This window comes from Siniperca chuatsi, linkage group LG23 (genome assembly GCF_020085105.1).
Source record: "Siniperca chuatsi isolate FFG_IHB_CAS linkage group LG23, ASM2008510v1, whole genome shotgun sequence".
NCBI classification, from domain to species: Eukaryota; Metazoa; Chordata; class Actinopteri; order Centrarchiformes; family Sinipercidae; genus Siniperca; species Siniperca chuatsi.
The window spans coordinates 6,833,400-6,977,578 of record NC_058064.1 but is presented as its reverse complement, the minus strand read 5'-3'; the positions used below and the strand labels follow the sequence as shown (position 1 = coordinate 6,977,578).

General features: G+C 40.0%; 4 protein-coding genes and 1 long non-coding RNA gene across 6 annotated transcripts in view; 2 read left to right on the top strand and 3 right to left on the bottom strand.

The window, feature by feature from the left end:
• Positions 1-44,339: 44,339 nt before the first annotated feature.
• On the bottom strand, positions 44,340-61,343 carry gnai1 (guanine nucleotide binding protein (G protein), alpha inhibiting activity polypeptide 1). Its single transcript, XM_044186433.1, has 9 exons — positions 60,866-61,343; positions 53,865-53,907; positions 51,966-52,107; positions 51,330-51,487; positions 48,785-48,913; positions 47,384-47,513; positions 47,023-47,176; positions 46,154-46,381; positions 44,340-45,590 (listed from the first exon to the last, which is right to left on the bottom strand). Exons 1-8 carry the CDS (start codon positions 60,981-60,983, stop codon positions 46,191-46,193), a joined length of 1,065 nt encoding a protein of 354 aa, XP_044042368.1. The 5' UTR covers positions 60,984-61,343; the 3' UTR covers positions 44,340-45,590; positions 46,154-46,190.
• Positions 52,010-60,855, top strand: LOC122871385. 2 transcript variants are annotated; one of them, XR_006376859.1, is made up of 3 exons: positions 52,010-52,130; positions 57,287-57,406; positions 57,646-60,855. It is a non-coding gene; the product is annotated as an uncharacterized LOC122871385 (long non-coding RNA). The 2 variants fall into 2 exon arrangements; XR_006376858.1 differs by lacking the exon at positions 52,010-52,130 and adding an exon at positions 53,914-57,088.
• A 4,182-nt stretch (positions 61,344-65,525) lies between the features above and the next one.
• cd36 (CD36 molecule (thrombospondin receptor)) lies at positions 65,526-71,187 on the top strand. Its single transcript, XM_044186455.1, has 12 exons — positions 65,526-65,914; positions 66,242-66,402; positions 66,565-66,709; positions 68,070-68,225; positions 68,342-68,433; positions 68,688-68,737; positions 68,865-68,934; positions 69,231-69,418; positions 69,564-69,682; positions 69,765-69,838; positions 70,428-70,482; positions 70,592-71,187. The coding sequence occupies exons 1-12, from the start codon at positions 65,792-65,794 to the stop codon at positions 70,766-70,768; spliced, it is 1,410 nt and encodes a 469-aa protein (XP_044042390.1). The 5' UTR covers positions 65,526-65,791; the 3' UTR covers positions 70,769-71,187.
• A 1,887-nt stretch (positions 71,188-73,074) lies between these two features.
• sema3c (sema domain, immunoglobulin domain (Ig), short basic domain, secreted, (semaphorin) 3C) lies at positions 73,075-115,104 on the bottom strand. Its single transcript, XM_044186454.1, has 18 exons — positions 114,901-115,104; positions 110,603-110,789; positions 97,559-97,719; positions 96,850-96,912; positions 93,000-93,119; positions 90,171-90,261; positions 88,110-88,229; positions 87,832-87,974; positions 87,634-87,748; positions 87,018-87,087; positions 84,506-84,650; positions 83,168-83,390; positions 80,749-80,837; positions 79,700-79,741; positions 79,296-79,453; positions 78,237-78,304; positions 76,614-76,744; positions 73,075-75,111 (listed from the first exon to the last, which is right to left on the bottom strand). Exons 2-18 carry the CDS (start codon positions 110,736-110,738, stop codon positions 74,686-74,688), a joined length of 2,301 nt encoding a protein of 766 aa, XP_044042389.1. The 5' UTR covers positions 110,739-110,789; positions 114,901-115,104; the 3' UTR covers positions 73,075-74,685.
• A 26,863-nt stretch (positions 115,105-141,967) lies between these two features.
• The window catches only part of LOC122871515 (protein FAM180A-like), a 10,806-nt gene continuing 8,594 nt past the window's right edge, over positions 141,968-144,179 (bottom strand). Inside the window, exons 2-3 of the mRNA XM_044186712.1 lie at positions 144,130-144,179; positions 141,968-143,713 (exon numbers count right to left, since the gene is read on the bottom strand). The exon at positions 144,130-144,179 is cut by the window's right edge and continues 48 nt beyond it. Of these exons, the coding sequence (XP_044042647.1) occupies positions 143,384-143,713; positions 144,130-144,179 (380 nt within the window). The 3' untranslated portion in view covers positions 141,968-143,383. The remainder of the gene's footprint in view (positions 143,714-144,129) is intronic.

The following is a 144,179-nucleotide window of genomic DNA, read 5'->3' as shown; positions in this document are numbered from 1 at the left end:
ACTTAAAGTTGATATTGAATGCTTCGTGGGATTCTTAGGCTTGTTTACTTATTCTTTGATCAGATAGTTCTTTATTTAAATTAGAAAACTTTTCCAAATTTAGATATTTTATTCAGACAAAGCTTAATATTTAATTAATTTCCTTCTCGCCAAGAGTTACATGAAGCTAGAGCCAGGAGAGTGTTAGCTTAGTTTAGTATAAAAACTGGAAACTGGGGAAACACCTAGCATACAAACCCCAAATTGTAAAAACAACAATTTGTGGTTTAAGGATTAAACAATTTTTTGTTTCCTTTGGATAGAGCCAGGCTAGCTGCTTCCCCTTGTTTCCTGTGTTTATGCTAAACTAAACTAACTGGCTGCTGGATGGAACTTCATATTTCTCAAAACGTTGAACTATTTCTTTAAGTATATTCGGTGCAAAAATACTGGAATCAGACCACCACCATGTGCAGGTATGTAATTGTAGAATGTAACACAACTCCCCCCCTCAAATTCACAGAAAAAACAAAACAGAAATACCCCAGTTGTAGCTGTGGCCCTGCTTGTGAGTCTATTAGCAGATTTTTTAAACACCTCAAAACAAAGGAAGAAAATGTAGACGTCAAAAAGACAGAGTTGTGAGATGAAGATCAACTTCAACACTGCGTGGCAATCAGTTTCTCCTCAAAACAATTTTGCTGTCCTTGAGTCGTGATGACAACAAAACCGACAGACAATGCATCATTTTCTCCTCCCCGGGATTTGGAAAAGTGCCTCTGCATTCCAGAGGTGGGAGCACCGCAGAGTGAAAATTAAAAAAAAGAGAAAGAAAGCGAAAGAGAAGGGGAGTATTTTAACAAGGGCAGGAACTCTGGAGGCAGTGTTTGAACAAGGAGAGGAATGCTCTGCGCGTGGCAGAATAAGTGCCGGGGAGGAGAAGAGAACAGCAGTGCAGGGAATGAAAGGACTGGAAAAACAGTGTGGGATTAAACTGTGCGAGATATGCTGGGTGGGCTCAGGCCTGGCACAATGAGCCCATAAGCGTGGGTTGATGAGAATATGTTTTTCGACTGTTAATCATTATGTCTATGTTTAGAGAACAACATTTTCATAATTCCTGTTCACACAACTATATTTTTTCCTTGGAAACACACACATCAGCTTCAATTCCTTTCTGCAGGTTCATATTGCAGGAAATCACTTCGTTCAGCCATCAGTCACAGCCACATGACCAGATGGGAGTTCATCGGCTCAGTCAGTGATGCTGCCCCTGGGATTGCTACACTGCTCTGCTACATGATGTAATGGTTATGACAGGCCTCATTTGAGGATAATTAAAGCTGGTCAGGAATAAAGCAAAACTGCGTGATGATGGCTTCCACTGGCATTGAAAGAGGAAGTTATTGTCCACTTTGTTTGAGTGAACGCTGCCATTCCAGCTCCAGCTCATTGAGTCATTGTTGGCGATTTGGCTGCTTGTTTTACAATATCGCACTTGATACAGGGTTAAATGATTGAACAGAAGCTGCTCTTTCCAAGCAGAGTCAGTCAGTTTGTCTTGTTCAGGCCATTCCATATAAGGCATCTGACCTGTTTATTTAACTGCCATCTGCTCGACCTTGCAGCCCAGCAAAGGTCCAGTCCGTCACTCTGTATCTCCCTTTGTTTGACCCCCGAGGATGAAGGGGTGCCAAGAGATGTGCAGCTGAACCTGATATACTGCCAACAGAATCTCTGGCTTTGCTGGAACTGGCAGAGAAAGGTTGGGGACACTGTACAGTGTGAGAAAGTGTGGAGGCAAAAGAGGCAAAGAATCCATCCATTCGTGGCCCATTCATTCATTCTCAGGCTGTTTTCATGGTTTGGGCTAAGCTCTAGGTGAAGCAAAATCTTAATGCTACAGCAACAACTTCTACAATGAGATATGTTCATGACCTTGAGCGTCTGTTTCTGGTAATAATTTTTGTCTCAGTAAAAAAAATCCTAATTAACTTGTCACTCAAAGCTAAATTAAGACTTTTAAAAGAAGAAATGTCACATTCTTCCTCTTATCAATGAAAAGTTGAATTAACTGAATGAAGCAATAAAACATGACCTTTCTTCTCTTCAATACACTCATGGGTTTTGATGCTTACAGCTTTACTTGGTCTGGTATGACCTGTAGCTTATGGTGGCTAATGTTAGCTAAAGTAAGCAAACCTTAGGTAGATAACTCTTCTTTAGTTGCAGTACTGTTACACAGTGTTTCAGCAGTTACCATTATCCCACAATTATCACTTGTAGCCACACTTGTGGCTCGCTTTAAATCATATAGGCTACAAACAAGTAATCAAATCTGTACCTTTTTCAACAGTTATCTGTCTTCCAGTTTCCTGAGACATGTTAAACTGCAAAATTATAGATATGAACAGGCTTTCATCACCACATTATTGGAATTGTTACTTTTACAGAAAATGGTCTCCAGTCAGCATTTTAAAAAATCTGTACAGTATGAACACCCACCCTAGATTTTTATACAAAGGATAGTGGCGTACATACTGTATCCTGGCCAATGGTAACAGCACAGTGATTTGTTAATGTGTATACTCTGACATGTCATTTTTTGCAGCGTGAAGAGCCCTGTCTGAAAAATATAGTGCAAAGCCTCTGTGTAGTTACAATAAGAGCTGTGTCCTCCTGTGCAGCTCCACTGTAGGGCCCCCTGCTGCTTTCTGTCCACTGATGAATTAGTCTGTATAACAGTACCAGTAAATCAAAGAACCTCAGGGTGAAATTCAGGGCTTCTCTCTACCAGGCTCTCTACCAGGTTTGATTTGATTGTCCTCTGCATGATTGTAATGGTGTTTTACCTTCAGTTGTGGCCACTGTTATGATTGTCTCCTCGGCTCTGCTGCCTGATTTTTTATTTATATCCTCTCGGTGCTTTCACAGCGAAAGATTTAGGTGTAATCTCAGTTTGGCTCTCAGGATACCACCACGTCACTGGTCTCTCCAACATTCAACATCCCCACCTCAGCCTCCCTCCCTCATCCATCCCGCCCTATCAGCTCAGACAGATAAGTACCTTTTCCCATGCTGAGGGCTTTTAACTGCCTCGAAGTCTGGAAAGAGTCCCACCGCCCACTCCTGCAAAACCAGACTCTACTTCCCTCTCACTGGGGAAAAGTTACATTCACACTATCACAGTCAGTCGTCTGTCTCCACCAGTCGGTCTTCACAGGGTCCATCATCCATTAGAGGGGGAGCAATGACACTATTGCCATGCAATCAACAGTGTGACAGCTTGATAGACTTTCATAAGCCACCTCTCATATCCCGTCACATATCTGACAAACCGGCAGAGACAGGTCATCAAACTAGAAGTTAGTTAGTCTGTTAGAAATTTGTCAGTCTGTTGGAAATTATATATATATATTTTATATATAATATAGATATATATATATATATATATATATATATATATATATATATATATATATATATATATATTATAAAATGCAGCTTTATCTTCTCATAAAATTGGTGAATTTGTTAAATAATAACATTTAAGATTTATTTAACATAATAAGATTTATTTGTTTTTGGTTGGTGGATGGATGGGAAAATAAAAAAGATGACAAGTTTTTGAGATGTTTACTGGATATTCTGCAAAAGCTGGAATATGCTATATCTCAGTCTTTATGGCTCAATGTATTTGCTTTTTAGTCCTCAATAAAAGCATACGTACAAACTCCCCCTGCATATTTATAAAGAGACTGTTGTTTCTGTAGATATTGCTATGTAGATAATGGCAATGTAATGTATATATTTTTTGCATTCTCTGTCTTTAACTTAGATGCAACTTAGATGATATTGGTGGTATCAATTAATCAATCAATAGAACATTGAGTGCTTCATTTCAAACCACCAGTCCATTTTTTCTGCAGTAGAATCATCATATCTTTGATGTATAACTTGAGCTCCAACTCGTGCAGCTTCGGGTTGGATTTACCAGAGCATTAGTTATTCTGTTCGCTACCTTATCCAATCTGCACATACATTTATACATAAGGTTCCTTATCACTGCCTGACGTGTGGGCACATTTATGCTGTCAGACATATGACTAGCATTATAAAACTTTGGCTCACACAATAACATCCTCATGGCATTACTATAAGTGACGGTAAGTCCCTGCTTTACTGCTCTTTATACCTGCACCACAGACACAGCTGTGATCAGCCACATTTGTATGTAAGTTGACCATATGTGAATTAAAACTTAACTTTTTTAAATATCTTATTCTTAATCTTTTTTATCTAACCCACTCATTTTTCCCAACCCGTGAACTGCAATATTTGGAATACTACCATCAAATGTTTATCGTAATTGTATCCGAGCATTAAAGAAAAGCTGTAGTATTTGTCTCTTGGTTCAGCAGTTTAATACTCAAGAACTGGAAGTCCAACAAACCCCCTTTCTTTAAAATGTGGATACAAAACCTGATGCCTCTCCTGCAAAAATTAGATACACATTGCAAGGATTGGTCGAGAAATATTGCAACACATGGACATGATTTATTTCTCATGCAGAACAACTAAAGCAATACACAGCACATTAACCTGACACACAGTAACTGAAGTTTATTCAGGATGCTCTGAGCTGATTGACTGCAGGTGCTGGTATAATTTTGATTGTCATAGAAATCTCTTGTAAGTGTATGGATATATGTGTATGAGTGTACACATGCATATGATGTAAGGTGTGTCATATCTTATTGGTTTCATTGTTGCATTTTTATATGGTTATGCACAGTTATATTTATATAGGCATGTACATCTATATACAGTATAATGCAGAATTGTGTATTTTGCTTTTCTTTGTATTGTATTTGTGTTTTATGGTATTTCTTGATCCAGAGCTGTGAGGGGTGGGTGCAGGGAAATATGCATATGTCGAAGAAAATGAATAAACAGTGATAATGTATGTGAAATAAAAGCACATTAACCTGAGAAAATAATTACAAATAAAAAAATAAATACAAGCTAAACAAGAATGGAGTCCACCCTGCCTAAACCCATTATTTAGAGTTATTATTTACAGCACTTCAATGTCTAATCTGCATTCTGGATTCTGGGTAGATATTTAGGCACTCCTACTCTCATTTTATGAAAAACTTTTTCATGATTGATTTCATCGATAGCCCTAGAGGCACCTAAAAAGTTCTAAGTGGAATTACGATAAATAGCAAATATTAGAGCAATCATTTTTACAACTTCCATCAGAATGAAATTCTCTCATCAGTACAAAGGATTAAACAACAGTGTTAGAAAATATCTGGTTCTTTGACAAAGGGTACAGGCCTGTGTACATCAAAACTGCGAGAAATAAATTAACCACAATTCCCAATGTGCATTTCGACAAAGAAACATCCAATCACTGAGCTTGAATGTCTCCTTGAAAATGTCCAACCCCCCCCCCCAACAAAATAGTCTTAAATGATGTTCTGTTAGTCCTTGATGAAGTATTTTAGTGTTCTCTAGACCAACACAAAAGTCAAACACATGGTAAAATAATACCAAGTTATGATTACAAACCACTAAACTATAGCTAAATGAAACAGTATTGTTGGAAACTGACCCAGCATTCTATAAGATTTTTAGAGATTTTAATGCCAGTCCTATTTTGGAGCATTTTAACCTTGAATTCTTTAACATATGTACGTCTTCTTTATCAGACACACTTGACTATGTGTGTTTCATCACAGCCTGCATAATCCCAAATTTAAGTCGGGCAATCAGCAATGTTGTTTAATCCACCACCCAAACACCAGAGGGCCATGGGTTAGGATTTGAAATACCCTTACAACTGCTGAGACAGATGGGGAATCCAAAGTTCGAGCAGTGGGCTGAGAGGTCAGGTATCGCCTGCAGTTAGTGGCACAGATGACACCGACTGGCACCTCTGTGAAGGCAAGAGGATTAAAAGAGCAAAGTTGATTTCAATATTCAGAAAATACCAACAGAGCAGGGTTGAAGAGGTTAGTGGAGCTTTCAGTATCCTTCTAATTAATATTCAGACCATATACAAGCTAGTGCCCCTTTGCCCTCCTTATTCCCTGTTTGTCCAGAGTGAAGGAGTTTGTGTTCAAAGACAGATCTATTGGCCTCCAGATAAAGGACTCGCTGAGCCTCGGTCTGCTATTGAATGATTGGGCGACCCCGGGCGGGCTTTTCCCAGAGGCCTTTTCGGTATTCTGTTCACAACGCCCCGTCTAAAGACCCTCATTGATCAGCGGCTCCTTAAGATCCTCTCTTCTTGTTTAGTGAGGAGTAACTGCTACATCACTGTCACAGAAAATGGATAAATGGTCATCTGATTTATGAGGGACTGACTGGGTCACAGTTACAGTGTGTTCCTTATTTTACAAATGTTTGTCTTTATATATTGTATTTAAAGTGTAGATGCAAAAAAAAAGTTAGCAAAAATGATTTCTGTTTCAAAGATGGCCATGATGGCTGTAAGTATTCAGGTAAAGAGCTGGAAGGAGTTTTTAAAACACTTCTCATGGCTTTAATCAGTGGATGGAGTGTGTTCAGTTGGATCACGGATCAGTTGTTTATCATGTGATTTAAGTAGTTTGGTCAAGTGACAACAGGTGGTTGTAAATGGGAGAGATCGTAACCCCTGTCTCTGTTCAAAGAGTGTTTGTTTCTGGTGTCCATTTAGCTATTATCTATTATCACCTATTAACATGTATGTGACTGAGGCCAAAACATGTGGTAAAATGGTAAATATACAGTGCTTTTTCACCCATTCACAGACATTCACACACCGATGGCTGCGGAACTGCCACGCAAGGTGCTGGCCTGCCCATCAGGAGCAACCTGGGGTTAGGGGTCTTGCTCAAGGACAGTTTGGCACATGGACAGGAGGAGCCGGGGATTGAACCACCAACCCTGCAATCAATGGACAACCTGATCTACCTCCTGAGCCACAGCCGCCCCAATGATGTGGCTGAAAGCGCTGAAGTGGACCTTTTGCTAAGATTTTTTTTGCCAAAATACTACTTCGATATTCAATAATGAACCTCTGAGCTCAACAAGTGGAGTGACTTGCCTTCAGATACTTTAAGACTCCATACAACACAAAATTATCCAATAAGGAAGACACTTGTGGACATATGCTTCCCTGTTGATGTTTGGAACTAATATTTAGTTATAGATAATGAGGAAAAACAAAAAGGCTTTAAGCACTTAATCATAACAGATCATTGGAGTAGCTGATTGGTTTGTACCATACATAAATTCATGACTGTATGCTGAAAATTGACAATCGCTGAAGATGGCTCGAAGCTCAGGAAAATTTCCATTAAGTAGACCTTGTGCTAAGAATTTTTTACCACACTCAATGTGATATTGAATGACTCAAGTAAACCCTTGAAACAAATGGCATTACATCTGAAAGCAGTGAAATGATCTCACACATTCATATATTTTTATTTTGTGTAAAGAAAGCAAGACAATACTGACCTTAACAAAGGGCCTTTTCACAGCAGACATTTTGACTGAAAAAGCCAGGTGTTATTAATAACATTAACAATGGCTCTGTTCTATTCAAGTGTCCCAGTAAGCCATGACATATTATACACACCTGTGCTTTTCCTACTGTGACATGTCAAAATGTCTTATAGCCTATTGCTGAGATAGATTTTGCTGCAGTATTTTCACACCCTTTCATTGCTATTTTACAAAGAATGAATTAGTCGAATGACTTTCTTCTACATTTACAAACACAAAATGTCAAAGCATGAGGCATCGCTATGCAATCTGAACTCCTCTGCTGCTTCATGAACTCACCTGAAGGTTATGTTCTCTACAAAAATTAGAATTTCCACCTCTGATATCAACTGAGGCCCTCGCATCCCCTTTTGACTAACTACCATGACCTACAAAACTCCAAACCACATCATCTCCTAACCTGCCACATTAATCAATTGCCTTATTTTTATTCATCACTCTGCTCCCGTTCTCCCTCAAGCCGTTTTGACAAGGTAGCACCTCTCTCACTGCACTCCACTGTACGCACCTCCTGTCACGCAGATGCAGCCCACAACTTAATTATTCATCCCCAATCTATCCGTTAACAGCAGCCTACACTGCAAGTCAGTCACCCCCAGTCAATAAATATTCTCTTTGCTAAGATTAGAAGATTTTGCCTGACCTAGATATTAAATCAAGTTATTGTTCCAGCTCTGTCATGCTACATTTTCTCTGACAGTGAAGGAAAGGGAGAGAGAGAAAGAGAGAGGGTGAGGCAGATGGATGCTACCTTAAATGAATGCTTCAGTACAACAGTGACCCCTGCTGTAGAGTGCAGACTGGTTTCCTTCAATTGGGGCAGGCAGCTTAGAGGGCTCTCTAGTTCAAAGGGGCGAGGTTTGTGTGTCATCAAAGTGGTCACTTCTCCATGCTGAAATACTCAGAGTGGTTTGTTAAGCACAAACTCCATCTTCTCCTGTGTGTGTCTGTTTATATGCAAGGGTCCACACCTGTTCTATGGAGTCCCAACTGTGCCACCAGAAAAAAAAAATCGATCAGTGTTTAATTATACTCAGTGCCTACGTTGATAAAGAGAATGAAAAGAGGTGGATGTGCTGGCAACTGCAAGATGAACATGCAATGTGTTTGTGTGTGTTTTAAACATCTGCGAGCCATCACTAATAACGACACAAACTGTTTGCATTTATTTAAGCCTTTCTCCCATTGTATGTTGTCCTGTGATTGATGAAGCGCTAACCTGCGTTGCTCGTCCCTGATGATCGTATTTTAATGCCTTGAGTGTGCAGTTACTACCACAAACAGCTGTGGTTTATCTTTTTTCCGAAATAAATTGCTAAATTTGAAAAAACCCAAATTAAAACAAAACAAAAAAAATTTAAGGTTCACTCATTAACTTTTTCCTCATCTTTAAACTGCCTCTCGTCCAAGACCATGAAATTACAATCAATTCATAATTAGGTATTTAGGTAAAATGTATCCATGTTCTATATAATTATAATTAAATGCTTTAAACAACAAAATAATTTGGGTGGCACAATACAGACTCCATAGTCATGCCCTTCTCTACCAGTGCATGTCACCTCCAGAGTATGTCAGGAATGCAGTGTCACCCAAAACCCACTCATCCAGGACACCTAATCCAGCCCTAATCCTCACCTTGACCATTTGTCTGAGTGACAGGTGCAATCTTTGTTCAAGGTTGGTAGTCTGCTGGTTTTGGAAGATGAAGTGGGGGTTGTTGCAGCTATCCGTGCCATGCCAGAGGGGCCAGTTCCTCTGGAGCCTCACCAAAGTCCAAGCCCATACAGCTATAGCCTTGTCAGTGCTAGCAGCATGCTTTATGCCTCCCCGTTGCAGGGAAGAGTAATCACTGGTTCTGCAGCAGCAGTGAAGATTTAGCAGTCCTCTTACCTTCAGCCCAAACCGTCAGTCACTCAGAATAGAGCAGCTGCCTGGAGGCTGCCAGTGGAAGTATACATCATCCACCTATCATATCCTCCTCCTGCTGCTAACCACTATTTCGCCTTATGAATCTATATGTCAGGGGGAAATTTTCATGAAAGGCAATTCAAATAACTAAGAGATCCATCAACCATAAACACGTTGACAAAATTACCATCTTGATGAATATTTATCACAAGCAATGGCAAAATGAAAGGTTTCTTCACTAAAGCACAGGCAGACCTCTCACAGAGCTCTGTAAATGCAAAAAACCCCCAAAACATCATGGTGTTTCCTCAGTGATGATTTTGTTAAATGATAAGGATGTTGGTTTAAACAGACACCGGGGGCTTGTGGGTAGATATGGTTACAGAGGAAGGGTTGAAGTGTTCACTCCTGCAGGCTCCAGTACATTTAGTAATAAAGCCCTATAGCTAATGAAGATTTTCTAAAGGCTATGTCAGACAGATAAAACAGAGCAAACTGGGTTTAAAGTGCTTAACCATGACTCCAAGTAATGTACAGTAGTCACCAGAATTCCTCATAGGAGGATGATTTAAGAACCTCAAAACAGAACAAACAAACAAAGAAACTTGAAAAGTCTTTGGTATGGTGAATTCAAGGTACTATTGGAAAGTTCCAACTTCTCAGACCAAGGGCGTAGATTTGGTTTCGTAAGTGGGGGATGAATGAAGTAGAATGAAAGAAAGAAAAAAAATTAACTTAACTTAAACTATTCAATGTTATGTATTGGTTATACTGTATACATTTATGGATTATCATGCTTTACAAAGTTTAGAAACTGCCATATTATTAATGTACTATGGCTACTTAAAATCACATTTAGTTTCATTGGTAGATAATGTATTTTCAGCTTTTCAAAAAAGAGAACACTGTCCTTGGCTGCCTTATGTTTGATTGTTGTTCAGTTCCAGCATCTTTTTAGGAGAATATTAGCTGGAAATCTAAATTATTATTATTATTATTGTTATTATTATTTACCCCAAACTAGCCTGAGGAGGTGGCTGTACTTTTTCCCCTCTGAATAGTGTCTACAACTCTCTGTTGTGTCCAGCCCCAACATCCTCCACCAATCAGAGGGCTAGGGCAGCCGGAATGTTGCCTGAGAGGCGAAACACAGGGCAAAAAAAGTTCACAGAAGACTTGTTGCTGTTCATAAATTGCTGTGAATGCAGGTCAATAAAAGAGGTGACATAGATGAGTGTATGGACATTTTTATCAACTCAGATCATCTAATCTACATTACGGCAGCTGTAAGAGGACGTTGTGATTTAAAGGTCCAGTGTGTAGGATTTAGTGGCATCTAGCGGTGAAATTGCAGATTGCAACCATTTAGATACAGCTCGCCTCACCCTCCCTGTGTAGGATAAACTACAGTGGCTGCGAAACTCGCGAAAAACCAGAGCGGTCCTATCTAGAACCAATGTTTGGTTTCTCCTTTCTGGGCTACTGCAGAAACATGGTGGTGCAACATGGCGACCTCCGTGGAAGGGGACCCGCTCCCTATATAGATAAAAACGGCTTATGCTAAGGTAATGAAAACTCAACGATTCTTATTTTCAGGTGATTATACACTAATGAAAACATACTTATAAATATTATATTCCATTTCTGCCAATAGCTCCTCTTAAATGTTACACACTGGACCTTTAAATAAGTAATTAAAACTGAAACTGTAAAGATTGAGGGGACAAAAATAGGAAAAGTGAGGAGGACAGGTCCCCAACCCCAGTGGATCATCAGGTGCCAAAAAGTAACTTATTTAAAGGGGCATGCCACCAATTTTACACATTAAATACAGTTTACTCATCACAAGGATTACTACTCAGCTGGTGAAAACAGTTGTATAATTTCTTCTGTAGCTCTGAAGGAGCTTTCTAAAGTAATCTGTGCTTGGGCTTGGAGGCTACGAAGTTATAATAGAAAGCCTTTGTTACTAATTTGAAAAGTTGCGTTACAGTACAAACTTTTGTATAAAGTGGGCATTTACCACATCTAACAAAAGATGCTATCAAGTTGCATTTTGGGAAATGTAGGAGCTACTGGTTTTGGAGTTTGACTCATACTGGAGTACTAAAAGTCTGAACATCTTGGCCTCTGCTGCATCAGTTTTGACCATTCTTTTTTTAATCTGTGTCATCCCTCAACTGTATGGAAGTGCAAAACAAAATTGCTGGAGTACTACCCCTTTCATACAGGCCACGACCATATTTGCATTATTCTTTTCACAACATCAATACGTGCTTAATACTTGTCTTGTGAACAGGAGTTTCTGACAATTCACCTGCATTTCCTCGCAACTATAAACTAACTTAAGATAAAAATAATCATGACAATTAATTTCCTGATGGTTTACATCTCTTATAGGAAGGCAGTAAAAGTGTAAACCCACCGGAACTCAAGTTGCTCATCTTTCAATTTGTGGTAAACAATTTATCAAGTTGTATGAATGGCATAAATGTTGAGAAAGTAAACCCTTGATAGTTATATCAAACCTACAGTAAGTAATGGAAAGTTATTTTAGAGGAATTAAAGTGTTTCTAAATGTGTATTTGATTTTCGTTTATAATGGTGGTTGTTTTCATTATGATGATAACCTCCCAAAGGTCAGAGTTCAGCCACCACTACATTACTGGCTGTATGTAAAACAACTACAGTATGTTAAATCAGTTTAGGAAGTGGCACAGACAGGAAATGGAGTGAGACAGATGTCAGACTTTTACAAAGTCCATTAAAAGTATCATTAAATTTGCATATGACCCGGGACGGAAGGTTGTTAAAGCTTAGTAGATAATTTGAACATTCGATAGAGTCGAACCCCAATGTTTTCATTCAAGGCTAAACTTTGCCATCAGCATTCAGAAAGAATGAGTTATTGCCTTGTCTTGCCCGAGCCTTGGGTGTCAACCAAATTAAAATTCTAGTCAGAGTGGAGGACATATAACAAGTGAAACTTTTCCTGCAAGGTAGGAAGGAAAGAAAACCTAAAAACAAAAATGTGTGCACAGGGGGAACTATTAGAGGCAAACAATGCAGGGCCTTGCAGCAGGTTTTGGATGATTTTCTGTGACACCTGTGGGTGTGAAATGGTACTAAGAATCAGGGGTGAGGCTTTGGAGGTGATACACTGGGCGAGGAGGATGGTAGAAAGTTGGGTGAAGTGAGGACAGAGCCAATAAGGTTCCTACAAGGAATCATTACTTCAGTGCCATCACCCTCCTAAAATGGCCTCTTGTGCTGACTGTCTGGATCCTTTCTTATCCAGTCAAGGTGATATGTGAGTGAGAGAGCAGATAGCCTCCTGTGCTCTCCATCTGGCTGCCGACACACACTATATGTTTACCAATGAGCTCGCCGAGGAGATGGCGTCATTCGGGGCGACAGGTAAGGGTGATGTACACCGCAAGCCTGTCAGTTTGTGTCTCTTTTTCCAGTTTCACTTCCATGAATTGAGAGGAGGAGAATAGGGACAGGACCAAGAAGTTCTCCTTACAGTTGTTAGTAGCACTGACTGCTCCTGTTGTACCTGACCTGTCTTGTTAGTGTGGCTTCATGAGCAGCTTTGGCTCCGGTGCCGTTATTTATTGCATTCTGTATGTATGCTCCCACTTCTGGATCAACAGAGGATCAGAGGCATGGATCTTTTAGCAAATTTTGTACAGATGCGCTTATCTCTAAATCTGATTATGCGAGCAGTTAAAATAAATGCATGAATTCATATTTAAACACATCTATGTATACTACTTGTTTTTTCTTTTGCACACTGGATATTAAGAATTAATCTAATTTACTACTAGTAGTGGAACAGCTGAAATATTTAAAGGAATAGTTTAACATTTGGGGAAATTCGTTTATTCACTTTCTTGCCAATCGATTAGATTGATACCACTTTCATGTCAGTATGGTAAATATGTAGCTGGAGCCAGCATCCAGTTAGCTTGTTATATTGTTTGTTTCATCTGTACAAAAACCTCAGCGTGCCGGACTATTTCTAGGATGCGAGCAGTTCCAGTGGAGACTTCAGGAAGTCACTGCTCCCTGATCAATGGTGAATTGTCGTTTTTACACTTTGGTTTTTGTATGGATTGAACGAACGAGATAAGACATGTTAATTAGTGAGCTTTAGTGGTCCTAGTAGGCAGATTTTGTTACCTTTCGACAAAGCTGGCCAAGCTGTTTCCCCCCTTTTTCCAGTCTTTATGCTAAGCTAAGCTAAGTTAACCAGCTGCTGACTCCAGCTACATATTTACTGTACAGACGTGACACTGGTATCAATCTTATATCAAAATGTCAAACTACTCCTTTACAGAATTAAACTGACAACAATTTTAGCACATTTAGACATGAATCCATTTTTGGGCCACTAGGGGGCAGAAGAACTCCAAAACAAGCTGACAAACACACTCATTGTCACCTTTGAAAGCTGGTATTGCTACTGTGTTAGCAAACAATCGCATACTTACACATTCACCAGACAAGGAGCAACGTTATCACCCCATTAGAATCATGTTTCCGGCCACCTGATGAATGCAAGTCCAACATTCACTCTCCTTTTAGCTCTGTTTTGATCTTCATATTTGATCTTCACCAGCTGGCTACTTGCTAACTTTTATCGGTTAATTGATGGCTTAGGTAGAGTACCATCATTTTTTCCCCTCTTTTTTTGTCTGACAACAGCTTTCTGCTCATGCTTTGTTGGTGAGACTGAATACATTTTGACTGGTAAACCAAAACAAAGAGCTAAAAGAAGCACAAAAGCTGCGTCACTATGAGTGACCCCTTTCTTACATTACACTCACTCTTGATTCAGTGTTAATATAAAAAAATATATATTAACAGCTTTAAGTAACTGCATATCATCTTTACAAAACATAGAACAAAGGTTTAAGTGAATATCAGTTATCCTTGAAAGGGTAAATCTATCTGTATGTGTTAAAACAGTAGAGGAACAAGAGCTGTTTCCATTCATTTTGCATTCAGGCTAAATTCACCTGAGTTGGCCTCACAGCCAGCAGCTCATATCCTTGGCTCCGCCAGGTGCCACAGCACTGATTAGACGCTGATCCAGCTCATAAGCAACCAGACTAATTCCAGGAGCTCAGATATGACACCTTAGGGGGTCTTTGTGTCTTATCTCCAAGCGAGGTCCAACCATTTAGTGACACAGAACTGAATTGTTCCGTGGAATAAAGAAAAGAATTACGGGCTAAATGGCGGCGATCCAGTGAACAACGGTGGCTCTTATCAGAGAGACGCAGGGCACTGGAGGTTTTTACCTCAGCTGAGGGTGTAATACAGTTGGGAAGGGAACAAACACAGATGTTGGGCTGTCTGTTATGTCAAAATTCATTTCAAAGGAAAAGGCAAATAGAAATTGAAATTCATTATATTGATCCAGGCATTGTTTTGGTGAAATATGTAAGACGCTTCCTTTTATATGTGTTTATATCTGTTTCACAGAGATATAACAAACACTTTCCCTCTCTGCCTCTCTGTGTGTCTCTCTCCTCCCCCTGATTTGCAATGAGTCAGTCTCCATAAAAGAATACCAATCGTACAGCAGTCTCAGTTATGAGAAAATGTCCCCCCCAATACCATACTGACAGATTACTATCCGCATCAGCAGCGATGGTCCCTCAGAGCTCCATTGCTAAATCTGTCAGACGTCACACACTTATGTAGACACTAATACCCCCCCCAACTGCCTAAAAAAGACATGAAAAGCATCACAGTCTGACAGTCGAGTTGAAACTGACGCCTGTCAGCATGGTAGGCAGCAAAAGCCAAACAGTGACATGCACAGAAACAGACACACACACACACACACGCGTTCAGTGCCTGTTCAGTTAAAGCCATGCACGACACCCACAGCAGTGAATCAAATGCGATGAACACACTCCTCATCACACCACGGAGCACGAGAGTCTGGTTGGATGTCAACATACCATATCACACAGCACACTTCCCACTGAAGTCGGATGACTCGCACTGAGCAAGTAAGACTTAATTCAGTTAAACGTGTGACTTTGATAAGCTACAGAAAATATAAACCAAAAAAAGAAAAAAGATGTCTGACACTAGAACAGCCAAGGGCTTTACTGTCACCTTACTGTCAGCTTTTACGTTTACTTTTTTATTGCTGTGATTTTGGCAGAAAATCTGAACACCTTTCAACTTTAAGGGCTTGTCTCATCAGCCTAAGTCTTAAGAAATTAAAAAACAACCATGAATATATGTTACATGAGTTATGTACCAGGTAAATACCTTTCAAAATGATCAATCGAGTATATAAGACTTCCTCTAGATTGCCAAGATTAAAAGTGATCTCAGTAGCTGGAAATGTTTGGAGGCATGCCATTTAATTCATGATTTATGGAACTGTGACAAACAAATTCCTGGAAATTTCACTTTAATTCATGATCATATTCAGGTATTTGTTGACCAGAAGGTCCCCACATTAATTGGTCCTTCCACCCCACAAGATAAACGTCTTCAGTGCCTACTGAATGGACTCAAAAGGCCATTATGTTAAAGCAAGGTTATTGCTTGTATAATAATGGAAGTCAGTTTTTGTGCCGTCGCTCGTAGATTGGCAAATACTAGAGCCAATCTAGTAGAGTGGCTCTAGTATTTGCCACGACCAGAGTGGTCACATATGATAGGAAGGATGGTCAAATATTTCATGAAATGGAGAACCTTTCTTAATGATCTTATGGCCCTTAATTTATATCTAACCTTTTTGTATGTAAAAGCTGATATTTTTGTTTGACTTTTAATTTCACACTAATGTTTATCTTAGTTTGTTAGTATTTTACTTTCTTTGCAAAGTATGGATGCTAATATTTTTGTTAAATAACTCAGCAACTCTTTACTTTAAGTAGTACCCCTATTTAGCATTTAAAAGCAGTATATCACACTCTGAAGTAGTTGTAAGCAGACAGAAGTGTTTATTAATGTATTTATCAACAAATATGACTTCCCCTGTAGGCACCCATGAGTGGAGGCTGGTGTATAAACAGATAATGAATGACAATATAGTAAAAACACAGTTGTAGTAATATAAAATATGTCTTCATAGGAAAAGTTATAATTGTTGACAAATATCCTTATAAATGCTTACAGGGGGGGGGCATAATTTGTATAATCAATGTTTATTCTGTCACGGTTCATTTCTTTTTATGTTTTCGTTTGCTGATTCATTTGACTTATTTTTTGTTTGTAGGGTTTGTAAGGGTTTTTTGTGTGTGGCATTTTGCCTTTATTTGACAGTCACAGTGTAGAGAGAGGGGTATGATACCTATGAAGTCCTCCAGCTGTGTGTGCCATGCGCCCCGTAAGTAGAAATCTTAAAATGGAATGGGAAAAATATGCATATGATTGTGAACATTTTTTTGTTTGTTAGTATTTTTTTACCTTTATTCAATGGTGGACAGAAGAGGAAGATAGAGATAGTGGGAATGACATGTAACAAAATTCCTCCTGGGAATCTAAGAGGGTATATGGTACACTCAGTATATGGCATGCATCTTAACCAATTTGCCACCATGACGCCATTGCCAAAAAATTATTTCTGAAAAAAACTGCCTAGTGGAATGGGTTTTACTTAAAGCAGCTTAAGCACACTCATTATTGCGCTAATGAAAGTAGACAGGTAGATAAGGGTTTATTGTATCCATCCGTACACTCATCCATCCATTTTTGAAATACACCTGAATTGCAACCAAAACAGCAGGGGCTCATTTGATCTTTAGAATAAAACAAGTATGATGATATTTTATTCTTCTGAAATGACAAATAATACCATGTAGAAAAGGTTGTGGTCTGTGATGCAGAGGGGTTCATTTGAAAAAAGTGTGTACAATCAAATGCCCAAATAAAATAAGATAAACTAAAAATAATCTGTCTGCTATTGTATTATTATATATAATTGGGTTCACAGAATTAATTGTGTAGCTACACAGAGTACAGAAAAGTAATTTAGTGCAGAGTAAGTAGAGGGTGCGTGTTCTCCCCCATGTCTCTTAATGCAGGGAACAGATGAGAGGGATTTTGGATGGATTATGAGCATTAGCCCCCCCCCCACACACCCTGGCGGGCCTTATTATTAGTTGGCTGAATATATCATTATGAAAACGTCTTTGTCTGACTGTGTGCAATGCAGGATTGTGTCTTTTATCAAATCACAGCTAGAATTATGACAGAACTGAAAGCCCTCAGGGAGCCGCAATGCATCACTAACTTGGAAACAAACTTACACATGTACATACGCAAACATGTACGCATGCATGAATATGTCGTCCTGCCACTCTTGCTGTCATTTTGTCAATTAGGGAGGAGAAGTGTAGAAAGCCACAATAAAACTGCACTTCTCTCATTACAGCCTTATTTTTTGAAGTGACCTACTTGCAGAGAAAAAGCTGTCAGATGGAAAAATGCATGAATGACATCTTGTGTGAAGATGGGAGATGGAATAGAAGCAGTGAGATCAAATTTTGTTCTCTCATCTCTCAGGGTGTATACAGTATATTGACTCACGTACTGCATATATTTTCAGTGTGTATTTTTACTTTGTTCCAGCTGCCCCCCACAACCTACCTTACCTTACCTATTCTCGTTATCTTTCTTTTGGTCTGTCTCTGCCTCCCTCATTCCCCAGAGGGCAAACTCTTGCTTCCAAGATCTGCTTTATTGATCAATTTTTTTTTCAAGCGCTGGTCCAGTCATTGATAGATGAAAGATAGTACAACACACAATACACCTCTCTCCAAACCACGGCAAACTCAGACAGATGACGGCCACTAGTTCTGTTTTTTTAAGTTTGCTGGAGTTTTAAAATTGCATCAACACTGTCATTGCAGCAGAGCAGCTTGTTGAGCAAACATGATGAATAATTGAATTGGGTCTGCACAAACACAGCTCATGATTAAAAACAGACTGTGACAACATTAAAAGCTCGACAAACAGAAATCAGTAGTCATGGTAGAAAACGCAGGGCACAGATAGGAAATTGGTGGGGTCCAACAATCGAGCCCTGGGGGACAACTCACATGCTCAAACTGGTGATTTCAAATGGAATAAGTGGGAGTGTTTAGGGACAGAGTCAGGCTCTCTGTGGGCATGGTTTTTACTTTTACTTAGAGCAGGAATACCAATGAGAAATTCATAACTGGGACCTCAGCCAAAACAAGCTCTCAAAGCCTCCTTTCTAAATGGGCTCTGATGTCCCTGCTTGGCACTGTAATAAGAAGCTGGAATTAAGTATTGAGGCTGAGAGTTTGCAGTGCAGGAACGCCTCTTTGCATTTCTCACTCTGACTGTAGAAAGGGGGTTAAGTAGGTATATTAAGCAAAGATCAAAAAGATGCTTATGATGTACTGTGAAGTTGCACTTGAGTCTAAAAATGCTCCTTGGTGATGTGTCATTATTGCAAACAGGCATTACTGCTGCACAGAGTGAAGCAGACTTTATCAGTCTTGGAAGTTTTGAGCCTCCCAATAAAAAAGTTATTACCAGCTAAATTTAAGCAGAGCCTCACTTCCTTTCATATCCAAAATAGGAATGTCTTTATTTGCATTGCAAGTGCAAATGTGATGCCAAAGTGCCAATGGAATCAAGATTTTATATAAAATATTCATGACAAAATGCTACCCCATGCATGCATTATTACAGTAAATATTATTATTTAATTGACTATTTAAGGCATCACGCAACTTTTCCATTTAGTTTTATCTTATCAGTGTTGACTTTATTCACTTTATTTATTCACCAGTATTTAAAGGATAAAGGATATTCTTAATTTTCTGTTGTCAACAAATCCCATGAAAATACCCAAACTGACTGAACTGATTCTACAATATTGTCTGAGTAGCCAAAACCTGAAATAGCTTATTCCACTGTACCATAGGCCTCCATTTCTATCCATCCTATCAATGAGCCACATCGTCGCACTGGGTGACATGTTCCTTCATTGTGATGAACGTGAGCACGGTAGTTTCTTTTGAATCAATCCCACATACACCGCCCTGCTGCCGTAAACAACAAATGCGCTATTTACTCATAACTTTTGCTAAAAACTACAGGCCTACTGCTGGCCAGCTGCTTTTGGAAATTATTTCGCGGAATACAGAATATTTCCAGCCTTATCTGTCAGGTCAGTTGTGTGGTTTCCTCTGTAGTTCACTTGTCCCTTTTTTTTCATAAAGAGCTACAAATCACCTACTTTTATCTCTGATTGAAAGATACTTAAAAATGGACCTCAACTTCATCCATTATATTTTGTTACATACTGTGCAAAGTGGCAGATATGTTTCTCTTTCCATGAGTTTTTCTCTAGCAAAGTCATGGTCTACAACGTGACCTTTTGTTAAGTATTTTCTTTTAAAAACTCCAAGGATTTTAGCTGTGACATACTGTATTTCCTGTCTAAAGATTTGTAGAAGTTCAGTTTTGATTTTAATTCAGTTCCTACAAGACAGAGATATGGGTGCATTTATGTTTTTCTTTACATATTTGATTGCATATATTCCTTTTGATAAATCACGAGCCAATGTAGAGCCCTGAGATTGTAGCAATGAGTGTTTTCAACACGGCCCAAACTTATATTAAAAGAACCAATGAAAAACGGTTCAGTGCACATTTAAGCGGGGAATTAAAATGGTGCAAGGGTGTTGACAAAGTTCATCAGCAAACTGTAGTGTGTCATGTTTCCCTCCAGAGGGCAAGGTCCTGACACCACGAAGATGCCATGAGGGCGGTCCTGCTCTACTAAACTCCTGACTGCAGACATAATTGTTTTCCCTTTTCATTCTTCTGGAAGCAGCGAAATGCACTCTGCTGCTCTCCAGTTGAGCATCAGGAACAAGGCGTTTCCAGGCTAACAGCATCCTGACTGGGAGTCACAGGCTGCAAAGGGATGGAGACACACAGAAAGAAAGTGAGTGTGTGTAAGCACCTCTTCATTATCAAGGAAATGTTGAAGGGCTTCGTTTGTCCTTTCACCTGCTTGTCACTTGAATGGAGCTACATTGCCTCCTACAATATTTATACCGCTCCCACTTCCTTTCATGTCTCGCTTGACCCCTGCTGCACTTTCCCTGTTTCCCAGTGCTTGTTTTCTGTCACCTCTTTACCTATCTATTTCTCTCCTTGTGGCTACGTTCTTATCATTGTTAGTGAAGATAAGATTTGAACAGCAGGAGCAAGCTATCCACACCAGGGTCTGAAATACCATGTTCAAGACAGGAAATCATGAAAAATAAGATTTTTTAGAGGATAATTGGTTTATTACAAGTTGGGTCTTATATTTTTGTAGTTTTGGCCATTCCTATCAATTATAATAACAACATACTTGCAAGTTTGATGCTGAAATCTGATAACACAGCAACATCACTAAAAAGACTGCTGGAACAAGAAACATGAACTGTCAGAAGATAATCATGTTTCTAATAAACCCCTGGGTTAGACTTATTAGAAAGAGAAAACAATAAAATTAACTGTCCACTGTACAAACCAACTGGTTCAACTTTCACCTACTGTGCTTACTTTAGTTATGCATGTACACAGTGTTCCTGTGCAATGAGGGATATTTACCAACATTTTGGGTGTTCTTATTTAATTTTTTACCTCCAAATAAAGTGGTTTAGATAATCTGGCTAAACTCTTGGCTTACTGACAACCTGTGTGATTGTCTGACCGCTCATGTTTGTTGAAGGATTCCCAGGATTGGGTTGCACCAGCTGTTTGGAAATCCATCACTCAGTCCTTCCTAAGTTCTAGTAGCTACTAGATACTTTCAGACGAGTAATTTGCTAAACTGGACATATTAAAATAAACCGCTAAAAGTTTGTAAATTTGTAAAAAATGTATTACTTTATATTACTCTGATATTCTGACCTAGCTAGTGTTATAAGATCATGTAAACTAACATTATTGCTACCACGTTTTGTGATTTGAAGTATATAGTGTTATTTTTGAGAAATGTAATTTAAAATCTCCCCAATTTACATAATTATTAAACTGCATTTTTTTCTAGGAGTAAGGTTAAATGGAATAGCCATTTTCCTTATTTGTTTTACTCTTCACTCTAAACAGGTCATACTGTATATTAGCAAGTTTATGTTAGTTTTGTCTGTTAGCTTCTTAGACGTAACACCTGATAAACTGAAGACCAAAATAAAACCCATGTTGTAATAAATTTGAATCATCCTTTAATGTTAAAGGCCAGTGTCCAATGTGGATGTATTTAAATGTGACTATTTCTATCTCAATCCCTTTATTTTCCACTTTGGCTGAGATTTCTAAAAGTCCTCCTGTGTGGAGCAACAGGAGATCCACTCATGCAAAATGCCTGGGAAACAACAGAACAGCAGTCAGAAATTGCGAGGATCCGGTAAGCCCCATCACCAGCCTGCGAAAGGTCAAACAGAGCGCTGATCGTAAAAGGTTCTGTCACGAAACACCAAGCTCACAGCCAGGGCACAAATTGTCTGCCTGAACTGCTGGCTTCCACTTCAATCCTTTTCAGGGTGCCAACATCGAGCAACATCTTCCCTGAGTGCCATCCCGCTCTCGTCTAAAGCAGAGAGGGATGGCAAATGCGGTAAAAGGGCCATGCATAAAAGATGAGTCATGAAATAATGTGAAAGTGCATATGAATGAGTGCATAAGTACATGTTTGTGAGTGTGTGTGTGTGTGTGTGTGTGTTTGTTGAAATGGACAGGAAGAAGACACACTGCACCCACTGCTTCTTTTATCTGCTCCTTTTGTCATTCTTTCTCCTTTCTCCTGTATCTCATGAGGATTAAATAACAAAGCAAAAGGAAATACATCCAGCGACTTCCTGTCTCAATCTTGCCATATTTCAAAGGTGGATAGGTTGTGCGGGGGCTCCAGAAAAGGCAGGAGGAGGTTTTGTTTGTAAGACACGCCGAGAGAGAGAGAGAGGGCAAAAGCTCAGCTTTTCCTGAGGTTTTTATTTTTCAGAGGGAACTCGAGGTGAAAGTATAGACAAGGTGAAGTGGAGATGAGATATGGCTAACTCAAAAGAACTGCAAAAAGACCACATACACACACACACACACACACACACACACACACACACACACACACACACACAGGACTGTCCTCTGTGTGTGTGTGTATGTGTTTGCATCTCCCTTTGCATTATGCATCTCCCTGAACCACAGAAGAGGGGAGAGGATGACAGATTTCTTCTCCCCTTGACTGTCAGCGCTTCCGGTTTCTGTGTGGGCTGATAACACAGGGGCTTGCTAATTAATTACCTACTGATGCATTTATCGCCTGATGCGAGCATTCATAACAGTCAAACACCCATGGCCTTCAGGATAGGGGGGTACCCTGTGGAACTGTTGAAAAGATAGTCAGCTTCTTCCTGCAACACTGACCATCCGCTAAAATAGCAATGGCTCATAATAACGCTACTAATAATAAATCATTCATAGTTTCTGAAGTGCTTTACAAAAAGTCATAAAAGCATGAGGCATAAGAAAAAGTGGTTTCAGCATGAGATAAAAACTGAGACTATACAATTATGTGTGTAAGTTTTAAAATGTGACACAAAGGTACTACATGTAGCATTTTAACATCCATTGTGTATTAGTATTTAAAGCTGCACTTATCAATATTTTCATATGAACAATGGATCAAATGACTAATGTTAAAGGAATTGTTCATAGTCACAAACACACAGAGAACTATCACCCAACTCTGCAGTTCCCCTCAGCTCTAGCGTTGTAGCATCTTTCAGCTCATTGTTTTGGTTTTACAGCCCAAAACTTTACTGTCTTGGTTCACTCTAGCTGTTCTCATTAACCTCTTTTCCTGCTGTTTTCAATGAAAAAACTGATGAACCCACTCTACACTACCTGCCCAGCACCAAAACGTTTAAACTGACACAGTTAGCGATTAGCTGGTGAACATAATGGAGTATTTAGCAGCTTCAAAACAGAGCTAACAGGAAAGTGAATATTGGACTTACATTCATCAGCTGGACACAAACATGACTTCAAATGGATGATAATGTTGATCCGTGTCTACTGAAAGTGTAAATAGGTAACTGTGTGTGTGTGTGTGTGTGTGTGTGTGTGAGTGGTGTTAAGCTTGTTGTGGAGTTCTGCCCCCCAAGTGACCAAAAAAGTGATTAATGAAAATTTTGACAATTTGACAGTTTATTCAAATGACATCTTGGGAGTCAAGAAATTCTAATAGTACAAACAGCACTAATAAATTTATTAAATTCAAATATTAGATGGATGTTTTTGTACTGTATCTACAAAAACAGGAATACGGGAATAATACAGCTGGTTGTTCGAGGTATTATGATCAGCACACGAACCAGTTTTATCATAGCAGGAAAATGACAATTAGGTTTACGAGATCCAATGCCTTTCATATTGTCCATGATGGTTCACTGCGACACTTAATGGAACTGAGCCATTGTTAATGTTATTAACTGTGCTTTACATGCTATGACAAGTCAAAGCTGTGAAAAAAAAGTCTGTTGTGTTAAGACAAACTGAACACTTCTTGTTCAGAAGCCAAAACTAAAATCAAGATTCTAAAACTCTAAAAGCATGCCATTACAAGGACACGCTGCAATTAAGACAAAGAAAACAAACACAATATGAAAGCTTTTTGGATTTTAGACACTAATGGTCTTAAAGATAAAGATCAAAGCTAAAAGCTGATATGAGAATTTGAGAGAAAGTCGTGTTTGTCAAAAAAAAAAGTTACATGGGAGTGCCTGTGGTCTCCAAGTGAGTTTCCATCTCTGCAGCTCTTCTGCTTCCACATTATAATTAATGTGACAAAACCAGACCATTACAGAGAGGACTGGCAGCCTCTGTGGGCCGCTACATTACATTTCAACTTCCGTACAAACGGGTTGGGTTTCAGGGGAAATGTGCTGATATGCTTTATCTGTTCCAACTACATAGTCTCAGTGGTATGGTTTTTTGCAACAGGAACCAGAAGAGTTTTTAGAAAATATAGTCTTAATATTGAGAAACCCAAACAACATAGCATTTCTAAAAGTTTTTATAGAGAGAGTTATAGTTCAAAAACCCTGATGCTAAAAACGGTCACAAGAACCCCACATAATATTATTATATTATAATATTATAAAGAGTACGGTCTAGACCTGCTCTATAGGAAAAGTGCATTGAGATAACTTCTGTTATGAATTGGCGCTATATAAATAAAATTGAATTGAATTGAATAAGGCTCCTGCTCAAGTGAAACTACTCTACCTGAGCCTTCAATGTGATCTGTAAAATCGGCAGTGAAGAGATAATAAAACTTGGGATAAATGGCACCAATTAAAACCCCTCAGCTACTGAATTCTTAATGAACTGGAGATTTGAGAGCATCTTCTAGAGCTGTGAGAATCAGAGTAGTTTAAAGATGAGATAAAAGCATGGCTCCTTCACTCTTTAAATCTGTGGACTATAATGTGGATTATTGTCTTTACCTGCTGAAGTCACCTGAGCATCTAAATTCACTCTAAGTTCCAGGACTCTGGCTTTAAGATGAAGGACAGACCTCTGAGATCACCTCCAATTAAATGTTTTCTCATTATCATCCAGTGGGTATAAAGGGAGAATTATTGCTCTGGGCCAAACTTGTTTTCCACAGTCTTGTGAGACTGTTTGATGTTGCATGGTGATTGGGTTTGCCCTCCCACACCTTCCCATCCTACCTATTGCTCAAAATCTGTCATGTTTGGGGTATTTTATTCTGTTTTTAAACTGATCAGGTTTAAGAGGGGATGTTAAAAGCGTGACTTATTCTTGAACAGGGGGAACACTGATGAACTGAAAAAGATTATGTTTTAAATTCACATTTCCCGGTGTAACTAACCAAGACATTTGGCAAAAACAACAAGCCATTTGATGTCCAATTGGGTCAGTATCAGTGAGCAGCAGTGAATGTGTGTTTATCTGGGTTACTTTTCTGATTCTGGGCACAACACATACACATGGTTGACTTTATACATTGATGAAATTCTTGTTTTTCTTGTTACTGTGTTTCTATTGCAGATATTGTTTGAATATTGAGGATTTTAGTAATTGAATGTCATGTGTTTTTGGTGTCATTTTACTTATTATACCTTGTTTCAAAATATGGACGCTTGTTTCTTAAATGTTCCTGTGATGTATCGGATAAAAGTAAGAAATGACACTCCGTGATTCAAGGCAATAGTGAGAGGGGATTATAAAACAACACAACAGTACAATGTGTTACATGGAATGAACAACACTTTCTCTTAGAAATGATGTTTATATACTACTTATCCATTGTGTTTGTAAATGTAAAACCCTCCTGGATTATGTTTCACAGGCAATGTTTTTGTGGGTGTGTAGGAAGTGCTACAATTATGTGCTGTACAAATAAAATATGATGTCAGTGACCATTCGCTTATTATGTTGATAGAAAAAGGTACTCTGAGTAGCATTATGTTTCCTTCAAAATTTGTTTGCTATGTATCTTCTAGGAGACAGGGTTAGATTGAATGACATGAATGATAAGTACAAAATGGTATGAATGACAAGTCAACATACTGAGACCAAAAAGGGTGGGGTGCCAAAGTCAGACAATCAGAAAATCTCAAATTTTACAAATTGTATATTTAAAGCAGCACTAATCATTATATTATATTAAAAAGGGATGAAGTTACTATGTGTAACGTGAAAAGGAGTCGCTCATGTGACAAACAAAAACAGAGAATTATTACCCAACTCTGCAGTTTCTCTCAGCTCTGCGGAGCATTTTAGCATCTTTTAGCTCATTGTTTTGTTTTTCTGGCCTGCAGTCTTGCTTCTGTACACTACCAGCTCAGCACCAAACAGAATACAGACAAAGTTGGCGACTAGTGGCCATACATGCCACATAACCGCAACATCCCCATTGTAGCTTTGCTGCATGCCATACCCCTCTCTCTCCCCTTGTTTCCTGTCTGCCTCTTCACTATCAACTGTCTAACAAAGACAAAAAAATGCAACAAAAAACCACCAAAACAAAACAGAGCTAAAAGGAGAGTAAATATTGGACTTACATCTGTCAGGTGGCCAGAAAAATGTAAAAAAAAAAAATATACATAATATGCAACAGATGTGAAGATAATCTTGACAGTCTTTGCCGCTGGTTGTACTTTGACTGAAGGCTTGTTAAAATAAGGTAAATACAACAACTAACCACATAGTCATATTTAAAAAGTCACACATCTTAACATACTCTATTTCTAAAAATATCAGTAACGTAATTTTCATTTATTGAAAATAAACATAACTATAACAACTTGGTGGGCAGCAAAATCACCTTTAGCTCATACAGTCTATGCTTTAGCTAGGTTAGCACATACATTCAAAATGTTAGCAACTGGTAGTTAGCAATGCAACACACCTCTGCTTTTCTCATGTAGTCAGAATATTTGAATGGTTAGTCATTCTTTATTATTTGTTATCCTTATTTTAGACAAACGAAGAAATGGCATCAACCAGTTTGACCTCCTCCACAGAGGCCAAGAGTAGTAGTAGAGAGCATAAATATCATGAAAATATCTGGAAATCAAATTTTGCCTATTGTGATTTCAGCATTTTTCATTTGTTTTTAACATTAAGTTACATCCATTAAACACTCGTAGAGCACACTACCGCCTGGTAATATATGGAAAAATAAAATATGTTAAATTTAATAACACACCAGCACAAGGTTTCATAGAAAGGTGATATTGTTTTCTTTTCGTTTTACAATCAACAGGACCCAAAATCTACATTACTGGGGACAGCTACATTCGCCGTGGGGAAAAAGGAGTGACAGAGACCACTGCCAGATGACTTTTTTTGACTGTTTCTCATCAAAACTCACCTCACATCTTAATTACTGCACGTCTTAACTGTCAATCATGATGTCACATCCCCTTTTTATAGCATCAAATAGCTAATTAGAAACACTTGAACATACATCAGCATGATGAGAACTACCTAAAATGACAGAAACCATCTTTGGGTAAAATATATTTGATGTGTACTTTGATTTTTTAGTTCGGCCCATGTCCCATCTGCTAACATGGAGTCTTTATATACAGACTATGGTCTGAACCAATAGGGATGGATAAATGATCATCATCCCAGGTGCACAGAGAGGTGAAAGTCAGCACAGTGACACTACTATATTCATTTCCTTCCATCTTCCAACCTGTTCACCTCTGCTTTTGAAAAGTCTTTGTCCCTGTGTGAAACCCATTACTGATATTTCTTGTGATCACCCGTCGCTCTCGCAGCTGGTGACTGTAACTCACACTCAGCTCATTCTGACACTGGAAGATTACAGGAGCCTTGCTCTTCATAGCAGGGTGCAGGAGTTGAAGAAAGAGGCATCAGGCTTTAGCAGAGGCATATTTTACTTGCACTGGAATGGTGTTATAGGTACATAACTAGTTATCTTTTTCTTTAAATATACAAAGAAATATTCAATATATAAAGAAATATTCATTCACATTTTGGAGCTCTACAGAAGGGGTTTCACTGTGGGCCCCCTTTCAGACAAAACTGAGACAACACCCTGTCTACTTACTAACTAACTAAAGTTCCTATTGTTTGGGAGCTTTGTGGGAGGTCAACAGGAAGTATAATGTTGCCATAGAGTCAGTTAGCCGTAGGCAACAACTTGCACTCCAGTCTTTTATACTGTATTTGTTTACCTTTTAGCACCTTTAAAAGTATGCTGAATTAGCTTTTAGCAGTCCCTGTTTGCAACATACCCATACAGTACACATGTCTGGATTTACAGACAAATATCACTTTGATACTGTTATCACATTACTTTTTTGATGTCTAAGCGGATTTTATTCACAATGTGGACATTGGAGATATCCCATGAAAGTTTAAGTCCCACTAAAACTAAAAATATGTGTATCATGTCTGTGTAATCAGATTTGACTGAGTTATGACTCCTACAAACTTGGTGGCAATTAGTCACTAAGGGTCTCCTGAACCACCCTCTGCTCTACAGTGTTCAGTGGGCCACTGATCAGGCCCTGTGGAGCAGTTTAGAGGTTACCTCTACCTATAGGAGAGGATGATTATTCATTCTTAATCATTCAGTCTTGGGATTCAGACCACCACATTAGTTGGCACAGGTGGGGGTGGAGAGGCACTGCAGTGTCTAAATTGCTTCCACAGGGCAATTCATATTGTTTACACAAGTTACCCCTGCTTATCACAAAGTCATTACAGCCTGAGGCATATTATAAAAGGAAGCACTGCCAAAACAACAAAGTGTGTATTGAGTGCAAGGACCAACAAACTGGTCTCACTGTGCAATGATGTGAGTTTGACACTGCAATGACTTCTGTTGTGAGTGTGTGTGTGTGTGTGTGTGTGTGTGGGGGGGGGGGCTTTTGAGCAAGTTCCTCCAATGAGGATAATGCATGTTCTTCTCACGCTCCGCTGAAGCATGAAAAACACTGTCGACAAGCAGGCTGGCAGCCAAATCTACACACACTGTTGGTCAGACGAAGCTTTTAACCTCTTCGTCCCTAAGGTGTGACCTCTGAGGATTGGCGAAAACTCAGCAGTGATTATATTCTGTGCATCTTGTATCTAAGCTGCTGCATTAGAGTTTGATGATCATGGCTTAAATCAATATCACAATATTAATGAGGATACTCTCTGATATTGGGCTCCCTTTAAAACAGTATATCTCAAGATGTTTGTCCTGAACATATCAATATATGTGTTTGATTGATAGATTTATTTATTTAATTGTCCTACACCACATGATGCCCAACCTGTATGAGCTTACAACACACTAGACAACAACAATCGAGATGATCACGTGACAAATCATGATGTACAGTTCCACTAATTCAAAAAGAAAACAATTAAAAATGTATATAAGAGATATCCCATTATGGAGAATACAGGGTGCTCTGTCTTAAACTGTCTTTATGTTGTTTGTTTTGTGATCTCTCTATCTATAGACAAATTAATTCTCTTCAAAGCTCAAGATCAGATACAGAATCTGCAAAATGAATGGTTCAAAGACCAATAAGAGGAAGTTTACGGTGAATCAGTGGTGAGTTCTCTGATACAGCAGAAAAATATTTCTGGTAGCTCCAGTGGAGTGAAGCAGCCATGCTGCCATCTACTGGTGGAAAAAGATCAGTTAGGTGCCAGAAAGAAATTTGATATTCTTTTGTAATCTGTTGCACAGGGAGACACACACATACACACACACACACACACACACACACACACACACACACACACACACACACGCACACACAGCAGGAGTTCAGCAGATAAAAACAATAGCTACACAAACAAACTCATGCTCAAGGACATGTGGTTATAGCCTTGAAGTTAGAATGGGCTGCAGGTGTAAATCCACTCATTCAATCAAACCTCACGCCATCATGTCATGAGTCAACTCCTGCTGTATCAACAGTTTAAAAGCACACACAGACACACACACCGCCGTGTACACTGAATGTGTCGCTCACACAGCGGAGGGCCTGAAGCGGCAGCTGAGTGACTGTCATATTGATTCAGAAGCTTCTCCTCACCTCTGCCGGCGATTCATGCCTTAGTTAGTTTCTCCTATTGATCTCTGTCCTCCCACAGTGGCAGCAGTGATCGACCTATCAGCCAGCTGATTGAAGATAAATTTCACAGCCATATCACAACCCCAGGCTGTCTCCAGCTTAATCCACTTATGCTTTCCTAATTACTGGAGTGTGTCAGAAAATGGAACACAGCATAATTTAATTCCTGTTTTCTCAGATGTGCCCAGCATACTGAAACAACTAATAATATAGGCTATACACCACAGCCTCCCTCACCACCACCACCACCCCTCCCCAGCTATTGCCTGTGGGTAGCCCAGTGACGTGACTTCCAATGAGTTTCTCTGTCTGACAAGAGCCAAGGACGATTGTTCAGAACGGGAGGCAGTTTGGATAGATATGCAACGGCAGACATGATCCCCTCTGTGGGCAAACAGCGGGGTGTTGTTTCGAGGCACGATCACATCAGCAGGGAGGGAGGGGGGCAGGGGGTGAAACAAACACACCACACGGCACAAATCGATGGCTTGTGCTGCAGCTTATCTGACGTCCACACAGCGACACACAAGCAGGGAGATGGATAGGAGGAAGTCGGGGACAAACTCTATTTTACACTTTCACTTATTCAATCAGTCGCTTCACTGTCTCTCACACAAATCCATTTCCCTGCTTGTAGGAGGGAGACATACTGCTGCATACTGAGATGAAAGCCAGGATGACATATTGATTTCTGAATACTGACTGACTAGTGATTTAGTTTCATGGGATAACACTACTTTTCATCGCATCACACTGCTGGCTGGAGCAAAACTGCTTATTTTAGGCACAGGGAATCCTCCATTCAACTTTATCCAAACCATGGACCCACTGAGGGGGCTCTGGCAAACAAGAACTGAATGGTGGAACATCAAAAACAATGTTGTACTTCAAGGGGACATCTGTTCATTTTCTCTGCCTCCCTTCTCTGAAAAACCTTGATCATTGGCCGGGGCTTGTTTTTTGTTGTGATGAAATGATATTGTGGTGTAGCAGGTGGGCTCGAGAACACACACACACACACACACACACACACACACACACACAGACACATTGTCTGATGGATGCCAACCACGCGTGTCCTTGGTTGATGTGCTGTTTCCACAGCAACACGGGGTCTTTATCGTCATCACATGGAGAGCTGGGTTATGACAGTGCAGGAGTTCTTTAAATAGCCATCAGCAGTTCACAACAGCACACTATTAGGCCGACCTCTACAAACTCTATAATTGCCTGTGTCGTCACCGTCATAATGATAATTCTTATTTAGGGGAACATGTTTCAAAACAAAGCCACAAAGGTGCTTCACGTTCCAGAGAAATGAAAAGCTTGACTGACTGGCAGAAGAAGAGAAGCAGAGATGTAGTGGCTCAAAGAATGGAAAATGTAAAAATACATAAATAATAGTTCCATGTGCAAAGATGCAACAAATAGAATACCTAACAGACATGGAAACATGAAATATAGATAAGAATTGAAACACAAGAATGGGAATACACAAACATATACAAAAGCAAACTGTTTGTAGTTTATAAGTGCTGACATATAACAACTTTACTCTTTTGTCTAGTTAAAGTCGAACTTTGTTACAGGATCGAGGACTGAGTTTTAGCTATGTAAAGACAGAAATCATCTCTGCCAGTCACTTTATGGTGACAGAAGAAAGAGAAGATCAAGTACAAACAAGACGAGGAGTCTACAGCCATGCTTAGACACAGTGGTGCTTTGAACTAAATGCTAACGTCAGCATGCTAACATGCCAATGACGAAGCTGATGTTTAGCAGATAGAATGTGTACCATGTTCACCATCTTAGTTTAGCATCTTAGCATGCTAACATTTGCTAATTAGCACGAAACACTAGGCTAAATGAAAGGCTAATGGAAATGTCATTAATTTTGCAGGTATTTGGTTATGAACCAAAGTATTGGAAAAATTAAAATTCTGACATGATGATGGCGCTAGATGAGAGGTTAAGGGCTCACAAAAGTTATTACAATTCATCCTTAGGTGGACATGCATGTCTATAACAAATCATGACAATTCATCCAATAGTTGTTGAGACATTTCATTTAAAATCACAAATGTCAACCTCATTTACCGCTTGATGATATTTCACTGGATGGAAGTGAAAAGTTTGACTTGCTGGTAGGGCTAGATGAAAATGTTTGGGGATCACCAAAGTCAGTAGACCTTTATGGTCCTCTGTGGACCATAAATGTCTGTATAAAATTTCATGGCAATCCATCCAACAGTTATTGAGATATTTCAGTCTCTAGCTAGCGTGGCTAAAAATGACAAAACACACACATGTATACAATTTATTTTCATTTCAGTTCACTTTATATTGGTCATTAATGTGGTAAAAAAAAGTGAGCTGTAGTGGAGTCTAGTAGCTCAATTAACAAGAATTGAGTGTAGTAATGATCCTTTCTCTCTAGACAGTATACATAATTAACTGTTGCCTGCAAGTTTGTTGATTTATTGTAAAATTATGATTTTGTACAACAAATATACCCAGTGACAGAAGCAGCCAGCTTCACAGACTTACCAGGAAAGCTGCAGAGCTTTTTTCCAAACACATTTCAACCCTAATTTATGCACACATTGTTGAGTCATACTCTCTAATTGTGAGTGAGTTTTCTCCCTCCTACATGAGACAAAGCAACACCACTGCAGGTAACTGGCGGTTGTAGAGCCTTTTAGTTGCCTGTTTTTGAAGTCATCATCATTTCTTTTGTCTTTTTTGTCTTGCAATGCAGATTTTGAGGGTTTGTGTTCGCGCAGACCTTTGCTCTAGTATGTTTAGGATAACTACAAATGTTCTATGAATAACTTATTTCCTCTTCAAAAACAACAAAAAAGAAATTATTCAAGGCAAGGCGAAGGAACCGATGAGGTTTAATGAGTTTTTACAGCTCCAGCAGACAAATAACAGGACACACACCATCAACTCAGACTATTTATACCGACATAATTTGCAGTTTGATTAGACATTCTTCAAATGGCTTTTTCTGCATTCAGACCAATGACACTTGACACTTTTCTTTGTATTGGTTAGTTTATCATTAGCTTGTTTTCCTATTCTGTTTTGACCCTGCTTAGTGTTTGATTACTGAGTATCTCTTCAGTTTGTACAGTAGAATTTTAAATCTGATCTATACCCTTTTCTGCATAGAAAACAGGTGCAAGTGAGCTGCTGCAGGCTACAGTGACTGTGACAGAGTCAGGAAAAGTGTTGGAATCTTGACAATGTCAGACTTTTCAGTAAAATGAATGGACTAATTAAGGAAACACGAAACACCTCTCAAGCAAATAAATAAAAAACAATTAAAAAAACAAATTAATTTCAAATATACTCTAAAGACATGGAGCATTCCGTTAGCTCAGGCAGAGCACTGAAGTCGTCCCCCAGCCCACATGTCAAAGTGTCCTTGGGCAAGATACTGAACCCCAAATTGCTCTTTGTACTGATGAGCAGTTGGCACCTGTTTAGAAGACTAAAAGAGATGCTATATGAGTACAGTCCATTTACCATTTAATGGGGGATTCAGATTCTTTGAGATCTCCATCAAAGAGCAGAGCCATTTTCACCAAACTTCATTGTATAATCATTTTGCTATAAATGCTCAATTACTTGACAGCAATGTCATGATATGTCATAGAAATGCTGGTACTATAGTACTAAAGTAAACTAATATATTTTGTCTGTAAGAGTATGTTCAGATGTATGCTGTATTCATGTCTGGGAAAAGAGTGTATTTGCAGTGTGCAAAATTTTAATGAATGTTATCTAGCTACATCTTAATTTCAAATTCACATTATTCAGAATTTCAGAATCATGAAAAAAGTGTTTGTGTTCATATCAAAGTTATTTGACATCATTTAATATGTTCTGACTGTCGAAAATATATATTAGGATGTCAACATATTAGAAGAAAGTCATCTTTTAATGCTCATTTGAACTATGTTGTACCTTTATTTGTTGGTTTTATTTTACTTTATTTACTATTTTTAGTTTTTTTTGTTTAACTAGACAGCATTATGTAGCTGTGTTTAGAAAAGTGGTATGTTGGTAATGCATTATTATTAGTATTATGATTACTATTGTATAGTGTTTCAAGAACCTAAAATAAATATTTCTAATAAATGTTATGTAAATAATTTTATTTAGTTTAATATTTATATTCCGATACTGTCCACTAATATTGTGAAGCAAATGCAAATGCATAATGCATTTTTCTTTGCTGCATGGCACACACACACACACACACACACACACACACACACACACACAGATATACCCCCCATGGCCACACATCATCTCTTCCACACTGCTTAGTGACAGATGAGATTATGAGAGAGTTGTGGGTGGGGGCTGACTCATGCGGGAAACATTAATCAGAGCTATGGCAACATTAAGGTGTTGTGACATCAGCGGCATCTTCCAGCAACTGTAAATGTAGGAAGTGACAACAGTCTAATCCAATAGGATCTAAACGTCTTTGTGATATTGCCACAGTTATGAAATAACAGCTCAGGAAATTCGCACTAATTGGGACCCACAGTGAGCTCATGCTTCACACAGATGCAGTGCTGCAGAATTATCTCTAGAGGGAGCTATGAGTATGTAAGCCAGGCCTGATGGTGCTGCATGTTGGAAAGGAGGGAGACACAATGCACAATATCAGACTATTTTGATACATCTTAGCACCAAATTTTGGGCAGAACAACAACCAGCAAGCGATTCTGTTTTGATTCACTTTCCAAAAAGGCCAATTTAATGAAAAATCTCATAACTTCTTATTAAAACAAGTGGAATAATTGAGGTGAGTTCATGTGTTTCTGGTGTTGCTTCACTTTCCAAATGTGTCACAAAGCCAGAGTTTTAATAAATTGGATAATGTTGCAGTGCAGCAGCCTGCTAATGTGCAGTGACACCACATAAAGCCATTAAGTGGACGCTGGCCGTGATGTATCCACTCTGAAACTGTTTACTGTTGACAGTCAGCTCCTCCTCCTCCTCCCCTTCTTCCTGTTAGATCACAGACTGCTTCGGCTCAACCATCCTGACAGCAATTTCAGGATACAAAGATGAGGTGGGCATTTGTGCGTGTGTGTGTGTGTGTGAGAGTGAGTTTGTTTGTGATGTGATGTGATGGGTGTGTGGATGTGCTGGTGAGCAATCACAGAGTGATAAATAATTAAAAGCCAGTTTTCTGGCTTAAAACATAGGCACAGAAATGATTTCAAAAGACACAGACAGAGAGAGGCTGATAATTACGGCTCCTATTGATTATGTGCTTTGCCTCATAGAGATTTTTTCTCTTTGTAATTAGGCATCGGATTCCACCAGAAGTGCCTCTAAATGACCATTTACAGGATAAAATATAGATGAGTGCTGGTCTGAACCCTGCAAGCCCTCACTCCCTGTTCCATTGACAAATATATCTCTTTTTGATCATTATCAGCTGATGAATAACACGTATTCAGCATAAAGTAGTTCTATCAGCATATTTACTATATGTAGAAACATTTGTGCATTTGATTGGATGAATCTGAAAACGCCTCAGAGCAGATGGTCAGGTCAGGTAATGTTCAGAGAAGACGCTCCTACACTGGAATGACATGCAAATGGAAGTGCGTTTGTCTTAATTGCAAAAAGTGGGACAAAACAATCATTTCGTGCCAATGATCTTATGAATAAGGAGTGATTCATTCACAGTGAGAGCAGCAGAAGGCTGCTGCCCACGGACAGGCTGAGTTAGTGGAGGAGAGGGCCCACTCAACAGACAGAAGACTCACACAGGAATATGACAGGAGCTGTATCAAAGCTGTCATGTACTTCCCCGTTTGAGCCGATGTTGCTAGAAAATAGAAATCTATTAGTCTTTTCTTGTAGCTCATTTAAGCTCAATTAACTCAATTAATGACTTGAATACAATGAAATGATAAATGAAGTGCTAAAGAGCAGAAAAAAAGAAACTAAATGAATTTTAAAAAACTGTAAAAAAAAAAAAAAAAAAAAAAAAAAAAAGAAAGTGGGCTGAGACTAAAGCCTGGCTGATGCTCGACGCAGTGTCCCAAGGGTCCGCAAGGGTCTGCGGACCAAAAATGACGTCATCGCGCCCTTCGTGCCGGGCCACAAGCTGTCGCGGAGCTTGGCCGTGCACCTCTGAATTATTGTAACTAGGGGCAAAGTGCGCTTTTCATTTCAACACGGACGCCGAAGCTGGCCGAGCAGGTTCGCCTCTACAAACACATGAGCATAATCTGTGAATGCCCGCAGCTCCACGTGAGTGAAAACAAAGCTTAAGTCTTGATAAAACAAAAGACTGCTACTACATTTGAAAATATATTATACATATGGTATAATCTCTGTGGCCTGGGTGTGTTCCTGTTGGCTCTCCCCAGTTAGGGACTGTACAAACATTATTGGTTTAAAAAGCAAGACCCTTGCAACTGCAACAAACTCCCCCCAATATCTCTAAAAATATTGAACAGTATTGAATTGGTAAGACTTGTTTAATCGTAAACCCCCAATTTAAACCATAATATCTTAGTGAACGAATAATATAGCCACAAATGAACACATCACAAGTGAAACTGGAACATGCCAAATTTATAGCAAACATAAAATATTGAATATTCCAAATTTTGAATAAAAAGCTACATACATAAGATTTAAAAAATAAATTGTTATTGAGTGACTTGGGCCCAAGGGTAATGAAGGACTTGTTCTGTAATATTTTGCTCCACCCTGACTTCCAAATGATAAAAATGAATATCAATTAGATCAGATGATGCTATAACATATATATGATTATATATATATAAGTCTGTCTCATTATCTGTCCAATAACCAACATGATAACTGTGTCACATAATCACAATGAAACTATTTATGTAACTATTAACTATATCACGGCATGGCTGAAATAAAATAGAAAATAGAGAAAAAACAAAAGACACTCCCATGAACTCCAAAAAAAGTCAGACTACCCTACCTTCAGCCAAAAGAAAACTTATAATACCCTTCCCCTTTTCTGACCTGCCCCCCTTATAACTTGTATACAGTCCCTTAGGTCCATTAATGAACCACTCAAGGTCCACTTGATCTGGAGCTTTTGACAGTATTACAGTCTTCATTCACTACAGATAGGTTTGCTTAGTTAGCATGGAAAAATAGATGTTTAAACTTTCCATTTTTCTCAAACATGGACGTGAAGTGCTGAGAATAATGGAAGGTTAACTTCTTCTGCTGATGAAGACCGTGTGAAATGGTCAAAATCTCCAGAACAAGCAAGTAAGTGGATATTGAGTGAAGGTTGTTTTGTCAATAAAACCAAAATGAACTGTCAAGCTTTTGTTATACTACTTGATGTATTAAAATTTCATTACACCATCCAAATTTAGCACCACATCCTCTCTCATTCTCATGAATCAGAGAAACCAGACTGTTGCTATCCAGTGGTCTTGTCATCCTTCGTTAGACAAAGATGAGTTACTAGTCATGGCAGTATGCGTTACTACGAATGTGACAGTGTTTGTCTTTAGCGCCCTCGAAACACAATGGCCCAATGTTCAGCGTGAGATTATGATTGAAACTACTGATACATTTTGTGTAATTCAAATGTAATGTAAAGTTATTTTTGGTACTGGTAACGTGATATTGGAATTTGTGTAGGGAACGTTAATGCTACTGTAATACGTTGGCTAGTGTCGTCCACAGTTTTAGTTAAAAAGCTCATGTGACTGGCGCTGGACCTTTACTGTTCCTCAGCAGTGGGCACGCAGGAATGTTAAGAGGGTGGAAATGCACTGTTTAATCCTAAACGTCCTCATCAAAGCCTGCAGGGCTGCTCTCACTGGACCATTGTTCAGACGGTGAAGGAGGGAGGGAGGGAGAGAGAGAGAGAGAGCATGGGGTAGATCTGCTTTGAAGCTCGACACTCAATGTGCCCTTTACTTGTTATTAATAAGGGATTCTGTGTAGGCGGGCTTCATTTCAAATAAATAAAGATGTAAAGACAGAAACGTACAGCATACACACAAGCAGATAGACCAAAGGTTCCCAACCTTTTGCCATATGACCCCTTAACATGAAACAATGTCTATTTGCCACCCCTCCTCTCATGTTGCATATGTTAATACATTGTGATTTTTCCTTCTCAGATGGTGTCATTTTAATCATTTTTAGAGGCCATAAGAGTTAAACTATATTGCCTGATAATCAGACCGAATTGCCTTTTTGTTTTCACTTCATTATTCAGTTTGAAATTGTATTCATGTTAGACGTTTTATGCTTGGGAGGGGTGGCTGACGAATTCATCCCATCAACAGTATGGTCAGTTGACACAGAAGTTGCTGTAGCGGTTGCTAGGAAAAGGTGAGACCATGTAACTCTCGACACACTGTTCCCAGTTACAAGTTGAATTGTGTGAGCATCAGCTCCTCAGAGAGCCTCTGCAACCTATGATCACCCATAACATCCTTCTCTGTATAGGTCTGTAGAGACGTTTAGATGTGTATCTAAGGCATTACAACTACCTGTTTAGTTGCTCCTAGCTCATCCATACTTGTTGCCAGTTTTGGTTGTAATGAATTCTGGCTCAAATAGACGACATCCCCGTACATAATCCTGCCTACAAAGCTCTGACTGGCGCGGTTGAAAGAGCTGTCAGTGAATGAACATCAGAGCTATTTGAATTGTTGAAGAAATCAAAGATATGGGCATCGATTCAGAGATCTAGAACCAGACTTTTCAGATACTCCACACCAAATTCAAGACAGGCAGTGGCAGGATCAGAGAAAACCGGGATGAGGCAGAACAAATTAGAAAGCTGAAGGGAATTAAAACTAATCACATAGACACCGAAAAGGGGAATGATTGAGGACAGACATGAATAAGAAATGAATTAAATGAATGGAGTGAATAAGGCAGGGTTCAACAGTTTTTTTTTCACTTGCCCAGTTGATAAAAAGTTTCTCCTACAGGCCAGGGACAACTAGCGTCATTCTGAGTGGTCTGAAATGGCCACTTGACAAAGACACAAGGTTCCCGGGTAAAACACGTCAGCCCTGTCATGCACCCCCGCCGCCCAAGACCCACCCATCCCTGTTGTCGAACACCTAGAAACATCAGGAGCTATTTATAAGAACTTCATCCCCTCACTATGAAGGAGGGGTCTCTCCGTTTTCCTTCTCTCTTCCCTCTTGCTTCCTCGCTCACTGTTGCCATGGAGCTCGGAATCAATGACATCACGGGGAGGAGTGTGTGTATGCTTGCATGTGTGTGTGTGTTAAGATGAAAGCTGGAATCTGCGGACTGAATGAACATGGCCAGCAAATATCAGGTGACGAGCAGCAGCACAGACGGCAGGCGCCCAGCTAGAGCATGCACACACAGCATCCTGCACGTAACACACACACACACACACACACACACACACACACAAAAACACATACCCACCCTGTACATGGCACACAGACCTAAACACATCAAGCTCATACAGCTTTCCACCCGCCCACTCACCAACCCACACACACAGACAAACATACAACCGATCTGTCACACACACTCACTCACAGACACACGAACGCATGAAAAAAAAGCTAATTGGGTTAATGATGATGAACTTGCTTCTTCAAAATGGCTGCTCTGTTATGTCATGACATCCATACACAACTTCAAACAGAATTCTGATTGGTAATTACATGGAGCACACACACATATGTCTCTCAGGTTATTAGTTCTTGGTTCTGCTGTGGTAATTTCCACAACGCTTACCAGATGAAATGTGAAATGACACAGATTGCTTGAATGCTAAAATTATTTTAATTACAAATTAAACTGTCAATGATTTTTTACATTTCCTTGATCAATCATTTAGTGGATGAAATGTCAGAGAACAGTAAAAGATGCTGAATACACCTACTGTACTCAATTTGCAATGACAAAACAGAGAAAAGCAGAAAATCCTAATCTTTGAGAACATGGAAACAAAGAATGTTAGTACGTTGTTGATTGATAATGACTTAAATTATCATTGAAAAAAATGTTGTTGATTAATTTTCTGTCAATTTAATTTTATTTATATAGCTCACATTCATAACATAAGTTATCTCATTGCACTTTTCCTATAGAACTATAGACCATACTCTTTATAATATTATTTACAGAGACCCAACAAATCCCACCATGAGCAAGGACTTGGTGACAGTGGCAGGGAAAACTCCCTTTAAGAGGCAGAAACCTCAGGCAGAACCAGTCTCAGGGTGGACAGCTCTCTCTCTCTCTTTACTATAATCAATGGGGATCTACTGGATCAGGGGTTTTCAGAGTCTGAGCCTGTGGGCCTCCCCTCAGACCTGTGGGCCCCCCCCACTTAACTTGTTTAGTTTCGCTCAATTCCTGAATGCCTATGGGATCATGGTTATGTTATTTGATCCCACAGTCACTCAATAATTGAGCCAATATGGCCCAATATTGCTGTTTGACATAACTTCAGACTACACCAAATACATACAATTTCTTTTGATAACTAATGTAATAACTAATGTTATATTTTTTTCACTTCTATTCACTGAGTCTCCCCTGAAATTATTTGGTCTTCTTCTTCTGCTATATGTCGCACAATTTATTCTAAAGTTTTGTTGCTGTCTTGTGAAAACCGTGTAGGTCAACCTTTCACGAGTAAATAAAAATGGCCTTGTTTTCAGCTTTGTGACAATGCTTTTTTAAAAATGGTTTATTTGGCTTGAGAGGTAGAAGGAAGGAACACTTAATTCTTCAGATTAACCAAACTTGGAGATGGTTTTCTTGGGACACCATTAAGCTAACCAGAATCATACCTGAATCTAACCTGAATCAGTCTCTGATATGTTTGTTTATATGATTGATCAGGTTGCTATGATTGTTTTGGGGTTTCCTTTGGTTTTATTTGTTTTGTTGTTTTTATTATTTTCTTTTGGCTTTGTATATGCGTTGATGTCTTTGCATGTTTGTTGTTTGACATAGCCTACAGTAGTGTCTCGTAATCCCATGTGGGATGGGCCAAATATTTGGGATGACACAGAAATAAAAAATGAACTATTTAAGTAGGAGTGTGTGAGAAAATATGTTTAACTTAATGAATAGACCCTTTAAATATCTCTGATGTCTCACTAGCAGGGTGAGAGGCCACTTCAGAGTGTGTGGCTAAAGCAGCAGAAAATAGAAATTGCTTGGAAGATAGAAGAGTTATGTGATAAAAGAGTCATAAATAATCTACATTCATGCCAGACAGACAGCTGACACACGACATCTACTGTACTGTGAACGATTCAGTGTGTGGAAGAATGTGTGTGCGTCCTGTCCGACATGGCTGAAGAGCTGATAAGCCTTATCTCTGTTGCTAACTGCTGCCCACAGAGAGAGTGACTGAGGGGAGAGCAGACAGTCAACACAGCAATGGAACAACACTGAAATAATGCCTTTGTTCTCCCTCACACAAATACTTCAACCCCCCCCCATTGCCGAGAGAAACCTCAACAGTGTCACCCATGTTGATTTTACACTGTTACATCAGGGCCGCCCGCTTGTTTACTTCTTCTTCTCTTATTTTCAAAGGTGCTATATACACAGTATATGCACCCCCACCCACATACACACACAAGTTGTAAAAGAAGCTCAAACATGGGGATGCTGGGGTTAATGGTGGTGCTCCGGAGTGTGCCAGCACACATGCAAACATGTGTGCAAACAATCCACAAATGCAAGTTTTTTTGCCGCCCAAATCGCTTACAGTGCACGACTGAAAAGGGCATCCCTCATGTCAAGAGAAGCAAAGGGAGTGTTTGAAGCCGCATTTTCTTTCTGTTTCATAAACAAAGGATCCCGACACTTTCTTTAAAGTGAGACTGTGTAACTTTTGAGAGAAGAAATAACACATTCTTCTTCTTACAAATAAAAGTACTGTAATACAATAGGATGTACTGTTATACTATTATATATTATATTATTAGATTATTATTACTCAGGCATTAATGTAAAAGCAGGATGTTATTGTTGTAGTTGGTAGAAGTGGCACTAATTTTTAACTATTTTTTATCAGACTGCAACTGATGATTGTTTTCTCGATTAATCAGTTGCTTGTTTGGTTTGTAAAAATTCTGAAAATAGTGAGAAATGCTTTTACTATTACCCAAAGTGGCACCTTCACAACCACTAGTCGAAACCTCAAAATTATTAAATGAAAATAAAACATTAAAGTAATTAAAAAGAAAAGAAGATTCTCACATTTGAGAAGCTGGAACCATGAAATGTATTTGCATGAAAAATGACAAACAATCATCAAAACAGTTGCCAGTTAATTTTCTGTCAATCAGCTAATTGATTAATCGACTAATCGTTTCAGCTGTACTTGTATATACTGTTGGGTAGTTTAATTTGTAACAAAACATCATATTTTATAAGCTCTCCATATGTTGGCAGATGCACAACTGCAGCCACATAAACGTTAAACCAATATAGAGTCTGTGGTACAAACACACAAGCAGTAAAACAAAAATCAACGAGCCCACCGGACACCACTGACTACATAGTATATTACCTCCACAAGGTCACAGAAACAGCAGCCATATGCAAATTAAACTCAAACAGGCTATGCAGCGGGACAAAGAATGTAAATAGGTTAGCTGGAAAGTGTCAGATCACTTTCCAATTTAGTAGGACATGATTCATCTTGTATGTAAATATGTGGCTTAACTTTATGTTCAGTATGCTACCTCATCAAGTATTAGCACTCATGATGTGGTGGAGACTAAAACAGATGGAAAAAGGAGAGTGAATATTGGATTAAGATTCACCAGGTGCTAATATTAATATTATTACCACTACCATTACTATTACTTTACATACAAAACCCTGTTTTTAATTACACCTTTTTGAGTTATATACTATTCCATTGGTCGCCCACTCAGAGCTCGGTTCTGCTTGAGGTTTCGGCCTGTCAAAAGGGAGTTTTTCCTTGTGCTTGCTCATGGTGGGAATTGTTGGGTCTCAGTAAGTAATCTTCTAATTAATCTTCTAATCTTCAAATAATCTTAAAGAGTACAGTCTGGACCTGCTCTATATGAAGTGCCCTGAGATAACTTCTGTCATGATTTTGTGCTATATAAATAAAATTGAACTGAACCAGGTGGCCAGATGCAGACTCCAAATGAATGCTAAAAGTTGATCTGTGTTAGTTAGATGTGTAATAAGCAGCTATTTGCTAACAACTTCGCCATATCCACTTTATAAGGTAATGGCAGTGTTGTGTTTTTTTCCCGCTGCCAAAATCAGTTAATGCAAAATCATAGAATACATTTTTGTGCAGCTCTCTCCCTATGCATTTACATAAGGTGATAGAAATCGCGCCTCCCAGTGTCTCCTCTGAAGAGATATTGTTAGAAACAAGAAAACAATTATTGCCATCACTGCTGGTACTTACAGGTCATGTCACGGAACATTTACAATGCAAATTGTGTTAGGGTGACACACCTCGAAGAAACACATCAGAGTGTGGAAACACCCCTGAGAGTGCTTTACATCAGTCATTAGCAAATAAGAAAATTTGTATATCAGTACATGCAAGTCAACCTTTTTGGGGTGGCTAAATGTTCAGGCATGAGCCTTTGCATTGAGTACTATGGCAGGTAACACAGCCTTAGAGGCCACGGAGGAACACAAATGTAATGGAGGTTGTGTAGACTCCCTGTTTGGAGATGACAAGGTGCCTCACTTCATAAGAAATGCATATAGGATGTTTAACAGTACCTGCTCTGTATGGCAAGTTCGCCATTCATGATGATGTGACGTGGCACACAGTGCGACTACACAAATACAGAAGCATCAAAGCATGAGTGCGTGGCCAATTACTGATAAAAGCATCTTCTAATAAAGTGGGCTTTGCATTTGAGATCCATGATAGAAGAAAACAATTCAACTTTGAGAATATTTAAAAGACCCTCTCAGGCAAATAACAGATATTAAATTAGTTTGAGGTATTCATGCATTGGGAGAGCATGTGATAGCAGCATGCCATTTAAAGGAAAGATGCAAGAGACTGGAAAGAAGAGGAGAATTTAATTGATTTATCCTGCTTTGTGCTTTAGCAGCCAATTAATAGTGCAACAATTTATCATTCATTAGTGTAACAATGCTTCTTTAACTGTTGATGATACATATGTATAATGATACAGAAACTCCATGTGGTTTGTAAATGGTTTTTATTAGCAAAATAAGGGAGATGAGTCTACAAAGATTCTCCATCCGTGGAGAACATACACATACATCAACAGTTGTGGCAGTTTCTTTATATGAACAGATCCAGGACCGTATTTATCACTCTTCTTGGCAAAGTCGTACTGATCGAAAATCACAGACCAGGCTCCCTTGACCATCTTAGTTTCCATCACCTGACTGAAAGGCTTCATGGATCCTCAAGCAGCGCCTCTACTCTCAAATCATCACTAGACAGGATCCAAGAACATTGTCTGAACGTTAAAACATTTCAGACCTCATTCTCACCTTTACAACCATCTTTTCTGTGGTTCAGTTTTTCTCATTAACACCAAAAACTCCAAAACTCTCCTCCAAATACATTAAAATCTACATTAAAATGTGCCTACTCTGGTCTTTCCACTTTAAACACTTGAGCATATTATAAGCTCAGTGCCTCAACTAACCATTTTCCGAATGGTTGGGAAGAATGGATATTTTGTACACTGTTTAAAAAGCAGACCCCCAGATCTTTGGGGTAAATGTAACAATATACATCTCAGTATTGTACTGTGTGATCGCCAGTAGGCCTTCCATTGTCATGGCGGGTGGGGGTGGGGGTGGGGGGTTAGGGGACTGTGGAGGCTACATGTTGGCCACCATGGAGACCCATGTACCTTTAGACCAGAGGAAAATCTTCCTCCTCCTGATAGCTCAGTGGTGTGCACATAGAAGATAGCAAGGACACTAACATATGAAAACAGTTTACCTCTTTATGTTTAGAACAATTCAGCAGGCAACAGAACAAGCATTGGGACTACGACCGCAGTAAAAGGCATTTGAAGGCACAAGTACCATCAAACTGGACTCAAACCCCTTTTCTTCCCTTTTGGTTGTAGGGAAGGAAGAAAAGAAGCCTTTGCACCAACAGCAAAGTTTCCTTTTCGAGAGACAGCGGCAGAAGGAACAGCAAAAACACCTCCTCCTACTCCTCAAAAATTAAAAACAAAAAACAAAATGGTAAAAGTAAATTTTAAAAATGTGCGGAAAATTTGCAGTGACGCTTTTACAATGATACAAACATCCTACACAAATGTCGTAATGCTAGTTCAAAATGTTCCAAGACAAAAACATAAATAAAGCTGTTAAAAGTGGCATATAGTACAGCACTGGTCCGTGACTGATCCTCCCGACTCTTTTCATCTTCCCCACCAAAGATGCACAATAAACTGGCTCCACTGCCTGAGGACACAAGAGGAGAGAGAAAGAAACATGAAGGATGTGAAGGAGGGGGTATGGGTGCGAGTTGGTTTTGGAGAGCACGACCTTGCTTGTATCGTTTCACAATAATCTAAATGGAGCAGAAAATGTATTTAAGCCTTTGATAAAAGAAGGCTGATTTCAGCGACACAGTGATTACATTATACATTTGATTATGATGGATTATGCTACATCTTTGTGGTCAACTCCAGCTATGCTCCTCCATAATTCTGAATGCTTACGCTCTGGAAACAAATAATTTGAAGCCAATTTGTTAAACACATTTGAAAGAGATAAGCTAGAATGCAGGCACACACTTAAACCAGACTCCCAAGGTTTCCTCAGCAACTTCCACTGCATCCTGATGCTATTCCCTCCAACCCTTCTGCCTGGCTTAAAAACACACACACACGCACGCACGCACGCACGCACGCACGCACGCACGCACGCACGCACGCACGCACGCCAGGCAAAAGGGTGCAGACCTTGGTTGAGCTCTGGTTGTTAGAAAGATTAAGAAGGGATGATGATGAAGAGTTCCTTACCAAGAAAAAAAGGTTGTCATCTTCGTTGTCATTATCCTCAGAAGAGACCACAGTCTTTCAGGTTGTTCTTGATGATGACATCGGTGACAGCGTCAAAGACAAACTGCACATTCTTGGTGTCTGTGGCGCAGGTGAAGTGGGTGTAAATCTCCTTGGTGTCCTTCCTCTTGTTCAGGTCCTCAAACTGACACTGAATGTAGGCAGCTGCTTCTTCATATGTGTTGGAGCCTGGAAATGATGAGGAGCAGGAGCGAGTCAGGAAGTCACAACATAGGAAAAGGCATTGAAAATGTATATTTGTATTGTTCGAGGACTGAGTGACATGGCTGATCCGGCTCATCCGGCTAACTGGGCATTCTGCTTGTTCTTGTAAAAGGAGGAGTTAACAACTGTGTAAGCATTTCTTGTCATCATATTATATATAAAAGCTGAATGCTTAAAGGACTTGTTCAACAAAAGCTCACTCTTTAACATGCATCTTTTTTCTTTAATTCATACAATAACTGTAAAGTGTAAAAATGACAAGTTGTGGTTTTATGGAGGGTTGGGTGCCGAACTATTTTTTGGTCAGGAGCAGTAACTTCCAGAAGTCTTCCAGAAAGACATAGTCCACATAACCCTCTATAACACCACAACTTGTGATTGTTACACTTTGGTTTTACATGGATTAAACAAATGGCATGCAATGTGATAATTAGTGAGCTTTAGAGGTGCTGGTAGGTTTTAGTTTAGGCTTTGGACAGTGCCAGGCTAGTGGTTTCCCTCTGTTTCCAGTCTTTATGCTAAGCTAAGCTAACCTATTGCAAAAAGCAAAAAATAAATAAAAAATAAAAATGAATTGTTTACACAGAAAATGTTGCTGATCTTACCAGCGTATTCTGGGTAGCAGATGGTAAGAGGACTCTTCTTGATCTTCTCCTCAAACAGGTCCTTCTTGTTGAGGAAGAGGATAATGGAGGTGTCTGTGAACCACTTGTTGTTGCAGATGCTGTCGAACAGCTTCATACTCTCATGCATTCGGTTCTAAAGGGAAAAACGGAAGATGATGTTGACCATTGTGCTTTGCTCACTGATCCATAAACATGGAAAGATCTTGAATGGAACCTGTCCTTTATTTCTACTTCTCTGACCCATCATGATTCCAGTAAACAGAGACAATGTTCCCACTGTGTACGAACACAGAGTGCCTGCTATTATGTTCTTCCATGAGTCAGTGGCTGAAGCACTCACCATCTCCTCGTCCTCAGCCAGCACCAGGTCATAGTCACTGAGGGCCACGCAGAAGATGATGGCGGTCACACCCTCAAAACAATGGATCCACTTCTTCCTCTCAGACCGCTGACCACCAACATCAAACATTCTGGAGGGAGGAAACAAGTAAACATGTTAACATGTTCTCCAGCATACATACATACACAATACAAGCAGTGTTTATGAAACAAATGTCTGGGAAGAGTTGTGTTGTTAGCAGTGCAGAGAATACTCAAGTGTCCAGCAAATGCCTATATTGAACTGTGCATTCAATGAAGGAAAATCAATTCAGAACAAGAGCAGACTTTTAGATTCTGCACATTCTGTTTTCTATTTGCTCAGTCAAAAGGTATAAATGTGGGGCATTTTATTGCTTCCTTTAAAGTGTTTAATGGAGGGCCATTCTGACTAAATGCACATCAAAGTGGCATGAACTCTACACGTCAGACATGGTGTATATATCTTCATACATTTCTCACATTCAGGAACAATTTCTAGACAAGCAAATCCAACTATGAAGAGCACTTTCGAATCAGATTCCAAAGGGACACTGTATTAAAGAATCCCAACCAAAACAAATGCATGCAGCTGTGGCACTTGAAGAGAACCAACAAAAGCCTAATTTAGCTCCTGTAATAGCTCCTATTGGTCTACTAAACTGCAAAAAGCAGCGTCTGGAAATATTATGGTTTTAAAGGCAGGATTGGGGGCGGGATGTCAAAAGAAAATAATTAATATATAATTAGTGCTCAAATAAAAGTAAGTAAACACATTTAACTTGTCAAAACATGTGAAAGACAGACATCCTGGCTCAGCAGGTCAGTCCCCTTTCATTCTGTTTACCTTCACAGTTACAAAGTCATTAAACGGTTGGAACCGTAAAGAAGAAATATTGCATTTGATATATCTGCTGTGAAATTCCTACATTACATAGAGCAATGGCTGCCTTACAGAAGTATTAGTAAGTAATGTGTTGTAATATACAACAGTGACAATAATGGTGTGTCATCATGACTGTTTAAGCTGCTGTCTGAAAGTGCACAGAAAAAGACATTAGTAAGACTCTGTATTTGTGTGTGTGTTTATGGACCATATAATATGGTATTTCTCTCTTCTGTTTTGTATGAATTTCAATTACACTGGCACTAGCTACCAAAATTCTGGTATCATATCATTTCATCAGGCCTGCTGCCCCCACTTCCTGTCTTTGTTTTCAACAGAGGGCTATAACTGAGTCATCGCTGTGTCACTGTGTCACAACTTACAAAGAGATTTTCTATGGGAGTGAACGAGTCAGTAACAGGATGGAGAGCTACTAATTAAGCGATCATGTAAAACACTTTGAGTCTGAACCAGTTGTTACAGTGAAGAAATTCTCACTTGAAGTGCAGGTCCTTGAATGTGAAGTGTGTCTCCACAATGCCTGTGGTTTTGACTCGGGTCCTCAGGACATCCTGCTGAGTTGGGATGTAGGTGGCCTGGGATATCCTGTCCAAATCGTTCAAGTAGCTAAGAGAAGGACACAAAAGGAGGGAAAACAAAAACAGCAGAGAGAAAAGGGGCAAGAGAAGAAAAGGGAGTGAGAAAGAGAGCAGGAGGGGAAACAAGTGGGAGAAAATGTGTCAGAAGTATCAAGGTCAAGTGTGTACCAGTTGAACAAACAACTCCCAATGCATTCTCAGTGATAAACCAGGTTGGATTCCATATTTCCGACTGAAAACAAGTCATGATTCAAACTGTCTGATTGAAACAGTTTACTTCTTTGAGTCCAGCGTATATCAGATGACTACATGTTTTGTAAAATCAGGACATACCTGTACACATTTGTGAAATTTGACATTTTCTTGACATTTTCAGTTTCAGTAAAATTGTGTTTCACCCAGAGTTAGGTGAAGATAAAAAGCTGAACACACAGTGAGGTTACAAGATAAGATACATCATTTGCCTGTGGTAAATTTAGACACCATGGCCCGATGGCTCAGTGGTTAGAGCCGTTGCCTCACAGCAAGCAGGTCCTGGGGTTTTAACCTGGGCCCTGGTATTTTCAGTGGGGAGTGTGCATTGTTTTCTCTTTGTTTGGTGGATTCCCTCTGGTTTCCTCCCTGGGTCTAAGGATCTGCAGCTGAATTGGAAACTCCCTACATGCAAGTGTGAATGTGTTTGTCAGTCAAATACCTGCTGGGATAGGCTCTAGTGTTCTCATGGTCGTGAATGGGAATATACAAGTATAGAGAATGGATGGGATTTTATCTATTTTTTTTATCATTTTTAACCAAAACAACATTTACTCAATTCTGCTGATTGTAGAGCTATTTACACATCGAAACTTTTCGAAAATATGTTAAAAGTCAGCTGTATGTACTTTGGCTTTGCAACTCTCCCCAAAATGTAGGATCACCTGATGGGAGTTTTTTATACACTGCAACCGAGTGAAATGTATTAGGTCCATCAAAGAGCCCACTTCAATGTCCAACTGTAAATATTTTCCTTCACATTCAAGCTCAAAATCTACACGGTGAGTCGATTTTTGAAGAAAGACGCCTCAAGTTACACAGAGCAGATGAACCGGGCAGGAAGTCAGACACAGAAACAGCATGGAGAACCCGGTCAATTTCAAAATAAAACACCTGTGCAAATCAATAACGTCGGGCAGGCAAACCGCTCTGCTTTTGAAATGCTCCCGATGGGGTATGAAGCTGCTTGGAGGACGGAACAAAACCGGCATTATAGAGCCGTGCCTGGTCGAATCCCGGTGTAAATTTGTTTTTTTAACGGCAGAAATATTTTCAACGTTAGGTGTACGCATGAATGAAAATGCACTTTACGGAATGATCCAGTCTCATCCAAAATGATGGCAGACTAAATTGTGAGATCACTTCACAGATAGTGGCACTATAGCAACTAAATTTTAAAACTTTCGTTTTCTGAAAAACTTTAATGTGAATTTGGTTTCAGATTTAACTCTCTAACAATGAATTCTGGACAAATGTTATGTGCATAATATTTGTTGTCATTGTATGGGCACATATGCTGTCCTCTGACAACCTACATTTTCACACACTGGGTGTATTTTGACCCAAGCTAATACCTCAAGGTTATTGCTGATAAATTACAAGGGAAAGATATTAGTGACCTCTAGTTGCCAGCAGACAAACACAAGCAATCTCCCCTTCAAGCAAACAAGCCTTTTGTTTGTCTTCCAAGGTATTAAGTGAAGTAAAAAACACACAAGGTTTAGCAATGTTTCCTATTCATGAAAAGCCCCTGGACAGCAGGATTAGAGGAACCAATTAGAAAATTGTCAACAACTGCAGCTCCCTTGGCCTGCTACGTAACTGCTGATGTTTGTTCTGCAGCAGGAAAACAAGGCAAATGGCCTTTCTCCCAACAACACATAGGAGCTGCCTTGTGATGATATCATTTGTTTCAATGCCATGGGCTCTTGCACAATGTATAAAAGATTCAGGCTGGTCAAGGAAAATAATCGAACAGTTTAGCTTTTCTCTGTATTTGTGCAATTTCTTTCCACTTCTTTTTTAAGCATGTGGCAAATGTTCCTGTGCTAAGGTCAAAGATTAAACAGTCTTTCCAGCCACTGCTCTTCAGGCTTGGTGGAGGAGGGCAAATATTGACAGTGTCCAGACAGATGCATTGCACTGTAGCTTTCTGCTCTCTGAGCATGGTTGAAGGCTGGGACAACTTGTGTTTGGCAAGTTGCGGCAGCAGCTTTCTGTGTGTTTGCAGTGGAATGGCAGTAATTTGGGAGTCTAGTCATCTGATGTGAAAGACTTTGTCATTAAAAGTTGCTGACATAAATTGGTGTGGGTAGGACCATTGAGTATTTTCAGTGGATGACTCACAATTTTGGCGAACCCTGCAACTGTTACCTCGGTTGTTTGTGTGTGTGTGCGTGTTTGTGACTCACTATGCTGCCGAGTCGTTGAGCTGATATTCACGGGAGCGGCTGAAGCAGGCTTGAACACCTCCATCCTTCCACAGTCGCTTAATGACACCGGCCAGCTCTCCTGTCATGAAGCCTTCCTCTGCTGAGCCCGCCAGCACAAACAGCTGCCGTGCATCGTCCTGGGAGAGGAGTTGCGTTGATGTCAATATCATAAATCAACCATCCAAGTCATTACACCACAATTATAATTAACATTAATCTGCTACCAAGCTGAAATGCCAGTCACAGGGTTATAAGGACATTTACGAGACAGCTGCTGATCAAATGACCAAATAATTTGTGCTCCAATTTTCTTGTCTCGTCTTGTGTATACATGTATGCAAGCAAGGACGTTTCTCACTGTAGAAGTGCAAAAAACATTGCAAAGCATCACGTCACCTAATTTGACTTGATTTTAAATATATTTTTAATGACTTCTAGACAACCTGAAAAGAAATCATGACTACATTCAGAGCAAAGGCTACTTTCACAAGAGGGTTTGGTGACAGACTATTCCAATGTTAGTACCTGCTTTTTTTCCAACACCACAAACTCAATTCAGGTTTCTACTCTAAACTGACCAAATTACACTCCTCTCTCTCTCTCTCTCTCACTCACAGCTCTTGCGGCATCGCCAAAGTCGATCTTGAGGCGCCCCATGGCTCTGATGATGGCGATGATGGACTGGATAGTGTTGCTGTAGACCACAGCCTTGTACTGCTTACATTCCTCTTCTGAGTAGCCTGCCTCGTGGATGATCCTGCAGAAAAAGGGATAAATATGGTCAGTAGATGCACCATCTTCCAGCACTCCAAAAACTTGTCTGATACAGCAACAAACAACAGCAACCAAATAGTTCCAAATGCTACCATCATAGACAGAAAATTCTCCCCATTCAATGATGTCTCCTCTTTTTCAGCTTTCTTAGAAATAAATGACTTGTTTTCCTTATTTAATATCTCTTTTAATACTCTGACCTTACATGCTCATTGTAACGTCCGCAGAAATATTGTCAAGCCACAATGGCCCTGATCTCTATACTCTTCATTTCTGGCTGCTTAAATCACAGTCATCCAGGAACAAGAAGCTTTTTCTACGGTTGCATGAGTGTAAATTACTCTGGATTAAAGCATCAGCTGAATGCATACAATGTAAAATTATTATCTTGGAGTTCAATGTTTATTTTACCTTAAAAATTCTAAATGAGACTGGATTAATAATTTGTTGTTTTACTCACTGGTCTGTGGTTAAAGAATGAGGCTGGCATTATTTTATATTATTGTCATTGTCAACAAATCCCATGAAAAGCACAAAACCAACAATGCCTTAGTCTATCTCTCAATACTTTTTGTCTTCCCTACCTTGTCAGTGGCTTTCAGCCCCAAGCCAATTTGTTCCTACTGAAGATGTGAATTCTACTAATATATTGTTTAATAATAATTTTCTGAAACAGCTGGGCACCGTAGTTTTTACAAAATGTTACTTAAGAGGGAGTACATAGTACATTTGTTGGGGACTATTTTAAGCTAGGGATTTGGTGTGCTAGTAAGTATTTATGGCAGCAGACCTGTGAATGTGTCACCCAGTATAATGGTGTGGCTTAGTGATGTGTTTTTATTAGTTTTTGGACAAAAATGTAGGTCTGTGGCGCAGAGGAGTAAGCTACGCAAGTAATACTTGTCAGTAGAGCTGCAACTGACAATTATTTTCATTAATCGGCCTATTATTTTCTCAATTAATGAACTAATTGTTTGGTCTATAAAATGTCAGAAAATAGGTAAAAATGCCTGTCACGATTTCCTAAAGCCCAAGGTGACATTTTCAAATTGCTTGTACTGTTTAACAAACAGTTTAACCCCAACCCAAAAGATGCATAAAGCAACTTTCACCAGCTTAGAACATGTAAATGTAAACTGTCAGCTGTATTATGTTACAATAGGTATATAAGGTAAAGTAAGTCATTTCCTTAAATTAGACAGGTACTGTGACAGGAAATCAGTACAGTGATATCATATCATATCAGCACGATATGGATTTGTTGTCACTGCTCTGCACATCCACACAAGTAAAGAACCAATAGATGAAGCGATATCAAGGCTGTACAGCTGCTTAAAAATGTAAAAATGCTGAGCATCTGACATGTCTGCTGTTTGATGAGTGTATCCGTGAGGATGTTTATGAAAAATGTAATTCATATGCAGGACACACACAGCATGTGGATGATGTATAGGCAGAGTCTATACTAATGTATTCTGCTGGGTTGTCTTCATGATTCATTATGCATGGTACCTGTTTGTACTGTGATTCACAGAGCGTAATATTACCCAGAGATGCTATAGAAGCATGACTGCTGTTTGACACTGTTTGTGTTGTGGAAAATGAATACACTCTCAGTGCCATTATGCATATCTGATGAGAGAAGTCATTGTTTATTCACTGGAAGAAGAAGGAAAAAAGTTTGTTTTCATTGTTTAGTGTGCAGAATGATAAGATGCAACAGCAGCTAAATTAACTCACTTCATCTGCTTGACAATTGTACTTTTCCCTGATTCACCAGCACCTGGAAAAGACAGAGAAGAAAAAGAGGTTTATTAGAGAGTGTAAATATTTCAAGAGGCTAATGTTGCCTGTAACAAGCCAAATACATTTTTAAAGCTTATGTCAATCAGTTCACTTCCTTTATCTGCATAAAAAAAAAGCACTTACAAAGGTTTTATACAATGATCTAATGTAGCCAAATGGCATGACAATGAACAATGAGAAAATGAAACATGATCATAACCACCTCAACCAAAGGAGAAGTGAGAAACTGAGTGTATGTGTGTAACTTGAGGTCTGTGTATGACTTGAGTGGAAGTTAAAAGGAATCTTTAAACCTCTGATTTGGCCTTTGCTCCAGGCAGATCCAAACTAGTATACTGATTACTTTGCTTGCTAAACTTGCTCTCGTTCAGTGTTACTGAATCGGACACTGTATAAGCCAACTGTGTGTTTGGAATTTTATTAGCAAAAACTTCACATCGTCGAGGCTCTCGGCCTTAACGTGGCACACAACTAACGATAAAGTAGATTATTATTAACAGTGCTGTGAAGTGTCGAAGAACATGGTGTCACTCTAGGATGGGAGGGCACTCGGCGCTGGTTACTAAGTAGATTGACGGCTTTGTAGTTGAGACATAGTTGAGACAATGCTATGATGAAAAGAGCAGAGGGAGAGATAGGGCAAGCATAAAGGGAATCAGACTGTCGGTGCGGCTTTTGCTTTGCGGATCTCTCAAACGTCACAGTGCCATGGCAACTGCTCTTGTTATATCCAGGACATCTCTAGTGTGAGGCCACAGTCACCTGAGGAGGCTTTGTGGTTGTGAGAGTGTGTGTGTGTGACATGTTGGCTTCCACTGAGACCATTATGTATTATGCATCTGCTGCTCTTTTTCCTTTACTGTACTTGATGTCCCCATAACCAGTCACTTGGAAGTGCCCTTTTGAATTTTTTTTATATTTTACCAATCAAAGCCATCTGTGATGTCCTCATAAACCACATTCATTAGACTCTTGTCCTCTAGTGGGTATTATCATAAACTACATTAGATCTACTAATGTGCACTCAACGTCCTCAAATTACAGCAGCATGGACTTGGTTATAGCGATGAAATTGGTCAGTTGTCACTGACGTAAAGCTTCTCTGCCACTAGGGAAGATTTTTCAAACCACTTGAGAGTGGCTATTCCCCAAGTAAACACCCCCAGCTTCTCTCTCAGCTCTAGAAATAGAATAAGGGGAAGTGGAATCATACCATGAAATTTACCATTATGTGTTACCTCGTGATACTGTCAGCAGAGACAGGATGGTTTACTCTTGCATAATAAATCATCCGCCTAATCTAGTTCCACTTTCCTTGCTGCTGCTGCAAAAAAAAAAAATACAGAGTGCATTTTTGACACATGGCACTTGTAGTTGAGCCTGCTTCATGCTGTTAGAAACAGCTCTCCTTGAGCATTATTTATAAAATATTTAACACAAAATTAATACATAAACATATATGTGTACACTACCTGTGTGAATTCCTACAAACTTTCCCTCAGCAATAACTGCATGCTATCCTGGCACTTCACCTTCAGTATAATTAGATTCACCTAAGGACACATTATTTTAATTATGTGTCACCACTTGAATGTCGGAGCACCCTGGAGGGGGGTTACGGTACAGTGGCAGCTCCCTGTCCTCTGAGGCCAAACACTAGCTGTGTGAATCCCTGTGGGACACGCACACAGACGGGAAATACGCTGCTTGACTGGGCATGGCTGGCCGGTGAGCTGGCACAGTTGCCCTCCTCGGCCTGCCCAAGAGCCATTTTCACAATGCCATAGACACTTCACATACGGACGCAGTGCCTCTCAATGTGGGACGCGTGAACATCCACTTCAGGCGGGCTATGAGCTCACACTGAAGTTCGGGAGTAGCCTCCTTATAAAGGAAACTTTCAGCTAACTGCTAGTAATGTGACTTTTCTGTGGTTTCTGTGGCTTTTTTATGGCTTTGTTTGCTAAAAAAGTGTACCTTATTGATAAGTGTTATGAGCAGAATATACAAAGGCCTCACATCTAGATCTGCAACTATTTTCACAATTTATTCATTTTTTCATTATCATTTCAGCCAGTTAGCTAGCAAAAATACCAAACATTTCATGATTTTAGCTGCTCAAATGTGATGCTGCTTTTCTCTATTTCATATCACTGTAAACTGGATATTGTTGGGTTTTTGACTGTTAGTCGGACAAAACAAGACATTTGAAGATGTCATGATGGACTTTGTGGCGAGCATTCTTTTCACTGTTTTTTGACATTTCATAGACCAAATGGTTATGAAATCGAGAAAATAATCATAAGATTCATCAATAACGAAAATAATTGTCAGTTGCAGCCCTAGTCATATCAACCAGAACATTTTTCAAATAGAAAATAGTGCTGCTTAAATTAAGTGGAAATGATAATGAGGTGCATCACATTGGTTGAGAAATACTTGGATACTGTGATCACCTTGTATCACAAAGACAAAATAAACAGCAATGTTTGATGGACCATTGTGGGAATTTACTGTAATTGTGAAAACATTGTGTCAGAGAAGTCTTTTGCCACTACTGTTCATAGTACAGAACCCTCATAGAGAAACAGAACCAGTTTACAGAAATTGAAACCAGCTAAGGTAATAAGCCTGCCTACTAAGTGTTCCTATTGTTAAATTGGCACGAATACCGTAAATTCAGTGTTTTCAATGAGACATGAGCTACGTGTTTATGTAAGTGACTTGGCTCTGGCCTCTCAACACCAGAGATATCGTTAGGGTGTGGTTCTTGTCAAAGCCTCTAGGCTTGAGGAATACAAAACACAGAGTCCTGATTTTGACTCACACAAAAACACAAACACACACACACACACACAGGCCTTTAAGGGTTACATGGCACTTCAGGCCTGACCTATCGGTCCTCATGCAGAGTCATGTTACACACCCACCACAGCTTTGATACGCCTACCCCAAAACAGCTACAGATTCAAAACCACTGGAGCAGCTGGTTTCTGTTTCTAGCGGTTCAAACTATTGTAGGAAAATCCAAGCTAACCCTTCCAGTGAAAATGGAGGGTTTTTTTCCTTCTTCTTCCACAGAGAACAGAGCCGTTTCTATCTACCAACCGCAAACACATCGTTCCTCTTGGAGCTCCCCCTGGTTGATCTTCCACTAAGTATGGAGGCAGCAAGGACGTGGATTGTTTTATAACAATGGCAGTATGGATACTGTGATTAAAATGGCTACCATGCCTGGGCCTTCTCCATTTATAGATTAACCATATGTCGCTGCTAATTCTCTTGGAGATGTGATGGAGCAATGTGTGCTTGCATGCCAACCAAAGTTAAAGTTTGTAAAAATGTCTCTTTTTCAGGCTCCTCATTCACTACAGTTCATGCTGGCTTTTGGGTCAAATCAATGGCATGAAGATACATTTCTGTGGGTCAGGAGGTTTATGGGGGCCAAGCAGCTGGTCCAACACGTCCACTCTTAGGTAAGCAGTCCAAGGACTTGAGTAGGGCTTATGAAGTTTGGCACAATGTGCTAACCACATTAGTGATGCCACATTAGCAGCATGAGCCCAACTCCCCCGTTTTTCACTCATATTCTGTCATATACATCCCTCTTCTCTTATACATTTTATCTGTCTTCTACATTAATTTTCCCCATTATGATTTATTGTTCCTCTCATTCACTATCCAGTTCCTCTTTTTTTTCTCCCTCTCCCTCTAGCGGGATTTAAAAATGAGTCACTCACGAAGGATTCCAGGAGCCTCCGAGCAGTGCTACCCACCAAGGGAAATGACTAGCTATCGATCTGCCAACAAGCAGATCGATGTTTCCCACACACACTGGCACAGACTGAACTATTCACAGAGATGTCCAATGATGCTTACAGCAATAAAGGAATGTAGGAATTAATCTACTTTGATTGTCCGTGTGAGGGGCCCTTCGTCTCTACGATGAGTGACACAGTCATGCTGCACTACATGTTTGGCAATGCTGGTTACATCATTTTAAAATGTGGAAGACATAAGAGAGTGAGACAAATGACAAATATTAGACAAAGGGTGAGGATTATTAATAAAATCTTTCCACAGTTGCAAGACAGCTATAGAAAAAGTAATTAGGCTGAGGAGATTGTAATCTATTTTAGCATGTAGATATGAATAGTAGTATAATTGGGTCCTGGAGATGATGGGAATAAAATGAGAGCCAAATAAAGACTAAGAGCTAAATGAGAAATATGTTCAGTTTCCAAGAGAAAAAAAAAGTTGACATTCCCTCTCTCTACAAAAGACACCTGAGCCTGCCAGCTGGTTAGAGTGCACACAGACTCACAAAGATTCAAATCATCTTTCATGCAAATTGATGTTTTTACGTCAGCGTAATGATTTCATGCCAGTCACAGGCAGTGCACATAAGTCTGTGGTTAACATTTAGGACAGCACTGGGGAACCAGGTGGTCACCACATGAACCTGCCTCTCCTCAAATCACCAGAGGTTTGCTGTATACACAAATATCTACACATTTGGTAGGGGTCAACTCCATGTGATATACAAAAAGACCTTTTTTTAGTAGCATACACCACATCTCTACAGCCCTGCCAGCCTTTTACTACCAAGCTACATGTTTTGTTGACTTTGCTGACAGGCTGTGTTTAGACAAAAGCAAAGCATACTCCAGAATTGCTTGCGAATCAACAACTCCAAAACAGTATGTTTTCAGTGACTGTTTATCTGCAAGGTAAACAACCCAAACTCCTAACTCAGGGCACCTGCTTCTCTGCAACAGAGCTTTTTCATTATTAATGCTTCAGTCATTAACAGTGTTCTCATCTTACGGCTCCTCTTTTTCGTTCTCATGGTGTCCTAACCTGTTTGTGTGTCACTTCAGGCAGAAACCTGAAGAGGCTATCACGCTGAATGGATCAAACACAAATGGCAGGAAACTGTGCCAACGCAGCCACGCGTGTGGCCACACGACCTGGCACACAACTATCACTACAAAAACAGCTATTCTGAGCTATTCCAAAAACTGGGAATGATTAAACTAATGCCATAAGGTTTGTGTCAAAGGAACGACTGATGAAAACTCATATTCCACCCCACAGCAGCATAGCAGAAACTTGACCTAACTTGCTCGCTTTCAATCAGCAAGACCCATCTAGCCTCCAAGCACCTGAGGAATGTGGTCTACACGTTTAGCAATAAAATATGTACATTCTTGTTCAAATAAAATTACACTAATGTCACACTATATGTTGTATGTATCCCAAGAAATGTAAAGATTGTGTCCTTTTGATGATCATGATCAAAAATGTTCATGATCCAATGAACACCAATAAGAATTGTAGAAAGCGTGTTGTTAAATTATGCAAAGAACATGAGGAAGTGTTTATCTAGCTCTGGTTCACAAATCTGTCCACAAAAGCCACTAACAGCTCTTATTCTGTGCCTTTGGTCAGGTGTTTGCCTGATATTGGTATTGGCTTCAGACTTTGTGTCTTGGTAACCCACATACCATGTGTGTGCATGTCAACATTTCCCAAAGTTAGGGGATTGATGGAAAACTTTTTTCACCTACAGTCTCTATTTACAAGGATAACAGTGTTTCCCCAAATGTAAGTAATGCCATTAATTTACACATGGCTGGCTTCTAAACGCAGGCAGTTCATATAACTGCAAGAGGAATGACATAACAAAACACATGTAATGAATGCAAGAAATTGCAATAATGAAGTGTAAAATACTTAAGTGGGTGTACTGTGCCATTCACAATACATTCCCATGGTTGATTTTAAAGGGATATATCAATTTACCAAAATAATAGCCTATGGTGGATTCTTACACACTACTCAAACATGAAGAGAAAATGGTTTGGTACACAAAAGTCAGTCAAAATTGGCCATTGCTGAGAGTAATGAAAGGGTCATGAGGCAACTATCTCTACATCAGCATGCCATGTCATACCACTACTTAGTTATTTAAGTTAATCAATGGCAATTAAGTTTAAATGTGTACTATTTTAATCTCATGTTTCATCATATGTTTATGAGGCTTCTAACTAAATTAAGCCTTTTTGCTTAAGATTTTTGCTACTTCATCATTGTAATTACCCACATTCATTGCACAAGATGCTTGCTCTTTATGGAAATCTCTGTTTATCTTATTCTTGAACTTGAGATGAGAACAAGACAAGGTAACAAGATATACAATCTGGCTTTCAAACACAGGAAAACTGTAGATAATATTACAAGAGGGGAAAAAAATCCCTTCAGCCCCTCATTGGGCTCAAGTTTGATTTTACAAGCAGGGACTGAACCTTTAAACATCCTAAAATGACTGGACTCAACAAAGTTTTCAGTCACATTCAGTAAGGCCTGGGCCCCTAATGAGCCATAGGTCTATTTTCACTGCATCGCACTGGACTAGACGAGAGGAAATGTGCCATTGTTGAAAGGATTTAGTCGATACAAATGGTCTACCCAGAGTGCAAAACGGATATAATGCCAACAGCAGGGGAAAAGAAAGAAAAAAAAAAAAAACTTGCCATGTATGTAATTCTGACAACACATTTTTAATAAAACTTTAATAAAACCCCAATTAAATACAGTTTGACGTTATGTTTTTTTTACATTTTGGCTAGTAACGTTTACTATTTTTGTTTTCTGTTTGGAAATAACGCTATGTTGAATTTCGTGACCAGTTGACAGTTGACGGTTAACTCAAGCTAGCAAGGAGGGAAGTATGCTAGCGATGCGGAATTTACACTCCGTAACACTTCATAATTGACACCACCTAAAACAAACCATTAAGAAAATTAGCCAACAGTAATGTTGTTTTCATGGCAGGGTGCGTCCCCCCCCCCGTAGCTAACACTGTTGTAAGCGAACACACAGCGAAGTTCGTCCACCGACCGAGTCCCCCCCATCATCTTCTCCTTCCTTACCGAGCAGCAGCAGCTTGACCTCCCTGGCTGCCTTCTCCCCGTCGTCCCGCAGATTCCTGTCGATCATTTTACTGCGCTCCACCGCCGCCTTGTCCTCTGTGCTCAGTGTGCATCCCATCCTCGACTGTATCCCTCAGACCCAGGTGGTGTAAAAAAATATATAAAATACCATATATGCCCACATTAAATGGTTAAAACTGCCTTCACCCCGCACACACGCCCTTTTTTAAATGACAGTCAATCGATCTGTTCGGGGGAAAAAAAGAAGCGATTCGACTTTTCAAAAACAGTGTGGCGTTTCTTCTGTCCGCTGAAATATTTTCGTCTTAAAATCCTTCTTGCATCCGAGGGAAAGCTATTTTGATAGCGAAAAAAATCCTTGGTGATTTGGTCTCTGACACCCGTTCGCCTCCATTCGTTGCGGCGGCTACTGCCAGTATTGTATGTATGGCCACGACTGGAGAGAGCAGCGCGGTGTGTTCCGCAAACAGCAACAACAATCATACTTCCGGTCTGAATCTTAACAATAAAGGTGTCATTTCAACAAACATAATACTAAAAAAGACATTTGTAAACATTCTCTGCAATATTTTCTTCGGTAATAACTGCTCCATACTATACTACACTCTGCTGAAAGCTCATTTCTTCTCTAAAACAGAGAAAATGTTTGGAACTGTGACATTTTAATACCAAAAATGACTTACAATGGGGCATCTTTGTTGTCCACTGGTTGAGACGCACACCATATTCTGTAACTGCAATGTCTCTGGTTTGATTCATTACATGTCATTCTCACTGTCTCTCTCCCTTCATTTTCTGTTATCTACTCTCCACTGTCAAATAAAGGTGTTTGACAGTGCTGGGCAAATGCCCCCAAAACTAATTACAGAATTAATTGAGACTGAAATGTACAGTGCATATGTTATTTCCCCAAATATGTGTCAAAATTCTCCTTTAGGCCTTATTTTCAGTCTCATTAACTATCAAAGATGGAGGAACACTGTACTTGGTATTTGTCTTAAAATGTCCCACCTGTAAAGTATAGCTGACTTTGACAGCCTGGTATGTCATAATCAATCAAAAATGTTTGACTACTGCTGAAGTGCAGGCCTGCATGAGTATTTTATATAATACACACAATGATTATATGTATTTATAATAAAGGATGAATTGTTACAGTGCTTTTAATGGATGATTTTCAGTCTATTATGTGCAGTTCTTACAGGCAAAAGGTCACACAGTTGTGTATTTCAACAGTTTTCTTATATTAAACATGAAGCTGAGCTTTCATTTGGTGTGTGTGACAATTAAATACCAAACCTCACACCTTATTATTCCAACGCCTTTATTTTGAACGTAGTCGCCCAAACCGGAAACTCCTCGACAGCGGAAACGCGCACACCCAAAGCTTTACTCATTGCTACCCAAATATAAACTCATATAATTTTCAGATTATAGGATATATCATGTGACCTTTATTTTGATATAGATTAAGCATCATATTTATTTGCCTTGTGAGTATCAATAACATGAGTTCAACTAAAAATCTTAAAGAGATATTGTAAAATATATCACATATATTCCCAGTATTATACACATATATTATTACTTCTCTGATCATATTAATTACATTACCTGTTTAGGTTATACTAACTCTGTAGCCTACATTTATAGCATGTTTTGTTCCCATGGGAACCAAACCTCTAACCATGGCAGTGTTAGTCCCATCCCTACCCAATCAGCTGTACATGACCATTGTTTGTGGTTTAAATAATTTAGCCTGTCAGCCAAAGTCAACTGTGAGCTTTCAGAGACAACAGTCTAAAGGTTGGTGGTGTTCACTTCAAAGTTTTCCACACAAATGATGTAAACACCCTGCCTTTCCATGCCATTTTAATTTTAAATGTGGCTTTTTGGGAGTACATGCAAATTTGTGGTGTTGACCTTTCCATTCTAATCTTATCCCTCTTTGTCATCCAGACCCTCTCCAGGTTTGAGATAACAAGAGGCAGAGGGTGTATCCTCTAGGCAAAAAAGGTTATGTCATTTTATCTAACACAAAAAATACCACAGACATGAAGTGCATTCATGTTCGTTGAAAAGGACAGTGTTCCTAGTTATAAAAGATGAATGCTTATTTATACCTCTGCTTATTTTAGGAGTTATAAAATACCTGCTTTCATCTGTAAACTCTACATTTATTTTTTTGTGAGGCCATATGTGTGCAAATGTAGACATTATGCAAGAACAAACTTACTTCTAGATTGTTATGTACTGTACAGTTACCGTCATGTTTCATTTATTTATTTAATCATATAAATGAAAAAACATGGTGATCATTCCAGATGAATTAGAAAAAAATGGTTTGTTAAACACACAATCACTCACACACTCTTACCAGTTGACAAGTGGACTGGTCTGGCTGTATAGGGACGGCAGAGACATGCAGTAAGATATTCCTGCTGTTTGAGAATTCTTTCATTGCTCTTTTTTCAACTGTTGCTTGCTGTTTTGTTGTACCCCCCACCAGAAGTGCATTGTCAAAAAACATTGCATGATATGTCAACAAGGCTCTCAGTAAGGTGTATCTTTTTAGGAAATGCAGGCCAACTAAACAGGCCTTTCCATGATATGAGTCTGAACACAAGATTTGTCTAAGTTAGTTTCAGATAAATAAGTAAAAGAAAGAAGCAATGTTTTGGGAAAAACAGTCATTAATATTAGCATTAATGATGAGTTTTCAATTAAAGATATATCACAACCCAGGCTAGCTCTTAGTTTGTACTGGGAAGAACAAACACTCATATATATTTACAGAAATGGCAACAGAATCCAGTAACTAAATGAAATGGTCAATCACTAAATCAGTAGTCTTAGTGAGTGGATGTGTGAAGGTGTAGTGTTGTATGGTTTAAAATAAAGATAAGTAACTAAACCAAACCAAACAAAATATGTGGAGCAAGGGGGGGAGCCAGCGATGGAGTGAGTGTGAGGAAGAATGGGGACGGCTGATCCTAAATGCATTCTGGATGGCCTGGCCAGGTGCACCCTGTTGCACTGAAACAAACTTTGCCTACCAGGACCTGAAGGGAGACACAAAACACAAGCAGCAGCCCAGGACAAGACACAAATCTACAGGCCAGAGGGCCATCACAGATATTTACACAGCAGCTGGCAGAGAAACAGAAAGGCTATAGGCCTAGTGTATGCCCACACAAACTGAAACCCAATCCAAATGTTGAAGTTGTACTTGCAAGATTAACAATAAAGTCAGTCACGTGAGATTTAAACTGTTTTGACAAGAATTTTTGTTGGAATAGACAGAGACAGGCCTTTGGCAGACAGACTCAGTGGGATGAACCGTAGGCAGGCCTTCTGTACTGAACATGCAGTGAGAGGTGAGGGAATGGTGGTGCTGCCCTCCAGTGGTGATAATATGTATCTTCACAGTGCTGTAGCGCAGTATACTTTACACGAGCACCATACAGTGCTGTAAGGCTTTGTTGTACACATAAGGATGAGTTTACTCATCACAGGGAGTGAAAGCAGTTGTATAATGTCTTCTGTCATTTTGGAGGAGCTTTCTGAAGATAGAGAAAATAAACCCTGATGATGTCATAGCGATGTCATCAGGGTTATTACAGTTTAGGCTTGAGACTTCAGATTTATAACAAAAAGCCTATGTTACAAAGTGGGGATGTGGATTTTGAAAGACACATGTATTTACCAGGGGGGTGGGTGTAAGGAAAGGCACTGTTCAGTTGCATTATGGGAAGTGTAGGACCCAGTGTTTTGGACCTTGACCCATAGGGACTAAACACTGCTCTGCTGCACAGATTTGGACCATTCTAGTCCTCTAATGTTATGGAAGTGCCGGATTACCTTTTTTTTACGCGCTTACGCCTATGTCACAGCCAGAATGACCCTCCTATCAGTCTAGTGTTATTTTGCACACTAGCTAGAGTATACAGTTTTTGTTGGGGGGAAGGGATAGACAGCAGACAGTGGTACGGGAAAATGACAATTAAATAATGCAGAACTGAAATCCTGAAAATCTTCTTTAACACATGCACTGACAGACAAGAGTCTGGTTCGTTACTTTTAAATCATAGCAAAGAGTGCAAAGATTGTATCTCTCAATCACCATGTGCACAGCCAGTGTTGCATAATGTTGCTGATTAGGTTCCAAAAATCCATGTGCAAGAAAATCATTTATATTACAATATTGAATAAAGATAAGCATGGCGAAATACCTTTAAGAGAGATAAAGAGCAATTCATTTTAATATCCCCCATGAAACTACACAACCACAAATACAGATTATACAGCTTCTATACAACTGTCTCTGCACAATGAGACTATACTTAATCATTTATATGTTCCTCTTTTTCTGTTTCTGGTAAGCTTGTAGCTTGGATAAGCAGAAATTGGAGAGGAAACAAAAGGTGAACAGATAGAGAAGGACAGAACCAGAATAGAAAAGAATATAATGACAATGAACTGATATCTCCCATCTTGATAAATCCAAAATGAATGAAACAAATCAAAAATGGCATGGCTCTGGGATGACAAATAAACTTTATTTTACACACTAGCCTGTAGCTGTTATCACCTGGTCAGATAGTGCTTATTGATACCTGGGAGGGGATGGCTCTCAGCTGAACCTCAAACCTTTCTTGTCATTATTTAACTTCATTTATAGCGAGCTCTCCTGGGCACCTGCCAGATGTGGCTGTACCTTTACCTGGCCTCAGTTGCTTTGTCAGCTTCTCTGATGGTACAGCCTGCCTGTGCTGCTGCTGGTGGAACACAAACACAGACAAGCTGCACATACTAACACACACCACAAACACAGAGACAGAAGGAGAACAGGCTGCCAGAGAGATAGACAGACGTGCGGTTGGACGGAGGGACACGCACACCACCATGGGCTGCTGTAACAGAAGGTGCGGGCTGATAGCCGGAGCTGTGTTTGGGGCGGCGGTAGCCATCCTGGGAGGCGTCCTTATCCCGCTGGGGAACAGCATCATTGAGGGGACAGTGGAGAAGGTATGGTGCTCAGTTTCACCCTGGGTTGGGGAATAGGGAGTGACATAGTGAGTGTGTGTGTGTGTGTGTGTGTGTACGCGGAGATCAAGGTGAATCAGGAGACACGAGAGGAAAGAGGCGTGCGTTTTGGAAAGCTGCTTCAACAAACAAGAAGCTGTGCAGAAAGCCAAGTGTGCCTTGCTTTCATCCATCAAAAGATCAGCATCTGTGATTTTTTTAAGCACTGTAGAGAAAAATTTGAATGGTTTTAGAGCCTCCACCCTTTCAGTGGGGTAGCAGTCTTGAGGCATGTTAAAAATAGACTGTCTGTGTGTCTGCTGGGTTTAGGAAGCCGTCATTGAGCCTGGAACGACAGCTTATGACAACTGGGTGTCGACGGGGGGAAAGGTGTACAGGCAGTTCTGGTTCTTTGACGTGAAAAACCCCCTGGAGGTTTTGCAGTATGGCGCAAAGCCAGTGGTAGTGGAAAAAGGACCTTACACATATAGGTAAGGTTGATTTGTTTACTTCTTATCTTAGATGTTTTTGATGCCAGACTTTAGAATTTGATTTGACAGACAGTATAGAAACATCTGATATCAAATAACAAACAAGATTCTACTCTCCTCTAATGAAATGTGACGTATAAGTAAGACCCTCTTCCCCTTCAGGACAAGATATCTTCCCAAAGAGAACATCACCTTCAACCCCAATCAAACTGTCTCCTTCCTGCTGCCCCAGGGCGCCATCTTTGAGCCATCCATGTCAGTGGGACCAGAGGAAGACAAAGTCACCTGCCTCAACCTGGCTGTGGCTGTAAGTGAGTGTCACCCCACTGTGAGGTGATTCCTGACTTGACTCAGCTCTACTGTTAACAGTTACTGCACCTCTGTTCCAAGGCCAATACAAGCTATGCCAAATCAAGCTGTGCTGCCCCATGGTGGGTTGCTTTGCTTCCCAACCTTTTTGGCTTGTGACTCTCTGTGACAGGTTGTTTGTGAGCTGTGAGAAGTTTAACCACAGAGTATTTTCGCCTTCCCAGGTTGCTCCTTTGAATAATTTTTTATGGGGCTGAAAACTATCCATAATTTCACAAGAAAAGCAAGGATTAGAGAATAATTTGTACAACAGACAAACCTTGCATAGCAGAAATACAGTTTTTTTTTCTTGTGTCAATCCCCAGGCTGGGAACCAGTGCACTGTCATGAAGAGTTGTTTCAGAAGGATGACTCAAAATATAATGGAATTTGGTTGGGGCAAGTTAAGATTCGCAGTGACTTGGTACTATATCAGTGTCGAGACAGTATCGTTTCCGTACCGATACCATACTTTGAGGAATATAAACAGGATTTTCTACAAAACCCTTTTCTTTTATGTCACAAAATAAGCCAAGCTATTCAAATGTTAAAGAAAATTTTTTTAGCCTGGGTTTTATTCTCACAGTGACCCACAGCTTAACACATGTAAACAAATCTGTGTGCATGTAGGCTTGGTTAGCCGGCAAGTTGAAGTTAGCTACAATAGCTAATGCAGAGGGCTAATTTCTGTGTTTACGTTCTGTTGGACTCAGAGACAAGCTTTTGGATGCTGAGGTTGCTTGCCTCGATAGACGTTGTTTTACCATGTTTTCCAAATCTCTGCAAAGTTACCATGACAGTCTCAATGGCCACAGAAGAAGAACCAGGTTAAAAAATACCAAAATTTAACTGTTGTCTGAACACAAGCAAGAACTGTAAAATCGGCAAAATTATTACTTAAAGCAGGAACTGTCTGATCACAAAAGACTAAGTAAAAAGAGTGTGAATCTGAGTGAGTATTGGTGCTTGACAGTTTTCGGTACTAAAATACTCAGCTCAATGGTGACTGATGACTTAAGGCACCAACATTGGCGCAAAGATGTGTTGGAGTCAGGAAATTATGAACTTTGATAAGGTTCAAATGTGTGGAAAGTGTACGCAACTCCAATGAGAGTCTTTGTTTGTAAGTAATAATGTAGTATAGCGGTCATAAAAGAGGGTTATTTCTGGCTTATCTCCTCAGGCAACGACAGCAGTTGTGTGAACAGCAGTTTTGCATGTGTATCATTATGGAACCAACTGTTGCCTTTTATAATTGACACTATCACTGATGAAGAAATTCTAATTTTCTGAGATAAATGTTTCGGATTTTTTTTCAGGGAGCTTATTCACTGATTCCAAAAGTGTTTCATACTGTGCTGGAGAATCTGATAAAGTCAACCAACTCCTCCTTGTTCCAGCACCGTACAGTCAAGGAAATGCTGTGGGGTTACACAGACCCCCTGTTGAAAGGAAATATTGGCCTATTTGCACCTGTAAGTAAACAGATGGCCTTACACTTGATAAACATAGAAGAGACGAGATCTACGCAGTAACACCTCAGAAATTACATGATTTTATCAATTCATTAAATGAAATGTATTTTCCCTAGTACAATGGTACCTATGATGGCTATTACACTGTCTACAGTGGAAAGGAGGACATCTCTAAAGTGGGAACAGTTGACAGGTGGCGAGGAAAGAGGTGAGTCTGATTACCAATAAAATGAAGGAGATACTCAGTCTGTGTCTTTTAATCAGATTGTACAGATTTTGACAAGTGAGAACCCTGTTTTTTTTTATTGTGATATTTTAGGCTGTTAAATCAAATGAGGTTATTCAGGTTGTACAGATTTTGACAAGTGAGAATTTTGTTATTTTTTTTTAAACCTGCAATTTTTTCAGGCTGTTTAATCAAATCATGCAAGTTTGTCTGACAAATTTAACTTTGTCCAACAGGAGCTTAGGTTTCTGGAATGACACGTACTGTGACATGATCAACGGGACAGGTGTGGCTCATGCAGCAATGTGTTTTGTAAAAAAACTACATGACTTCTTTTTTCTGAACCCCCTCCTGCAGCTCTAAATGCAGATGAATCACCTCTGTGACCGGATTTCTTCTCCCCTCTTTCTCAGATGCTTCGTCATTCCCTCCCTTTGTGGACAAGAAGAAGCCTATCTATTTCTTCTCATCAGACATCTGCAGGTGATGAAGAGTTTCATTTTGTAGGAGCAATTTCATCTGATCTAGTCTAAATGTTCTTTGCTAACATTATGTGGGCCAGTAAGTGTCAACAACGGGAGATTTAACATCTTAATTTGAGAGCTGCTACCATTTGGACTTTCCTCTCAGTAACCACTAGAGGTCAGAGCTTTCCAGTACCAAAACCTTAGTCATGGACTTGAGTCAGTCGGAATTAAGTGGCACAACAGAGCCAAATATTAGTGAAGGTCAGCTGCTGGAAGACTTTTGAACTATTCTCTGTGTTGTTTTGTCTTCAGGTCTGTGTCAGCTGGCTTTGAGGAAAGCATGGATCTGAAAGGGATTGAAGTGTATCGCTACACCCTCCAGCCAAACACCCTGGCCTCCCCTACGGTAAACCCAGACAACCAATGTTTCTGCAGAGACCCAAAGACCACCAAGGATTGCACCTTGGCGGGAGTACTGGACATCGGCTCCTGTCAAGATGGTCAGTTTGCATTTGTTTTCTTGAGCACAACATATCCAGAATCAACAGGAAGTGAAGGCATCCGAGTACTTTCATCTACCGTTTTACCATTCTGCTCAGCAGCTTGGCATTTCAAATTGTCTTTGTTTCCTTGTCATCTAAACAGGAAAACCTATCTACATCTCTCTGCCCCATTTCCTTCACGGCAGTCCCTACCTGCGCGAGGCCGTGCTGGGCCTCAATCCCAGTGAGGAGCACCATGTCACCTTCCTGGATGTAGAACCTGTAAGAGACTTTTATCTTTGTAATTTCTTACTTTTAGGGCAGCAACTCTGATGCAAATTTTTTTGTGGTATTTTTCCACCAGACAACCGGGTTCACCTTGAGGTTTGCTAAGAGAATTCAAGTGAATATGATGTATGGACCATCAAAGGTCATCACGTAAGTTATGCTTCACCTTTTTAAAGGAAATGATTTAGAGTTAGATGAGAAGATTGAGACCACTCTCATGCCAGTACGGTACATGTAAAGCTACAGGCAGCAGCTGGTTAGCTTAGCTTAGCATGAAGACTGAAAGCAGCTCACTAATTATCACTAATTATCTTGTTTGTTTAGTTTGTACAAAAAATGTTTAAGTTTAAAAATAACAAGCTGTGGTTTTATGGGTGTTATGTGCCAAACAATTTTTTGGCTTTATATGTTCTGCTAAGCTAAACACTAAGCTAACCTGCTGCTGGCTGTAGCTTCATATTAACCGTACAGACATGAGAGTGGTGTCTATGTCCCATCTAACTCTCGGCAAGAAAGCAAAAAAGCTCATTTCCCAGAATGTTGAAAGTTTGAGACGGGGTGTTTGGTGGCAGAGAGGTTGGGATGCATACCACGTGGCCGCAATATCCACGGTTCAATTCCGGCCGTGGACCATTGCTTGCATGTCGTCACCCTCTCTCTCCCTTAATTTCCTGTTTGTGTCTCAGGTTTGAGACAACATCATGCACTGAATGCCAACTAATGTACTCTTTCCCTGTAGGGTGCTTAAGAAAGTCAAGGATTATACCATATTCCCTGTTGTTTGGCTGAATGAGGTAAGATAAAAAAAATGGAGCCCTGCAGTCATGAAGTGAATAGTCTGTTATCTTGGGATGCATGATAATCAGTCACTCTCTCTTTCTCTGTCTTCATCTATGTTACCAGACAGCTGCGTTGGACGATGAAACGGCAGACATGTTTAAGAAGGAGCTCATCTCCCGTATCCAGATGTTGGAGATAATACAGAAGGCGCTGCTGGGCATAGGTGTGGCCATCTTCGTCCTGTGTCTCATCTCCTACTGCGCGGTGAGGAGGAGATATAACCAAAACAAGTTTGTGTGAATGAATCATGCAGAAGTGTCTGTTGTGTGCGAGTCACAGAGCAGAGTGCATTTAAGCTGCTATGGAACATCAAACCTTTTGATATAGACTTGCACTTTTTTGTAATTTTAGAGTTATTTATAATGTCATACCTCCTTTGATACCAGAGGGGGGATACTGTGATTTTGTAAGGCTGAAGAGATGAATTCCTTTGCCAAGTATTGTTTTAATTGCAAACACTGTAACATTAACTCAATCAGGGATTACTAGAGGGAGAGAAGATGGAGATTCCTCCTGTTTGTCAGGTTATTAATCCGCACAGAGGAGAAATGTGTTTGTTTGACATCCTATAAAAGAAATGTACATGAATCTAATCTTACGCAATTGTTTTTATCCTTTGCTGAACTAGTGTCTTCAAAATGAATAAAAGCTGAAAAGGAGTTTTTCATTGGGTGTCTTATTCCTAGTAGTGGATTGTTCCTTTTATCAAAACTGGTCTAATCCCCCTCTGTCTAAAAGACAACAGAGACTGTCCCGCTGCTGAAACAAACCTCTGCATTGTGCACGCTGAAGCAAAATTATTTGGTTTCCTCTTTACCTTGAGAGGCCCATAAATCAAAAAGAGTAATATAAATGGGCTGGGAGATGATTACACTGTGGTTATGAATGGTACTTGGGTTTGTTTGGTGAGAAAACAGTATTTCTGCCCAGCAGGAGGGCTCTCTTTGGTTTTATGGGTTTTAAATGACCCTCTGCAGCCTCTTGGGTGTCTTTAATTTTACTGTTCGGTCTGAATCTGATATGTCACACATATACAGGAGTATTTCATTTAGAATAAACTTGTTTCACACTTCTTCCTTGAGGTGGTGCAGTTTGCAACCTTGGGGTATCTCAGGTACTGGGCACGGATCTTTAAAATTTAGGACAATTTTTTTTTCGAAAGCTGGACCCATACATTTTCAAAGTTATCAAAATTTCTTCATGTGATAATCATTTAAGGAATAGTTCAACCTTCGGGAAAATATGCTCATTCACTTTTTTGTCAAGAGTTACAGGAGAGGATCAATATCACAGTCTGAATTGTAAAAGTGAAACTATGGCCAGCAGCCTGTTAGCTTATCTTAACAAAAAGACTGGAAATGGGGTAACAGCCAGCCTGGATTTGTCTAAAGATAACAAATCCTGCCCCTCTGTAAAACCACAACCTGTCTTTGTCTTTTTGTACACATTATTGAGATATTACGTCTTAATTAGGCAGATTTTGTTACCTTTGGACAGAGCTAGGGTAGCTGTTTGCGAGTCTTGTGCTAAACTAACCAGCTGTTGGCTCTTCTATTTACCGTACAGACATGAGAGTGGTATCCAGGCCCGGCGCCAGGATGAAGAGACTGAGGGGGCTGTTAAAAATTGCGAGGGGGCATTTTCTTTCATAAAATAAAATGAATTGATCTAACCATGCAGTAGCCTCAGAAATGCTACATAACAACAACATAAGGCTGGCTACTGTTCAAGAACAGGCTTACATTTATTAATCAGATCACTCACATAAGAACGTAGCACTAGCAGAAAAGCAAGCAGGCTAAGAAATTTAACTCTTCTGTCTGTCTATTGATATCCTCCGCTCTCTTTCAGTACTATGGAACAGCGGCACTAGCCATTGTTCTGAAACAACAGCTAAGCGATAATTACATGTATCTGTATATCATTTTGTTGTTTTTGCTATTTTTCTATAGACACATAAAGCTTAATCAGAGGGGGCAAAAAAATACAACTGAGGGGGCTAAGACCCCTTAAGACCCCTTGTGGCGCCGGGCCAGCTGGTATCGATCTTCCCATCTAACTTCAATTCAATTTAATTTTATTTATATAGCGCCAGTTCATAACAGAAGTTATCTCATTTCACTTTTCCTATAAAGCAGGTCTAGACCGTACTCTTTATAATATTAATTACAGAGACCCAACAAATCCCACCATGAGCAAGCATTTGGCGACAGTGGCAAGAAAGAACTTCCTTTAAACAGGAAGAAACCTTGGAAAGAAACAGACTCAATGGTGGGCGGCCATCAGCTGCTGCCATGTAACTGTCTGCAAGTAAGCAAATAAGCATATTTCCCCAAATCCCATTGAGACAACAGTGTGACTATTCCTTTAAAACAATATAAAGACTGTCATCATACAGTGGCATGATATGCCCCACCATGGAATCTTTTACTGTAAGTAGACAGAGGGATGACATATTGGCCAGTAACAGAAAGAGAAAGTTCACATTTGGAGAAATTATACTAATGACAATATCTGACAATAAAATGCATGATCTTTCTGTAAAATTGAGATTCATCTAAACAGATTTATTCAGGCTATTATGACATTAATAAATAGAAATACATATGTTTCATAACACTGAAATTACACTGAGTTGAAGCTGACATGATACTGGTCACACTGTTGTATTAAACGTGGAGCAGAGATCTGTATGAGGGAAGGTACAACTAGAAAGTCTTTTCTCAAAATGAAAATAATACTGTATATCTCTGCAATTTGCAGATACAGTCATGATGGTGAAATATGTTGAAATTATATACACAATGAAAACATATTTTCACAAAACTTGGCACAAAATTAAATTAGAAAGGATGAAACAAAGAAAAAAATACTCTGTACACAAGCCACAAAATAATCTCTATCTACATTAACTACCTGGTCTATCTCACAGACTATCTCACTGATAATTACTGAATTAAAAGTATGTCCACTTTGCTGTAGACAATGTGGAAAACGTGGATCCAAAGAAGGATACTGTCATGTTTCAGCATCTACCTTGCGATGTACACTAACCAATGTGCGTATCTGCTAGTTTGGTTACTCAAATCTAATCCAGGCAAGGATAAAGCGACCTTTACTTTACTGATGAATTTCTATAAACATGCTTCTGTGCCAGAAACACGAGAAGTATGATACAATATGCAGCTGAATTACAGTGAGGCACATTCTCTTACAAGTATATCTGAGTAATGGGAATAAATATAGGCGAGATTGTGTAAGATGTTTGCAACAGCTCACACAGTCGTTCATATTTCACTCAGTATTTTACTCCTGTTTCTGTTTGGGTAACATCAGCGAGGGATGTTAAGTCTGGCCTTTGAACTAATACATTTTTAAATTAGAGCTGTAATATAACCCTTTTTATGGGGACCACTTGCCCTCTGCGCTTTGTATGAACAGTGCCTTTTGTAGACAGCATGCACAGCTGTCAACCCGTTTGAACAAATTGACTTTTTATTACCCTACATATGACAACAAAGCCCATTCTTCTCATTTCACTGAATGGAGACAATTTTGTTAGTTTAAAGTAAAAATATAAATGTAAGTAGAATCTAATAAAATACTAGTATAATTCTTCGAGAGGGCACTCACTGTCAAACATGCATCTGTCTCTCTTTTGTCCCTTTTCAATCTCCTCTGTTTACTATCATGATTTCAAATGACCTCCTCTTTTTGCGAACAAAGAACAAATCCTTTGTGAGCTAACATCTGGCCGGTCCAATTTCCCCGCTGATATCTAAAATATGATAAGATCAATGACCATAGCTGTGTCTCAAGGTGTATTATCATAAGCAATATCACCTGAGACCACAGTTTATTAGTGGCACTCATAACAGGGCCACTTCAGTTTATGGTGTGACTACGACAGCAAATGAATGGCTTGTGAGTGCCTGTGCGTGTATTAGTGTATGTCACCATCTGCCATCTGGTCACAGTGCCTCATGCAAGAAAGAGAGATATTGCCGAATAACAACTCCCCACACCCACCTCCTTGTTTTACTGTACATCCACAGTGCAGCTCTGCAGTTTGAGATGAGAGTTGGAAAATGAGGGTCTGGGTATAGAAACAGAGGAAAGGTGTGCGTGTCAGTCTCTGCAGCTGCCAGCTCCCTGTGTCAGACCTCTGGGAGGTGATTGCGGCGGTTGCGGCTCTTCCTCCGGTCCAGCAGGGGCTTCAGTTTAGCCAGGTCCCCCCGGAGAGGTCCAGGTGGCTGAGGCTGCTGCTGCTGCTGCCTCTGCTGGAGGCTCTGGAGCTCCTTCCTCTCTTTACAGTACTGTTGTACAGCCAGGCTCTCTGCTGGACTGAAGGCTGCCAATAGGACCTTAGGGTGCAACGAGCTGGCCCAGGCCCACGGCGACTGCTGTTTGTCTGTCAGCACACTAACCATGGCCTCGCTCAGCACTCGCAGGCGGATCTTGGCGACGGTGCGTTTGAAGCTGTTCTCGGTGGTCAGGCAGTAGTAAAGGCCCTGGTCGGACAGCTGGACGGAGCGGATGAGGAGGCCGTGCTCGGTGGAGAGGACACGGTCGCTCAGCTTCACCTGTGGGTGGCACAATCAGGTTGTGTCATAACACCGTCCACATGGTTTGCAGCAGAGAAATAGAAAAGATCCAAATCTAGCTATAGAGTAACTATACAGTATAGACAGGTGACAAATCAAAGGAAAAACAAAAGTTGCAGATTAAAGGGGTCACTTAATGGTTTGATGAAAATGATGTGCATTATGCTATGACCTTTGCAGTCACCAGATTTCAACCCATTTGAACACCTATGAGAGACATGTTAGACAGTGCTCTCCATCACCATCATCAAAACACCAAATGAGGGAATATCTTTTGGAAGAATAGTGCTCATCCCTCCAGTATAGCTACAGTTGAGTTAGATTTTTCCTTTAATTTGTTACACGCAGAATCATGTGTTATATCACGCATTTTTGAACAGTGAAAGACCTTAGTTTCACAATTAAGAACTGGTATTCTTCATTTTCTTCTGTATTGTATATACTAAAATGACTCAAGAGAGAACATTTTTCATTAAATGGCTCAACAAAATCCTGAGTTCAGATGATCAAAAATTGGAATGGCTGTGTTATTTTTTCCCAAATGCTTGAAAAAAGGCAAGATGGACTATTTCATTACTCTTTATTTCTGTTTCTCTTGTAGGTTACAATTACTTATGCTTTAAAAAAGAAAAGGATACATTTTCTGAAGACATTGAACTTGTGGTTGTAGCTGAAAATTTGTATTGAAACATTTGAAATAGTTGAAATACTTAAAGAAGTTGAAGTCTCATTGTCGGTCAAAATACAGTTTTGAAATGGCTGTCAAAGTGGAAATACTGAAAGAAGTTGAACTGCCTTTGTCGTCATCAATTTAAAATAACCAGGACTAAACTGATGCTTACACCCTAAATGCAACACTGTTTATTCCTTTTCCACTGACTACTTTAAAATCAGCCAGACCTTAGTTTGGACTCCTGCAATAACACACCATAAAACTAAAGTGATTTATTTTAAGGCCAACTTTTATTCTCATGTGGGAAATGGCTATAAAACGGTCATTACTCCAGACTACTCCACAGAGATGAGAGCAAAATCCATAAAAGATGTGTCTTTATCAAGCAGGTGCTCTCTTGCCCAGCTTTATTTGTCACAGCCTTTCAAAGGGTTAAAGGGGCTGTCAAATATTTGCTAAATGTTTTCCCTTCTAAGAATCCAGTCATCAGTCAAGGTCCATATCATGTTTGATCTGTATCACTGCTCATTAGGATGCTCCGCTGCCAATAAGTGTTCACTGTGTCATTCCTCAGGTGATACAAGTCCTTATCAAGCGTGTGAGCTCATTTGATTACTATGACATGTTAAATTATTTATCAATGTGACCAAAACACCAGAGCAGCTCCCTATAAGTCAGAAAAAGGACTTTTAATCAGTTATATCTCTAAAGGATTTTCATTGTGTCCTTAGCTCCACTTCACTTTGTTACATATAAGCAAGGGTGGGCTGTGATGTTGACCTTTGACCGCTCAAAACATCAAACTGACCTCTTTCCTCCTGTCATTGTCTCTCTGAATCAGCCAGCGGATAGAGGCCTGGGGAGACTTGGGAAGACACTCCAGGAAGGTGGTGTTATTTTTCACGCCATACTGCGTCATCTCCACCGCGTTTCTGTAGGCTATCACACACATACACACACACACACACACACACACACACACACACACACACACACACACACACACACACACTTGTCAGACGTCACTTGCTGACAGACACAAACCCCACAGATGGACAATCTGTCTGAAGTCCCAACAGTGAGAGTGAAATGTTGACACATAGCTTAGTCTGATGCCTGCAGCACAACCAATCTCCACCCAGACTTTTTCAGTTCCTACAGACTAACAAAATAACCTTCAATGCATTGGACCAACTCGGTTTCGTGTCATTTACCGTGTCGTTTTTCTTGTAGCTAAATGGTTCATCACTCAGCTGGATGTATGACAGGGTTCTGAATAATTAGTGGTAATGGCCATATGGTTGGTTCCCCAAGCTCGTGTTAATTTAGAGATGTAAACTGTTCACGGAAATGGAACACTCTGGGGAGCAAATCCTCTCCTCTCATTAAACTGTACCCTGCCAATCGACTGTGTGAATTTTCGTAAAGGATGTTGTGCAGTTCCTGGACTCACAAACAAGCACAAACACCCCTGGACAGGCACATGAACACACAAACACATACAGTAGTTGCAGTTACAGCTTCAGTGTAACCAACAACTACAATTCATTTGTTTATCAAAATCGTTTTTTCCAATAAATGTGGACTTATTTTTACAAAGACAGCAAATTTGTCAGTCTGTCTAAATGTGAGTCTGTTGTGGAAGTCTGACCTGACAAATGTCCCTTAACAAATTTTTGATTTCCAAGGGGCGTTATCAACGGGCACAGACCAAAATACCTCTGGTCGCAATTGGAAAGACCTACAGACAATCAGAGCAACAAAACTAATGACACATGCAAGTTGTGGTGGTGCTTGGTTTGTTTTCAAGCAGGAAAATAATGGCGGCCTGGTGATCTGAGTTTCGTGAGCTTGGTGCGTTGTGTTGTATCAACCAATCAAAGCAGTGTGATATGTGACTTCAAATCGCTTAACGCTACTCTGTCAGTCATCAAACGCCCCGTATTAAATAAATGGCTGTGATTGGCCCGACCGAATCCAGGACGGGTGGAAATCTGTTTGAATGTGAGAGGGGCCAGACTACTTGCCAGAGCAAATGAAACATGAGCTCGGCAGATTCGTCTGGTTCCCAGGCTAGTTTCCTCTGACTCCTGAGAAAAATATCTGGCTTTATAGCGGCTAGCTGCTTTTCTTCGCCAGCTACTTGCCAATTTTGGCTGCTGTCTGATGCCGAGCAGGTAGCATACACTGGCTTTATCAGAGCTCTTTTGCTGAAAACAACTGCCTGCTGTTGTGAGGTTGATGTAATTTGTGGGCTGTAAAATCTAAACAATTAGCTAAAAGAGGCTAAGCTCTTTAGAGCTGAGAGTAAATATAAAGTTGGGTGAAAATTCTCTGTGGCTTTGTCCCTACGAGCGACACCTTTCATATTACACATAGTCATTTGATCCTTTGTTAATATAAATATATTGTTTAGTACAGCTTTAATTACCTTTTAGATTGAATCCTCTGCATTGAGTGAGTGGATTTCCATGCATAATGTCCTGCCTTCTGCTTCTCCTAAAAAAAGAAATAAAACAGCAATGAGTATTATTAAACTATAGCTAAATACAGAAAAAATACACAATCATAACAACCTTCCTCCTCAAATGTTCATCTCATATTAAAACTGGGGAAGAAGTTAGTCACTGCCAAAACAATATGAGGAAAATCTGACTGTTATTCCACTCAGTGGTGCACACTCATATATAACAGCTTGTGGAAAAGAGCATGTAAACAGCTGACACATTTCAGACACATTTTCCAGAGGAAAACAGGGGCTGTGCTTTTGTTCTGCGACCAAACTAAACTTGACCTGCGTCTGACTGGAATGTCAAGAGACAGGCAACTGGTCCTTAAAGAGACCAGAGAGGTATCGGTTTAGAGGCGAGGTGTCGCTCATACCTCCTTGTCTGTGTTATGTCTAGACGGAGGGAGGGAAACAACAAAAGCAGAATCAGTGGCAGGGCTTACATTTAAGTGTGTACTGAAGGATTCCAGTCATGTGATCTTTTTGACCTCACAAGTTGTGAGCAGCTCTTTTCTTCTCTTGTTTAACATCTCGTTGTACATCAACTGTTGTCCACATTCAATATGACTGGGTGGTGCATTGATTGATTTCATATTTGTTGTATTACTGATAATTACTACTTTGGTTGTCTATTGGAGGCCCAAAAACTCACTTGATTCTCATGGCAAATTGGGCAAAATTGAACACAAGTGAACAGAAATACTGTATACTATTCATAATCTGCACTATGCTAATGTTTATTTAACACTTGTGAAAGTTTTGAATGGCTGGCTCCATGAATGGGCTCCCTAATCAACACCTGTCAGCAGTTATTAACACTGAAAATTTTGTTTTGGGGCTTAAAGGCTCTTGCTCTTTTCTACACTGCCAGGGCAACAATCCTTGGTGGACACTAAATACTTCTTGGCGTGAAATTTAAAGATACTGAATACTGGCACAAAACCGCAGTTATGAACCCTAAAACTGTAAACCTTTGTGTACCTTTTGCCGGTGGGATAGAAGCGGGAGCAGCTGAATCCGTCCCAGGCGCAGTAGGGGTCTCTGGCAAGGCAGCAGTCAGCGCAAGCCGAGCCGTAAGCGTGACAACGGTGCAGGGAGACCTGCGAGACCCCGAACTCCGAGCTGACGTACAGCTGTTGCTGCAAAGTAAACAGTTCAAATGTCAGCCACCCTGTTTGTCTTCATAAGTGGCTGGCTGACAAGAAAATGAGGCAGAGCGCCGAAACAATTATGGCTTATTATTTCCTTGCCTTTGGGAGGCTTATTATGCACGGGAGATGTTTTGTGCATTACATAATAGCCACAGACAATGAATAACATATTAAAACAATAAAACTGCACTTAACATAGCCTATAAGGGAAAGCAAAGTTGAAAGGACACTTACTTTTTTGGAGGATATTCTTAAGTTTGTAACAGGAGCTTGATTCTGAAAAATGGCACATACAAAAACCAAGTTCAGAGCTTTTAGACATTGTTGACTATTTCTATCAAAATTTTAAAGGAATAGTTGGGAACAGTTTAGCGGAAATATGCGTATTCGCTTTCTTGCCAAGAGTTTGATGATTAGATCAATACCACTCTCATGTCCATAAAGTCAATATGAAGCTACCACCGGCAGTTGGTTAGCTTAGCTTAGCATAAAGACTGGAAACAGCTAGTTGAAGGTAACAAAATCCACTTAAGAGAACCTCTAAGCTCACTAATTATTTATCTAGTTATTCTTATTTGTTTAATCCTGCCAAAACCCAAAGTGCAAAAACGACATGTTGTGGGTTTATGGGGGGTTATGTAAGTTATGCTAACCGGCTGCTGCTGCTGGTGGTGCTTTATATTTACCGTACAGCCATGAGACTGGTATCAATCTTCAGTTCTAATGCTCGGCAAGAAAGCGAATAAGCGTATTTCCCAAAATGTCCATAAAAAAATTATTTTCTATTGCAGAGAACAGCTTATCACACTTTTTTTAATTAAAAAATTGTCATAGAAGAGAAGGTAGCCATCTACGATCAGCTTCTCGCCAGATGTCTTTAACTTTCTAGAATTAATATATTCTGTTTTTTCTGTTTTTTGAGAATAAATCTCCTCTGAGTGACAGACTGCTGCAGTCCAGGTGTAGTGGAAGATCAAAGGAGCAAATGGACTGATCACAGGTTGATCACACTTTTAGCGATTTGAGCTAAGATAAAACAGCATGTGCGAAGGTTCACTCTGGTCAACAACCAGACTCTTGCAGTACATGTACGCATGTTTCCCATCACTCTACGCTGCACTACACAGCAGAACATCCATCTTCTGAATGCCACTTTGCCTTTGTCTGTCTGCCCCTGGCCTTTGTGTTGAGGCCAAGCACGCCCTCCTCCCTGCCTTTGATTTTAGGAAAGAAAAGGGATGAAAGTACAAAAAAAAAGGGGGGAGAAAAAACAGACAGCTGACCTTAAACACTTCCAGCTCCTCCAGGATCAGATCTTCATGCAGGGAATGATTGCTGGGCAGCACAATCAACTTCTGTACTGTACCTTTGTCTGGGGGCAGAAAGCAGACATGTCATGAGTTGTAACCACAAGCACGCATTTAACAACCGTGTGAAATAGATATGGCTACACACATTCAACGAAGAATGCTCATATATGTTTGCCGTCAGTGAAACTAGAATACAACTGCTTGTGAAATAAACTCCAAGTCTGTATTCTTTTGCCCATGTTTGCTTTTGAATTAGGCATGATAGCAATGGCCAGTTTCCATAACAAAATCAGCTGTGGCAGGAGTGGGAATGGAAGCTCTTAAGCCTGCACAAGGAAGGACAAGGGCCACGAAAAGGGCAAAATGTAACACTACCATCATCAATAAGGCTGTTTTGTCCTGGGAGTTGGAGCAGCAGAGCAGGGAGAAGGAGTTACAGTAACAGCTCCTGGAAATGCCTGATAAGAGCGTCTCCCTCATCCTTCAGACAAAGCAGCATTTCTGGCTCAGATATGGTTAGACAGCACTGGCTTTTCTTCAAGAATCCAGGCAGGAGAAACAGAATGGAGAGGCTGCTCGATAAACACAAGCAGCTGTGAATGAGAGTCCCAGAGCGGCTTTTTGAATGCAAACATGTGCACAAGTGGACACGAATGCATGCATAATTATGTACGCACACACAGATATTATACTGTTTAACCACCATGTTATAAGTGCAGAAACAACAGATATATGTAGGTATATACAGTGTATTCTACACTAGTACTCTCTGGAGCAACATTTAATCTCATAATCAACGTCTTATAAACATTTTGCCTGTGAGGTGAAATAATGCACTTGTGTTTCAGGTAGTTTCTAAAAACTAAAGTGACAATATCAAGATTGACATTTGATTAAAACAAACATGGTAGAGACAAGTGAAATGATCTCAACCCACCTGCACGTTCTTTCACCTGATTTTATTAAAAGGCCAAAGTCCTCTCCTAAAGAACCTTGCTGAGACAATATTAGCTTATAACAGATGCATCTGTATCGGTGTATATATATCAGCTGATAAGTAACAAGAAGTTGCAGTAGAAAAACTGCAAAATATGTTTGGAAAAGTTTATTTTTCAATTGTCCCACTTATTACATATTTTGGTCACAATTCTTTAAAGCTATTGTAAGACATCCTTTAAAAATGTTTATGTAAAAAAATGAATATTAGCCGATATATCATCATCAGATTCTTTATACTTTCAAATATTGACATCAGTTGGGTTCTAACACCCGGGACACACTGCCTACCTCTACCAGTGCTTGACAGCTACCTCGCTGAACTGCTGCAGCTCGTACACATGTGGTGTCCACACTGGCAGCGTTGCTCCTGCAGCGCTACTGCCAATCCTATCTTTCTACACTGAGTTTGCCTTTGATAAATACAATACAATAAAAAAGCCTTGTTAACAAGTGAAGGGATTCTGTGCGCAGAAATGCTAGAGGGCTTTTAATCTGAAACGGATACAGGAGGTGTTGAATTAAATAAAAAAAAAATCATGTTTTCATGTCTGTGACATATTCTACAGATATAGACATTGAAACTGTAGTGAAAGGTGTAATGTTGCTGGTATGATGTCCATATGACTATCAACAGATCATTCTGGCATCTATTTTTGCTGAGAAGCGTGCGCATCACGCAGAAAACAAATAGGCGAGATGCTGAATCTGTAGATGACATGCTCCTGCAGCCGCACTGCTTACACGGGCTGTGTGGCTGCTTTAACCTGTTAACAGGCATAGGCACTGTTAATAGGCACTGAAATGAAAAGCAAGAGGTTGCGCAACGCAAATGCACTGCTCACGAAGACTTCGTGTCCCGGGTGCAATGCTTGTGAACAAAATGCAGCCTGTGGGCTCAGTAAGGTTAGGTTGCTCGTATCCAATTTAGATTGGTTAGACACATATCCTTAGCTGTGCACATGTTTTCTGGTGGATTGTGGAAAGACAAGGTGAAAAAAATCCACCAGTTCAGTGAAATCTTTGCCCTTTTCAATGCAATCTCCCCTTTTTTTTGAACATACATTACATCTTGAAGTAAGACAGGTCGTCTTAATCCTTTCACTCAAAACAATTGTTTAAACAATTTGATTTGCTCGAGTGAGGTTTAAATTCCTTCAATTAAGTCTTGATAACTAACCAAACTACTTCTACTGTAGGTACTTTTTGGAGGATATACATGAAATTTGAATTTATATTGTCCTGTCAAAGCATGGCCTTAACATACAGTACAAAACATAATAAAGCTGTTGTTGTGGCCATAAGAAATGATCTCTTCATAAAGCTGACAGGCTTTAAAAACCCTCAAAGTTGGCTGTACTTTGCTAGAATCTGCAGGACCTGTCTAGATTCATACCTGTGCCCAGGAAGAGCACTTGGTAGTTGCCGTCGGCAGCCATGACGTGGTCCACTGCCACTGATGTGTATTTGTAGTTAGCGTTGGTCCGAACCACCAGGGGTCTCCTCCCCACTGGGTATATGGGGTTGAACATGACTGGATGGTTCCGTACGAAGGTCACCACATCGTCTGGAAACTCCTTTGTTGTCTGGATGTCAGGTGTGAAGGCTCCACCGGGACACTGGAGAAACAAAAGGAAGTGAGTGTATTGTGTTAAAAAGAACATCATTCTCATATCCTAACCCTCAGGTTTTATCCTTCAGCCGACTGTTAAAACTGTATCGTTCTACAATCTGTGAAAATTAAGTTATAGAATTGTCCTGAGAGTCTCATCATTGACAAAACACAGTACATTCACAGTATTTCTTTATGTGGGATCATTTTATTGTGGTAGTTAAGATAAGAGACAAAAATATGTTGAGTTTGCTTATAATTGATCTAAATGTATAAAGGTTAAATATGGAGTCCCAAAAGGGTCCATATTGTGTATTTTATGTATTTATTTGTTCATACATCAATTTGTGAAGTGTCAAGGTTGCAGTTTATTATGTTTGCACTTTCGGCAATAATATACAATTTACTGACAGTGCTGTAAATGAAATAATTTTTTGTAATTATTTAATTATCTGCAAATCTATTGTTCTCTGCTATTAATCAAAGGATTATCCCGACACAATGATAGTATTGAAAGTATCTGAAAACATTATTCTTGATAATCTCATAGGTTATATAAAGGCAATCGTGTCCAGAGTGCATTGCAGTTTTGAGGAAATCAAAATATGCGTTAGATTATAAGGTACTTTAAAATGTCCACTGTTCATATATGCTTCTACACACAGTTAGTGTGAAGGGCAAAAAAGTTACTGAAATATTTAGTGTAATTAAAACAGATGATTGCCTAAAAAAATTACACTGGTGTGTATCTCACTATGTAGAGTCTAACTACAGTGGAATTCAGATATTTCTAAGCTCAAGAAAATTTAAAGAGAAGGAATACTTGGACATTATGAACTTAATGAGTAATGTTCATGTTCAGCTGTTGATTGTGTTGAATGTTCTTTGGCAGTGTTGTCATTCCTTTTATAGCAAAAGGTTGTTAAATCATTGATGTTACTTGTTCATTTTTTAAGAAAGAGGCTCGTAATACAAGATTTTTCTTCTCTCTACTCCTTTTTCTGGTTTGAAATGTGTAAGGAGGTAAGGTTAAGATGAATATTTAATGTGAAATTTAGTTTTAGAATCATGCACTTAAATAACTAATAAGTGAATGAATGAATGGCCTAGAAATGAACTCACAGTTCCGGGCCTTGGATAAGGGATGCGCCCCTGGAAGGCCACCCACTGAAAGTTGGGCCCCTCTCTGTGAGCGAAGGGCCCGTTGAAGACGGTGAGGATGTCGGCCATGTTGTACACACACACTGCGGAGCCTTTAAACACGGAGCTGAGGAAATGAGATGCATACTTTAATGAAACACAACAGTGGCCTAGAGACCCACCCCGCTTAAATATTCTGCAGTTGTTTATTTAGATCTCTGTTTCTAAGGATGTGCGAGTCATGCAGTCTGGGTGGAACCACTGACACTCTCCAGTGGGGACGGCTCACCTATTTCCCCCTCATTGATCAGAATCAGAAATACTTTATTGATCCCCAAGGGGAAACTCTTTAACTCTTTGATCTGATGTGGTTTGGCTCAGTCATTTAAAACCACACTGCTTAACACATAAAAGATGCTTTGTTGAAAAGGGGAACAGAAGCATTTTGTGCAAAATGGAGACTGAAGAAGAAACACAGTGTGGAGATAGGAATAACATTGAGCTAAGAAACCTTAAGGACCTCACTGTTTGGTTTGGCTTCTTTAAGCCAGGATACGCTACTGTAGCCTTTCTATGATCCTCAGGTAACAAGCGGATCAAGGGCCTGTGGCAGTATCACCCTGGGTTAAATAGACAAACTCGTTATAGAGCAGAACAGATGGATTCCATTCCTTTAAACCTCTGAATTTGCCATGCAACCCTGCTGACTGGGACCTTCGGCTGAATAAGGGCAGTTTAATCAGTTTATTCAGTGTGGTTTTCTTCAATTACCACAGAGGTTTAGACAGTATGTCAAAGATCATGCTGTTTAAGTGATGTTTAGCATCATTTTAATAGTAGTAGAAATTCTAAGATGTGCTCACATTTAGTTGTTCTGGATTTATTGAAATAGGAGTAGTTACAAGATCATTATAGAGCATAATATCTACTTTTTATATATGATATAATATACTACTCCTTTATTATATTATATAGTATCGTCACTGTCCACAGAAAACCTTTATGGGTTGAGACAATTCTCCTACATCTGAAGCTAAATAAACCCTTAACAACTCATTGGATCATCTCAAATACTTATTATTACAAAGGTGAAAACAGGGCTGTTTTTCTTAGCTCATGAAAAGTTAACATTTTGGAGATACGTGGTTTTCACATTACATTACATATTATGATAAGAGTTAGCAGGGAAAAGGACTGTAATGCATAAGGAATTGAGTATCTAAAACTGGGAGAAAACAGTAAAAAACAAACAAACAAAAAACACTAAATGAGCGTGGTGGTCGAGTGGTTTAAAGGGACAGTTCACCCCAAAATCAAACATACATTTTTTTCTTCTTACCTGTAGTGCTATTTATCAGTCTAGACTGGTTTAGTGTGAGTTGCCGAGTTTTAGAGATATCGGCTGTAGAGATGTCTGCATTTTTTAATGCTAGCTAGCACTTGGCTTGTGGTGCTCAAAGTTCCAGTAGGGAACCTTTGACGCATATCACCACCCCACAGGTATTTCCTGTGTCTCTGTCAAATATAATTTCAAATATCAAATATCAATATCATTAAACTATCAAATAAAGGCAGAAATGCCCGAAACATAAACAAAATCTAAATAAACATAAGGCACATTGGAGAGGTTAAAGATATTGTATTTGCAGAATTTTGAATTAAAAAAAACAAAATTATATTAAATTAAGTTCAAATAGAATAGAGGAGAGTGGACACATCCTAAAGAAACTAAAAAACACACACACACAAAAACAGACCTTTTTATGGGTGCTGGATCAAACAAATGTAGGCGAAAAAGTGCTTTCACAAGGTTCCTTGCATTTTGGGAAGACTTCTTCTTTAACTTTCTACTTTCTTAATCTTTCTCTTTTACTTTCACTGAAACTGGTGCCCTTCCCAAATCTGGTCAAAAGTGACCACTTTGGTAGAACAGGTCTTTTGGTAAATGAGTGTACATAAACTAAATGTAAGGAAATGGTACACAGTCATCAGACAGTTTTTATGTTTATCTATCTGCTTATGTGTCTGTATTGATTGAATGTTCACCATTAGGGTTATAAGATCAAAAGAGAAAGGTGGCCATATTCCCTTCTTTCGCTGAAACCTTACGAACAAGACTCGGGTTTCACCTTTCTGAAAAATGCAATAATTTCTCTCTGCACTAAAAAATCCTGCTGTGTACTATTACTCAGTGCTTGTGGAACACATCCAACAATACATACCCTGTATCAATGCATACTATAAATAATGCACTACAGCTTGCGATCAGAAGGAAAGAACATCAAAACGAAGGCCATATGGTGAAGCACCGGGGAGAGATGTAATTGATAGTTCATCCTCTGACTAAGCTGTCCTGAAACATGACACATGACATCTCTATGTAACAAGCACTTTGACAAGCACATCCCCTCCCCGCTGATATCCAGTCAGTGATTAACATTGCCACTGAGGCCTGCAGGAATGTTACAGTTGGCTTCATCAATGTCGGTCTTACCTTGTTGATGTGAAGACTCCAAACACCAACAGGCCCTTGGGCTGATCGGTTTCCAGCAAAAACATACTTTCTGCAAGGGAAAACACATATGTGTAATACCTTCAACAAACTCTCTATATCCCATATTACCTCATCCTGCAGGTGAGATTGCCAAAAAGTGATGAATGCATGAATTAATAATTGCACATGTTGACAGATGGACTGGTCTGATGAACAAAATGGAAAAGCAGGTCTAAAATTCTTTGACCTGGTGTTTGTCGTTTTCAAAGCTGAGGTTAAGAAAGGACTGGAATAATATGATCATAAACTAATACAAGGTAACCAAAAACAACAGAACAATTGTTATGAAAATTGATAAATGGCTAGAGCCATAATCCAGACCAAACAAAGGAAGTTTCATGAATTGTTTATGGAGAAAGCAATAGCTGGAAACCTTGGAACAAAAATAGCAAGCTTTCGGGAATTAGGATGGTCTCTGGCCACGTATTTTCTAAAAAATTTAAGCTTGTTTCATGGACCATGAAAATAAAATGGAGCTTGGAAGTCACTCAACAAATAAAGGAAATATATAACATGTATATATATAATAGTGTTCCTGTTCCTTCATTTTATTTACCCAGCTCGTCAAAGTGAGTTTCGGTGCCATCTTCTTCCAGAACTGAACACACCATCCTGGCCTTAAGGAAGGTGGTCCATTTGTTCACCAGACTCCGCTGTCCTCCAATGTCATTCTGCAGACAAAAACTGCACATAGCAACTCGAAACCACAAAACATACACTGCTGATTTATTTAGGCACAGACAATGGCACTCACTGGACAAACTCTGGCCACCATGGTGTGGATATTTTTAGTATTTCCACTGTTATCCGTTAGCCTCTCGCGGAAGAAAAAATACAGTTTGGCGTCATTGGGGTCTGTTCCGTCTGGTATCAGGTGGGCGTCAATGAAGATTGGCTCTGAATGAAAGAAAGGAATACATGGAGATTTTTAACAATTTACATTAATAAATAAAAGAGAAAAAAAAATCTTATTTGTGTAAATGAATTAATATATACATATTCAAAATCTTTAGAGAAAGTTTGTGAGCTCACCACTAAGCCACTTAGAGTTGTGCTGGTCTGTCCGCACTGCATTTCTCTTTGTCAGGCTCCTGAAGATGGCAGCATCTGTCCCCATGAAGTCAATGTACATGCCTGAGAACAGCTCCTGGTCTAGAGGAATGCACACACACACACACACACACACACACACACACACACACACACACACACACACACACACACACACACACACAACAAATCAACAATATGCTCACATATTTTGTAGAGCCTAAAAAAAGAGAAAAAGAAGAAATCGACAGTACTTCTAGAAACTAAGAAAAGACAATTAAGATAAAAGGGATAAAATGCACCAACATTTTATTCTATGATTCTCTAGGTTTACAGTCTGTGTGTGTCCTGCTGCTAATAGGAGGCTTTGTGCTCTCCACAGCCGCTTCATGCTCTTTATCATTCCTTTACTCTCACTTCATCATCATCGGTTCCAGACCATGTGTTTTGGAGGATGTGGGGCAAGTTAGGGGAGGATTAGGGGTATGTGGCCCGCATCCAAGCTGGCTTGCTAAGGAACGAGTGTCGACAGCACTCAGACGGCCACAAAGGGTCCAAAACATAAGGATGGGGAGATGAAGCGCAAATTTTACCGAGCACAGACACGGCCTCTGATTGTCGTCTGAGGCTCGGAGTGCTGCATCTCTGCTTTGCCTTTGACCTCGACTCCATTTGGCAGATCACCTTCCTCCCTACCCCTAAGTTATTTCACCCTTCCCTCTGGCTCCCACCCTGGGCATCTCTGAAGGCACTCACTGACTGGCAAAGCTGCTGCTGACATGGCCATGCTCAGGTGTCAGAAAGCAGAGCTGAGGGTGCAATGTGTCGCCTTTAGTCGTGTCAACAGCAACCCAACACCCCTCGACCAATCAGAGATCAAAGGAAAGAGAATGGGGGAGAGGGGAGGGTGCGTCCTGACCTGAAGGAGGTACTACATTAGCCTCTAGTGGTTTGTGTTTAATGTGTGTTAAACACAAACCACTGAAATTTGAATTCTCCTCACTTTTTGTGCAAAGAAATTTAAACTACAATGATACTTCTGCTATTGTGTATATTTTTCTATTTTCAAAAGTAGCAACCATAGTAGAAAACCATTTTTGTATTTCATATTTATGGAATCAGCATCTAAGCTTTAATCCTTTGTGTCTGAGTTTCCAATGGCAGGGGCTGACCGACATTTGAAGGCTGGTGTTGCTAGGACGTGCTGTCATCTTCTGTGGTGCACTACTGACTGGGGCATGTGTCGATACAAGACGTTCTTTCCCCTTTTTCTACAAGCCTACATAACGTTGGTTATGTATGTTAGCAGTTTAACATGTCTGATGAAATATAGTTAACTCGGAACCTGAACCTAGCATGCTAGGCTACATAGCTTCTACTTGGAAAGTGGAAGCTAGTTAGCCTATCGTGCTAGCGTTTCTTTCAGTACCTGGCAGCTCCTGCACACTTGTGTTCGTCCCACATTATAGAAAGGAGTGGGGTCTTGCTAAAATATGACTGGGAAAGTCATATTTTTCTGAAAGTTCTGATATATCTGACATGGCGCTATAATTTGATATGGAAGTCCCTGAAAACCAAGCAAATCTGGATTTCTTATGTCAGCCAAAGTCTGTCGTTCAATGTAATAAAACCCAAGTTTAATATATATATATAATGTTATATTGTTAGCACACAGTATTTGGAACCCTCGCGGCAGTATCTTTGAAGCCTTACAAGCCACTTGATGTGAACTCTTGCTAGTCGTCAACATGACAATCTTTCCCATCTCTACCATCCATCCCATATGGCGTGAACATGGCAGCGGCTAACAATGCCTAAACCAGCTGGTGAACTGTCTGTGTGTCTGTTGGAGCTGAAGTGAACTATTTTTAGTGCCTGCCCACACACACAGATACTGCACCAATCAAATTACAGTACCGACATTGTCACTCAGAACCAAAAATTCACGCCCCCTATAATGAATTTCTTCTTTTTGGTAATTACAATTTTTTCAGGGGTTTTGAAGAGACAGAAATCATGAAGGTGGAGGTAGGAGACACCTACTGAGCATGACGGAGACTGTATTCACTTGAGGGTTGAAGGAGCACCTCCCTTTTCCAGATTCGGTCCTCGAGTCAATGTGAAATACTTGTTCCTGTAACAGAGAAAAAAGGTCAGAGAATTTGGAGACAGTTTTATATAAGTTATTCCATCTAGTGGCCTCTACCACAATAAAACTGCATGTATGAGCAAACCAAATGTCCCACAAGATAGCCCTGGTCATGTTTCCCTCCCTTTTGGTTTTAAGGAAGTACAGAAATGGTCCTGGCCTGGTCTACCTTAACTGGCCCATGTGGGACAGTAAAAAGAACATTCCGTTTGGGAGGAGAGGAGGAATTTCCCTGCTAATATGTTGGATATCCATCTCTCCATCTCAGGTGGAAAAGCTGCCAAGTTTCAACCAGAATGGTGGCAGACTGGACGGTCCAAGAGCTTCTTACAGTAACCTGGGTATATTAAAGAGCTTACTGCCCCATCCTATTTAGATCGGGCCCATGGTGGTGATGCAACTATCTCAAATGGGATGAGAGTGAGGTCAGCCGAGCAGAATTTTTCCAGGAAAAAGGTTTTGCCAAAGAGATTCTGGAGGTGGACTGAATCCATCTGGTAGGTTCTGTCATTAATCGCTACACTGCCAAAAGTATCAATTTTAACAAGTAATTTGAGGTTTCAAAGAATCATTAAAGCCCCCATCCACTCAAAAATAAGTTTTGTTTATTGTTAGGATGTTTGACATTCAGAAGATGTATGTGCAGAGTTTGTCAGTAAAAGGCACATACATTATACACATCACATACATCTGCCGAAGGAGGAAAGGTTCTCTGTGCTCACCTTAAATCTCAGTTAAAGATGTGTGCGTTGTGACATCACACCTAGTTTGGAAGCCAATCATGGTCGAATATGCAACTTACACAAGTGCGATGTGGAATCTTGAAACCCCCAGCACAGACACACAACATTTTTGTGAATGGGAGACATCCTGCATCAGGTAGTTAAACTTTTGAAACAAACCATATTTGCGTATTCATAGTTTCCATATCACACAAATGATTCAAATCAGAGCATTTTTATTCGCCTTAAAACTTGTCTGGAGGAGATCATTAAAATAATCTTTTTCTTTTAACAAGTCACAACTGTTAGTACAGATAAATGTTTCTGGGGAATTTCTGATATAAGTGTAACTTCTCTGAAAAAGAACCGAGTTATCACACCGTATAAAGATTTAAAGACTGAATATAAGACTAATTGACTTAGTAAGATGGACATTTATTGCAGTGTATAATTCACTATGCATTTGAGACACAAAAACACTGACACATGCAAATAACCTGTCTGTTGAAACCATCCTATGAAGTTTCAAAACAACATAATGGTCTGGGGCATGTTCTCAGGGCAAAGGTCCACACTGAGCTTGCTGTCAACCTCCGGCTACAGCAGCTTGTTATACTTAACAGATCCCTTTTTTTGAGACTCTGACATGATTGAGCTCAGAAGTTGCAAACAGAGCAGTCTGCCTTTCAAACAAAACCCCCAAATGACAAAAGGCACCGCAGTGCGGAATGAGCCTGGTTGGGAGCTCTCTCGCACTGCTTATTAGTGTTTGGCAGCAGTCAGTATTCTGTGGCTAAATGTTGGTCACTCTGTGAGCACTTTTCTCCTGGAGGGCTTCCCTGCTCTCACTTTCAGAGCCGTGTGGCCGGAGATAAGAGCAGATCGCCCAGAAATCGGCACTCCATCCCTAACACTAGAGCTCCATTTTCTCCCTCTTATCCTGCGCATCTCCTCTCATGTGGCATCAAACTGAGTACATGAAAACTTTGCTCATATAAAGTTATGGAGTCTAACATTTGTTTACCATATGGTGACACTTGAAAATTCTTAGAAGACCAGTCAAAGAAAATGCTATTGCTAGAAACAATCGCTATCTGATGCTTCACATGAATTTAATTTCATGAAAATATAAACTGTGATGAGATTATAGCATTAAATATGCGGTGGCTGTCATCCACTTCATATATTTCCACTACTTGGTGACTAGGAATCATGATAATGTTGTACTCCTTCCAGTAGAGTGGTGTAAAGAAATTCTATTTCTTATTATTGCAGCTATCAATCGAAAACATATTACATTTCATTTTGAACTTCTAAATATTTCTATAAAATCCGATCCCCCTTCCACATTCCTTGAAGCATTTTTATGATTACTTAATCTCTCTCACAGATAATGATTTTTGTTTACTTGCTCTGGGTGGCAGTATTCCAACTACTTTGATTTTATTGTGTTCAAGGGTGACATTAACACTAACAGTGTTTTTAAGGAGTAACAAAGAGGAAGAGATTTATAAATAACTGTTCCAACTTAGTAATATGCACATTAATCACATTAACTCAACTATGTTAATGTAATTAGGTTTATTTTTGAAATAACCGCAGGGGAACCAATGCATATTCTTCTTTTGCTCATTATTTTTAGCTCTACAAAATGTTCCATCACCAAACCCCCTTGACATTATTTTAATTCTAATATTACTATATGCACACATTAAGTATACATACTTACAATTTAGGATTAGAGGTACTAGATGTTCTTATTTTTTCACTCATCATGTTAGTGCTGTAGTATCATTCAGCAGCCTGCAGTGTATCCTAAAGTGTTTTAATGCACAACCAGAGAGAATAATCTACCAAACACAAGGAGAGTTCTGATCTCTAGCTTCTCAATAGTTACAGTAATGGCTGTGTTCACCACCAGGCCGATGTCCCCAAAACATTGTTTTATATATAACAAGAGTTTATATATTTAGTGAAGTGAATCTGTCATCGTGATCCCACCTCTGGTCTGCGGCCCCTGTTGAGGTACACACAGACGGGACTGTACGCCCCGCTGCCACACATGAACAGATGAGTTCTGTTATAAGGCTGCACCACCCGGATGAAGTTCCCACAGCCATGCTGGAAAATACAGATAAACAAAGAGAGGCACAAAAAGTTCAGTAGGTGAGAAAGAACAATAAAAAGGTCACTCGCACAAGACTTTAAAGCAACACTATGTAACTTATGAGAGAAGAAATAACACATTGTTCCTATTAGAAATGAAACGCTGAATTCATAGGCAACTGAATGCACCACTGATCAATTCAATACACAGGGGTTTTGCTGCTACAGCCTTAGTTAGTCTGGTATGACCAGTAGCTGATGATAGCTAATGTTAGCCAATGTTAGCTAACTTTAGATAAATATTGTCTTATAATGCACATTAGTGAGTCCCTTTATGAGTCTTCTTCACTTGTGGTACAATAGCTTAGCATTTTAGCTAAATGCTAAACAGTAATTTGGCATTCAGCATTACCTTATGATTTTTACTTGTAGCCACAGTGGCCACTGTTCAGCTGACATTACACCGTGTCGCTTTAATGTTATTTAACCTCTTTTAAAAAATGAATCAATATGAAAAGCAGTTGGCAACATTCCTCCAATCCATTACAGCACTGTAAAAAATAATTTTTGTTTCCATATTTTTTTAATCTCAGCTATGACACATTGCACTGAAATAGACATAACAGAGGATAAGGTCTATTTCCTGGTATACAGCCAAGGTGAACAGAACTTGTTTATCTCTCCTGAAGTATCCTATTCCATATGAGGGAGTAATTCAAACTTATCTCACTTGCAATGACGGTTATACAATCACATGCTGCACAATCAAACAATCCCACAGCTCACTGGTCTGGTATTAAGGCCAGTGGAAAATGAATGTCAGTGGTATATGTGATATATCTAGGTAAGGCAGATTACTGATCTCCCTCCTTCTCTGCTTTCACTTCCCAAACCCAAACGGCAGCAGCGGGAGTGCTGGACTTTGTGGCTAATTAAGCCTGAGCTTGCAGAAAACCAGTGGAGAAAGGAAGAGGGAGAGGAAAGAAGTGGGGAGGAGAGGAACACGTATCCAGGGAGCCGTCAGGAACTTGGCCATGTCTGCAGGAATGGCAGCTGCTGCAGCTCACAGTCGGTGCACAGCTCCACGGAGAGATATCGATGAAAAACAACTGAATTTCCACCGGCACACACCCATCTCTGTTATTTATCTTCCTCCTCTTTACCTCTCTCTGTCTCTCTTGTTTATCCTCACTTTAATCACCCATTTGTCTCATCACAACCATCACACACACACCGGGTCTGGGGACTACACCCACATCTGATGTCAAGTTTCACAGAGTCACATTTATATATGTAGCCGCAGCCTGTTTTATTTTCCTTCCGCATTTCCTATCCACACACACGCAGCCTTTGTGACTATGCCAGATAAAAGGCATCCAGCCTCAAGGCCTCAAGTTCAAGTGGTGATCACACTGAGTTTAAAGTGGGCTTTTGAGCAAACAGACTTAATCAACCTGGTTGGTCTATATTTCTCCTTTGATGCCCCCCTCTGGCGCAAACAATGTGCGGCCGTCACTCTGGAGCCCCGCTTGACCACAGATTCTATCGGAGAAGAGGAACTTAATATATACAGGCGGGGAGGGTAACCATAATAGAGGGATGGGGGCTCTGATTCAAATGATGAAACCCATGAGAAAGGAGAGCAGCATTACGGAAGAGAGAAAATGAAATACACTGCGGTAAAAAAGAAACCGAGAGTTGGAAAAAGTGACCAAAAAAAAAGTGGAAAAAATAGAAAGACAGAAAGAGAAACTGGCAGAGTTGCAAGTAAAAAAAAAAAAGGGATGACAGAAGGGAGAAGGGGCCATTGAGTGGCTCCACACAGAGATGGCTCACCCAAATATTTGTGGGAGCCTGTCTGCAGCAGACAGGCTGTGACTCAGAGCAGCAAAAATCACTCAGTGACTGGAAACAGCGTCTTCTCTATTTCTGCAACAGCATGTTGTACAAAACCCTGGCTCTATTACCCCTGCTGCTGTAAGGGGACGGAGAGATGGTCGAGATGTCGGACACACATGCAGCGCTGGTTGTATTGTAATGCTTTTTATGGGTATATTACTTTGAAAATTAGGGTTTCAATTTATGTAAAAAGTTGCTTAGGAGGTTTTCTCTTTAAACTCTTCTCTCTCTGTTCCCCAGCACTCTACAATCTGCAGTGTCTATAGGCAACTGTGCATGTACTTATTCTAGAACAACCCAATTAGGGGAAAACAGAGGCGGAGGAGGAATCAGTCTTCTGAGTCCTTCTGTATGTCTTCATTAAATCTTGCAGCTAACAAGTACTGTTCAGAATCTGGCCGGGTTAGGAAAATGAGCTGCGTCCCATTTGCAAGCTTTGATTCTCGTTTATTTTTCTACATTCCACCATGGCCCTCGATCCTCCCACACTTCACACTCGTCCTCACAAACTGTGCCGATGCCAGGAGGACTCCAGGCCAGTCAGTGACCTTGTAGACATCTGCTGCCTGATACACATGTGGTTGGACCTGATACAAGCTCACAGATGGGAGAGGGAAATCCCAGGAGGCTGCACGCACAGTTCCGCTGCAGACCCACTTGGAGGGACGGATCTGGGAACAGCTGACAAAACCTTTAGTCTAGATTTCAACCATCATGGCAGAAAAGCATGAGGGCTAGTCGATTATGCTGGTTACCATTAGCAACCTCAGTATTAGCTACTATTTATGGGGTCCACAACAGTATTGGTGTAAGGGACTTGGGGTGTACACCATCACTGGTGTGCTACAGCTAGATATTCCAGTCCTCTGTTAGAAAGTGCAGGTGACCGACTATGATGAAGAAATTACTTTCCACAGACTTTTCCAACAACTCTGTCCAGGACTTTATTCCGGTTTCAGCAGAATATGTGCAGTGAACATGTCTAATGTTATAGTGTCATGCATACACATGTCCACAAACAAAAGAACCGCCACCCAGTCCGAAGTCAGTTTACCACTGTGGATTTGACTGAACTGATGCAGACTGCACAGACCAGGTGTAACATGGTTTAGTCCATTATTGCCACTGCTAGGGGTGATGTGGAATAGTTCAAGTCGTGGGAGAAACAGGATGTTTTGTACAATTGGGACAATAGCGGTCTTTTAGCTAGGTGATGATTTAGACAGATGTTAGCTGGTTAATAAATGATAGAATACAATTTGAAGCCTTTATCCTGTACTGATTCTCATTCATTTTTATCTAAACATTTTTACATTTTTATTATACACAAAAATGTGCAAATACCTGTGTTTTGCCACTTTTTTCTTTCATCAGTGTTCTTATTGCTGGACATGGACAGATTTTATGACAGCAATATTCACACTGAAGCTTGCAAACCAGACCACTAAGGTTATAGAAGCAAAACCCCTGAGTGTATTCAGTTGAGCAACGGTTCATTTTATTGCTATTAATTAAATTAAAAAACTAATGTGTTGTTATTTCTTTCAAAAGTTACATAGTCTTTAAAGAGAACATTTAAGTGTAAAAAACAGACATAACACATAAAACAGCACAAGCAAGAAGGCCTTTTACACATACGAGGAAAAAAATATAAAAGGGAAGCTAAAGAAGTTGTGTTTATCATACATATTTATCAAAATGTGGTCTTAAAGATGAAGCATAAGTAATTTATGAGTATTCATCTCTTTATCTCTATTCATTTCTTATTTGTTATTATTTATTGGTTGAACTCTAAAAAGCCCCAAGAAATCCAAGATGAGGGTTTTGAAAAGTGGAGGGTTCTTACGGTAGGGTCCTTTCCTGCCATTTGGCATTCCTCTATCTTGGTTGTAGACGCAGGCCAAAACACCTGGTGGGAAAAACAGCACAGCATATAAAATAAGTGACAAATGGAGAAGTGAGCCTAGGAAACCAGCTACAGATTGAGAGAGACATAAGACAAGCATATGCCCACGTTGAGGTTTGATCCTGTTTACACAGACAGAAATCACAGGGAAAATTTGTGGAAAATGAACAAAACAAATGTTCTAAAAGTGTCAGTGTAAGTGATTACAGCCAGCTACCATCTGTGGAAAATGTGTGTGTTTTCAAACCTGGGAGAGGTGTTTAAAGGTCTAGCTCGATGAATATATCAAGCAATTTACTCAGAAAAAATGGATGCGGTGCAGCACTCCCTTGGGGAACCTAAATGCTTTCCCATCTGTTTATGCACTTCATGCCTGTCAATTACACTGAAGATAACTCCTTCACTGCATGCCGAATCAGTTATCAGAGCGCTCCAGCATTTTATGCCTCTTTTGAATAACCCTAAAATTGTTCTGATCGTGGCAAATGTATGGTAATTTGCATATCATTGCACAAATTAGAATAATACCACTGCAGCAATTTTATGATGTGCCTGCCTTACATACAGTTAAATTTAACAAACAAAAGAGATACCAGCATTGCATTAGAACAATGTTAATCACACACCCTAATAATAAGCATGTGCTAACCTTAAGCGTGCCATGGGTGATGTTGTTGATGTCCATGGAGAGGACATGGTCTTTGCAGCCCACATACATCCTGTCTTGGTCCTCGTCCATCTGCAGGATCCTGTAGTCCATGGCCTTATCTGATATACTGTAGTGTTCAAAGGACTGGGAGGCCTGCAGGTCTGAGAGATACACAGGGAAAAAATGGCTAAGGAAAACATACAAACAAGCTTGTTTCCAAACTGAGATGAGAGAAGTTTTCGTCTACTTCTATTAAATTAAACTCAAGAGAAACAGCCTACATTAATCTATCTCTGATCAAAAACAAGAAATCTCCAAATTGTGCATGAGCCCATGAATTTTAAGAGCGATCAAGAAGGCTGTAATTTTTTCCTACTCAGATTTTATTTAGGTAATGTTTTTGTGTGGCTACTTAGCACAGTTACAAAACAATCATTTTTTTTGTTCAGGCCAGTTCATCAGCATCCTCAACACAACTCCAGTGTATCATATTCCATTTTAGAATAATGTAAGTGCATTTTGTGTGCCAAATCCTCATTGTTTCTTATCAAATACAAGTGATCACAAAATTACGTGAAATTAAATTCTTCCAATTTCTTGAGATAAAAGCAGATGACTCTGAATTATCAGAATTAATTATCAGAATTATTCTGAATGATCAACATTATCATTACTGGCTGAGACACTTAATGAACACAGAATAAATTGCCCCTGAAACTAAACTCACATCTCTCTCATGATTTGTTGCTAAAGATACCTCACATTTCACTTAATTTTCATCCAGTCAATTAAAGAGAAGCTGTGATTACAGAGTACATGTTCAGGAGAGATACAGTATGTACTGTATTGAAAAAGTCTTCCTGCAGAGTCTCCTCTACTCATTAAAAGTGCACATTGTTCACACACACACATACGGAGTAAACACTCTCAGACAGTTATTTTCAGCCTATTTGCTCCAGAGATAGAGAACTCCAAACCATACCATCAAAGACCTTCACTGTCGAAGCCAAACTCATGCATATTTATCACTTTTTCAATCTGCACAGAGAGCAGGGGGTGTGGGGGGCAATGTAGATCTACACCCTTCATTTCCTCCCCTCCACTGACCCTCTTTAAGCTCTCTTTGTATTCCCTCGTCTAATCAACAAACAGGTTGCCTGTGCTTTGCTTCATGCCTTGGGCTAAAGTCACATTTTCCTCATTGTGCGACATACGCTTTTGAGGCTGGGGCCTTTTATCTTGAAGGAAAGTGGCTTTTCTGTGGCACCCATCACTCTGATCACAGGCTGTTGTTTGGCGCGTTCGCAGCATAAAGGATGGAGTGTTTAACTTTAAAGACAAGTTAACCACTTCAGTCACAGGCAAGTTTCCCACGACTCTTCAGTCTCTACATCCACCATGTTTAGGTAAATTGCCTTATATGGTTAATGTCTTTAAGTGAGAGCAGGGTATTTTTGAACATTGTATCATCCGAGGCGAGAGCATCATCTGGTGCCTAATGAAGAACATACACACAAATACGACTGTTTTTACGTGACTTGTCAGAAACAAAATTAAAAATGAAAAGCATCCTGTCAAGCAGATGTGAGTTAATAAAGAGAAACTTCTAAAAGAGAGATCGCATCAGCCGACTGCTTCAAAACTGAGGAGATAGCATCGCAGAAAGTATCACAGAGAGCTCTGTGCATTGGCTATATTTTCCTAACACTGGAAAGGCTTATGATGTTACACGGCTTGCTCTGCCAGAGTGCGAGCCACCAAGAGTGAAAGACTCACTAACAGCTAATTAAAAACACGCAGGGCTCCAAATTCTGCCAAAAATATAAATTTTATATATCTTCCCAAAATAAGTTCTTGGAGGTCATTCAGGAAAACCTTTTAGACCGCAATACTGTACCTCATTTTTACACTTGGAGGTAAATCTTAAGTTAAACACTCTTCTAGCTGATTTTTTTTTCTGGAGCTTAAACGTGGCAGCTGTCATTAAACATACAGCTGTTTACAATGGAGGGTCTGGCCAAGAGTTTACTTTTACAATCATACATTATAGCCTATGCAGGCAGAAATAATCTCAGTGGTTGAGTTAAATCTCAGTGGGTAGAAGCCAAAGAACCACAGCTTTTTAAGTTGTGTACGACTGGGGTGAAGCCCTGTGAAAAGGGCAAGAGGTGAAAGAAGAGATATCAGTTATGAAACATTCTTTCTACTAGCTAAAAATGCAAAGTAGCTATGCCAAGTTTTCTAGCTATAAGTTAGTTAACTAAGTCTTAGCTGTTATAGGATAAGCCAGTTTGTTGGGCACAAAAGCTAGCTTAAGAGTAGGGCTAAGTGACGTTTTGATCAAATAGTTAATTAGCTATAACTAGCTAACATGAGAATAGCAACAGTTTGGCAAATGTTAGCTCAGTTGGAAAAAAATGTATAGCTTGTATGCATTTTTCATCATTTTGACAAAAAAAATCTTAATTCAAAGTCCACTTGCAGGCTTTTTAAAACTTTTTCAGTCAGTCTTAGTTTTTATCAGCAGTTTGCGTGCTGAGCCAACCTTTAGCTTAGCTGTAGCTATTTTAGCTAGTTTAGCAAGTTATGTTTTTGTCAAACTACTATTTCCATGGTCAAATAATGAAAATATGAAAATACATATCGAAAGGATAACCAAGATTTAGGGTTTTTTGATTAACTGCAATAATGCTCAAATTAACTCTTTAAATGTTACAAATCTGTAGTACTTCAATATTCACATCACAAAAAACTGTGGTTGCTGTAGACAGTAAAGTGAATTCACAAGCACTAGTCAATGCTGCCATAGAGATTTAAATTTCCCTATTCTAAACTTACAGAGTTCTGTCTTTTACTAAGGAATGAACCTTAGTTTATTTACTGTGTTTTTAATGGCTGTCCAAGTTTGTTAATTGGTGCTCTGAAAAAAGGTTTTCTGACTTTTAACGTCCCCCCACCATTAACTTCTACGTCTTCAACATAATGGTACACTCCTGTCTTTATAGCTCTACTTCTGACAGCATCCCTCGAGAACATTCCACAAGGGGAACAAATTGTTCAGAGGGGTGTGGTGTGGGGTGAAATAACTGTTTAATATTATGGTGAACTTTGTATTGTTTTCTCAGTGGGGGGGGAATAGAAGACTTTCATTTTCCTTCGTGAGGGTGGAAGGCCAGTTAAGCCAATAGTGCTGAGATAGGATGCAGCAAGGGTGTGTCACATGGATCCAGCTTATTCACTGAGAGACAAACCAAAACCCTCTGGAGCCCACATACCATTGGATCCTGTATCTTCTCAGTGGTCTGCTTTCAATCTCATACAAAAATATGAGTCATGCCTGTACTTCTGCAGCATTGTAGACCAACATGAAAAGTTTACATTGCCAGATGGTGCACCTGCTCTATCAGAGGGGGGCTGCTCTCAACAAACGTCAAGGTTTTTCAGAGTCATTCAATATATGCACTGGGACCAAGTGTTTACAGAATCAGTGCCAGCTCATAACCTTTGTATGAGGTCTTTGTAGAGTGAGGCTGCTACTATTATTGAGTCCTAATTCATTCCCTCAGTGGCATCTTATCAAGTTCTTTGACACCACAACCTCACAGTTTGCACACATTTTCAAAATTAGACATCAGGAATGATGATTTATGAAAACAGAAAACTAAATTTGGAGCACAACTGTTTTTTGTTTTCGTGTCTGTGATGAAGAAATCCTCTGGACCACATGTGGTTCATTAGACACGAGTTTATATGCATTCCTAGTTGAGATCACACAATTTCCCCAAAGGAAAGCGTGTCAAAAGTGAACATCAATACTCAGGCATCGTCAAGTAGCTTGTTGTGGACTGTGTTGTGTTTGTGGATGCTGTAGGATAGAAAAACAGATAACAGAATAATAGACCAGTCCTGCTTTGTGAAAAGAAAGAGGATCTGCAGTTTTAGGGATGATATTTTGTGCAAAGATACAAAGGTGGGGCCTGCATTCTTGATAGTAGGACTGGGAAAAGCTGAGGTAATATGAGTGATGAAATGTCTTATTCTGTGTTGTTTTGTCTTTCTTGCTTCTTTCCTCATTGAGAGACAAAGAAACTGAAAAAGAAAACAGGAAGCAGGGTTTGAGCACTGACAGTTGGTGGGTTTTCTATTATGTATGTGGGCAGGTGGGCCTTACACCTCCCTGTGGACCTCACAACAGTCCCCAGTGTCCTGCCTTTGACTTTGAGCTTTGACCCATATAGTACCCCACTGCTTGGATAGCAGACCAATGTGATACAATCCACCCTGATCCTTGCGATACACAGTGGGGTTAACAGAAAAGGCAAGGTGGCGCTTGGAGAGCTGAGACTTTCTCTTTCTTTGATGTGTTTTTTTGTGTGAAGTGGTCAAGTGGAAGCAGCACAAAAGCCTTTTGTTGGGCCACAGGCCATTCAATATTAAACAGCAGGTTGCTTTCTTTGCTTCAGAAGAGATCGTATTAGTCAAAAACATTCCTCACATTTTGGAGGATGGGCTGTAATAACAATGAATAAAAAAATATTTGTTGATTAATTGATTAAATGATCGAAAGAAACTCAATCGACAAATATTTTAATAATTGATTAATTTTTTTAAAGGGGTACTCCCGCAATTTAGTGTTGGAACTTGTGAGAGACAGATTTATTAAAAAAAATTGGTCAAAATCGAAGCAGCAGCGGCCTAGATATCCTGGCTTTTAGACCCTAGTATGGGTCAAGCTCCAAAAATACTGGATCCTACAGTTCCCATAATGCAACTTGATAGTCTTTGATTAGACCCTTTCCTGCCTGGTAAACACCCACCTCTTTCAAACCTCACACCTCCAGTTTGTAATGAAGGATTTCTGTTAAAAATGTGAAATCTCAAGCACAATCCAAGAAAACAGCTTCACAAATGTCAAGATTTGCTGGTTTTCTTTGTTTTATATCATTGTAAATTAAATATATTTAGTTGACAAAAACAATGTCACCACAAAAACAATGTCACCACAAGGTCCATTAGTAGCGATTCTAGCATATCATATGACCTTCCTCAGCAGATGGAGTTTGTCCAGTTGTCAGGGAATTGGTGATGTTCAAATTACCATTCTTCATGTTGGCTTAAAATTACATTCATTTTTCACTACCTTTTGATATTTAATGGACTAAATTATAGAGTAATAAATCTATAATAAAACAATCAATAGTTGCAGCCCTAGGTCAAAGTCTGATCTACAGACGCCTGCTGAATGCACATTCATCTTTATGCCATGTCAATTGACCCCTGACTGACATCCTTTTTGGAGTTTCAAAATTAAATACAGCCCTTTGGTTCATGATAGCAGACCATACTTTTTGTTTGTGCTGTCACTACAGCCTTGAAGAAAAGATCTTCAAGAAAAGATCTGAAGCTGTGATCATTGTGGTGGGTAATAACCCAGAGAGGCAACAAGCTACCAAGTCTCATAGTAAATAAAAAAGAAAATCCTCTTTTATGTGATTGTGGTAAAAAGCCAAGTAGAAATAGAAAAAAATGGGGGCAACAGGAAGGGACGTGTCATTGTGGCCCTGTTTGTATGGCAGCAATTAAAGTGCAGAGGAGATCTGCAGTGCTCACTTGGCTGCTTCTCTGCTTTTTCTGTTGTGATTATAGAGTCAGGAGAGGAAAGACAATAACCACAAGGAAGCTTCACTCAGGTTTTCAACTCAAAACTTTTTAACAGACTTGGCCTCCAAAATTGTTTGCGAGATCAAATAACCAAGTTTTACAGCAATGCTCTCCAGCAGTAAACAACGCTTCAATGGTTCTGGCTTGGGATGTCCTTACAAGGAGCGGTTTGTTGTAATGCAGCATCGTAAAAATTAGAGATTCACAGTGGCTGGAAAGTATGTGGGATCTTTATGAGAGAGGCAACTGTAGTTTTGGACCGCCTGCGACTGAGGCTTTAGGAGCCGGTGCCAACTGACTGAGTTGGTGTCACTTCAACAGCCTTAGGGTCTTCTTCCAATTTGATGGGGGCTAGGGAGAACATGAAAGGAAACAGTGTGGCATCATGGTTTATTTTGAAGGGAAATGTGGTGGGAGAAAAGTGGTTAGGACTGAAAAACACAGCTGTAGTTTATAAGATTCCCCCTGCTGTTTGCCAAATAAGGGAGTCACCTCATGAAAATCCATCTGCAGAGACTTCTCAGTCTTGATGAAAAGGTGATACAATCAGCATGGAGAAACAATATGGGATTATTTTGTCAGAACATTAGCTTAACCCTTGTGAAGCAGGGATGAACAGCTTTCACCAAATTGACTGGGGGTCTGGAGTGTTGGGTTTTTTGATTAACACCAGTGTCTGAACACAAGCCATAAGGTCCCTACACCTAATTAACACTTCAGGGTTGGACAGTGGGCCAATTACAAACCAACCTTGGCGTCTCCCATGCAAATCAGCCCTCATCAATTGGCTTTGTACCTGAAAGACCAGCATGAATAAATTACTTCCATGCTAATGAGTCTTGCTTTCCATTCAGTTCAAGGAGACCCTGTGCTGCGGTTGTCAGGGGCAGCTGGTGGGAGGACCCCAATCACCGGTCTTGATAAATATTTAAGCAGGGGCTTATACCGCCCCCTTGCTATTCATTTCTCCTCACAAGATGGACTGGGTTTCATCAAGGAAGTCTGACTTCAAACCTGGTGCCAAATACCATTGCTCTTTGTACGGACAATACTAAGAGCGCTTCGGGTTCAGTTCTGGATGGCTGCACTTACCTAACACAGCACTGGCCCACTCACACATACTGTGCCAGTGAAAGACTTTATCCTGGCAACTGACAGACCCCTCTAGAGATAAAGAATGGCTGTCTGACTCTCCTTGGGGACTTGCCTGATGGTACACAGTAATGACTGGTGGCGTATACATATGTCAGAGGGGAAGTTAAGGTGTCGTTCCAGTGCGTGGAGACCACCCAGGACGTCTTGCGCCGGTTGACAGAGTCGTCCGATTGTCTGTCCAACAGACATACTCCACATTCCCAGGCAGGCTGTGCTCAGCACTCAAAATTCAAACAGCATGCACAAACTTACTGTACTTCAACTACTTGTTATGGACAGAAGCCAGCGTTGGCTCAGAGAGGGAAGACTTAATATCTACTATGTCTCGTTAATTTTCCGATTGTTGTCTGACGCCAATTATCTATATTCAGACATTCGTAATAGAAATCACATGGCTGGACAGAATGCCTGAGCTCTTATGTATGCCTTCTCTCACACTGGCTTCCCAAAGCAGTTGCCGCATCTAAATATGACATGTGAGCCTGGAGTGTATTTTTTCCCTTGGCTATGTGTGTGTGTTTGTGCAGAGTGATGTTATCCAGCACCAAAGTCAACTGCCGGTTTCATTGCACGGCTGACCTGCTAAGGTGTTGGCTAATATTCCCTGTAGGAGCTGAAACTTGAGATGATAACCTGTCTATCACGCTGCCCCGCCAGCCCGCTAGTTTGCATTCCCAATGCTCCAATTAGCACCTGGCCTCCCCTTCACATGTCACCGGCAGCCTCTCCTTCGCACAGAACCAACCCGTACCACCAACCACCCTGCCTCTTAGCCGTGACCTTTCACCTGCCCACACCAGAAGCCTCTAGTTACTGCTCACCTCCAGCAGACTGTAAATCTCTGTGATTTTACTGTCAGGGAGGCTCTCAGAGCAAGGGGAGGCTTGCAGGAGACATGGGTCAGAGGATTCTTAGAGCTGATGTGTTTACTAGTCATGGAGGACGGCCAAAGGAAAAGGAAGAAGCTCAAAAAGGTGGGACTCCTCTCTGCCATCTTCAAGGCTGAAACTGTCAGGTTAAAAAAGCTATATTTCCTCAGTGACATGATGTCGTTGAGGTCGAGGGGTTGTTTCTGTGGTGCTGAGTGAAGGTAAAGATTGCTGTGAGGGCAACAATGACAAATACACCTGTTAAAACTTTTGCAGTTGACTGTGGACTCCAGGAAAAGGCTGTTTACATACTATTTTGATCCAGGGGCTTAAAGAAAATCCATTCAAGTCATACAATATTTTCAATAATGGGAAAGAAATCCAGAGATAGGGAATGCCTTTTTTACCCCTGCAATGTTAAGCACTGCTCAGCTGTTCGAAAAGCTCCAATATGAGAGTAGTTATTGAACAATTCAATAACCTGAGCTTACAAAATACACCGCACAACAAACAACGGAGTACAAACAAACTTGCATAGTTCCATAAGAATAGGTCATTGATTTGTTATAATGCCAACCTTTGATCCAAGGATTTTCCAGCTAACCTTGGCTATCCTTGAAGAGATACTGTCTTTGTTCGTATTGATGTTCATTGATTACCTTTCAACATGTTGCAGAGGAGGAATAATAAAACATTCAACAGGGCTAGCAAGGTCAGACGCAGGAATGGCTAAACACAGACAGAGAAAGGCAGGCTGACAGAGGAGCTGTCAAACATCTCATAAGCTGTGAGCCCCGAGGCGGTACAAGCTGGAGCTCACAACACTCCTGTAGAAAATCTCCGTGCTGCTACTCAGGCAATTAGATGGATCTTAGGACATGAGTCTGGGGGAAATGCATTCACACACACAGAAATAGTTCTCTTCCATATATACCAGCATTCAGGCTCAGAGAAAACACACACATGCACCGCTAACCTATAGCTATTTGTAGCAGGTCTCTGTATGCATTGCCGACAGCTTTGACAGGCCTATGCGTTGCCCTGCCAATAATTACCCATAATCACAGAGCATCACCGATTTTACTTCACAGGCTTTATTAAGTTTACCACAGGAAAGTGGAGATGCTAATGTACAGGTCTAATGTAAAACAGAGACAGGAAGCTGCCCTATTTTAGAAAAGAATTAACCTTTAGGCACAGATATAGACATCCTGGTCTGCTTCTGGCTACTTGTCAGCATTGATCTTTGACATCTTTGACCTTTTGATGACCCCAAAAGACGACACATGCCGTTACCCACCCAAGTCTGGTGTCTGTGTTGCTGGATGATCTTGATGTTCATTTAACAGACCATTTAAAGACATTTTCCATAAAATCCTTAAAAAAGTGAGATAATGTATCATAAGCAGTTAAACCTAAGGCAAAAGAAGACCCTGTGCATCAAATTATTCTTCCTTCCACTCATATTGGATTTAAATCTGAGACATTACCTTACAGGAGGTTAATGTAATATCGGCTAAGACTACCCACACAGATCTTCTCTCAAAGGAATTTAGAAAATACAGTACTGTTCAGATTGATGGAAGTCTCAAAATAGTTCTGGTTTTCTTGGGCTTCAGGTATTTTAGGTTTCCACTTATAATAGCTTGTAGATTTAGTTTCAAATGTTTTTTAACTTGCAAAGCTGGGAAATCACATAGTTTTAACAATGATTCACCAGAAAGTTTGTCAGTTAAATGCAATCAAGTCAAAGGAATGCACATTCAGGCACTTACCACAGACAAACTTACACTTTTTCTCCTACAGAGTGACACACATACGCTTCTGCAAACCCTCACCACTGAGTAAACATCCTTAACAGACTGACACCTACAGTTTATGAACAGTATCATTGCTGTATGAATAATGGGGGGTGAGTGGAGGTAGTAATGAGGCATGATAAAAAGCAAGGAGGGATCTGGTATATCCGCCTGTTTCCTGGTCTCCATGCCTGATCCTGTTCAGGCTGTGAATGAAGCACATGTGGCTCATACCAGTGTGAGGGAGCGCTCATTAAAATACAGACATCGTCTTAATCAATCTCTCCTATGTCTCAGACAGGCTCTCAGCCAAATGTGTGTGTGCAAAATCTATATTATCCACACAAAAGCATGTGCAGGCCCGCTCACTTTCAAATAAACATCTTTTATGGTTTGACATACGTAGTGTATATATTTCTAAGTTAATACTGTATTGAATACTGGAGTTTTGCCAGAACAGGGTGAGACCGCTGATGAGGTTAAATGATCCTGATCATAAACACAGACCACTGCCCCAACTGCCAACTAAAGGGATAGATGAGGCTGAATTTTTGATCCCACCATTCCTGGAATGGCATTTTGGCAACAGTAAAGCCAGCCTCTGATACAGTAGCAGAACCAATAAGCAACATATAAAACTTGTGTTTCTCAGTATTAGCATTATTCTTCTTCCTGTTTATATGAAAGCAATGCCAGTGTTACTGTATGTAAATGCTTGCAGGAGGTTATGTGGTAATGGTAATACCACACAATAATAGAACAACTTCTTAAACAGTACATTAACCTCCTTGATGTAGTATTTTATGTGTGCAGGTTTGACATAATTTGAAACAATATCCATTTTCTCTGGAAGCTGCTGAACAATGTCTAAAAATAACATCAGTGTTATTTAGCTAGAACATTTTGATTATTGGTACCAATATGATGCCTGAGTTTTGGCTAAATTAAATTCATCAGTAGACATCTAACCAAATAAAATATTACAAGGTCAAATATTTCCAAAGGTTCTAAAATGTTTGACAGAATCTCTGCTGCAGACATTGATCAGAAAGTTCATTTCTATGGACAGTCAAACTTTCTCTTTCAGATCACTATTCTATTAGCATTTGAGCCTCATTCGGACAGAAAATACATCAAACATGCCATGAAACATGCCAAAATAAACTTTGAGAGGACAAGAGATATTTAAAGCAAATGTACAGGTCTACAGCAGTAATTATCTTTTATCACACTGGGTATCCATAAATAGTTTTGCTGTATGGAAGGGGGCCTGTGTTTATTATCCGAGGCATGGAAGAGAAAGGCACCGTTTGAGAGTTTATTATTTGGGTTAGCTGCATTTTTCACTGTTTATTATGCGGTTTTAATTGTGGTCTGGCTGTGTTCGTCTGAAGAACACAAGAGTAAGCAAAGTGAGGGAGAGAAGAATGTCAGAGACAGCAACTTCTCTGCAGGACGTGAGGCTACGTTTGGAGTCCCGTGAACCTGCCTTACCCCTGGATTGGATTTCAACAGTCATACGAAGAGTAAAAGGGGAAGGATATTTCAGCGTCCAGATCTATGTACAACCTGAGCATCACCTCACCAGTTTATTTTCTTGGTTTAGTTTGTTCCAGCTTGCAATAATTCACAGGTATTTACATCTGGGAGCAGAAGAAGCCAGACTACAGGAAAAAAATTTTTGGCCACCCAGCAGGTGCCAAACCACCTGTGCCTTCTTCCCCTCAGGGATAGAACTCTTCCAGTCTTCTTCTATGACACTTCATTCATTTTTCTGGCTGCTTTGCATGGAGCCCAAACTCCCTGAATTCTTCCTTCAAAGAGGACTTCCAGTGTTTATGGGAGAAATGAGCCTCTACCTGGGGCCCTAAGAGTCTCCCTACATCTGGTGCTCACTCATGCCGAACTCTTTCCTGCAGCCAAGAGGGAGTTATGAACCTTATCCTTGTCAGTTCAAAATGATTTCTAACTCAAAAACAAAGGTGCATCTACTCATAGCTCCCTGATGTGTTAAGCTCAGGTGCTAAATCAAAGCTGGTATGTAAATTCGCACTTGAAGTTGGCTGCTTAGCAAACATCCTCCTGCTTTGCACTGCTCTTTCCACATAAATTCACCTAAATGTATCTCAGGGTATTTATAGCACCGTAAAACACACACATTTACCTCATCATACAGATAAACACTCATTAAAAATAAAGTCCAGAGCCTGTTAAAGAATTAGAGCACTGCAGATACCAAAATCAAACTCTCCATTTATGGTCCTCCCTGTGGCGAAACACAACTACAGTAACTAACACAAATCAAGTCTTATCCGCACTCTGAAAGGGAATCAAGCATTCCAGGATTATAGGGATTGGCTCATTTTCAGCATGGCCACCTCTGACCTTTTAAGATTTCTATTTGGAAACACTAGAGGAGGGAAGAGTGAGTGAATAATGTGACCTGAGTGGTCAAAACCAAAGATAGTGATAGTGTAGGTTTTTTCTCCCACATTCAGTCATTAGTTGTCGCCTTTTTCAAGCTGTCGGCCATATTTAACAGCTCACACAGTATGCAGAGCAGACACAGACTGCAGGCTGGTTCAGATATTTGGAATGAAACAATAATCAGGGAAACCTGAAAGTATGAAAGGGAAAGAAAGAAAGAGAAGGAATGAATGGAAAGAATGAAACCAAATTGGGAAAATACGTGGCACAAGGCAAATTTAGTCACAGAAAAGAGAAAGAAAAGAAAACAACACCTTAGTTTTTTTCTGGCTTTATTAACTGTCTGAGTGCAGAAACCTTGCTGACGGACAGCCTCAGCTGCTCTGTGCTGCCTATTCCACAGCAAGAGGTAGTGAAAGGTGATCAAACGTCTCCTTCAGCCCCTGCACACTATCCAGCCACTGCGAAAAGGTTACTGCACTGCTCATAGCTCAGGGGCATGAGTGATCGGCCAGGTCATCTACACTGACTCACGCAAGCATGCACACACACAAGCTAAACCTACCTACCCCTACAATGCACTCTCATTTCAAAGGAGCATCAAAAATTCATAAAATAATCTATATCAAAGAAATTAAATAAAACAAGAGAATCAAAACCAGAGGCAGCAACAATGCCCACAGACCTGTAGTATGGAGGGGTGTGATTAAAGTTTAAATAGGACCAGATTCAGGGTAATTCTGACAAACAGTGCCACCTCCTGCAGAGGTCTGACCTTTTGCTGACACACAGCAGGACAATGGATGGACAGGGATTGTCCAAGAACAGAGTTTCAAGACCTGAGGTGTGTGTGTGATTGAAACCTTTCCAACTATGGACACTAACTATCAAAGATTAATCTGATCCAAAAAAACAGCATAGTTGCATAAGATTTGCAAAGTCTAGGTACTACTCCCTAATGATGTAGCTCCTAGGCTTGCCTTGATTATCAAGCATTTGTTCAGCATTACCGCACTAAACACATGCCATCAGTGCAACCTCATTACATCTGCAGAGAAACACAACAAGTGGAAAAAGGCCAAGTTGATGGTTTACATTCATTTCAGGGGTGCATGCTTGTTATTTCTTCGTACCCTCAAAGGAAAGGAAGACTCTTGGCAGAGGCTGTGGGAGGCTGGAGACCTCTGTGGAGAGGAGAGAGAAAGCCAGGAGGGAAATCGCCATAGCTGACACCAGAGGTGGCCTGGCCAACCCCTCCGGCCTACCCATGACAGCAACGCTCAGGAACCCCGACCAGTCACCACTGCCTGTTGGAGGTGTCTGAAAGAGAAAATCAAAGATTTTGAGTACATTTCCCCCTTATTTTTGGAAATCTGTAATAGCTGTCTTAGCTATCACTGCTAAAGCTAACTAGCAACTTTTTAGTAGTAGTAGTTTTCCCAACAAACATTTGGGAATTTCTGCTGAAAATGTAAAACACATCACTGCTTGTATACCAGAAGAGGTTTCTTGAAAGAAAGCTACCTTAAATGTGCCTAAGAGATGTCTAGGATAGAAATTGGGTAACATTTGGTTGCAAAGTTTTTTAGCTAGCTGACATATAAATGTTGTTTGAATTGAAACACAACGTAAACACATGACAATGAGATATTAACACCTAAGTTGATACGGCTAATGTGTTAGCAAACAGTTACCTTTACACATCCGGCAGACAGAGCAACATTAGCATTCATTTGGAGTCAAGTCCAGTACTCACGCTCCTTTTAGCTCTGGTTTGGTTTCCGTTATTTCCTGATGGAAATATCTGGTTAAATGCTCCACTATGTTCGCAGCTAGTCGTGTAAAGCGTATAGTGGGTTTATCTGAGCTTCTTTTTTGTTGTTGCTAAAAACAGCTAGTAAGTAAAGAAGTTGCAGCAAACAAATGACAAACAAACAAAAAGAGAGAAACAGGTGAAACGGGTGATCGTTTTCTGTGGGTTCGTCTAGCGACAGCTATCGCATTATATATAGTCATTTGACCCATTGTTAATATAAAAATATTGACTAGTGTAGTTTTAAATGCAGTTGAAGTAATGATCATATTTATTCAAAAAATATTCTAAAAACATCAAATCAGTGCTTTCTGGGATGCAGTAGTTTCAAGCTAACACTATAATAATATTCATGACAATGTCTCATGATCATATTTATTTAATTATAATACAATACCATCCTTTGCTGTGAGAATAATTCATTGTTTTCATTCAAAAGGACAGAAATAACACACAGAATACACATGAACGATATTTACAGTTAAGTCATCAGTCTGACAGGTCCAGAAATGCTAAATACTTATAAAGTAAAGCACAAACTACACTGAATGAAGATGAGAGCACAACATGTCAGTTAAATCCCATCACTTACTATATCCTTGTGATGTACCTCTCTTAAATATGGATGAGTTAAATCTGCACAAAAGAGCTGCCGGAGAAACACTCCCCTCAGCCTCCTCTTGTTCCTTTTCCATAACAGGACAAGAGCAGCTCAATTATTGATAGAGGCAGGTACTGTACTGCCTGCGGGGCACTAACTCCTGCATTGCAAAACTCCTCTGCTGTAGAAAGGCTGTTTTAACCACCCAGACTGGTTGTTACACTACCTGTGTGCACAAAACACATTGCACTAGATAAAGACAATGTCCATTTTACATGCAAAAAGAAAATAATGTTTTTACAATGGGGTGGATGTCTGCTCTCATGGCTTATAGATGTGTAATGAAAAATTGATGGCCAAGAGATAGGAAAGCTGCATGATTGCTATGAAAATTTCAGGCTGGGGCGTAGTGTACAAATAGGTTGAGATATGGGTGTGTGTGGGGGAGTGAAGCGTGACTGATATATAGCTGAGGAGGAATTCTACAGTTCAGGTGCATAAGGATAACAGATGGAAAACTGCAGAGGAATGAGATCTCTTTGGCTGCACTTAGAGAGAAATAAAACAGCATGGGACTTATCCAGGTTGCCCCAGCCGCTGTACCGCAGCCCCTCTTCTCCTGCATCATCCACACCATAGACTGAATACAGTCAATGATCCACACACACCCTCCCCCTGAGCCTGCTTCAGCTCGGGCATCCCCCACAACCTTAGCCTCCAGGCTCCACCCTGTCCTGAGACTCAGCCCTTGTCCTTGTCTTATATATTATAAGATAATATTTCCAGTCTTACCTGTAGTAGTATGTAGCCATACCAAATAGTTTTGGTTTCACTTGCTCAAGTTTCTGCCTCCACCCCAATACAATGTAGGAAAATGGCAAATTGTATTTGGGTAGGGGCAGAAATGTCAGAGGACAAGGATGTGTCAAAACTTGGGCAAAACCCCCCTAAAAAATAACTGGATACCCGGCCCAGTATCCTAGAAATGATGTCCATATTGTATAATTCCGCATGTCATGATTTACATTCCAATAACATCGTTCAGTGCCAACGCAGTAGGTAGTGTGCCACAGATGCTGCGAGGCAGAAAGTAAGGGTGGAGAGCTCAGGGTGGCGGATGGGTGTGCTTCACATCTGACTTTCATGCAGGACACTGCAGTTTGCGCCCTGTCACAGACCAATTGCCTTTTTATTAGCCTTAACCACAATGTTTCCCTCACTTTAACCAAGTGGTTTTGTTGTCTAAACTTTACATTACACCCATAGTTTATTAGCCATAACCATGATCTTTTCTCAATCTAAACCATACTGTAGTTGGACATAAAAATGTTGTCACTGAAAATAATCTGGGCTTTTACAGAATCATCCAATATTGACACTCTTGTCTGGCGTCAGGATTGGGTTACCACTAAGTGAGAGTAAAATGTTTTGTTTGTTATTTTGAGTGAATCGACCCTTTAAACTGTTTAACGTCCACACCTACCCCTCCCTGCATGCTCAGAGTGATGGGTGATCTCCCAGGGAGAGGCTCTGGCCTGGAAATGTTGGTCTCACAGCTGCTAAACTCATCGCCAAGGGAGTTCTTCCTTCTGAGCGTCCTATGACATCGCACCAGGTCAGATTTAGACACTTCCTTCGCTTCACAAACACCGCCGTCTCTATAATGATCACCACACCGAGACATGAATGATCTCACAACCAGTCTCCCTCGCGCTTGTGGACCACCATAACGCTTGCCCAGATTAATGGGTCTCCCAATATTAAGGTGCATTAGTGTTTGTTGCCATGAACAAAAATAATAAATACTTCAATTAATTTAGTTAATTTAGTTCTTCAAAGCACAGAAATTCCAGTCTGCCAGAATCTCTGCGACGGCAATTAAATGTCTCCATAAAGGAGGTCAGCCTGAGTGAGTGGAGAGTTATATTTCCAGTGGCGTGTAATGATAATTGTGTTTATTGTGCATTCCTTGGCTGACAGCCTAATGAATTTTCCATCTCACTATTTCAGAGGCACTGCTCAAAAACTAATATTGATGAAAGTAGAAAACTGCATAGCTAAACAAGCAAATCATCTTTTTTTTCCATCTTCCAAACTGGGTCTGTGATTGTTTGGCTTCCATCTGCTCCTGTTAATGCTTTAAACACACGAACACAATTCAACTACAAGAAATCGAGGAAGAAAGTCCTCCCATCTGGATTTAGGTTTGATTGGTTTAATTATTTAGTATTTTGGCTTGACTGTAGAATAAATCAAAATGTCAAAATGAAATGGTAAACAACTTGCATGTTGCTCCCTCTGTCCCGGCTCTAATAGGACGGCGTGTGTTCATACCACACCCTGTCATTCAGTTGTCAGCGGCTCTGTTACGACCACACGTTCCTTCACACACATGACTTGTAGGCACAGCCAAAAACTGCAAAATGTCTGTATTTCAAGTATTTCAACTTTATATCTACTGATTAAATAATATGAGAATATTGTGATGAAGCATTAAAACCGTGTGATTCTGGAAAATCATCTTCTTAGTATAATAAGGGCTTTGTATAGTAGGTTGGTTACTTAAACCAGACCAGAAAGCTTTTCTGGTGCAATAAAAACCAAATAACCACTTAAAAATGCTTATTTTCTGTTTTTTCAGCTTCAGGATCATACAGCAACTGCAACAAAGTCATGACTCATATTATGGAAATGTATACTGTATTTAAAATAGATAGTACACCCAAAGCATGTGAGAGAAATAAAGCATGTTACAGTAGTAATGTTTGTAATATTACAGAAGATTTAAAAGGAGCAGCAAGTGAAATTTGTTACATTTGGCAGACTATACAACAGTCAGGCTGAGTTTACTTCCATCTATTCTCAGTGGTGGGACTCTGCACCTGTTAGCCTCCTGCCAACCACCTCCTCTCTGCCTCCACTGTGTGATCTGCTCCACTACAGTACGGTACATTACAGCAGGTAAACCCTCTATCTACAGAGACAGGATCCAGATCAGTCCCTGGTCCAGGACTCACCTTTCAAGAGCTTCTTCCTTTGCTGGTCCCACTAGAACAAGCCAGGTACCAACTCAGATCTGGATCTTATTTATTCCCCTTAAGACACCTTGCTTCCAGTTTCCTACAGTGACACAAAAGAAGAAAAATACTGCTATTCCATCTAAGTGCTCACAGAGCAGGCTTGACTGAGAGAGCACAGGGGAGAGGAGAGGAGAGAGGAGAGGAGAGAGGGAGGAGAGCGAAAAGACAGAGAGGGCTGGTGTCCTATTACACACTCTCCACTGAAGTCCCCCTCCTCCTTCCCCTCCTCCTCCTCCCAACCCCTCCCTTCCACGATCTTCCTCTCTCCCCCCTCTGGTAACTAGACAGCAAACTTTAACATGTACAGCTCAAAACATGAGCGAGCTGGAGAGAGGATGAAGAAAGGTCAGACACATTCAGGACTGAGGCTGCTTTTAATCTGTGGATGATCAAGTAGCCATTTCAAAAAATATCAAATTTGCCCTGCGTGATGATATGAATGAAAACAGACATTTGCCATTAATTTTTGTTCCTCATAGTAAGTATCATCAGTTTTTCCACAATAATGAATCAGCTTGTAAGTATTTGCTGGAACCATTTTAACACAGACGCTACATCAATATGCAAATAAATTATGACTCAGATATGGAGTTTCATACTGAAAGTGGTTAAAACAAGACTAAAAAGGTCTTCAGCCACACTAGCTGTTCTGTGAGGATGTACTTAGGCACAGTAGTGCTTTGAGCTAAATGCTAACATCAACATGCTAACATGCTCACAATAACAATGCTAACATGCGGCTGTTTAGCAGGTATAATGTTTACAATCATCTTAAAGGGGAACTGATTTTCCACTGATTTTCCATTTCAAAGTAATGTAGGCACCATAAGGAAGGAAGAAGAATTTGTGGAATAAAAAAGACAATATATCTGGTTCTGCTTGATCAGTTTTGATCCTTTTTTAAAAACTATCCATGGTGAGTCTGACAATGTTATGCAATGCTAAATTGAGTTAGCATGCTAACATTTGCAAATTAGCACTAAACACAGGATACAGCTGAGGCTGATGGGAATATTGGTTTTGCAGGTATTTAGTCATAAACCAAAGTATTGGAGAGATTAATTGTATGCAAAGTTAAAAAATAGCCAAAGTTATCAAATTCATCCTGACAAGGACACAAATGAACTGGATTGAAGGTAGATATTTCAGCCTGGACCAAAGTGGTGGACCAGTCAACAGACCGACATTGCCATCCCTAGAGCCACGCAGCTAGCGTGGCTAAAAACAGCTGAGTTATTGCTTTTTTTCTTTGCTGACGCATTCTTAATTAAACTGCCTTTACCCTTCAATCATTTGAGTAGTCTTGCCACATAAGTGAATGATTTCATCATCAGGATAGAAAGTGTAAATAGACAAATAAGTAAAGTAATAACATGTGACATTTATCCAATGTGGTCAGCTATAAAAAAGATGTGGATGCTTTTGGTGAGAGGCACACTCCGTGCAAACCAGACTTGTAGAAAGGATATCATGTTCAGCTCTTTTGAAGAAACGGAAAAAACATACAGTTAACACACATTTGCTTTAAATGGGCTCATTGGATAAAGCTTGCTCAGCACAGAGAGCTACAAATGCTATGTATAGAGGGTCTAAACCATGCCAAAGCTGCATAAAAACAAATGCTTATTGCAGTACATATTTGTAGCTTCAACACAAGCCCAAACCAGAGGAGTCAGGAGTCTAGAAGGACTTGGCTGGATACATGAATGCTACAATATGTCTTACCACGTGTTAGCCACTAGCAACATGCATTTGATTTAACTATTTCCATACTGAGCTCCAGAGAGCTCAATTATGCTCCGTTTGCATTTTCATGAATGGATGCATTTGTGTTACTTCTGAGCTGAGTGTCACATGTCACTTGAGCCAGGATTTTACACTTTAGCGCTCTGCCTTTAAGGTAGTATTAGAGCTTACTGCTAAAATCAGCTCAGGAAAGAAAGGAAAGGAAAGGGAATGTGTGAGCCAGGTCTTTGATGAAAGCATCTGACACAGAGAAAGTAAAATGGGGGAGGAAAGGGGGGATCGCTGGTGGCTGAGACAGGAGGAAATAATTACCCTTCTCCCTGACAATGGAGCCTGATTTACCCCTCTCCAATGAAAGTGTCAGGATGGCCCACTAGAGCGATGCAGGTTTTTCACTGGGCCTGATTGCATGCTCATCATTGGTGGAAAAGAAGAAGAATGGAAAGAGGTGGGTGGGAGCAATATAGAGATGAGGCATATGCTTTACAGTCCCCATGACAGAGCTTGAGCAGTAAATTAACTTAATGAGTGTGATGAGCCAAAGAGCATGTAACCGGGTAACAAACACCATGCAGCTGTAACGTCTGACAGGAGACATGATTATAGGGAACTGTGTCTTACAGTAAGTGATCCTAAATCCTCAAAATGATGTTTGTCTCAGATCAAAAATACAGTTTGGTCACACAACATCCAATCTGCAGTGTCTCTGTTACACAATTCGCAGGTGGCAAGGCTTATGGTGTTGTTGGGCGCTGTGCATGCATTGCTCCTCTCTCGCTTGATCTCTTGGCCATGCACACATCTTTGAACAAGCGGTCCCTTGTTAGCACTGCAGATGTTACGCATTTGTCACACTGACGTTAAATGCGCAGGCCAAGATCAGGGGGAGGCCGTTCTGCGATGCTCACATGCACATGTATGCACCTGGTAAGATATTGTCTAGTCACAGACTCAGCTGTAACATGCTAATATACTGTCACCACTGCTGTAACATTTTATTTTGGGTCACTGCTCACTGTTTCTTTATGGCTTTGCTCTTTCCTGTGTACTCAGAATGTGAGGTACACGATCAACTTAACATAGGAAATCCATTCATTTCCTATGACGCTAAACAACCAGGAAAGTTTGTTATCCAAGAAAAGTTGACTATGACCAGAGTGTTCTTCTATGGTTTGCATGTTTTATCAACATGAAAATGATCACAGGGATTTGAAGCTTTGGTAGGGCTGCAACTAATGATTATTTGAATCATCGATTAATCTGTTTGCTATTGTCCTAATTTACTAATAAATTATTTAGTCTATAAAATGTCAGAAGATAGCAAAAGTAGCCCATCATTTCTCAGAGCACAAGGTGCTCTTTAGAATGATATTAAACAGAAAAGCCTCTAACAAGTTGCAACCAGTGAATGTTGAAGTTTTTCTTTATAGATTACTGAAAGATCCCCCTCCAGGCTTGTTTTAAGATAGAAAAATACTCTGCTTTGAATAATAATTTGTGACTTATATTTTCTTTCCACAAAAAAGTTGTTACCTCGTTAAAAAATTCTCAAATTCCATCTACTCCTCCCACATTGAAAAATCCAGAATCCATGAATATTTGTCGTTTCAAAACTGCTGGACACAGGATGTCTTCTACTTCACTCAAAAGTCTATTCTCAGTGTTGACAGGTCCATTCTGATGGAGTTTAATGGACTGTCCAGCATTCTCCAAAATCTGTCTGAGAGGTTATCTTGTACAGTAATAAAATGTTCCATTTAATCTAAAACCTATTAAACTTGCAAAGCGAGCAGTCATACACATTCCAGTCAGTGTAATACAGCAAGACATCCCAATTAGCTGGTTGACGATTGCTTGATAATGATTATTAAAATATCAAGGAGACAAACAGCTTGTTATTTTCCAGGCTGATGCGTGATTGAACCTCTAACTGATTGGTGTGCTGCACATATTTTTTTCTAGATATAAAACCAGATTTTTTCCTACCCCATCGGGGCAGCTGATCTGATTTTACATATGTTCATTCCATCCGCGCAGCCGGTGCATACTTGTGGCCGACACTTCTGTAAGCCTGTGAAAGTGAGGAAAAACAAAAAAGGCAGAGACGTGAATAATGGGATCGCTAATTAGCTGCTAGGCAGAAAAGGGCAGATCTGATAAATGCTTAACAGAAATAGGCAGCGTCCTTCACTTTCAACAGCTCACTCTGAGAGATTAATCGAGAGGTTAAGCCACCCCTGCAAAAAGAGGGGAGAAATTCTGCCAGAGTCACGCTCCGTGTCAAAACAGCTTGAGGGAAATCTCCCTGCACCTCTTTCTCAGTGTCTGAAGTCATCAGCTGGAATCCATACATTACTGTACAAGTACAGTGCTGTGCAGTGATGGAGTCTGCACCACTGAGGTCAGCTCTGCTCTGTAATGTGGAGTGACTGGGGCTGGAAAGTGAGATGGAGTGTGACTTTCTCTGTGAGACGGCCATTTTCATAATAGAAGGACATCAGCGGTGCACGATCTCACTCTACAGATGAAACAGAAGGTCCAGCACAGACTGGCACAGAGAGGAGGAAAGACGGAAATGTGAAAAAGGATATGACAGACAAGCTGGTGATGAGCTACAGAGAGGAAACAATTAGTGAACTCATTACGGTGATTCATTTGCCCACTGACTCATTTTTGTTCCAATGAGTCTTTTTGGAACTCTTCCAAAGCTAAAACACAACCAGACTACATGAATGACCACATATTGTCACTCTGTATGGGTCTGAACCCAACTGATGAAGATGTAAGCTAGCATTTCTGAGTGGCTTGGAGCACCAACAACAGTGGTTGAGAGCTCTGGTTTTTAGCATTTTCCAGTGTTACTATATACACATAGTACAAATCCACAATTGCTTAAACAAAAGCAAAAAAACACCTACATATTAGCAAGGGTGCGACAAAACAATTAAAACTGCCAAGTCAGTTAGCAACATTTAATTTTTCACCTAAAAAAAAACAAATTCTGTGTCCGTAATCACTGCCTCATTCACTCACTCGATATTCCCTATATAACTGACACTTAATAGTTTACCCTTATAATGGGCAGTAAATTGAGATTTCAGACACTTATTTATCATCACTGACAGGTGTAGTCCTGTGTGACTGTAATTTTTGCATCTAAAAATGCAATGCCTGGGATTGTTAGCAGAAAGTAGCTACTTTTTACTTTTTTGAGGGCACAGTATAGTGCATCAATTTCACACTCAGAATTTGGACACTCAAATAAAATGGCGGATAGTACATACAGTGCACTATATAGTTAGGAGTGATTTCAGACACAAATACTTGAATGAAAACATCCTAAATAAAGCAAATGTATTGATCAACTCAACCAACATTTTGATGATAAATTACATAACCAAAAGACAGATGTCAAGTTATTGAGTGAAAGGGCTTTTCAACTGATTGGTGAGGGAGTTACTGAAGCTCCATCACACACTCTTGTTGAGCAAGCATTTAGGTTTATAGGTGACTGGCATGTAAGCCACCATAGGTTTTAAGAAGCTGAAGATGAACATGGGTTATTTGAAATTATACCACGGCCACTGAATTCCTAATTCTGACTGGCTGGCGGGCGTCCATACATTTCTAGCAACTGGACAGTATAACCACACACCTACAGTATGACACACGTGTTAGTGTTTATTTCTAAATCAATGTGCCAGTATTAAACTCTAGGTACGGACAGCAGCAGTGAGGCTTAGCGAAAGAGCTTAGAGATTAGGTTATTTGTGTAACCAACAAAAAAAAATCAATAAATAGCTTTCCAGTGAGAACCATATAAATTTAATGTACTATGTGTTAGATATTTATGTGCATTTTGACATCTAAATCAACTAATGGTAGGAGGAGGAAAGAGGACCTTTGAAATAATTTGTTAGCTTTGTTAGCTTAGCTTAGTTAATTCTTTAAAACCTGCAGTTCTGAGGGACAGTTGCAAGTTATCCTGCCCTCACCCGTGTATATAGTCTCTGTGCTTCCCTTGTTTCTTGGTCAGTTCGTCTTTGTCTTTGTACCTTGCGTCAAGCATCCCAGCCTTGTTCTGGTGTTTTGTTCTCCTGGTGTTTTTTTGATCTTTGTTTTTCCTGGACCTTGCCCGTTTATTGGACTTTTGGACTCTCCTGCCTGCCCTTGGATTTGTTTACCTGTTTGGACTGCTTCTTTGGATTTGACTTTTGCCTGCTTCACCATCCCGTAAGCTTTGCACCTTTTGTTTAATAAATATCACTAAACTGCACAGCTCTTTCCTGTGTTCTGGAGTACCTTGCTTGACACACACTACAACACCTTGTTTAAATGTGTATCATGTTGTGATGTCACTATCTCTCACTGGGTTTTTTTGTAGACTGGAGAAGGGTGAGGTAATGGGGTCTTGATTTGATTTGACTATAATTCAATATAAAAGAAAGAAGAGCATGATGCCACTGTGTTTAGCAGGAAGGATGAGCACATTTCTGCATGAGTTTGTGCTATTTTGACCATGATGGCCGGTGTGGAGCCCATCTGTCCCCGTTTTACCTGACACACTATACTGGTGATTTCTCATGTGTGTCTCCTCTCCCATCACTGCACATCATTTCCTGTCCTCCATACTTCCATCTCAGTGGGTGGGGGACATAATAAATCAAATTAAAAGTTCTTTACCTGAGGCATTAACTTCTACAGGGGAACTAATGGAATCTGGTTATGATTTATCCAACTTCCTGCTTCTTGTGTAGCTGATGTACTGCATGTGATACTGAGCTCCACAGTAGGATGGAGTTCAACACTGTCATCTTAATAGATTTAATAGATAACGTCATCCACATCCACACGTTTATTAGTCTGTTTAATAAACTTAATGAACTTACATGTAAAACAACCACTGGTACAGTAGTTGGGGTGTTCAGAGGCAGCTTTACAAGCTTCATGTTGGATTTATATGTGGTTTACTGGCTTCTAAGAAATTTCCCAGATATCAAAAGCTCTGTATCAGGACAGAGCAGTGTTCTGTGATGATCATTTCTTGCATGCCTCTGATTTCCTGATACAGACATTGTAATACTTTAAATCATACTTATCTGTCTTAAGGGATCAGCAAGATTACATCCAAAATATTACATGCAACCTCTTGAATTCAGGTTTAGGTTTCCCCTTAAGTAGCTTCCAAGTTAGAAAGAAATATTTTCTTCACACTTTATGACAATGACACATATGTATTCCACATCTGTATATTCCAAGGCTTGACTGGAGCTATGTCATTCCGTATTCAAATTCAGGGTGGACTGACATGGAACTATCTTCTATTTTCTACACTTAAAGAATAAATCAATGTGAGAAATGTATGTAGATTATGAGACAGTGTGAAGAGTTATCATTCAAAGTAAAATACAATAGGAGGTTCCTAAATTGAACTCTTGGTTTCATGGGGCAACATGATTGAAACAGGAAACACAGCAGATTTTTGTCAAAATGGCTTTTCAAAAGGCTGGACAACATTCAAATGAGTAACACAACAGGCCTGGGTAGCAGGGATTTTTAGAAACCGTGTAATGACAAGACCAATGCTGGCTATGTAGATATTTGGCTCTGGATGAGGCTGATCACTTTGGGATTAGACAAAATGAGACAACTGGTCCTAGAGACTCTGAGTTTGGATCGAGTTTTTGGATTCAGGCAAGTGACAGCTGCTGGGAGGAGAGTCCTGGAAGCTGATCCTGGAATAATGGACTTGCTGGAGGGTGGAGAGGTTGTAAGAATGATAGGTTTGGGAGAGCTGTTTGCCACTGAGCTGGACTATACTGTTGGGGATGCCATGCTGGATGGCAGAGGTGGCCAGAGTAATTGGGTGTTTGGAAGGCTGATAGTGTTGGATACCATTCAGATGGTTGAGCATCTGATGTTTGATAGCTACTGAGCTAGTCTCTTAAGTGAAGAGCAGGTCAGAAGATGAGGGCTGAGACAAGAGCTTGGAAGGGACTGAGTGCAGAGAGGAGTTTTAAAAAGAAGGCTGTGGTGTTGCCCCAATGAAAGCTGGGAAAACTCAGAAAACTGTGGAATGGAAATTTGGGCAGAGGGAGTATGAAATACAGGGCAAGTAGGCAAGCTGAGACAATGACAGTGTAGTCCAGATTGTCACTCGAAGAAGCTTGTTCCTGCCAGGTAATCTTGGAAGACAGAAGTATGCTTGGAGATCATGGGGCTGGCATATGTTCTGGGGGATGCAATAAGCAGCAAGTCTTTGGAGAAGAATGGCAAGTCGATGTTTCATTAGAAATCCTTAAAAGCATTACAAGGCAGTCTGGTAACAGGACAGTGTGGACTGAGTGATAGTGAAGACTGGACAGGAAAGAATGGGAGAGACTTCACAGGAAGAGGAGCCAGCCTTCTGGATTCCCGATGGAAGGAGACATGATACAGGCTCTAGTCGAATTTTGTTTTTATTTAACCAGGTAAAAAACAGTTGAGATGAAATCTCTTTTTCAATGGTGACCTGGCCAAGAAGGCAGCAAAGTTACATGTTGAGTGCATGCCAATTAAACACATACAATAAAATACAATACATTACAAGTGATACAGAATATGTTTCTTAGTTAGTGTTTCAATGTGATGCTTAAAATTAAGATTTTTGTCCAACATATCAACAAACTCAATACTACAATAGAATAAGATACCATACCAAAGGATGGTGACATAGCTAGAAAAGAGGAAGCTGTAGAGCTCTGGATTTGGGGAGCCCCAAAAGTTTGCTGAAAGGGAAGATGCATTTGTTTCTGCTTGCAAATAGATCTTGCCTCATGCATGCCGGAGTGCAATCTTCAACCTGACTGAATTGACTTGCAAAATAGTGAGACTTGCCAATATTCCACAAGATTCAGACAACTTGATTAACCTCTCTTATAGGAGTTACTGATTGTTGCTGTTTTTTGTGTGAAACAAATAGAATATAAGCAATGGTACATGACTGGAAGTGAGTGCAAAAGCAGGTAAAGAGGGTAAAAGCAATGCAGTGTTAGAAAAATTATGGATAATTGTCAATGTGTGGAGTGATAAACTTAGCTGGCTGGTCACGCTATATCCAGCAGGTTATGCTTGCAGCTCTTACCTGCCTTTCACCAAAGAGCAAGGAAGCTAATTCTTCAATTTTCTCCTGAATGTCAACCAACATTACATCTTTTAAAAGGCACTAAGAGGTTCAACCAATTACGTAACAATTCCAGTATTTAAAGATGCAGGGTGTGCTCATGTGTGTGATCCAACCTAATGACAAAAGCTCCCTCATTCAAACTTAAGAAAATGTAGACTGATTATACATGTGTTTCTGGCAGACAATTTTTTTTAGGTGGGGTTATGTCCTAATCTATGAACTTATTTAATTCTTTATATCCTTCCATGCTCCTCATAGTGAAAGACTGCTATTCATAGTGCAGACACATAGTCACGCAGCAGATGCTATCAGCTAAATAAGTTATTTTAATGATGAGCACGCCAGAGAGACAAATAAAGACTTGAAGATTGAGCTGTATAAGATGTTACATTATGCTACACACAAGATACTTCCACCCGCCCTGCTACATTCTCATTCAACATCATCATCACGGAGGCAAATCCATTTTGGCCTGTCACATACAGCTCATTAACTTGCCATGCAAGTTCCCATCTTGTTACTGTGCCTTCTGCTGCTTTATTGAATTTCATGCCTCATTTCCCTGAATTGTCACTGTGTCCATCTTTTTTACAGAAAAATACTATCAGACATGCATCCTACAACTGCAAATTGTTTGGGATGCAAAACATGCCTGCCTTCTGTCTTGATATCAGAATCAGAATCAGAAATACTTTACTGATCCCCGCGGGGAAACTCTCTTGTTACAGCAGCTCACTATCACATCAGTGCACACAAGAATAGAAGTACTAGCAAAAAATATAATACACTATAATACAGGTTAGAAAATAAATTAAGTACCAAGTGGGTATAAGTATAAAATAAAATAAGTGTGAAGTACAAAGTGGGTTTACCGGTTGATGATAATAATAGTGCATGAACTGTCAAGTTAAGTGTAGCTTATTAAGATTATAATGAGGCGGAGGATATTGCACAGCAGTAATAGAGGTATGAATAAATATTAATATCAATAAATAGGGAATTTTAAACTGAAAAGAGTATATTGCACAGGAGTATTACACAGAATATTGCACAATTATGTCAAGTATTGCAGAGATGTAATGATAAATGTCCAGTTTAATGACTTAGGGTCATATAGACTAACACTTAGAGGGTGGAGTTAAAGAGTTTGATGGCCACAGGCAGGAATGACTTCCTGTAGCGCTCTGTGGTGCTTTTTGGGGGGATGAGTCTTCCGCTGAAGTTACTCCTTTGTTTGACCAGCACGTCATGGAGTGGGTGGGAGACACTGTCCAAGATGGCATGTAGTTTGGCCAGCATCCTCCTCTCTGACACCACCGCCAGAGAGTCCAGCTCCACCCCCACAATGTCACTGGCCTTACGGATCAGTTTGTTGAGTCTGTTAGCATCCACTACCCTCAACCTGCTGCCCCAGCATGCAACAGCATACAGGATAGCACTGGCCACCACAGACTCATAAAACATCCTCAGCATTGTCCGGCAGATGTTGAAGGACCTCAGCCTCCTCAGAAAATAGAGGCGGCTCTGGCCCTTCCTGTACAGAGCTTGAGTGTTCTTAGCCCAGTCCAGTTTGTTGTCCATGTATACTGCCAGGTACTATCCTCTACAATGTCCACACTGACCCCCTGGATGGAACCTGGGGTAACTGGGGCCTTGTCCCTTCATAGGTCTACGACCAGCTCCTTAGACTTTGTCGCATTGAGCTGCAGATGGTTCCCCACTACATCCCTGTACTCAGACTCATCACCACCGCTGATACATCCCACCACAAAGTCATCAGAAAACTTCTGAAGGTGGCAGGACTCTATGTGGTGGCTGAAGTCTGTGGTGTAGATGGGGAAGAAGAGAAGAGGAAGGGAGAGAGGACAGTGCCCTGAGGGGCCCCAGTGTTGCTGACCACGCTGTCCGACACACAGTGCTGTAGGCGCACATGCTGTGGTCTGCCAGTTAGGTAGTCCACAATCCAGGACAGGAGGGGGGCATCCACCTGCATCACTGCCAGCTTCTCACCCAGCAGGGCTGGCCGGATGGTGTTGAAAGCACTGGAGAAGTCAAAAAACATAATCCTCACCGTGCTTGCCGGCTTGTCCAGGTGGGTATGGATAGGTTTCAGCAGGAAGATGATGGATTCCTCAACTCCCAGCCGGGGCTGGTAGGCGAACTGAAGGGGGTCCAGGAGGGGTCTGACCATGGGCCGCAGCTGTTCCAGCACCAGTCTCTCCAGGGTCTTCATTATGTGGGAGGTCAGTGCCACCGGTCTGTAGTCCTTGGAACCACTGGGACGCGGCATCTTTGGCACAGGAACAAGGCAAGATGTCTTCCACAGAACAGGGACCCTTTGAAGACTCAGGCTCAGGTTGAAGACATGTTGAAGTGATATCAAGTATAATTCACAAGTAGAATAATAACAAAAAACAACAAGTGAGCATAAAACTGTATAATGCCTGGTTAACTCTTATCGTAAACTAATATGCCATCAAAAAATAGCTTTGATCAGCTGATAGGAAAAGTTGTTTTCCTTTCTCGTGTCAGGAACATGTTGGTTTAACCTCCAGTTAAACTCTCAGATCAGCAGTGTATCTGATTTGGCCAGTGAATACAAACTTTGATAAGATCTACAGTGATTACTTTGACAGTAAACACCCTCAGTGATTAATACTGATGAGATACTACATATAAATTAGAGACAATCCTTAAAGGGAAAAGCAAAAGCCTGTTGCAACAAGCACATTCCGCACCATTTATCATAATTTACATGACTTCAGTGAATAGTTTTGAATGGAGACAGAGATAAAAGTCTGATCGAGGGGGACTGTTTTATCTTCTTCATCTGAATTCCTGTAATTTGATTGTCACTGTGGATCACTGCTGTGACTTCAGATAGTTATGCAGCTCCTCTATAGGAATTTCAATCAGATGGAGAGAGGATCCTCCATGGGGATTTTCTTCTCAATTGGCTTAGAGCAACAGTCACTCAATAGTTGCCATTGTTTTCAATGCAGTTGATGGCAATATTTATTCTGTGGGTGTTCCTAGATTTAAAGAGATCATGTCAGTGTCAATTCTGAACTGATTGAGCCTTTATTTAAGGTCAGGGGTCACCTGTCTATCATCGTCTTTGTGTCAATCACAGGTTGACCTCTCTGACCGGGTTGAGAAATGGAGAAGATGCAGATTTTCTGCTGTCGCTGCAACTCCTTCCACAAGTCAAAACACAGTGAATGTTAATGGTTTGAATGGTTATGATCAAAGGGACTGTAAGAGTATAAAGAAGAATGAAGAGGCCAAGTGCTCTGTCAGTTTCACATGTAGTAAGGAACCTTAAAAGAGTACTCCACCGATTTAGCATTGCACTCCTACGACATTGTCATAGGTGACATCACTTGAGGCAATTTATCAGTCTTCACGCAGCTCCTTCTGGAGCCACAAAAAGCTTTATACAATTTTTTCCACATATGCAGTAAAACTCCCCAAGGCTTTGATGTGTTCCTCTTAAAGGTGCTCGAAAATGCTGGTCACAATAAAGAAAATGTTCTTCAGGCAAACTATATGCTGACCTTAGGAGTTAAGTTATGTTGTAGTGTCCCTCCGCAAGAAGACGACGAGACGTTACCTGTTTCCCTGGCAATTTAACAAACAGTACACAGGCTACCATGGGTCATAGCCAATGCTAAAACAACAAAACCTGTTAACTGTTAGCTCTTTGAACTAGCTTCACACTTACACTCCCACATATGAACTAACCCCAGCCTCCAGCACTAACAGGAAGAACAACAAAAATTCCCTCAAACTCTCTGTCAATCACAGGTATGTTATCTCATACAAATTATGGTCAGAGGTAGCTGGCGTGACTCACAGGCTTCACAGCAAATGATTTTTGATGATTAGCTGAACTAATATCTCTATTAACACAGTGACATTTGTAACATAACAGTAAAACTGTAACATATCACTCAGTCAATTACAATATTAAAAGCCTTGATTTAGTTGGGCATATTGGTTAAAACGCTAATTGGTTTCAATCTCACAGGGTCTTCGTCATAGTGGAGATAACTGTGGGGTCAAAACCGATCATTGTTTAACCAATGCTTTAACCATGTCCGACTAAATATAGGCTTTTAACATAACCTCTCTTCTTGTTTTGCTTAAGAGTGTGTGAGAACTTTTTCTGTTCTGTGACCAGCGCTATGAGAGTTAATGGAAGTCTGGCATTACAGATAGCCAAACAAAAAGTAACGTGTACTCAGTGTGTTTAAGCTTAAGGGAGCTAGCGTCATCCGTCTTAGACGATGTAAACACCTGAAGTTCCCTAAAGGCTCCTTTTCACAATCCCTTCAAACACCCATGGACAACTAAATGAGACGCTTTGCAACACTCATGGCATTGTTTGAAGTGTAAAGATGGATGGATACTTTATGCATCAACAGGCAAAAATAAACCCCTCGATGTATTGACATTTTCAACTATCTCTCAACACATCTTATCAAGATTCTTTTGGATTTTTCAAAGTTCAAAGGTGAGTACTGTCTGCCTAAACTCACTAAAACTCAAAGGATATACAACCTCATTAAGCTGAGAGCCAGGGTCTCTCTAGACGCACATGGCTCAACTGCAATCAATTTATATACATCAGCAGATTGTTCAGATTCACGGAAGCAGCAGCCCCCACACGCTACCTGCATTATGAACAGATGTGCCAGAAGCTGCAGCCCCTGATGCAGTGATGCATGACGAATGGATGAATTTCACCAAGGCCAAGGGTCAAGTCGTATCCCTTACCCGACCCTGGCATTAGACACAGATGCATGATGTCAGTTCCCATGTGTTGGGACTGGAAGGTGACTGCAAACCCTTTGACACACCTAAGACTTCCCCATGGAGCTGCAATCCCGGCAACCACTCACCATGAACCGTGAACCTTCGGTTCCCAGATACCCACCTCAAATTATCCAGTGTCCCAGAGGAGCTGCACACTTTCTTTCATTCACCTTCACCCACCATTCCCCTCTACCAACCAGCCCCCAGACACCCACCAAAGTCATTCACCTGTGGAAGGAAGCACATAGTACAAGAAGAGGTTCAAATCATGTCTCAGCTTGTAGGTCATGGTTTCAGTAAGCCCTGGACTTGTAACTCCTGGTGCACAGCAGCTCCTTTTCATATTTCATATTTACTGGACACTACACAGGCCCACCACTTATTGAATACGATCCTAAAAAAAAAAACACTGCTGCACTCTTGTCCTTCCACCAAAACCTTTTCAGAAAAATCAACATTTTCCCTTTTCACAGTAAACTTGAAGAACTAATCCAGCAACTACTGATATTGTGTGCTCCAACTTTAAGGATGAATGCAATTTTGTATTCAGCAGATATATAAAGTGAAGTATTATCTGTGTCATTACTGGATAAAAGCTGATTTCATGCAGCGGTAACACAATGAGACTCCACTCTAAACACACTGTTGCCAGAGATACTGTGTTTCCAAAAATTGCGGCTTGTTTTCATCTTCATTATAACATTATGGTTTTGTTTTTCCTCTACATTAGACTCAGCTGTATACCAGCAAACTCCATTCATGGATCCCAACAATATAAAGTTTTGAAAAAGCTTCTAACAACTATTTATTTGTATGTTTCCAGTAAATTGTGTTTTGTGTTTATGGATTTAGATTATTAATAATGATCTTATGACCTTATTACTGTTCTCAATAAATGTGTAGACTCAGCATAGGTGTCTAAATACTATGCAGACTTACATCCCCATAATGTATAAATTCTTGTGAAACAAAGGCCCATTTATCAGATTAGAGTACCTGGATGGCAGCAACAGGGAGGGTATATTGGCCCTGTGTCACCCATCACTTATAAATTGAGGCTTGTGTAAACTTCCTGCTGTTTTATATGCTTCCTGAGGTCAGGGTTCAACTGACGAGCATGACCAATCACAAGATAAATCAACGTCTGAAAGCATTTTGTCATTGGCATACTAGAATTCGATTAGCTTTAATTCATTGTAAAGAGCCTCAGTTGGCTCTGTTGTTAATCATCTTGATGGATGATGTTTTTAACACTGAGCTTACATTTACACTCTGCAGCCACTGCATTAGCTGAAAGTGCTGAAATGTAACACTTGCCTTGAGTTACATAACAAAGTACTTCAGAATAGTATGCACTTTGTGTAATCAGTTTTGCTTTTTGGGATTCTTGGACATACTCAAGACACTTTTATATCTCTTGACAAACTGGTTCAAAGTTTAAATGGTGTAAAAAGGCAATTGTTTTCTAATACGTCCACCATAAAAAACTTTATAAGGTAATAACATGTTACACGTTGTGTTTTCAGCTTGTTCCTCTGCTTCCAAATGGCCAAAAAATCTAATAATGCAGTTTTACCATGCAAATCTTTTCAGCCTGCTAGCAGCGTGGCTATTGGAATGGCAATGTCGGTTGGTCGATACACCACTTTGGTCCAGACTCAAATATCTTAACAACTATTAAATGGATTCCCATGAAATTTATGTTCTCCCAGATTGAATTGTAATACATTTGGTGCTCCACTTTTAATCTAGCGCCATCATCAGGTCAAAATTGAAATTTGTCCAATACTTTGGTTTATGACCAAATACCTGTAAAACTAATGGCATTCCCATCAGCCTCAGCTACAGTTTGTGTTTAGTGCTAATTAGCCAGTGTTAGCATGCTAACAAACTAAACAAATGGCAAACATGGCTAAAATTATACCTGCTAGACATTAGCATGTTGGCATTGTCTTTGTGAGCATATTAGCATACTTACATTAACATTTAGCTCAAAGCACTGCTGTGTCTAAATACAGTCTCATCTGTTATGTGAGCAAACAACTGTATTTCTTCTTTTCTAATGAAGCTGGACTGATTTTAATAAAGCAACATAAACTATAAGATATGCTGTTTGCACTGAACAACAGTCATCCAGGTGGCTGACATGCTTTATTAACATTGCTAATTGCTTCATTATTCATTATTTATTCGTGCTTACATTTCAATCTGGGCCCCTAAAGACCAAACCAATCAAACCCTGAGTGAGACACGGATTGAGGCTCAGACAGTTTAATCAATATGCCAGGATTAGTAGTAAGACAGTGTCATCTGAATAACTGCTACCTTTAATTATCGTTAATATTTTGCTTGCTGGAGCTAGGCAGTGATTTTAAATAACCATCTTAATTGTGACAGGAAAGTTGAAACATTGCTGTCTATTTTCTTTCTATCAGTTCAAATAATAAAAACGTATCACAGTTTTCCTAAAGGTATTTTCTGATGCATTTTAAAAAGAGTCCATGTTGATGGATCCAACAATGAGATCTGCAGTATCATTTTGAGTTTTGACCATTTTTCTCATTACAGCCAAGGATTCAGTTGTTTACTCTGCCAGAGTGGTACTGCAGCGTGAAGGTAATGCAGCATTTTTAGCAGCTGAGTATAACCATTGAAAATCAAATTTTCCACTTTTCTTATCAGTTCTGATTTGAATCACTCACACTGCTGAGTGTAATACCGTCTAAGCTTGAAACTGGAATCGCATGGAGAGAAGATTATATTATAGAAGGAGGATATAGCTATGACTTCATTCTCATATGGGGGGCCGCTGCTGTGTCCAAGGTTAGCCCTGCTTTGACATAAGGAAGAGTCTCATTACAGAAAACAGGCAAAATGAAGGTATCATTTGGAACTTGGAGGATATTCAAAAATTTGGAACAAACAAACACACCAGTACGCCCATCATCTATCAACCATCAGTTTTTAATTTCAGCACCAATCGTTGCTTGCCAAGGAAAGACAAATCAATAAAGTATGGAAATCATGAGTCCTCATTCTGAGCAGCCCCTCCCCCTCTCTATGTCACTTTGTGTTGTTTGTCGTTTTGTCTGCCACACAACAATTCAATAGCAATGGAGGTCTGTGACCTGCCACTCTCCATTTTCTTGATTACTTCTGCAGGGTGAACCCGGACAGACTTCTAAACATTCAATCGTGGATTGACTTCAGGTCCGGATCAATAATCAAACCCAGTGCACGTCTGCAGACCAAACGAAATGCCCCACCCAATCCCCACAGAGTTGCTCAGATTTGAAGTAAATGAGGAGGAGGGTAGCAGCAAGGGGACATATAGGGCCAAAATGTTTAATTAGTTTGACCCTGTGAGTGCCATGGGACTGTCTCCACTCAAAGTAGATGAATGGTGCTAATTAGCTGAGTGGATGATCAGGAATACTCATAGGTACATGTAATTCCATGCAAGGCTCAGATTGATTGGGTCAGAATTAACCTGCAGACTCATTTTCCCAGGGGACTGTGGGGCAGACGTCTTTGTCTCAGTTCCAGATTGGGTTGGATGTCCATCTGCCACAAGTGGGTCCATCCATTGAGCAGGAAAGCGGTCACTTTATATTCAGGTCCTAATGACAGGCACTGCAGTATTAATGCATGTCAGTCAGCAACCTCACATGGTACAGATTTGTAATATGAATACAGAGTGAAGCTAAAATTACTACTTGAGGAACTAGATGATAGACTAACAAAAATCCTCAATTCAAATTCTTCTGTGTCAAAGCTTCATTTGAGAATTATTGTTCAAAGGACAAGTGCATGGACAGTAAACACAGTCGCACTAAGAGTCAAAGGTTTGAACTGTCTGTCAGTTTGAAGCGGAGAAAATAAAAAAGCAAGAGAAATGCTGTAAAAACCCCCAGCAACTATCAAAGTTTGGGGAGCATTTCAATTTGAAAGTGGCTGTGCTGCTGCTCTAGTTGCTGGACTGCACTAGCCTTAAAAAGCTAGGCATTTACCTTTGAGGCATTATCACAAAGGTGACAGCTGCCTGTTGCCTAGTTTAAGGAAGATGTAACTGGCATTATGCCAGTAGAACAGCTGTGATATATGAAAATGCATGTACTTACCGGCATATACCACTGAAACATGATCAAACAAGGCCTGAGCCACATTATTATAGGTTAGAGTTTGATGATGCAGTTTTTCATTTTATTACTGTTTTACTACATTAAAGTAGACAAGTTACACAAAGGAAGCTGTTTTTTCTCTGTTTTTTGCTTTACCCATGTCCTGAAAGTGGTTGTACTTCCATAACTATCAAGTTTACAGTAACGCTAACAGTAACCAGCAGTACATTAGCAGTATTGATGAATCAGTATATATTCAACTTGGGTATTTATGAAGTTTCACTGTCAAACTCTGTAATATTGACTTACTAAAAGAATTGCAGTGTTATTTTTGAAAGTAATTTTTTTTAGGCTAGGACCTGGACAGTCAATCTACATATAGTAATAGCTTTATTGACAGATCAGTATCGATTGCATATTCTGCATATTCTGCTGGCTTAGTATGATCTTAGCAAACTAAACCAGCCATGCACAGTATTAGAGCTCAATGAAAAATAATGCAAATTAAGTACATTCTTTATGAGGTCAATGCTGAAAACAAACCATCACATTTATGTTAATTATTCAGTCAGCTAACATAAGCAGTTCTGGTTTTGTTGTTTGTGTTTGATAATATGCAAAGTATGTGTGGCTAATGAAACACAGAAGAGAAGCATGTGCTGTATTTCATGCGTTATGGAATATTTAAAATCTGTTATGTGACTTTGGGCAACCCTGGCACCACAACCAGACAAGGATTTCCTGGGTAAAGTTGGCTGGATTTGGTGGGAAGGCAGACAACGCTGGAGGAAAGCGAGCAGACTGTATATACTGGTATTTTGAAAGGAATGCCCACAAGCTATGCATACCTCAGCTCATTACACATCAATTATAGATTCTTCTGGAAGAAAAGCTCCCACCTGTTCACTCACTGTGACATTGAAGTTAAAAGTTCAGAAGATCTGAGTTTGGAAAAGGGGTTTAGTGAGCTGGAATCATAACAAGGCAATGAACATTCAGTTCCACACGTCAGAGCGAGTGTCTGTCTGCTGTGTGGTGACTGGAATTTTGCTGTCCAACCTCCAAACTGAAAGCATCTGCAGAGCCACTTTCTGACTACATCCACATCTGTTTCTTCAAATTGGACTGCTGTAAAATGCAACTAGAGGGCAATGAAGCTTTGTTGTCTTTGTTTTCTATCATTTGTTCCCCATAAACATGTTTCCTTTCTGTAAAGGAAAACAAAGCCTTTTCTAAGAGTTGGGCGATGCAGGCCAGGGAGTGGAAGCAATGACATATCTTGACACTGTAAGGTCAGGGTGAGGACAGCACTGTTTATTATACCTCAAGAGTGTGTACAGATGATATACAAATCAGATGGAGAAATGAGAGCGTAAGTAAAGTGTGAGTGAACGGTTGGTATACGACTCCCAGGGGCCCTGTACACTTCTTCACAGTCAGTTTGACACCAAACACATAATGGGGCAGGCAGGCGGCCTCTGGTAATTTGGCCAGGGCAGGAGTCCTCACACACACAGAGAGACAAACGCACTGCATTTCACGGTTTGCTCTTTGAGAAACAAACACTGCTATTCCCCATTTGCCAGACGCTTAGTTTCCTGAGCGTGTTTATGCTAAAGCACATCGTCCATTAAAACCAAACTAAGATGGCAGGAGTTAAAACAAAGCCGGCAGGTCACTGAGCCTCAGAGTCACTTAAAGATTAATTATTCTCTAAACAGGGAAATGCGCCAGAGAGCCGAGCTGCATTGAGTTGAATTAATTTACAGTCAAGTGTTTGAGTCTCGACCACCTGCTGTTGCTGTATCACTTACCATTGATCACAGAGTTCAACGGAAGCGAGGCGGAGTATCAACAAATATTCATTTTCTAAAGAGGAAATCAAATGTTTCACTGTGTTTACATAATGGATTTCTACCCATGAGTCCACCTCTCCTGCCTTGGCTGTTTACTCATCACTCATACAGGCAGGATCTGGTTCCACGGAGTCCCGCCAGGGTCTATCTTTGGCCCACAGTTAGTTCAGAAATCTCTGCGAGGATAAGTTTGCAAATTTGCAGAGCTATATTAGGAGGAATTCTGGCTGTGGCTTTTCTGCAGCCCACAATCTTGCATATCAGAGTGCAATGAAACTATATATGAGAGTTTATATCAAAAGCATGTGGCCGTATGGAGCTAACATGCAAGGATTCATTACAGGGAATAAGGGAAAAAAATGGCTTAGTGGTAATGTGATGCAGTGTTGAGGATCTTCAGGCTTTCAGTTACAGGGTGGTTGAGGTCAAAAAAAGCTTTGATCCACAGTGATTTGAGGTCTCACCATCTATCCCCTCTCCCATAACATTTCATCAGCAAGCCATGGATTTGAGCATGATGAGACATTTGACTGAATCAGCAGACCCTCATTATAAGGGCAGCTCAAGACAATGTGCATGAAGCACATCAAAATCCAAAAACGATCTTCTGTAGTTTTCTTTTCTGTTTAAATTGCCTCTGTTAATCCTATATGTCTTCAGTAAATGACAAGGCAAAGAGCCGTATGGAGAACACGAGATGGAATATGCCATTTGTCACGACTACCATCTCCAACAACAGTGATGTGAATGTGAATTTACTGCAATTCATTCACATTCTTGCCACGAGTTAGATGGCAAGATTAATACCACTTTTATATCTGTTCAAAATAAAGCTGGAGCCTGGTGAGGGTTAACTTAGCTTAAAGGTACCAGAAGCAGAAAGACAAAAATGACACAACTTGTCAACCATAACTGTCTTTACACTTCAGTGTTTGTACAGATTAAACAAATGAGATATAATGTGTTAATTTTTTAGAGTTACTGGTAGTCAGATTTCTTTTACAGAGGCTAGCTATTTCCCTGTTTCCAGTCTTTGTGCTAAGCTAAGCTAACCACCTGCTGGCTGTAGATTTATATTTAACGAACAGATATGACATTGGTATCGAGCTTCTCATCTAACTCTCAGCAAGAAAGCAAATACGTATTTCCCAAAAAGTTGACCTATTCATTTAATAAACAAGAGTATTGATTGGAGCAGCTTTAAAACAATCCTCATGTAGATCTCATCTATATTGGCCCCTTTGGAGGCTGACTGAATGATTAAGTTCCATCCTCCAAATGAAAAAGATCTTAAGAGAGTCTGTGAGATAAGACACCAGCATAATATTACCAAGAACATCATCCATACACAGCAGGATTATCAGTCACCCATACGTCATTATCAGGCTTGTCTTCTGTCGTCTGTCTGAGACTTCCCTTTGGGACCGCTCCACCCGTGGCTGGACTGCACCAAGCCAAATCAAATTATGGACCCAGGGAGCTGTGTTGAAACATAGCATACCACAACTCCCATGTGAATCCTGCACCTCTTCATAACAATGTCCGATAAGAGTTTGGGAAGGTAAGAGAGCATTATCCTCTACCCCATGGCCTGCCAACTTTCTCCCATCGCCTTATCAAAAACTGAGTTATGCCCAACAAATCAACTTGGTGGGAAAGCTGAAAAGTATCCCGGAACTGGGATTGTTGTGATGGCTGTGTTGGCTTCACTTGCATGATTTGAACCACATAAATGAACAAGGTATTGACACAAACTTTGATGATTTGAGTCCTGACTCCAAATGTGTCAGGACAATAAAAATCCACAAAAGCAAGCAAGGTCACAGCACGGAAGATGCAGTTGTCCCGCTTGTGCATCTCATTGCTAAACACCTCGACAAACCTAAAACATGCCACAGCTCTTTTCCTGAACTTTTCATCTGCATTTAATACAATTCAGCCAGATTTATGCCTGTTCAGAATGACTTACAGTTCAATCCAAATCTCATTCAGTGGTACAACTCTTTTCTCACAGGCTGCATTAGCTCACCTATGTTGCTTACATTGTACACTGCAGATTGCCCCACCAGTGTGCCCAAAAAGTTTCTTTTAAAATACTCTGATGATTCCACCTTACTATCTCTGCTGACTGACAGCAATGGCCCCAGACTGCACCAGTGTAATGTTGACCTATTGAATGGTGTGACAAAAACGCTCTTATCATCAATACTAATGAGACAGAGGAAATTATTTTTGGTCTTCCTCCAGTGACAATTCACAATGTAGAAATTAAACAAGTCTCTTCGTGCAAAAAACTGGGTGTTATGGTAGATCCCTATCATGGACTCATGTAGAATTTATTTGTAAGAAGATACAGCAGCACATTTACTTTCTTCGTAGACTCAGATCTTTTATAGCCAGTAGCGAGATCATTCAGAGTGTCCTGCTGTACTGCAGTGCGGCTTGGCTCAGCAGCCTACCTGTGAAACCTAAAACTATATAATCAAATCCAAATTTGTGTGAAGATTATTGGCCAACCTGTGGCACTCTCTTTTCAAGCAACTCACAACAAGAGCATGCTCAGACTTGCTAACACTCTCTTCTGACTCCTCGCATATTTTAAATGAAGAATACAAACGTCTGCCCTCCAATAGGTGATTTAGAGACCCTCCATTTAAACGCAACAGGCTGAAGAAATCTCTTATCCTATTGTTAAACCAAAATCAGTGTGCTACTAACTGAGATCTGAATCCAAAGGATGTAATGTGATATGTATAAGTGTCACGATTGTTTGATGTGTTTTGTATGTCGACAAAAAGTGCCATATGTGTAACTGTATGTTCAATATATGTGTACATTTCTTGAAGGGAACTACTCAAGGATGCAAAATAAATTTCTGTGTAAACTGACAATAACGTCGTATCGTAAAACACTGTTTCTTTCTTTTACCCTGGTGGTCTTCCAGCTGTTGTGATGTTTTTGTGAAATACTGTGTTGATTCCTGGAAGCCAGAAGGAACAGGAGGCTGCTCTGAGCAGACTGCCTGTAATTGGCTCTCAGACACGGGGAGGTGTCCCACTCCCTGACTAACGCATCCCACCTCTGTCCATCATTATCTTTTTTAAAAAAACCTTTTTAACCAGCAACAGTGAAGAGGCAGATAGGAAGTGAGGGAGAAAGAGGAGTTTGACATGCAACAAAGGTCGCTGGTTGGGACCATGTGACCATGTGACCATGTGGCATGCGCTGTAACCATTCAGCTACGGAGGCGCTCCCTATCTATCTCTCTTCTAGGCTCAGCTACTATTATATACACCCCACATTAGCCACATTAGAATAAAAGGGCTGCAAAAATGACCATGACCTGTTTCTAGAGTTGTGGTTTCAACTAATGATCTGCTGTAATGCGAAATCCTTAGAAGTTGTACAATCATAACCTTAACATAGTCATTTTTCAGACTCAGATTCCAGACCGTGTAGGGTGGTGTCAGTTAAACTGGTATTAGCAAAGCAAGAAAACAGCTAAATCACCCACTCAAGACACTGGCATGACACTGGCTGACAGGCACATGTTGATGACTTCACCCTTTTTGGCTGCAGCAAATAAATCACCTCCTTTATAACATGTAGTCTTATATCTGGGGTTTTTGAGTCACAGCCTTCATTCTGTGTTTTATTCCTACTTGGAATGACAGTGATTTTTCTAATTAAAAAAACAACATGTTTGCGTATAAAAACTACATTTTCCACATTATGAACATATTGTGTCAAAGGATCTTCAAAGAAAAGAATCAGGCCTGTATGGGCTGTTGCTGATTTTTGCCAGAGGAATGTTTTCAGTGGTGTGGCTGGAGTGTTTGATGCCTCAGATGGAGATCCTGAATTATTTTCTCATAATATCCGGGAGACAACGCCAAGTTGTACCGCAAGTCATCTGACTGGCAAACAGGGAAAAAAATCCATCAAATCTTTCAGAGGTTTTATTTTGGCAGGTTGCCGTGCGTTCCTTTTTATAAACCACATGGTACTGAGTTGTTTAATTTGGTGCAGAAAAGCACAGTGTGTATATATGTGACACATTGTGATGTTTCATCGGTCCCTCTCTGCCAGCCGAGTGAGACTTGAAGCATGAAAATATGTCTGACAGCTGTGGGGAAAACATATGCAGCTGATAAGGTTGAGTTAAAACAACTGGGTGTTCAGCTGGAGGTGATCACAAAATATTTCTACCAGGAAAGACACATTCCAGTTTTGACAAGATTAAAACCACTAAATTAAACCACCTCAAACGCAAACAAAAAATCAAATTAGAAATGCCACGTTGTGGATTTTTGTCTCTTTCAGCAGCCCGCATCTTGTGTCAGCATAACAAAATATATTATAATGAGTTTAAGAGCTATTAATTCAGTCTTGCAGCATGCATATGTGCACGGCACGGACTCAGTCAGGACAGAAAGTAGAGAAGAGTCACTACTATTACATGTTGTACTATTACTTTAAGTTCAGTTGACCTTGTGGACCCATTATTCCTCACGACATCCGCCCAAATCAATAACAAATGACAAAATCATGACCGATAACATGAGTGAGGATCCAACAGGGATTCAAATTGGGAAATGCTGCCACCTAGTGAGCATGTTCGGCTGATAACTGACAATATTCACACAGAGATAAAACAAGTTTAAATACAGATGTCTGGTACATACCTAAATAACAACTATATTGTTTCATAGCAATACCTATAGTAGAAATTTGTATGAATTTTTTTTTACCAAAAGTCAACTGAGTTATGCTCAGGTACATTACCATTATGAAACAGGCAGGTTTAATCTGTCTCCCAGAAGAGGAAAGGTTTTGTTAGGTGGTGAGGTGAGAAGGAAGATTAAGTTATTATCTGTTTTATTGTTCATTATGTAATAACTTAAGGGCTATGCTTTTCAGTAAAATGTCATTCAGCTCTAATGATTTCTGTTGACTGGATGATTATAAAACATTTGCTACTGTGTGTCAGGAAAGGAGCTGTTTTTTGTGACAGATCAAATTTGCAGAGCTTGGGAGAGAATCCCATTATTTGCAATGTAATGTTATATATAAAACGTTATGTTCCTTTTTGACAAATGTTTTTACACATGACTGCTACTACTATATATGTTATTGGCTTCCTGGTTTTACACTGGCAAACGGCTTATTATGGAATATTTCTACTGTTCCACATTGATAAAGTTTGAACCATCACTTACATTTAATACATATAATCCTTCAGGATCAACTTGTAGGATCTAAGGGTCTTGGCTAGACTAAGCTGCAGCACACCTCTGATTATCTTCATTGACAGTCATTACTATTAAGTTTATTCCATCTCTTCATCTTTTGTGTCAGGACAGGTTATATTGCATCACATGATGTTAAGTCCTAATATGGAGATAAAGTTATGATTAAAACTTATACTTGGGGGAATGGTACAAGGACATTTTTATTTCTAACAAGCTGTCCCACTATCATTACATGATAAATGTTGACTACAAGCGTTAAGAACATCAAATTTCACCAGGAGAACTCAAAGACTGCAGTTCTGTCTGCGGCCACTTGGTGATGCTCTCTCAACATGCAACATCATGCTGCTGAGGGTTATTCATGACATTTAGGGATAATACACTAAATGGATGAAATATTACAGGCTCATTTTTCATGAAGTATACGGATAAGTCAATAACCCAGGTAAAGCCCTCATTTTTTCATGAAATCTATATCACAATCACAGAGGAGGAGATGGAGATAAAGAAAAGCAGTAAAGTTAGTGAGTAATTTAAACTTTAAGACAATTAAGGTGTGGATTGTTCAAAAGGTGCTGCAACTCAATACCTCCAATATTTTATATAATCAGTGAAGTTACAGAGCAAAATTAAATGACTGGCTTAGCAAATATACTGTACACACACAGACACACACACACACACACACACACATATATATGTATGTATATATATATATATATATATATATATATATATATATATACACATGTCCTTCTTAATCTTGACTTTTATACATTTGACAATCCCGAATACTGTATGTTTATGAAGTACAACTCACAAAGCAAAATCTGCTTTAAGCATATAAAAACAGCTGCAGTAAGCAACTTAAATTCTTAAAAAGTTAAACAAATTAACTATGTGAAAATACAATTTCATACATATTTAGTTACAAGGATTTGAGGACATTTCTTGTGCTTTATACCACAAGTAAATAACAATATTATCCAAAACTATGAAACATTACAATCTGGGAATCGTCATGGAACACAGAGGTTTTAATGAAAGTCAGTCCTGTCAGACTCGATTTGGGGAACGAAATCCTGAGATGTACTGTTTTCTTCAATATCCCGGTTTCTTTATGCTCTGTCAAATAGTGGCCAGAAACAGTCCAAAACTCATCATCATCATCATCATCATCATCATCATCATTGTTAGAGCGGCGCAGGGAGCGAAGGCTGATCCTCTTTCTTAGAAGGAAATTCCATCACTACCGCCCTCTCCTCCTCATCAATCAGTCCACCAGAGTCAGCACCATGCTGAGAAAGAGACTGAAAGTCCTGCAAAAAAGAAATCCTGTCATCATCATATACATGTTCAGAAATTAAATGCTTGTGGAGAACATGCAGCTCTGGTGGCAGGAAATGACAGACATGGGGACACAAACATTTCCAAGGCTGGATAAAAGCTAGAATTGAACCAGCATACTAAAAATGTAAGCAAATGTAAAACTAATTGATTCAAGGAGGGAAACAGCACAAACCAGCCTAGTATGGCAAGTACCTATTTTCCAAAATGAGTGGAGAAAAGAGTAGCTTTGAAGCAAACATCTATCAAACATTTTACAGTTTGCTCAATTGAGCAATCAGGGGTATTGATGTACACAGACTCATAAGCTCAAATCTGTGGTTTTCATTCAAAGGGCTTTTAGTGACAAATCAAATGAGCTGAGCAATCTTTTCTAGACAGAGCAAAGCATCTAATGGTGTCTAAAGTAATTTGATGACATCAAGCATGAACACAGTCAGCACAGGGGGATGGAGGTGACTCTGCATGGAGTTGTCAAACTAATATACTGCATATAGTTTGAGTTAGGTCAAAGGTCAGTACGCAAACTATGAGTCCATTACAATAACCACACTATTTGTGAGTAGTCAAGTGTTTACTTTCATGATGGATTTCCAGTAAGTGCCCAAGTGCCCAAGTTAAGAAGTTTATTAGAGCTGACTGGGACACACTTAATTAATAAGGCCATCCTGTGGCTCGCACAAATACATGGAGCACAGATGCTTTGCTGGTTTTATTTAATTGTCCCATAATGAACAAATGAGTAGGATCGAACATAATGCATTACAGTTACAATCAGATGAAAGTGAAAAACAACTGCACATTTAAGAGCTGGGAGAAGTAATACAATTCGTAAAGCAATTCAATCGGGGTGTCCTAGTGGCCTAGTGGTTAAGGCCTAATGTCCCCTATTCGATTCCATTTGGGGACTCTTGCTGTATGTCATACCCCTCTCTCTCCGACTGTTGTCTGTCTTCATTCATCTCGTCTAATAAAGACAAAATGCTACAGTTGAAACAAGTTATCTTGAAGCACGTAGATGTACTTTACATAAAAGAGAGATATTGTGATATTATATTTCATGGTTTCTCTCTGATTACATCTTTAGAGAAGGAACATATTTTTCACAATCACTGACCATCATTGATCATTGACAGTCATTGACCATACATATATATGTATATATACTGTATAATATGACAGGCTGAATCAACTAAATGACAACTTCTGCATGTTTGTTAATTATTGTCAGTGCTGAAACAAGTTTTAGGCGCATTACCATCAACAACTGGACAGGGTTGGTGCAGTAGATATCATAGAATACTGCTTCAATTCAGATATGAGCACATCACATGTTGGCTAAGTGTACTGTGTGTTGTTATTTTTGTTGTCATGGGACACATGCCTACCACTTGGGGATGGATAACCATGCACTTCTGTGCTCAAGACTGCAAGTTTGGGTATTGTGACAGACGCTAAATACACTTGATTTTTGAGCATGTTGCTGGTGGACACTGTTGTCCCACAAAGCATTGCATTTAGGGAATGGAGGAGATTTTGAAAAACATTTAAATAAATTGGATAGTGGTGAAACAGTTTCAAGAAGATCGCAGAACACAAAGAAAAAAGATTAAATCTTTGGGAAAATATGTTTTCTCTTCATGAATGAAAATCGGCAGTGGAATTCCAGTTGAAGGTTGATTGACAGCTCATGTATTACATCATTTCCTGTTTACAAAACAGTAAAGTGGATTGATTGAAAAAAATCTTAACTCAAGGTCCACTTGCTAGCTTTTTCCACAGCAGAAGCTCAGCTGTTTGAGCTAGTTAGTGGACTCAGCTCCATCAGCTGAGGATGACTGCAAGATGCGGTTAAAAGCTCTGGAAAGAGTTAGTAGACCTTGAGGTATTTGATGGAGGTGATTTTTGTCAAACACTGATTTATTGTATACTAACTGTAAAAACAGCATACTATAACATTTAGCATATGCTGTAGTGCATACTATATAGAATTAGTATGTAGGGTATGTATAAAACTGAGACACAGTTTAAGTGTAACACAGTCATATACTGAAAGATTGTTAAAAAGGCATGGGTGACCATGTGCTTTAAAAAAATACATCTTCTAAATTTTCCTTAAGAGGGTCTGAGGTCCTTTTGAACAGCTCTGAACAGCTGTATCACAGCGTCCACCCATGCCTCTCTCTGCTGCTGATTGCTGACTCGAGCCAGGGTCTGAGTGGTGTACACCAGGGTCAGAACTGTCCTCTCAAAGTCCTGCCAGCTCAGAGATTGCTGACGCTGGGTGAGCTCTGCTGCCAGACGGCGAATGTCGGAGAGCCTCTTGGGCAAGATGTCCTCACAGATGACCTCTAGCTTCTCCACGCTCCTGAGGGAGGCCAGCTCCTCATCTGGGATCAGCATGGTGTGTTCCCCACCTTGGATCTGCATTCCAGCTAGCAGGATCTGGGAGACACAGGTCCATCAAGAAAATACTTAGGAACTATCTACTAACACTACTAACCAACTAAATAACTAACTTGCTACCAAAAACCATCACTCCACCAAAGATACTATTTATTTAATTTGTGAAGTGAACTGAAGACATCATGAGATATTAATAAATGTTCCTTTCATCAATGTCGGGAAAACTTTGGGTAAACACATACTTTACATTTCTGCTCATGATTAGCAGGGCAGCAGCAGTACACAGTGTTTTCATTTTTTTAATCAGGAGTTTTCAGCTGTGGAAGACCGACCACAAATGTGTGACTTGGACAGATCTTTTACACATTCTCAACATATTTGAACTGGTTTCCAGTAATGAACTATGGAGCCATGAACTAATTCAGCAGCTCTAAGCCCACATGATCTAAACTGACCTCAAAAAGCAGGTTGACATCCTCCAATGAATGCTGGAACGTAGGGTTGA

Bases quoted from the DNA above. Each gene is read 5' to 3' on its own strand.
- cd36 (XM_044186455.1), top strand. From the start codon at position 65,792: ATGGGCTGCTGTAACAGAAGGTGCGGGCTGATAGCCGGAGCTGTGTTT. The intron at 68,226-68,341 runs GTAAGTAAACAG...TATTTTCCCTAG, and splicing joins ATATTGGCCTATTTGCACCT to TACAATGGTACCTATGATGG. The intron at 69,419-69,563 runs GTCAGTTTGCAT...TCATCTAAACAG, and splicing joins CATCGGCTCCTGTCAAGATG to GAAAACCTATCTACATCTCT.
- gnai1 (XM_044186433.1), bottom strand. From the start codon at position 60,983: ATGGGATGCACACTGAGCACAGAGGACAAGGCGGCGGTGGAGCGCAGT. The intron at 53,908-60,865 runs GTAAGGAAGGAG...TGTCTTTTCCAG, and splicing joins GGTCAAGCTGCTGCTGCTCG to GTGCTGGTGAATCAGGGAAA. The intron at 47,177-47,383 runs GTGAGTGCTTCA...TTTTCCCTTTAG, and splicing joins TGGCTGAGGACGAGGAGATG to AACCGAATGCATGAGAGTAT.
- sema3c (XM_044186454.1), bottom strand. From the start codon at position 110,738: ATGGGTAGGCCGGAGGGGTTGGCCAGGCCACCTCTGGTGTCAGCTATG. The intron at 87,088-87,633 runs GTAAATAAAATG...TTTCCCTTGCAG, and splicing joins AACTCACTTTGACGAGCTGG to AAAGTATGTTTTTGCTGGAA. The intron at 78,305-79,295 runs GTACACAAAGGT...TTCTTTTTTTAG, and splicing joins TTCTATCCCACCGGCAAAAG to GAGAAGCAGAAGGCAGGACA.